The sequence below is a fragment of the Gossypium raimondii genome, chromosome 12 (assembly GCF_025698545.1).
Source record: "Gossypium raimondii isolate GPD5lz chromosome 12, ASM2569854v1, whole genome shotgun sequence".
NCBI lineage: Eukaryota > Viridiplantae > Streptophyta > Magnoliopsida > Malvales > Malvaceae > Gossypium > Gossypium raimondii.
Window position 1 is genome coordinate 57,302,154 of NC_068576.1, and position 118,228 is coordinate 57,420,381.

The 118,228-nt window shown below is 31.3% G+C and overlaps 13 protein-coding genes across 35 annotated transcripts; 9 read left to right on the forward strand and 4 right to left on the reverse strand.

Annotated features, from left to right (window-relative positions):
- Nucleotides 1–1,403: 1,403 nt before the first annotated feature.
- Nucleotides 1,404–3,925, reverse strand: LOC105765701 (transcription factor MYB54). The gene is made up of 3 exons (XM_012584905.2): nucleotides 3,630–3,925; nucleotides 2,778–3,155; nucleotides 1,404–1,802 (listed from the first exon to the last, which is right to left on the reverse strand). The coding sequence occupies exons 1-3, from the start codon at nucleotides 3,742–3,744 to the stop codon at nucleotides 1,627–1,629; spliced, it is 669 nt and encodes a 222-aa protein (XP_012440359.1). The 5' UTR covers nucleotides 3,745–3,925; the 3' UTR covers nucleotides 1,404–1,626.
- Nucleotides 3,926–8,812: 4,887 nt separating this feature from the next.
- LOC105765702 (glutamate decarboxylase) lies at nucleotides 8,813–12,655 on the forward strand. Its single transcript, XM_012584906.2, has 6 exons — nucleotides 8,813–9,085; nucleotides 10,728–10,932; nucleotides 11,026–11,226; nucleotides 11,312–11,780; nucleotides 11,846–11,898; nucleotides 11,987–12,655. The coding sequence occupies exons 1-6, from the start codon at nucleotides 8,997–8,999 to the stop codon at nucleotides 12,476–12,478; spliced, it is 1,509 nt and encodes a 502-aa protein (XP_012440360.1). The 5' UTR covers nucleotides 8,813–8,996; the 3' UTR covers nucleotides 12,479–12,655.
- Nucleotides 12,656–19,071: 6,416 nt separating this feature from the next.
- On the forward strand, nucleotides 19,072–26,968 carry LOC105765703 (homeobox-leucine zipper protein HDG11). Its single transcript, XM_012584907.2, has 10 exons — nucleotides 19,072–19,314; nucleotides 21,106–21,345; nucleotides 21,423–21,540; nucleotides 21,646–21,834; nucleotides 23,082–23,555; nucleotides 24,324–24,425; nucleotides 24,505–24,886; nucleotides 25,401–25,669; nucleotides 26,182–26,271; nucleotides 26,378–26,968. Exons 2-10 carry the CDS (start codon nucleotides 21,221–21,223, stop codon nucleotides 26,762–26,764), a joined length of 2,136 nt encoding a protein of 711 aa, XP_012440361.1. The 5' UTR covers nucleotides 19,072–19,314; nucleotides 21,106–21,220; the 3' UTR covers nucleotides 26,765–26,968.
- Nucleotides 26,969–29,677: 2,709 nt separating this feature from the next.
- LOC105765704 (uncharacterized) lies at nucleotides 29,678–34,366 on the forward strand. Of its 3 annotated transcripts, none has more exons than XM_012584908.2 (7): nucleotides 29,678–29,819; nucleotides 30,331–30,760; nucleotides 31,297–31,416; nucleotides 31,547–31,600; nucleotides 32,120–32,283; nucleotides 32,718–32,894; nucleotides 33,691–34,366. In XM_012584908.2, the coding sequence occupies exons 2-7, from the start codon at nucleotides 30,395–30,397 to the stop codon at nucleotides 33,899–33,901; spliced, it is 1,092 nt and encodes a 363-aa protein (XP_012440362.1). In that variant the 5' UTR covers nucleotides 29,678–29,819; nucleotides 30,331–30,394; the 3' UTR covers nucleotides 33,902–34,366. The 3 variants fall into 3 exon arrangements, with proteins under 3 accessions (XP_012440362.1, XP_012440363.1, XP_052481645.1); XM_012584909.2 differs by having other exon boundaries at nucleotides 29,756–29,921; XM_052625685.1 differs by lacking the exons at nucleotides 29,678–29,819; nucleotides 30,331–30,760 and adding an exon at nucleotides 29,880–29,921.
- A 964-nt stretch (nucleotides 34,367–35,330) lies between these two features.
- On the forward strand, nucleotides 35,331–41,696 carry LOC105765706 (uncharacterized). 13 transcript variants are annotated; one of them, XM_012584920.2, is made up of 13 exons: nucleotides 35,331–35,435; nucleotides 36,021–36,079; nucleotides 36,417–36,696; nucleotides 36,783–36,857; nucleotides 36,949–37,007; nucleotides 37,127–37,262; nucleotides 37,488–37,584; nucleotides 37,691–37,757; nucleotides 39,135–39,233; nucleotides 39,688–39,777; nucleotides 40,460–40,614; nucleotides 41,040–41,141; nucleotides 41,223–41,696. In XM_012584920.2, the coding sequence occupies exons 3-13, from the start codon at nucleotides 36,444–36,446 to the stop codon at nucleotides 41,362–41,364; spliced, it is 1,275 nt and encodes a 424-aa protein (XP_012440374.1). In that variant the 5' UTR covers nucleotides 35,331–35,435; nucleotides 36,021–36,079; nucleotides 36,417–36,443; the 3' UTR covers nucleotides 41,365–41,696. The 13 variants fall into 13 exon arrangements, with proteins under 13 accessions (XP_012440374.1, XP_012440375.1, XP_012440370.1 ...); XM_012584921.2 differs by having other exon boundaries at nucleotides 36,425–36,696; XM_012584916.2 differs by having other exon boundaries at nucleotides 36,021–36,075.
- Nucleotides 41,697–48,227: 6,531 nt separating this feature from the next.
- Nucleotides 48,228–51,448, forward strand: LOC105765707 (protein REVEILLE 7). Its single transcript, XM_012584923.1, has 7 exons — nucleotides 48,228–48,468; nucleotides 48,660–48,731; nucleotides 49,162–49,293; nucleotides 49,382–49,493; nucleotides 49,579–49,640; nucleotides 49,763–50,188; nucleotides 50,289–51,448. Exons 2-7 carry the CDS (start codon nucleotides 48,720–48,722, stop codon nucleotides 50,955–50,957), a joined length of 1,413 nt encoding a protein of 470 aa, XP_012440377.1. The 5' UTR covers nucleotides 48,228–48,468; nucleotides 48,660–48,719; the 3' UTR covers nucleotides 50,958–51,448.
- A 1,375-nt stretch (nucleotides 51,449–52,823) lies between these two features.
- LOC105765708 (uncharacterized) lies at nucleotides 52,824–56,689 on the reverse strand. 2 transcript variants are annotated; one of them, XM_012584924.2, is made up of 5 exons: nucleotides 56,541–56,689; nucleotides 55,848–55,920; nucleotides 55,364–55,497; nucleotides 53,999–54,451; nucleotides 52,824–53,570 (listed from the first exon to the last, which is right to left on the reverse strand). In XM_012584924.2, the coding sequence occupies exons 2-5, from the start codon at nucleotides 55,872–55,874 to the stop codon at nucleotides 53,156–53,158; spliced, it is 1,029 nt and encodes a 342-aa protein (XP_012440378.1). In that variant the 5' UTR covers nucleotides 55,875–55,920; nucleotides 56,541–56,689; the 3' UTR covers nucleotides 52,824–53,155. The 2 variants fall into 2 exon arrangements, with proteins under 2 accessions (XP_012440378.1, XP_012440379.1); XM_012584925.2 differs by lacking the exon at nucleotides 56,541–56,689 and adding an exon at nucleotides 56,257–56,440.
- Nucleotides 56,690–65,554: 8,865 nt separating this feature from the next.
- LOC105765709 (uncharacterized) lies at nucleotides 65,555–68,633 on the forward strand. Its single transcript, XM_012584927.2, has 7 exons — nucleotides 65,555–66,047; nucleotides 66,120–66,206; nucleotides 66,306–66,515; nucleotides 66,634–66,798; nucleotides 66,900–66,953; nucleotides 67,057–67,203; nucleotides 67,968–68,633. The coding sequence occupies exons 1-7, from the start codon at nucleotides 65,811–65,813 to the stop codon at nucleotides 68,343–68,345; spliced, it is 1,278 nt and encodes a 425-aa protein (XP_012440381.1). The 5' UTR covers nucleotides 65,555–65,810; the 3' UTR covers nucleotides 68,346–68,633.
- A 1,010-nt stretch (nucleotides 68,634–69,643) lies between these two features.
- LOC105765710 (arginine-specific demethylase JMJ20) lies at nucleotides 69,644–73,880 on the reverse strand. 2 transcript variants are annotated; one of them, XM_052625156.1, is made up of 9 exons: nucleotides 73,559–73,880; nucleotides 73,290–73,442; nucleotides 72,329–72,497; nucleotides 72,060–72,177; nucleotides 71,447–71,516; nucleotides 71,278–71,358; nucleotides 70,847–70,903; nucleotides 70,637–70,748; nucleotides 69,644–70,176 (listed from the first exon to the last, which is right to left on the reverse strand). In XM_052625156.1, exons 1-9 carry the CDS (start codon nucleotides 73,766–73,768, stop codon nucleotides 69,692–69,694), a joined length of 1,455 nt encoding a protein of 484 aa, XP_052481116.1. In that variant the 5' UTR covers nucleotides 73,769–73,880; the 3' UTR covers nucleotides 69,644–69,691. The 2 variants fall into 2 exon arrangements, with proteins under 2 accessions (XP_052481116.1, XP_012440382.1); XM_012584928.2 differs by having other exon boundaries at nucleotides 72,335–72,497; nucleotides 73,559–73,879.
- A 3,428-nt stretch (nucleotides 73,881–77,308) lies between these two features.
- On the forward strand, nucleotides 77,309–80,871 carry LOC105765711 (kinetochore protein SPC25 homolog). Of its 4 annotated transcripts, none has more exons than XR_008191720.1 (9): nucleotides 77,309–77,558; nucleotides 77,710–77,775; nucleotides 77,896–78,042; nucleotides 78,769–78,882; nucleotides 78,967–79,056; nucleotides 79,142–79,264; nucleotides 79,476–79,876; nucleotides 80,162–80,240; nucleotides 80,491–80,871. XR_008191720.1 is itself a non-coding variant. In XM_012584930.2 (9 exons), exons 1-8 carry the CDS (start codon nucleotides 77,390–77,392, stop codon nucleotides 80,317–80,319), a joined length of 1,143 nt encoding a protein of 380 aa, XP_012440384.1. In that variant the 5' UTR covers nucleotides 77,309–77,389; the 3' UTR covers nucleotides 80,491–80,871. The 4 variants fall into 4 exon arrangements, 3 of the variants coding, with proteins under 3 accessions (XP_012440384.1, XP_012440383.1, XP_012440386.1); XM_012584930.2 differs by lacking the exon at nucleotides 80,162–80,240 and adding an exon at nucleotides 80,287–80,319; XM_012584929.2 differs by lacking the exons at nucleotides 80,162–80,240; nucleotides 80,491–80,871 and adding an exon at nucleotides 79,967–80,155.
- Nucleotides 80,872–89,069: 8,198 nt separating this feature from the next.
- LOC105765712 (protein argonaute 1) lies at nucleotides 89,070–96,199 on the forward strand. 4 transcript variants are annotated; one of them, XM_052624800.1, is made up of 22 exons: nucleotides 89,070–89,194; nucleotides 89,702–90,400; nucleotides 90,478–90,686; nucleotides 91,176–91,325; nucleotides 91,411–91,544; nucleotides 91,685–91,791; nucleotides 92,026–92,132; nucleotides 92,426–92,564; nucleotides 92,636–92,752; nucleotides 93,162–93,269; nucleotides 93,359–93,430; nucleotides 93,685–93,807; nucleotides 93,920–94,085; nucleotides 94,165–94,424; nucleotides 94,511–94,653; nucleotides 94,761–94,823; nucleotides 94,914–94,977; nucleotides 95,093–95,228; nucleotides 95,312–95,385; nucleotides 95,502–95,596; nucleotides 95,683–95,714; nucleotides 95,810–96,199. In XM_052624800.1, exons 2-22 carry the CDS (start codon nucleotides 89,744–89,746, stop codon nucleotides 96,031–96,033), a joined length of 3,180 nt encoding a protein of 1,059 aa, XP_052480760.1. In that variant the 5' UTR covers nucleotides 89,070–89,194; nucleotides 89,702–89,743; the 3' UTR covers nucleotides 96,034–96,199. The 4 variants fall into 4 exon arrangements, with proteins under 4 accessions (XP_052480760.1, XP_052480763.1, XP_052480761.1 ...); XM_052624803.1 differs by having other exon boundaries at nucleotides 91,179–91,325; XM_052624801.1 differs by having other exon boundaries at nucleotides 89,091–89,197.
- A 199-nt stretch (nucleotides 96,200–96,398) lies between these two features.
- LOC105765715 (serine/threonine protein phosphatase 2A 55 kDa regulatory subunit B beta isoform) lies at nucleotides 96,399–102,166 on the reverse strand. The gene is made up of 14 exons (XM_012584939.2): nucleotides 101,849–102,166; nucleotides 101,535–101,638; nucleotides 101,004–101,111; nucleotides 100,798–100,917; nucleotides 100,287–100,472; nucleotides 100,101–100,192; nucleotides 99,780–99,898; nucleotides 99,235–99,358; nucleotides 98,981–99,104; nucleotides 98,324–98,392; nucleotides 98,016–98,107; nucleotides 97,824–97,901; nucleotides 97,117–97,193; nucleotides 96,399–96,681 (listed from the first exon to the last, which is right to left on the reverse strand). Exons 1-14 carry the CDS (start codon nucleotides 101,931–101,933, stop codon nucleotides 96,548–96,550), a joined length of 1,512 nt encoding a protein of 503 aa, XP_012440393.1. The 5' UTR covers nucleotides 101,934–102,166; the 3' UTR covers nucleotides 96,399–96,547.
- Nucleotides 102,167–110,611: 8,445 nt separating this feature from the next.
- LOC105765714 (aldehyde dehydrogenase family 2 member B4, mitochondrial) lies at nucleotides 110,612–114,201 on the forward strand. The gene is made up of 11 exons (XM_012584938.2): nucleotides 110,612–110,918; nucleotides 111,352–111,486; nucleotides 111,781–111,923; nucleotides 112,010–112,163; nucleotides 112,241–112,470; nucleotides 112,612–112,701; nucleotides 112,921–113,094; nucleotides 113,171–113,308; nucleotides 113,415–113,552; nucleotides 113,643–113,704; nucleotides 113,785–114,201. Exons 1-11 carry the CDS (start codon nucleotides 110,831–110,833, stop codon nucleotides 114,056–114,058), a joined length of 1,626 nt encoding a protein of 541 aa, XP_012440392.1. The 5' UTR covers nucleotides 110,612–110,830; the 3' UTR covers nucleotides 114,059–114,201.
- The last annotated feature ends 4,027 nt before the right edge of the window (nucleotides 114,202–118,228 follow it).

The following is a 118,228-nucleotide window of genomic DNA, read 5'->3' on the forward strand; positions in this document are numbered from 1 at the left end:
TGCTCTTGTACTAAGAGTTAGATTGCATTTTATCCCCTCTACTTAAAAGATGAGCAAATTAATCTATATACATTAGATCAAAAGGTAAATTGGTTATTCTCTTAAAAATTTCATCTATTTTCTTGTTAAAAATTTATCCTTGTATGTTAGAATAAGGCACACGTGACACGTCACATGTAAATATTTGGTTATTTTGTCGACAATGCAAGTTTTTAATAGTAGAACTCGATAAAAATTTTAATAGAAAGAACTAATTTGCTCTTTGATCTAAATACAAAGACTAATGTGTCCATTTTTAAGTAAAAAAATAAACTATAATCAAACTCTTAATACAAAGACCTCTTCTATATTACTTTTAATATGATTTTGAGGGTGGCTGTGAATGTGATTGGAAACCACAAAAACATGAAATGGAACGTAAAATTGGAGCCAGAGTTGAGTTTATGTTGGCACAACAACTATTCCTACGTAGGCCTATTAGACCTTAATTCATTTTTCTTCATGTTGCTTTATTTTTTAAAAGATAGGTAAATTTTAATAAATTTTTTAATAATTTCATTATAGATTCTGATAATATTTATTTTTTCAATACAATACCTAGAATTACTCATAGTTCCTCCCCAACCCATAAATAGGAAGATAATGTGCTCCAGTGCACTCAAATCCACGTCCTCCTACATTCGCAACAATAATTTTATATAATATTTTTTAAAAATTTCCATATACAAATTCTCATTATTTTTCTTAAGGTTATTTCGACATTGTATTTAAATTTTACACGAACTTCAATACCCATAATTATCTAAATATTCCTAAAAATAGGAAATAAAATATTTTTCACAATATTTAATTTAATTTATTTTAATGAATTATTTAATATTTTAATAGCCCATTTAGAAATTTGGATTTGAATTCACAAATTCTTTTTTTGTTTGTATATCAAATAAAAAATAGATTTGGATTTGATAAATCCATCATTAATAAAAATAATTCAAATCTGAATTTTGAATTTTTGAGAATTTACATGATTTATATATTCTTGACATATTTCTCTTATTATTTTCTAGCTCTACATAATAATAATAACCAATGTTGCTTGATTATAAAAATACAAATATATTCATAATATATATTTTGTTGTGCATGTAATCTTTTTTCCTTGTCATGATACTTGTATAAATTTCTTTACATTTGTAGTATTTTTTTTTGTAGGTTTTTCTATGTTTATGCATTCGTCACACATGCAATATATGATGATATGTCAATAACAATGTTATTAATTTTGTAAATTAAATCATATTGATATTTCATATATATATATATATATATAACTATAAAAATTAAAATTCATGTATAACATTTAATTGCATTACACTATATTTGTTGATTCCATGCAAGAAAAGAAAAGAAAAGTAAATACTATTTTGTATAAGCAATATATAGAACACATAATCATGCTTATTTTTTTCCATATAAACCCTTGGGCTTTTTCATAAATGGTCTTAAATATGCTATGTCAAATGATGAATGCAATGGCATCAATATTATCTATCAAAAGTTGGTGTTAGATTTGGTTTTTTTCCCTTACAATGTAAGTTTGATGTAAGTGATGACTGTTTTAGAGAGCTATAAGAAATTGAAGAAGGAAGGCCTAGCCTTTGTGTGGTGTTCCATTAATGGCATTGCTTCTTGTTGATTTACCTCTTCATCGTCTCTCCTACTGTTCTCTGTTACTTCACTTTTATTATTGGAATCTGTATTTACTTGAAGGAAATCATAGAATTCAATTGCCTCCTTTTTATCTGCAAATCATCCATATAATGTTGATTAATTATTTGGTAAAACAAATGTAATAAACTGTTCAATCTATCTATATCTAATCTAATATATACTTATATTTAACTTTATGAAATTATGAAATTATTTTTATTTTAAATTATAATTAATATTATGATGTTGATATTTTTGTGTTTTCACATTTTTATATCAAATACGTGCTCAGTATCACCTCACATTGCGGATCCATATTGAGTTGATGTCACAAGTTAGTCGTATAGAAAATGATTAAAATTTATTTTTTTATATTTTTATGTAAAATTATTATAAAATTTAAATTAAAAATATATCTATAGAGAAAGAAACTTCAATCTAGAATATTAAAGTCTCAAGAGAGTCGATTTTGCTATTTTAATTGAAGTTTGATTTATTTTCTACATATTTTTTATAAATATAGCATTACACAATATTTTTAATATAATCTAATATAAAAATCAAATTATAAAATAAACCCAATATGATTGTAAGATTGTATTAGTATTTTGTTTAAAAAACAAAATTACATCTCTTATTAGTAATCCACCCTTTTTTCATCTTTTAATTGTAAATGATTGTTATATAAAAATAATAACTGTACTATAATTTTTCCAATATTTATTTATTTTCCATTCTAATTATCTATTTTTGATAGGTAATTAAATAATTCTATCAACATATATTTAAATATTTATTGAAATTATATGAATACGATATTTTGAAAGGGAATTGACTCCTTCGAGAAAAGTTTTCGAAGTATATATCGTCTATCATGCAGTCGATCAGGTCTTCCAACAATCGAATGTATTATTTCCAAGTTCCATAGAGAGCTGTAGGTTGGGGAAAAAATATTGACATGGAAACAATACATTTGATTGTTGATAATACTTCCAAAACTACTCCTAAAGGAACCAACTCACGATTCAATCAAAAATTGCAATTAAATATAAATATTAAATACGCACCTTGGGTGGTTGTAACACAATGGTTTGGGTTCAAAGGAGAACAAGTGTTGTGAGGGAACCCTTGCTTGTATTTATGTAAAAGTGGGAGAAAACCATGACCAGCACCCATCTGTGAGTGATGAAGAGGTTTAGAGGGATTGGTGTGTGACGTTTTGGCATAGAGACTCGACCGTTGTCGGCATCTACGTGCCATGATGACATGCCAATGGTTCTTAACAGCGTTATCAGTACGACCGGGAAAAAGCCTAGCGATAACAGCCCACCTATTCCCATGGATCCTATGAGCACTCAACAACCGTTCTTCTTCCTCTTCCGTGAAAGGGCTCCGGTTAATCCTCGGATCTAACTGGTTAAACCATCTCAGCCTACAGCTTTTCCCTGCTAAGACCAATTCATATTATCAAACACCAAAACCGAAACCCTAGCTACACAACAATCATGATATTCTAAAACAAAGTAATCATCATTGTATCAATGTGCATACTATTTTTGTTTTGGTATTGGTATATATTGATATTGTCATATTTTATTATACCATTTCGAGTTTACCAATGTTTTTAAATATTTTTCAAACTCATATATAGTTTCTTGAAATATTAAAATGGTTAAAATGAAAATTTTAAAAGTTGATTTAAAAAATAAAATTTGTATCAACTGGTACAAATTGGTATTGATCGAAATAAGTTGAAACCCGCCGAAATTTTAATTAGAACGGAATATAGACTATTTGATACCGGTTTAAGACCAAAACAGTACGTATCAACCGATACGATTGGTACCAATGTTGTACCGACTACCATGTTATAAAAGGTAATAATAAACTATATACATGATTTAGGGTTTGATTATCACCTGATCTGCCTTGAAGCTTTTGAGCTATAGCATTCCAATTATGAGGGCCGTAACGTTCCACCGATTCTCGGAGCTTTTCATCTTCGGCAGGCCTCCAATGACCTCGGCTACACATCTGTTGATCTTTTAACTCAATGAAAAACTCAACACCCAAAAAGATGGGAAATAAAAGGGCAGATAGGAGAATAAAGATGGTAGAGGGTGGGCTAACAAGACAACAAGTAGATCACATACATGTATGTATATATATATATATTAAGGGGGAAAGTAGAAGAAGGGCAAAGTGATTTTCCGTTAAAGAGTTGGGAGGAAACAGTGAGTAATCAGGCGATTGATGTAAACGTTTTGGCTAACGAACGCTCTCTCACAACAAAGGTTTTTTTGGAGTAATCAATCAACTTTTTACACACACAAAATGGAAAGAGACAGAGACACAAAGAGGTTGCTTGGTGGGCTGAATTTCGTTTGCCTTTCAACGTCCTTCTAAATTTCTAACCTACAACCCTCTACTTGTAACCCACCTATCTACCATTTCGCCTTTTACATTACATGTTCTCTACACCATAGTTGTTGAAAACCGAACCAAACCGATGATATTAAAAACCAATTGATCTATAAGTCGATATAAACCGATAATTGAGTCCGTAATAAAATTGAATTTTTTTTCAATAAATTTATTTAATTAAAACCGAATCGAATATGGAACAGATGGGGAAATTAGTTGCATACGTATTAATATGATAGCAAGCAGTCGCAGCAAAAAAGTAATGCAAGTGTATATATGTAATGGGGATTTCAGGTTTTTGATAACCTTTTCAGACCTAACTAACATTAACAGCTTATTTTATTCTTTTATTGGATAATAACATTAACAACCTAATTAGCTTAAACTGGGATGCGTAGGATTGATGAATTAAACTGTTTTTTTCTGTTAAACGGCTGCTCTCTCCCCCCCTTTCCTTTATTCTTCTTAGGCACTTGGATTGTCACTAGTCGGGTTTAAGGTATATGGAAATTAAGATAACAAGTTAATTGAAGCAACAAAACCTATTAACTTTAACGGAGATTCTAAAATATTTAAGATACCATATCCGAGTTTATACATACTTGAGTTTATTTTCTAAATAAGAATAGGAATAAGATAATGAAGAAGAGAAGCAAGATGAATGAAAATAAGGACATGAAATGAGGAAAAGAATAAAATGTCCCAACAATATACAGTTTCATAGATATTATAAGTACAGTTTTGAATTTCTAATTTGTACTACCACCTAATGTGAATTTAGCCGAAATCAAAAGTAGCAGATTCATAGATATTATTATATTTTGGTTTTGATTGTTGGCCTAACAATATACAACTTGGGGATATATATCTATATTGCTTGTTTATTAAGTGAAGGAAACCCATCTTCTATCTTTCGTCTTTTACCCACCAACGAATAAACAGCTACCTTTTTTATTTTTTTTTATTTTATAACATACTCAAACTAAACTTATAAAGCTGTTGGTCTCATCTAATTTTATACCAACAGCTTCAGCCTTTGGACAGGTTTATTATGTGGTGATTTTTTTATTTTTTACCTACATAATTTATTTAAAAGAAAATCACTCCTACTAAGATGAGGTGTGATTCCAGAAAACCTTTCCTTTCCAAAAATATCAAGAATAATAAAATATATATTCTGAAAAACGAAAACCATGGGCCGAAGTGAGAGCCTAAATCCAACCTGAGGGGCCACTTGAGTACAGGTCTACTTGAAAGTGGCAAATAGTCTGTTTAGCCCCAAAGAAATACTGCAACCAGGCCGGTCAGTTCGGCACTCAATATAATCCCAACATCAACTTAAAACCACCTAATAACCTTCCAACTTTACAAAAAAACCAAATCATTTTGGCCCTCTATTTAATTTTTTATTTTCTTTTTAGCCCTTAAACTTAAGTTGTTTGTCAAATCACCTCAAATTGTATAAAAGTTAACGCTTGTTAGCTTTGCTGACATAACATTCACGTGTATACCACGATAACAATTAATTAATTTTTATAATTTAAAAATTCAAAAAATATGAAAACTATTTTAAAAATTATAAAAATTTCTTTTGAAAAATTAATTAACTCTAACGAGAGTCAACAAATGTTAATTTTTCTATCCATTTTGGAGTGATTTGACAAATAATGCTACTTCAAGAGCTAAAAAGGTAAAAATTTAAATGGAAGGCTTTGTAAAGTTGGAGGTTAAAAATTATTATATCATTTAATATTAATTACAATTTTATCATATACATATGCACGTGAAAATACATTTATTTATTCAGATCTAAAATAAAATTAAATTAAAATTTTTAAATGCAATTAAGTGATATAATTTAAAAAATAATTGAAAATTTAGTCTTGATTAAATCTTTCAATTGGACAATTTGGGTTGGTTTTTGGTTGAAGTAATATGGATCATATCAATTTGATTTTTGTGTACGAACAACTTAGATATAATTTGTTAAAATGATAGTAAAATTAAAAATTAAGAATGTTGTTTATTTCTTTTTAGAGTTTGTAAGTACAAAGATATACAATTATATAAGTTTAAGTAAATTTAAAATAAAATCAAACCAATGCAAAGTATAAACGGACAAATAATGTAATTAACCCTAGAATCATATCAATCGAGTTGTTATACTTATGCTTCACAAGGCCACCTTATGTGCCTTTGATCTCATAAGTCAACACTTTTCACCAAAAAGGATTATCTTATGAGAGCTCAATATATCACGAACCTAATCCATCAAAACCACATGCTTAACATAGATAAAGACAATTTTCATCCACATGTCATGTATATTCATCTCTAGATATAACAACACAATAACTCAGATCGACTTGGGCTAATCCATGACGACAAGATATTAATAAATCAACTAACTTGCAAGAAGTTTGAAATCAAAATAAGAACACTTGGCACCTCAAAAACTATTAGAGAAAACTCCCTTAAAGACTTTTAAACCCCAATGAAATGGACCAAGACACATTCTCTTCCAACTAAACCTTCAACTCATTCCTATTTTCATCCCCCCTCTCTCCAATCTTATTTTAGCACCCATATTTCAGACACTTTCTGATCTTCCCTCGACGCTTACCTTTCGATTGTCTTAACTCATCTATTGGTTTTCATCCTCCAAATGGACACCATCGCAACCTTCTCCTTATATCAATATGAGCCTCAAATACATAAGCAAATATTTATTGATGTTCACCTCGTCTTTTAATCATATAGTTAGGGATTTGATCCCATCCTTGAAAATGAAACATATTTCATGATCAACCACTTATCATTTTAGAGAACACCCAGAACAAATGTCGAATACCTTAATTCGATACAGAAAAAATATGTATTAATTGAATCAATTTCACGTTGAAAGTTTAAAAAAGATAAGATGCGCACCCTACAGCCACCCACCACCCTAAAAGTCATAACCCTTAGCACATGGCATTCATCGACATGTTTGGGTTCCCTAAAAGTTAAAAATTTAGCTACCATCAAGATGATTTTATTTAATTTCATTGCTCCACCACATATTTCCAAAACTATTCCAGATATTTATTTTATGAACATTATTGCATGGGGCACTGCCAAACAAAACTTTCAAAAAGAAGTAATCACTTCAATTAACTTTTTCCAGATTATATTTTATATTTTTTTAATCTAAAATAATAATAAATTAATTTTTACATATTAGATCAAAGAATACATCGATTATTATTAATTGCTCCACCACATATTCCCAATACTATTCCAGATATTATTATTTTTGGATGAATTATAAGAGGAGGGCAAATGCCCTAAACAACAACCCGACAAGTGCGACTTGAACCCCGGTCATACTTGGAACAGTGAACACCTTGACCATCAGGCCAACACACGTAGTTATCTACATATTATTTTATAAATGTTAAAATTAGATCTGTTTATGGGTCAAGGCACTTGTCCAAACCCGAAGATTCGTCCAAAAAATTAGAGAGTTTGGACAAAATACAAGGCCTCAAAAATAGGCTTGTGTAAAATTTAATGCTCATTTTCTGTAAACGTTGGGACTTGGGCAAGATTTTTTTTGGCCCGAGCCTGACCCAATCCGCCCAAATATTATATTATAAAATAATATTATATTAGTTATATATGTTAAATAATAATTACATTTTTTATATTAAATCACTAATCCAATAACAATTAATTCCATTACCCAAAACCTAAAAAAAATTAACCAAACTAAATAACCCAACCCAAAATATAGAATTTTAAAAATTATATTTAATACAATAAAATATTTATTATATTTATTAGTATTTTAATATAATAAAACATTTGTTATATTTATGATAGTGTTTTTTATTATAATGTATTTTTAATGTGTTAGAAAATTTTTATTTTAGCGTTTTTAGTGCATTTAGTGTATTATATTTTTTAAAAAATATTTTTAAATAAAAATTAATCTAAAACTATCAAACATGGGTGGGTCGGATCGGGTTTGGGTTTACTTTTTTTAAATTGGGCTAGATTTGGATAAAAAAAAAGTAAGCCCATTTTTTAGGTCGGGTTGTGCCTAGGCTTGGAAAATTGGTCTAATACCTTGTATGGGCCCGGGCCATTAGCATCTCTAGTTAAAATATGCATTAGTTCTCATACTCTTTGTAAATTCGAAATTTAGTGTCTATACTTTTATTTTTATGAATTTAGTTCCTCTACTTTTCAGATTTCAAAATTTAAGTTTCAATGTTGTCAGTGGTAAAATTATTTTGTTAAATTTAAATTCATTACAATATTTTATTTCAAAATATCACCATAACAAATTTAATAAAAAAATAACAATGTAAAAATACCAAGTGTCTATTTGACTAATTTTATCAATTCATGGCTTAATCGAGAACAAAATAATTGATTTTTTTGAAAAAATTGAAGGTGTTATTTTATGAATAAACTCTATGTAAAATGCAAAAACCGAGGTAGGGACGCCGCGCATTGAATAGGAAAGATTAAGTTTTAGATTGATAGTGGTACAGGATCAGATGGAATAATACACAGACACGTGGAGCTTAAGGAATCGTCCAACTGTCGGCATTCCACAAAATTGACCATTGCCGATCCATACATTGCCTTTTATTATGATTCGTCTGTTTTTGCTCAACTTTGAAGGTTAAGTTAGCTTAGCCTTTGCCTTTGCCTTGACTTGATCACTCACCTAAGCTTTCCTTCTATATCACTCTTTGCTTAACTTCACCCCACTGCCAATTCACACTATTTACTATTTAGAATAAAATACTAAATTATAAATCCCCTTTCCAAACCCAAAAAAGCTCGTAGTAAACGAAACAGCAGCAAAAATGGTGCTCACAACCACGACCCCGGCGCCGGAGCAGTATGTTGAATCCAGTACCTTTGCTTCCAGATATGTCCGCCAACCTCTTCCCAGGTATTTATTCCTTTTGCCTTAATCTTCTGATTTTCTCTCTCTTATATATATGGAAAGCACCGATCGTTGCTGTATTCATGTCCGTTCTTTTAAAAAGATTATTTTATTTACTTGATTTTTTTATATCGCCGAAGAGCAAATTCCGAAATGAATGCTAAACGTAAGATAAAAGCTGACTGAAAGATGAATAAAATAAAATAAACCCCTTTTTTTTCTTGCGAAAACGAGGAGCTCATATATAGCGAAAAAAGAAGGAACTATTTTATTTACTTTGCTCCTTGTTATTTGCGAAAACTAGATTTTCCTTTTGAAAAGCAAAGAGATAGATAAGGTAGCCGCGATCCTACCGGATGGAGGCATTATCTGACGGCGGTCATCGATTGCCGGGTTTCACAGTGGCATGACTAAATCCGGTCTCGACAACGTACTGGTGATAAAATTTATTAGATAATTAATTAAAAAATAAAAATATTTTTTTCTCGGATGAATAAATTCAATCGAGTATATTGGTTTAATACTTTTTTAAACCGACTGGTCCCAACTCCCAACTCCCAACCCCCCATCTTTAAATAAATGTTTGAGTTAATTTAAATTTTAGTTTTTTTATTTTAATTTTTAAATTGTATCATATATAACTTATTTTAATTTTTAAATTTTAATTGATGACGTACCATAATTTTAAAGTATGATGTTATCGTATTTTAAACTTAAATATTTTTATACAAATTTCATTAATTTAGAAGAGCTAAGGAATGGTATTGATTACATGTGCTTCTGCATACTCAAATTTATGTCCTCTTGTATTACGTTTGCGTTGACAACAATGCTCATACCAATCGAATTAAGATTCAATCCGTCATAATAAAAAGATTATGGATTTAGTAATAGTAAAATTAAGAAGGTTTGACATGGATTAAATTTTAAACTTCATTGACATATAAAAACTCAGTTCAACTTAATTGGTGATGAAGGAAAATTATTTTTCGAAAATAAGTAAAACCAGTGAAATTTCCATTATGAAAAAACAAGAAAACTACTTACTATTTATGATATATATCTGTATTTAATTATTTATAGTATGTATGATTATGAATGAAGAGCTTCTTTCTATGTATTTTGGAAATACGTGAAGTTATTTAGCACAATCCAATCTCTGCTTTTGACAAATTAAAATTCTTGTGTATAAAACTAATCATCCCCTCATACATTTAAGAAATTGATCTGTTTTTATTTTACACATCATAACCATATTGTGCATTTTTATGTTTTATTTTTATAGTATAATAAATATTTTATGCGATAAAAAGATGTTTTGTGTGATATTAGTATGTGAGTGAGTGAAACAATATGTTGATGTTTTTTGAGGTGAAGTGATACTATCCAAAGGGGTAATGGAGATACCGTGTTTACCATTCTACTTTTATTTTTTTCAAGGGACTTAGAAAGGAATTTTACCTTTTGTAGGATCCAAAGCTACTGCCTGCCCTCTGTTTTCACCTCTGTTTTATATGGAGTGGAAGGGAGGGATGTAAACATCAGTCTTATAAAGTTGTTAAAAACTAAAATCACTTTGTAAAAAATGTTATTATGTTTGAAAATTGAATGTAACGTTGTCTAATTTTAATACCATAATTTGGTGCAGGTTCCAGATGCCAAAAAATTCAATGCCCAAGGAAGCAGCCTATCAAGTAATAACTGATGAACTGATGCTTGATGGAAATCCCAGGTTGAACTTAGCATCATTTGTGACCACATGGATGGAACCCGAGTGTGATAAACTCATGATGGCTTCAATAAACAAGAACTACGTCGACATGGACGAATACCCTGTCACCACTGAGCTTCAGGTACCTTACTTTTCTTGTTTGCTTGTGTCGTAAGTTACTCTTACTAGGCCTTGTTGTCATATTAGTGAACCGATATTTGCTCTGGTCAAGTAGAATCGATGTGTAAACATGATAGCAAACTTATTTAATGCTCCTATCGGGAGCGGTGAAGCCGCGGTTGGTGTCGGGACAGTTGGTTCCTCTGAGGCAATAATGCTGGCAGGATTAGCCTTTAAAAGGAAGTGGCAACAAAAGATGAAATCACAGGGAAAACCGTATGATAAGCCTAACATAGTCACCGGAGCGAATGTGCAGGTCAGTTTTTTGTGTAATATTTCGTTGTTTGCGATCGGAGATGCGTGAATTGGTTTGAAATGTTGTTCGAATACGGTATACACAGGTTTGTTGGGAGAAGTTTGCAAGGTATTTCGAGGTTGAATTGAAGGAAGTGAAGTTGAAAGAGGGATACTATGTGATGGACCCTGTGAAAGCGGTTGAAATGGTCGACGAGAATACCATATGTGTTGCAGCCATTCTCGGATCCACCCTAACCGGGGAGTTTGAGAATGTGAAGCTCCTTAATGAACTTCTCACCAAGAAGAATACGGAAACCGGTTGGGATACCCCAATACATGTGGATGCTGCTAGTGGAGGGTTCATTGCTCCCTTTGTTTACCCGCAACTCGAATGGGATTTCCGCCTGCCGTTAGTAAAAAGCATCAATGTCAGTGGGCACAAGTATGGCCTTGTATATGCTGGTATCGGTTGGGTCGTGTGGAGAAGCAAGGAGGATTTGCCAGATGATCTCGTGTTTCACATCAACTACCTTGGATCTGATCAGCCCACATTCACCTTAAACTTCTCTAAAGGTAACATTTTCATGCATACATTAATACAAAGATCTCATCCCTGAAAATTTTTTACATTGTGGCAGGCTCTAGTCAAATCTTAGCTCAATATTATCAGCTTATTCGGCTCGGTTTTGAGGTAAATTCTACTGAAATTTTCATACATAGGCTCGACATCGAATGGATATTAACGATTTATAACTTTCTGATATTTTTGTCTATAAAAGGGATACAAGAGGATCATGGAAAACTGCATTGGGAATGCATTAATCCTGAAGGAAGGGATAGAAAAAACGGGACGATTCGAAGTCGTCTCCAAAGACGTGGGCGTTCCCCTCGTTGCTTTTGCTCTAAAAGACAGCACTAAATACACGGTGTTTCAGATATCCGATGCCTTGAGGAAGTTCGGGTGGATTGTCCCTGCATACACGATGCCTGCAGATGCCGAACACATCGCAGTCCTGCGCGTGGTTGTTAGGGAAGACTTCAGTTGTAGCTTGGCCGAGAGGCTTATCTCGCACATTCAAGAGGTGTTAAAGGAACTCGACTCACTTCCGAGTCGAATCGTGAAAGATTCTCACGTTGTTGCCGTTGCAAAAGAAGTGGTAGAGGAGAACAAAGATGGGGAGGCAGCTAAAATGGGTGACAGAAAGATTCAAGAAAAGGTTACTAAGCAATGGAGGCATTATGTGAAAACTAAGAAGACGGGTGTGTGTTAAAAGGCTCCTACAAAATCTATGTTCTATCATATAATGTTTGTAGCTATATTTCCAAACTGCAGCATAATTGACCTATTACTTGGTCATAATCTCGTTGTGTCATGCATCTGTAACATATGTCCAGTTTGACGAACAATATTGTGTTCAATTTAAGCATTATGTGTATGTTTTTATTTATTTATGTTCGTTGCTATTAAGCAACCATTAATTTAGCTATATGGTTGAAAACAATCATCTTTTACCGTACTTAATCATGAATGGTAGTAAATTTGAGCTGGATTGAATTCGGTTTGAGAATTAATCAAGATATGGGTTATAGCTTGATGAATTAAAAGAACTTTCATTTCCGAAAATCTATCATGATTTACAAGCTCGATTCAAAATTCGAAGTTTGATATTTGGTTTTAGCTTGATTGAACATTAATTTTTAAGTTTGAGCTTGGTTTGCGACTTCATTAAACCACTTGAGTTTGGTTTTAGATTTAATCAAATTTCTTGAATTTTATTAAGTTTGTTTATCAATTACGTCTTACCTTCTTTGTTGTTATATGAAATTAGATATGGGTATAACATGATGGATGGTAAAAGTATTAAAGGCCCTCATATTAGAAGTTAAATTACATTTTGCCCCCTCTATTAAAAAAACTCAAATTAGTCTCTATATGTTACATCAAAGAGCAAATTAGTCATTTCTATTAAAAATTCATCTAGTTGTACTCTTAAAAACTTTCATGACTAACAGAATAACCGGAAATAGCACACGGCATGTCATGTGTGCCTCATGCTGACATATAGGGATAAGTTTTTAACAGTACAAATGGATTGAATTTTTAACAGAATGACCGATTTTCTCTTTAATTTAACTTACATGAACTAATTTATTCATTTGTAATAGATGAGATAAGATGCAATCCAACTCTTAATATAAAAACTTCTATAATATTTTTATCCTTGATAAATAGAAAGAAAAATCATATCCCCTACCCTAAAAAATTACCGAGATTTACAAGTTCTAAAACTCATCATTGAATAAATGACATTGCATAGAGCTTGAGCCCTCCACAGCACATACTACGTTGAATTCTTGCATTTTTTTCTTATAAATAAAGATTATTTAAAATACATATAACTGTATTATATTATTTAAATATTATTTATATTAATTAAAATTTTTAAACAATCTTATTATAGGTTCTGATTAGACCTGTCCATGGGCCGATATGGGAGGGTTCGGGTAAAAATATAGGCCCGAAATATGGGCTTGGGTAAAAAAATGAGGCCTGTTTTAAAAATGGGCCAGGCCTCGGGCACCACTTTTTTTGTGCCCGAGGCCCGGCCTGGCTCAAATATAATAAATATATATTTTTTATTTTTATTTTTTAATTTTTAATTTTTAATTTTAAAATACTTTTAAAATATTTTTTTATTTTTTATTTTTAAAATAATTTTTTAATGTTTATTAAAAAATGGGCCGGACCGGACCGGGCTCGGGCTTATGATATTTTTCCCGGGCCGGGCTTGGGAAAAATTTCAGGCCCATATTTTGGGCCGGGCCGGGCCCAGGCCTAAGAGGCAGGCCGAAAATTTTTTCCAGACTCGGCCCGGCCCATGGACAGGTCTAGTTCTGATCATATTTGTTTTTTTTTATTTACATAATGCCTAAAATTATTCATAACCCCTACTTAAGTCATAAATAGGAAGATAATTCGCTTCAACGCACTTAAACTCACGTCATCCTACATTGACAACAATACATATGTCAATGAGCTAAGACTCATTCAACAATTAATTAATTTTTTACATTCAAACATGAATAAAATAGATATTTTAATTTTTACAGTAATGTGAAAATACTTAGAAACTTACAAATTATATATATATTTTTATAACACTTTCCCACTGCTTTAAAAAATAACACTTTTTTTATTATAACAACAATATTAAATTAACCCGAAATGCATTTAGATCCTTCCTAGCTGTAAATTCATTTCAAAATTTTTGTCAAAATTCATTAAAATTGAATTCAAACTTTAAAGATAACATTGTTAAAAGAAACAATCATAGATCTCGAATAATTAATTTTTATAAACATAAAATGTGGGTACCTTCAATTTCTGGAAAGCTAAGAAACGAGGAAGTAGATATTAAATGCGTGGGATTAAGTGCACTTATCCAAGTTTTTAACTGATTTAGAATGTGGTTTGATTAACTCATTGACCGGTTTTATTATTAAAAGTAAATTTTTTAGTAAATAAAAGATTTGGTTGCATATGCAAAAGAAAAATGATAAAAATTAATGACTTGATATCAAATGATTATAATTAAATTATGCATAATATTAACTTAGCAATTAATATAGATATACCTACTTTATTGATTAACAACCAAAATAAGGAAATTAGTTTAGTGAATGAGATTTACCAAGTATTACCAAATTTATCATTTCAAATTAAATATTTTACAAAAGGAAATTTATTTCTTTTTAAGGGTAAACATCAATATACCTTATATTTCTAATCATACTTTTAGATAGTTAAAAAATTGACATTCCTTATTTTTAGAATGATGACAGGAAGAACTACAAGAAATTTATAAAAGTAAGTATTGGGTGCATGTATTCTTAAGAGATGATATTATTAGGAGGGATAATCGTGAATCCTAAAAACCCAGTCCTTATAAACCGTAAAATGAATATTGATATATCTTAGATATACAAATATATATAATTTAGGGGCATGGCCCTACTAGTCCCCTTATCATTGATCTTATTATATAGTTTAAGGTGCATAGTTTAGTTACTTTTTTTAGATGACCTAAATTTTAAATTGGTTCTTAAGCTAAAAATTGTTATAATTACGTATCAAAATATCAATATAGCATCGATCAGATCTTTCAATCTGTATAACCCTAGCTTGGGCATTAAATATACATTTAAAAATGAGATGGAGCATGTTTTAAACACGTAGATCAATTTTTTAACCACGTGTATACCTATCATGGGCAGCACCAAGAGAGGTGGCGAGGCTCTCAATTTCTAAAATGAAAACTTTTAGTTTTTACGTCTTAAAATTCATAAAATTTTAAATTATGCAAATAAACTGAAACCAAAAAGCTTACAATTAGAATCTGCATAAAAATGAAAGTGAAGGACATGACAGTTGTGACAGATATGTGGATCCAATTGAGTAATTTATTTACAAGAAAAAATTTAGTTGATGATCTTAAATTTTGGGTCTTGAGGGGTAAATTACCCCTACCCTTTTTAATGATTGACAACCATTGACAGGCCAAAGTAATCAATTGTGATGATATTCAGATTGAGGGTGGGATTATATGAGGCAAAACCTGCCAAATCTAAATGGTTAAATCGACCAAACCTCTCCATTGGTCGTTGGGTGAAGCCATTAAAAATTATAAGTAATGTTGGATGCAACCATATTCATTGCATCAATGGGAAGAAGAAGAGGTGGATGGTTTCAATTTTCACTTCATAATAATGATTTATCACAAGTTTTGAAGAAAATGCCACGCCCCCGCCTGCCTCAAAAGGTTTAATTATCTTATTAATCCTTGTATTCTTTGGATTTTTGAAATGTAGAAAAAGGGTTAATTTAATTTCACCCTTGTGTTTGTGATTTGGTGTTTAGGTTTGAGGAGTTTATCTTGGGGTGTGAATTCATTGCTTCACTAGCTTTAAGCTAGAATTGTAACCTTTTGGTATTTAATAAAATTTTTGGCTTAAATATAAATTTGGCCCTCAAATTATATTACTTTTTTTTTCTCAATTTAGGTACCTAATGCTTTAATGTGTACACTTTTTGGACAAAAATGAGATAAAAATTGATAGCTTATGTACTATTTTTATTTAAAAAATTAGGTATCTAAGTGAAAAATAAAAGTATAAATTGGGGATAATTTTATAGTTAAGCTTAAAACTTTTGATTTAATCTTAATTTTAAGAATTTAATCTCATTAATTACTTATCTCATTTAAAAATTAAATTGATTTTTACAAACATTTGAATGTTAAAATATGCATATTTAGATTTAACATAAATTTATGAATAGTATTATTGATTGGACTTCAATCTACAAGAAGTCTAAAGGCTCCCTCACCACAACATGCGATGATTCGATCATTATGACTAAAGCAAGTGCTGAAAAAAAAGAGAGTCCATATTTTAAATACACACGTAAAGTTAACATATAAATTATGGTAGCTCGAGCCTGTAAATATTCCCAGCTACTACTCCCAACATATTACACATACTATTATTATTTCTCATCATCCATATTTAATTTACGTATGCATGAAGCTCCACCAACCCATCAAATATATATATATTCCATTTTAAAAACACGTCTAGACGTTTAAGTTCATCATCATAAACAAATTATTTTCCATGATCAATATCTGATAATTGTTCTTAAAAGAGAGAGAGAAAATGGCAATGCCGTGGAGATAATATACCAATAGGCAGTGAGGATATTAAACTAAGTGGGTATATAGAGATGGCAATGAAATAAATAGGGGTAGAGCTGGACCATCTGTTTTCATTAAGGGTGTATTTAAAGTGGATGATCATCTCAAAGTACTTTTTTTTCTCTAGCGATCATCACTTGCCTTCATTGTTAGGTTAACTATCCACTTTCTTAACCTACTGTCTTTATGTTTTCTTTCTTTTTTTCGTTTTAATTTTGAACAAATTAGTAATGGAGCCCTTTATATTTCTAAAGCTTTCAATATGCTTCAACTTCATTCATTTTCAACGAGTTTAATTAGGTTTGTTTTGGTTAAAGATGAATTAAGATAGAAAACTTTGGGGGTTTATTACGAAAATTAAATTATGGAATTATTAAGGATTTATTTGGACTTTATTCAAATATTTCAATATAAATTTTTGTTTAAATTCAAGCCGGTTTGCCCTGCAATGGCGAGACTCTTATTTTCCAATTCGTGCAAATTAATCCAAAAATTGGAAAATTTTACGAGACAAAAAGAGTAATATTATCTCATTTAATCAAGTTTCATTGGTCGTTATATTTATCTTTAAATCTAAATATGTATTTCATTAATGATTTTAATTTCACTAATTCAATACAGACTCTTAAGATAAAAAAAAAATTGATGATGACTGATTAAAAATAAAAGCGAAGTACCCTCCCATTATTAATAAAATTTATTTAATGTTGACAATCTCCTTTCAACCAGCTTCATACATTTTAATCAAGTGGGGCATCATCCATCCATCTTCCTCCTTAAGCTACAATTGAAATATAGGATAAATATAAAAATTATACGTAAATTTTAATTTAATGTATAATGTTATATATAGATTTTAATTCCGTGTGATTTTAAATATGAAATTTTGAATTGATTCAATTTTCACAAATTACTAATAATATTATCGAATTAGCATCGTTTTACGTTGATGTATTGCATGCAAAAACAATTATATAAATGCAAAATGAGAATAAATGTATGTATTCATTTCTTTTCTTTGGTGGCAAGAAAATAAAAACTATCTACAAGAACTTAAACCTTTCCCCCGAACGGGGGATTCTCAAAAAGTCGCAACCCAAGCCTTCTCTCATGGGCCATATTTATCGAGCTATCCACGTCCTGAATATCTTCTCTAAGAATGCGCCAAATACTCTATTAATGATCAAATTGTGACAGCAGCTGATGAATTCTCCTAATCAGGGTAGAGTTGAAACCCTTCAAAGAACTTTCCTGAATGTTCTTAACCGCTTCGAGACTCTCAAACTAGATTAACACATTGTCACACCCCCGGTCTATATGCATTCATTTCTTTAAATGTACATAATTGAATCGAAATCAAATGTTCATGTATGCATATAAACCACTTCAAAATTCATATATCAGATTATACATTAAATCAAAATTAATGTATAAATTTAATATTTTATCCCTATAATTAATAATCCTTCAAACAAGCGAATGACATATAAGACAGCTCTGATTAAGTGATTGAAAAATTTCCCTATACAATTTATGACAATTAATAGATTATATTTTTTCCGATGGTTAAATTGCCACGAAAGGTAACGAATTGAAAGTCAAAATATAAGTATAGTAATTACGAATTTGGCTATTATTAAATATCATTGACGAGCAAAATGGTGGTTAGAATTATTAGATTTTCATATGATAAAATGATCTTCTTCATGGTGACTTTGGTATGTGCCCTTGTAAACAAGGAAAGAAGATTCATGCATAATAATTACATCTACATATATGTGTATATATATATATAGATAGATAGATGGAGGAGTTAGCCCTCATAAGGATGGAAGGTTAGGCAATAATATTGATAACCTACGGCATTTATATCAAAATTTCATTTCATACCCTAAGTTTTTAATTGTTTTACATATAGATTATTGAACAATATTCAATCTACTTGTGTTTAGTCAATTATAAGAAATTTTATGAAAAAACACTGAACCATGGTTATAATATATTTTGTAGGAGAATGTTTTATAATTTTGATCCCTTCTTTTTTTTATGTTAAAAGGGTAAAATAAAATTGATAAATTTTTAAGAGGGTCTGAAAATGGAATTTAACCATTTTATCCAACCCTTTGCAAATATTTAAGCCAACAAAAAAGCTTTGAAACATCAATGAGCCAAAAAAAGAACACACCAGAAAAGTTAAACAAGAACATCATTTCCTTTGTCCATTTACTTTGATTCCAACCACCATCCATCTTAAAAACCAGGCAAGAGCAGGCGGCGGAGCAAGCAATCGGCGGTGGCAGAGCAGGCGGCAAACGGTGGTAGCAGGTCAGAGCAAAGCCATAGATTAATTTAAGGTTTGGTCCCTCTTCTTTTCACTTTCCTCCCCTTGAAAAACAAAGGCATATTCATCATCCCCCACACAGTGATCTCCTCACAAACCTTAATTAAATTCAAAAAGAAAAAAAATCAACAAAAATCATATTCATCAAATTATCACAAGATCAAATGAAATTGAGGCATATAAAGATCTAATTTTTTTAATGAAACTAAATAGGAACAAGTGCAATATTGTTAGTCTTAGGAAGTTTAATTTGTTTATTTAATAAAAAGATTAATTGGTTTTCAAAAGATTTACATATAAATACCATGGTGATGCTCTCCCAATGCTATTCAAGTGAAGAAGACAACATGTCAAATTAAACTAATTAAGTAGAGCCTTATTCAATTAAACTAATTCTTTAACTTACACCACTAAGTAATATTACATATAATGTATAATTGAGTCATATGGTGAACTTAGAAAATTTTTGTGAGGATGTAAGGACTGAATTATAAATTTTAGAAATCAAAATGTAATTTTATCATTCTATTTTTCCGCTTTACTTAAAAAATGAGTAAATTAATCTATCATTTCTTTTAAAAATTCCATCCATTTCTATTGTTAAAAATTGACGTGACTAACAAAATAACCAGACAGTTACACGTGGCATGTTATGTGTACCTTATGATGATATACATGAACTAGTTTTTAATAGTAGAAATGAATGCAATTTTCAACCGAAGGAGATCTAATATATAGAAACTATTTTGTCTATTTTTGAACAGAGAAGAAAAAAAATATAATTTCACTCTTGATAAAAAAAACCTCCATGATATTTTTACCAATAATTTTGTGTGTGTGCATTTTGTAAAACATGTTTTGTTACCCTACATGTAATGAATGTGGCATAACATTATTATTTTATACCCCTTTCGCTACCTCATTGCATCTTCAACCGTCTTCTAAACCACTATGAATTTGGCTCAAGGTGCCATAATTCACTAACTAGATGGAGCCAGGCATTTTTCTATGGAAACATAAAGAACCCACATTTTTTTAAAAAGAAAATAGGAAACTTTGCTGTGATCTATTAAATATAAAGAAAATTGTCACATTTTATTATGGGTTTCAATCGTTTATACGTAAGTTAATGTTTATTGTCCAAAAATATTATTTATCTTCTTATAGTTTTGTAAATGAAATGGTTTTGTAAATAAATAAATTTTCACACTATTTTTAAATGGTAAATCTTTACTTTATTCCAATTTGATCATATTTTATTTTCTTAATAAATATAAATATTAAATTGATTGGGTCTAAAATTTAATTTTCTTTTTATTATTTGAATGTAAAAATATGCTTCTCTAGATATGTTACTAAAAGAACTAAATAAGCCAATAATTTGATATTGTCAACATCTGTGTACTACTATATAACAATACATAATTATAATTTATAAATAAAATATACACTAATAAAGTTATGTTGGGTGATTATATTAAAAAAGTATACATTAACAGCGAAATATATTTCCCTAAAAAACAGTGAAATATTATTACAAGTTTTTACTAGAAGTGTTTGCATTGATTGTTATTACAAGTTTAGTCAGTGTCAAAGTTCATTTCAACATTAAAATGAAATTCAAGGACTAAATAATATATTAACCCTAAAAAAAACTAAAACCCATTTTCTGCCTACACTCACTCAGTCACTCACCAAAAATTATGCCATTATCTTTCATAGTTCGCCCGTTTTCTTTTTCCCCCTCAAAATTGATTGACTAGAATAACAATACTCTTTCATTGCTCTTGTTTTTGATCTCCAGTTTATTAGCAATGATGATAATGGGCGGTGTTGACATCCAAATGGTTGCTCCTATTGAATAAAAAAGACACTTTTTTACGCTTTCATTTAGGGTGTTTTCGTAAAGGAGAGACGTTATGGATTGCGGAAGCGGCGGCGTAGGAGCGAGTGGTTCCGGCGGAGACCATGATTCCTCCGACCTTTCACGACGGAAAAAGCCTTACCATCGTCACACTGCTCACCAGATTCAGAGGCTTGAATCGTAAGAACACCGGCCGACCATTTCTTTCTGGTTTTTTTTTTTTCAGGTAGATTTGATTTTTGTTTTGTTGGTGAAAGGATGTTCAAGGAATGTCCACACCCAGACGAGAAACAAAGGTTACATCTAAGTAGGGAATTGGGATTAGCACCAAGACAGATCAAGTTTTGGTTTCAAAATAGGAGGACACAAATGAAGGTGGTGCTATATCTCCATTATCAGCGCAGTTATGGCTTATGGGGCTTTTCTTTTTTCTTCTTCTTTATTGAATAAATTATTTGGTTATGGTTTTTTCTTCATCAGGCACAACATGAAAGAGCCGATAACTCTGCACTTCGTGCTGAGAACGATAAGATCCGATGTGAAAACATAGCCATAAGAGAAGCACTTAAGAATGTGATTTGTCCTTCTTGTGGTGGTCCTCCTGTTACTGAAGATTCTTATTTTGATGACCAGAAAATGAGAATGGAGAATGCTCAATTAAAGGAAGAGGTATTTCCCATGTTTTTTTTTTCCATATTGGTTACTGAATTTAGCAAATTCTTTCTCATTTTAATGAATGGGGTGATATTTTAAAATTATATTATGTGATCACTTTTTTAATTATAATTTTAAGTAATAATGTGATAAATAATAATATTGTATCATTAAGAGTTAAGGCGCATTTAGGGTTTTGTTCGTAAATAGAAAATTTTATTTAATCTCTTTATAATTTATAAAATTTTAAATTAGTAAAGATAAAATTATACTTTAACCCTCAAAATTTAATTATAAAATTACAAGTTAATACATTACAAAATAATGGTTGTTTGACTCCAAATGTTTTATAAAAATTTATAATTTATTAAGTGATGATATATAACTAAAGACTAAAGCAATGATAGGTAAGGTCTTGGCGCCTTTAAAATAGGAAAAATCATGCTTTATACTCTAAAATATATATAAAATTACAAGTTAATTACTACATGGTAAAATTATAGTTTGGTCCTAAAAGTGATAAATTTGGATTTAGTCTTTCTTAAAATTATAAAATATATATAAGTTAATATAAAGGTGAATAGTTGATTGCTTCAAACATTCTCAAACTATGACTTTCATTCAAAATTGGTCCCTAAATTTTGAATCATTCTAATTACATCTCTATACTATTGAAATTATATTAATTAGGTCATTTTATTACTAAAATAATTATTTTAACTATTAAATGACGAATCATATCACAGTTTTGAGATTTTCAAAGATTTTACATAAGTTTTACAGATTCACTCTTTTTCTTTTTCTTTTTTTTTTCAGTTTTATTTCTTTAAAATTTTCATTTTAAATTTAGCTACATAAGATCTAATATGTCATTTAACAATTTTAATAACAAAATGACTTGACTACTATAATGTTGATAGTTTGCTGATATAATTAGAATGTTTTAAAATCCGGAGACCAATTTAGAGCGGGGTCATAATTTAGGGATACTTGGTGCAATTAACTCTAAAGGTGAAATTTCATTTTAACTCTTATAAAATATATACTTTAATCATTAACCTTAAAAGAATTTTTGGCTTCACCCCTAAGAATTATGACATTACCAAAAACTAAGAAAAATTACAAGTTTAATGAGACTAAAAAATTCAAGGACTAAGTTTAGAAAAATAGTAAAATTTTGGAGATTAAATGTTAGTTTGTATATTATATTTCTGTTCCTTTCTTGAATAATAATAATAGTTTTGTTTTGTTGCACTTTATAGCTTGATAGAGTATCCAGCATTGCAGCCAAGTACATAGGGAGACCAATATCCCAACTCCCACCGGTACAACCTGTTCATATCTCTTCATTAGATATCAGGATGGCGAGTTTTGACGGCTATGGTGTCGGCGCTGGTCCTTCACTCGATCTCGATCTCCTCCCTGGAAGTTCGTCATCAATGCCGAATTTACCGTTCCAACCGGTCGTTATTTCAGACATGGACAAGTCCCTCATGTCTGATATAGCCGCAAATGCAATGGAAGAACTGCTTAGGCTATTACAAACCAATGAACCATTGTGGATTAAATCCAATAATGATGGCAAAGATGCTCTTAATCTCGAAAGTTATGAAAGAATCTTCCCTAAGCCTCATAATACTCATTTTAAATCTCCTAATATTAGGGTCGAAGCTTCTCGAGATTCCGGTGTTGTTATTATGAATGGCTTAGCTTTGGTCGACATGTTCATGGATTCCGTAAGTTCTAACTTGTCCTTTGTTTTTGGGTAAATTATTATTTAGCCTTGGTAACTATTCTTACATTGGAGCTAAAGCATTGTTTTTAGTTCAAGTTCAGTGTGAAACTTGGTAATTGTTCCCACATTGGAGTTTGAACTAGGCAATTATTCTTACATTGAGGCTAGAACTCTTTTGTCCAAGTTAGCCCCTAAACTTGTCAATTTCTCCTATATCGGGGCCTGAACTTTAGAGTTTTCAAGAAAATATCAAGGATAAACTTGGACAAAAAAAGTTCAAGCCTCAATATGGAAATAATTGTCAAGGGCATAGCTTAATTTGGACAAAAAATTGTTCAAGCCCCAACGTGTGAATAGTTGCTAAGTTCAAGCCCCAAAAAGTGATTTAATCTTTTCTTTCTTATATTTTAATCCTTTCTTTATTGGGGCTTAAACTTTTTTTTTGTCTCAATTAAACCCTTAACTTGGCAATTGTTCTTACATCGGGGTTTGAACTTTTTTTTGTCTAAATTAGTCCCTGATATTTCCTTAAAACTCCAAAAGTTTAGACCTCAACATGGGAACAATTGCCAAGTTCAAGGACTAATTTAGAAAAAAAAAGTTCAAGCCCCAATGTGGGAAAATTACCAAGTTCAGGGCCTAACTTGGACCAAAAAAAAGTTTAGGCCTCAAGTGGGGATAGTTGCCAAATTCAGACCCCAAAAAGTGATTTAACCTTTTTTTTTACATTTTAATCCCTCTTTTATTGTTGTTTTTCTTTTAATTGCAGAACAAATGGGTGGAGCTATTTCCCACCATTGTGTCAATTGCCAAAACAATCGAAGTGATTTCACCTGGGATGTTGGGTACACATAGTGGTTCTTTGCAATTGGTAAATCCACTGATCAATAATGTTTTGTTTTGATTTATGTTTTGATTCATGTTTTGGTTTATTTATGTTTCTTTTACAGATGTATGAAGAACTACAGGTCTTGTCTCCATTAGTACCAACACGAGAATTTTATACACTTCGATATTGTCAACAAATTGAACAAGGGTTATGGGCTATTGTCAACGTTTCATATGATTTGCCACAATTTGCTTCTCAATGTCGATCTCATAGACTCCCTTCTGGTTGTTTGATTCAAGACATGCCTAATGGTTACTCCAAGGTTACTTGGTTAGAACATGTGGAGATTGAAGACAAAACCCCGATTCATCGATTGTATCGAGACCTTGTTCATAGTGGTTCAGCATTTGGAGCCGAACGGTGGCTCACGACCCTTCAAAGGATGTGCGAACGGTTTGCTTGCTTAATGGTATCGAGCACTTCGACTCGGGATCTCGGTGGAGGTAATTAATTTTTTAGCAATCCATATACTTAAACCCGGGGCAAATCTAGAAAAATTTTAGAATGAGCCAAAATTAAATTATAATTTTTTGAGAAGTCAAAATATAATTTTATTATATATTAAAAGGATTATACTTTTTTTTTAATTTTTGGAAGGTCAAAGTGCAATTTTATCTTATATAAATTTATAATTTAATTATGGGTAAACTGTGGTAGAGGTCACCCAACTATGAAAAGTAACAAAATAGTCACTTAATTACTATTATTTAGCTTTTCTAGTCACCAGTTGACCAATGTAAAAATGAAACACTCAAAAATCAAATATAGTTAAGTGACCGAAAATGAAAAAAATTATAATTGAGTGACTAGTACTGTAGTTTACCCTTTATTAATTTATAAAAGGACAAAATTGTAACTGTCCATTTTTGGGTGGGCTAGTGCCTTACTTGCCGCCCTTTATATTCACCCCTGCTTAAACCATAGTTGTAAATGAATTTTTGTGGAAAATGTTTTCAGTGATTCCATCTCCCGAGGGCAAGAGAAGCATGATGAAGCTAGCTCAAAGGATGGTAAACAATTTCTGCACGAGCGTCGGCACATCGAATAGTCATCGGTCGACAACACTTTCCGGTTCGAATGAAGTTGGTGTTCGGGTCACCGTTCATAAGAGTTCTGATCCCGGACAACCCAACGGTATAGTTCTTAGTGCAGCTACTACATTTTGGCTCCCTGTTAGTCCACAAAATGTCTTCAATTTCTTCAAAGATGAAAGAACTAGACCACAGGTACACATTCAATTTCATCAATAACTTAAAAGGCTAATATACTAAGTAAGCCTTTAAACTGTTATACTTTGTTTAAACAAGTGCTTATGGTATTTCTTAGTTAAATAAGCTCTTAATGTATAATTTTTTCTCATGAAAACCCTTGATTTTAATATTAAAGTAATTCAATTTATGCTAATTTGAATTTGATGAGTATAGTTTATTAAATAAAATTAAAATAATATTTTAAAATTTCTTGAAAGTGTTTATATATAACACACTTAATCACTCTTTTAAAAGTGTATAAAATTTCTATTGCATCAATAAAAAATTAATATAAGAGTCTGAAATTTAAACAATTTTCTTTTAATATTAAAATCATAGGATATAAGCTGATTTTACTATAAAAATAATTTAAGGGCTTGTTTAAATAAAATGTAATAGTTTAAGGACTTTTTAGTATATTAGCCGTAACTTAATGTACCTATTGAGTTATTAGTTTTTTCACTGTTACATTGTTTCTTTTCCTTCAGTGGGATGTTCTATCCAACGGCAACGCAGTCCAAGAAGTTGCTCATATCGCAAACGGATCACATCCCGGCAACTGTATATCCGTTTTACGAGTAAGTTCCGACAAAAAAAAGGAACCATTTTCCGATGATGTTCCGTTTACCGTACTAAAACTGAATTGTTTTTTTCCTTTTTTTTTTCTTTTTTTTTTTCCAATAGGCCTTTAATACAAGTCACAACAACATGTTAATACTACAAGAGAGTTGCATAGACAGTTCTGGTTCACTGGTGGTATACTGTCCAGTTGATTTACCAGCTATTAATGTAGCAATGAGCGGCGAAGATCCTTCTTACATTCCGTTACTTCCGTCAGGTTTTACGATAACACCCGACGGTCATCTCGAGCAAGGTGACGGAGCATCGACGAGTTCTAGTACCGGGCACGGAAGATCGTCCGGTGGTTCATTGATTACGGTAGCGTTTCAAATACTAGTGAGCAGCTTGCCATCGGCAAAATTAAACTTGGATTCGGTCACAACTGTTAATAACCTTATTGGTACTACTGTACAACAAATTAAGGCTGCTTTGAATTGTCCTAGTTCTTGAACTGATTTGATTTGGGTTATGGTGCATGTGTGTGTCTAGGGTTTTTCTTACTACAAGGCATTTTTGTTTTTTGTTTTTTTTTTTTCAATTTAATCTTTGGAAGAGTGGTTACTAATATTCGAAGAGGAGTCAATAACACAAACGTATATGTTATTTGTCTTTTCTTAAATTTTAATCCTTTGTGTTGGACCTCAATTGGCTTTACACTTCTATCCATTGGCTTTACTCTTCTTCTTTATATATATATATATATATATATATATATATATATATAATTTTTGATAATTAAATAATAATATTAATTTTAGAAGTAAAAGTACTTTGGTGGGAACTGTATTAGGAGTCATATTATATTTTGCTCCCTGTACTCAAGAAATGGGAGTGTCTATATATGTTAAATCAAAGAACAAACTAATCATTCTGTTAAAAATTTCATTTATTTTTACTGTTAAAAACTATCCTCCATGTGCCACACTATGTTTCGTTGTTTGGTTATTCTATTAGCTATGCTAATTTTTAATAGTAAAATTTTTTGAACAAAAATGATCAGTTTATTCTTTGATTCAACATACAGAGACTGATTTGCCCATTTTTTAATAAAAGGGACAAAATGCAATCTAACTCTTAGTATAAGGGCCTCCATGGTACTTTTACCGTTTTAAAATTATAGTGATATCAAATCTTTTTATCACATAGACAAGAAGAAATTAGTCCATTTTATTTTTAAATGGGTTGATTTAGTTCTTTATGTTATTGAAAATAATCTAATAAGATCAAATTTCAATAGAGTTAAAATTTATTGTTTGGAAAATGTAATTTATTGTTTAACAAAATTAGTGTTTTGAAAGTTTTAATGGTTTTATAAATAAAATATTTCATTTTAAGTTTAACTGCAAATCAAACATTGATTTTAATGTTATTTTTAAACAATAGGTGTTAGCTCTATAACAATTTGGCTTTATTTGGCTCGTTTAAATAGTATACGGATTAAATCAATTTATTCGGTAGTAGAGAGATTAATTTGTTCCAGTTTCAATAATAGAGGGTCTTGAGAAGGAATTTTACCCTTCTTGTAAATAAGGAAAGATTCATTCATAATAATTGCCTACATATGTAGAGGAGTTAGCTCGTCATTAGGATGGAAGGTTAGGCAAATAATATCGATAACCCACAACATTTATGCCAAATTTTCACTTTACACCCTAAATTTTAGATGGATTTTCATAGAATATTCCAATATATTATTGAACAATTGAATCAACTTCTGTTTATTTAGTGGAAATTTAAAGAAAAAAGGCTTATCATCATTATGACCCTCTAGTAATATTATATCTGTTCATATGGGAGAATCTATTTTATATATATTCTCTTTTCCTCCCCCCCCCCCCCTTTAGCATCAATATTTCGTGTTGCTTATACATGTGATAAAATAATGAAAGTTTGGCAAGTCTTAAGCTTTGCCTGCCCATAATTCAAACTCAAAATAAGGGTTAATTTTTTTTTATTTTCCATGCCAATTTACAGGTGATGAATAATCTTTTAAAGTTTATGGTTGTCTTTCCCAATAATATTATATTTAGGGTTCGATGAGGTAAGGTGAGAGATTAAGTTATATATTTTTACGAGAGTTAAAGTGTAATTTTATCATTGTATTGACTTATATCATTATGGTTATCAAAATGACTAAATTGTAATTCTACTTATATCATTATGGTTATCAAAATGACTAAATTAAAATTCTAACATTTTGGGGTCAAACTATAATTTACCATATATTAATTTACGATTTTATAAATTTAAGGGACTAAAGCAATAATTTTCTATTTTAAAGTGGGCTAAGGCCCCTCCTTTTGCTCATGTATGTTTTGTTACTGTACCTAACACTCAAGTAAATGAAAATCGATTTTGAATGAAATCGAATAAATATAATCGATTGAACCACAAATACACAAACGAAAAATTTATGTTCAAGTTTTTAATTGAAAAAATTTATGTTAATGTACATTGTTTTTTTTTTTTTTTTTGTGAATTGTAAGAGAAGAGCAAAGTTTTAACAGTAAGGTGACTAGCGCGATTTGAATTTAAGTTATACTTAAAGTAGTGATCATGCTAGCGTACGATAAAATTAATCAAACATGGTATTAAATTACGGAGAAGAATAAGTGTAGGAATTTTCTTAATGGAAAAATGGATGCAATAAATAGGACAATTGCATTAGTCTTAGGATCTTTTTTTATGTTGTCTTGACCTATCTCGAATTTTTATACATTATTTTATAGTTGATCAATTTTTATAAAATTAAATCAAATACATGTCGCAAAATCTTATAACATTGGAAAGTATACTCAAAATATATGAAAAAAGTTCATAAAGCTAAAATATATTTGTTATAAATTCTTATAAATTCACAAAAGTATAATTGAAATATTAAAGATAATTATAAAATTAAAATATGCTTTAAAAAATAATTATAGTGGACAGTATTTTGAATATTTATAATATGTTAAATAATTATAAAATTACATAAGTTTAGCTTCAACTTTCAATTGATTCCATTTGGGTTAACATACATTTTAGCACCTAAGTTTAGTTTCAATATCAATTTGGTATTTGAGATTAGTTTCAATGTCCAATTAGATATCCAAACCAAATGGCATCATATGGCCGAATAAATATTTGACATGTTTGCTTTAGTAAAAAAATAAGTACTTAATTAAGACAAAAAATCCAGGTACTAAATTAAACATTAAAGTTAAATTCAAGGGCTTAATCAAATGTTAAAAAAATTAAGTACCAAATTGAACATTGGAGCTAAACTAAGTTACCAAATAGTGTATTAACCCTTCCATATTTTCATTCAGTTCAACCAATAAAATATTGGAATCCAACGATAAACATCCAAAAACACGAAATCGGACGGTTCATATAAGACGACCGCTCCTCAAATTTCTAGTCATCCTCCCCAGTTTTCTTCATTTTCTTGCTTGGATTCAGTCTTAGAAGCTAAATCCAAAAAGGACAAAGACCATCTAAATAAATATATTTATTGAAGCAGGTAAGCAATTTTTCTTTTCAATTCAGTGGCCATTCCGATTCTACCTACAGAATTTACACTGCCAATTCGAAGAAAATGTGTAAAATCCTCTTTCAAAAGGCGGTAATCTGAAGAACTTTTTTTATTAACTACAGTTGGAATGAAATTCCATGTATGAGCTTTAGTTTACTTCTTTGAAAAATGTTTGCAAAGTTTAATTGCTTAGTAAGTTGAGTTGAGTTGCGTTTTGTGTCTATTGCTTTATTTCCCTTTAAAAGTGTTGAAATGTAAAGTAATAGTCGAACAATTTAGGTGGTTTTAACACGTGATGTGTTTTTGTCTCTGGTAATATATATATGTTTTTAGTTTTTCTTCGGCATTTACTGATCTTTTGGTTTTAGCCAATGTATGAGCTAGTTTACTTTACTTGGTGGAGTTTGTATTTGATTTGTGTGGATGAATACTTGGCTTTGTAAGGTACTAATAAATAAGCTAATGCTTTGTTATTGCTTGCTTGCTTGTTGATTATCAGCTGGGTTATTGTTAAATCGAAGCAATTTGGTTTGTCCCACACTGTTTCATTGCACTTGAGACTCATGATCTCATGCTTGAGCTTATCTTCGTACTCTTTCTGTGAGAAGATAGCATTGAAAAAGTATAGGAGATGTGTAAAGAGGGGTTGCATTAAACGGCCTCAGGTTGTGTCTGGTGCGAAAAAAGATGGTTTTGGCCTACGGGTTTTTGTGCTTTCAGACTTGCATACAGACTATCCTGAGAATATGGCGTGGGTGAGGAGTTTGTCTACTAAGAGGCATGAAAAAGATGTTCTTCTCGTTGCTGGTGATGTAGCAGAGATGTATGATAACTTCATTTTGACCATGTCTCTCTTGAAGGAAAGGTTTGAATATGTATTTTTTGTACCTGGAAACCATGATCTTTGGTGTCGTTGGGAGACAGAAGATGTAAGAAAGATACATATATATTACAAAAGAAATTGAAGTTAACTTGCTTGTACATATAGATGCATTTGTGGATATGATATTGTGTGTTTTTTTCTATTTGCTATTGCATATGCAATTTTATCACATGGTTAAACCAATGTTCACCTCCTTCTTTAGTATTTTATCCAGTGTTTGCCTATTAGTATGTGCAAATTTGTCACCAATTGATTTTGGAGGTTTTTGTCAAGCTAATTACTGTTTTGGAGCCTGTAGCTTGCAATTTGGTCATGTTATTTTGTTGCTTATTTCTGTTTAAATTCTAAAGATATCCTTACTCATGAGAAGATCTGTGTGATTTCTTTGATGTATATTTGACCTTTAACATGTTAGATTGTCACCAAGAATTAACATATAATGTTATTTGTCCAATTTCATTGTTCTATGTTTCATGGTGTCACCATGCTTGTTTGTTGTTTTTCTTACATTGTTTTTGTTATATCCTGCTTCTTTGCTGGTTATATAATATTTCCCTTACAGTAGTGCTGTTTGATTTCCAGTTTGATTCTCTTGAGAAGCTGAATAAATTGCTTGATGCATGTAAACAACTCGGAGTTGAGACCAATCCGGCGGTTATAGATGGGTTGGGTATTATTCCTTTATTTTCTTGGTACCATGAGGTGATCACTTCATAAATAGTTTTTCTCAAAACTCTTGTACTCGTTGGCTTGACTATTTGAATTTCCCCCCTTTAAAAATATAGCCTAGTAGAAGTAATCTGTTTGTTCTACATTTCTGCTTCAACTGCAGAGCTTTGATAGGGAGGATGACATAGTTGGCGTTCGAATTCCGTCTTTGGATATGGTATTTTACTTTATTTAAAAAGCTTTGATGGTTCATTTCTCACTGATGTTGATCAATGCTGTTTGTTATTACAGACAATATATTGTTAATGGTGTAGCATCATGGGTTTTTTCTGTCCATGGGCCTTACTCCTCATTCTATTTGATGAAGACATCTAGCTTATTCCGCATAGCTGATTTTTTTTTTTTAATTATACATTCTTTATCATAATGTAGATTGTTTTTGTGCTTATGCTGATGAATGACATGTTATGACAAGTTTTCTTATGAGTTGAGCTCCGCTCCTTTCTTTTCATAATCTTCCATCTACTAGTTGTTTGATGTTTGGGCATTTGCATCTTCATGCTTAGATTCAAATGTTTTTGAAACCTGCTTGTTTCATTTTTCCCTTCTCTTTCCTTGTTTATATATTTTTCATTTTATCTTTTTGTTATTAAGTGTTGTCTGATTTTTTTCATCTGGTGGGGTATGGGATATTCTTAAATGTATATCTTCTTTCTTTTCGTTTTTTGACGTATAGGCATGTAAGGACTTTCATGCATGCAAGTGGCCTGGCAACCTTTCAAACAGGGATACCTCTCTTGCTTTATACTTTGACTTAATGAATGAAAAAAATCAGAATACTGTGAAGCGGATCCAGAGCACTTGTAGCCAAATTATTACATTTTCTCACTTTGTTCCTAGGTTAGTTACATACTTATTTAACTCCTGATTTCTTTTAGCTCATTGCTTGTTGATTCATAGTTGCTTCCTTATTTTGTAATGCACAAATGGTGGCTAGAGGAGGATAGTTGCTTTAACTTAGTTCAAAAGCATAATCTTGTGAGAGAAATGGTAATAAATTAAGAGGATTTAAAGCTGTATTGAATACTTAAGTCAAATAGGTAGCAACATGTGAAGGCAAGAATGACCACAATAGTGCAAGCATATAGTGTAGATAGAGTGCAATATATTGCATGGTAAAGTGAAGTATGTAAATGTCAGCATAAAGAAAATGACTGAAGTATGCAAAGGTGATTAACAATGGTGGAAATTGTGTGAACAAGAGGTTTTCCTATTGTTGGTTCGATAAACACATGAAGTGAGGTGTAACAGTTGCTTGTATTATTCTTATGCAGGCAAGAGCTCTGTCCAGAGAAAAGAATGCTGTTCTATCCAAACCTCCCAAAAGTCATTGGCTCTGATTGGCTCGAGGATCGTATAAGGTCTATACACGGGGTTGAAAGTAGTTCCTTTGCATGTCATGTGTTCGGCCACACGCATTTTTGCTGGGATGCAGTAGTGGATGGTATCAGGTATTTTATAGTTGCATTTTGCACCACTTTATTTTTTCTTATTGAAAATCTTCTATTAAATTCAAGTTCTGTGGTTAGGAAGGATATACAGAGATTAAGTTTTGTTTAGTACTATTTACTTCATTCCAGCTTGAACTGGATGGTAATAAATTATAATTTATATGAAACTTTTAACACTTTTGTAGATTTTTGGTGAATCTCTTGCTTTTAACTTCTATAAGTTTTAAGATAAATCTTGTTACGGTCAAATTGGCTCACAAAAAGTTTAATGTGAAACTATGCATCCCCGTTCTCCTTTTTGTACAAAGTATAGCTTGAAACATGTTACTTATTATTTTATCATTATTATAATTTACATTATAGTGGATATTATGCTCTTTAATAGAAGGCTTTCAGAAACGTGAATAGCAAATGTTGATTAGCTTGTGCTTTCATATATTTAGTTGACACCAATTTCAGGAGAAAGCTGTTATATACATTTGGTTTAATATAACTTTTAGTCCTTGAACTTGGCAATTAGGTCCACTTTGGTCCCTAAAGCTAGCAACTAGGTCTTTTTTGGTATCTAAACTTGAAAAATGTAAAAGTTTGATTGTATGACATTCTGAGATTTTCAGATTCAAGTTCAGGGACCAAAATGGTCCTAGTTGCAAAGTTCATGTACCAATGTGGACAAAAAAAGGGTACAGATATCAATGCAAACCTAGTTGCCAAGTTCAGGGCTTTGATTTGAACATGGTATTTTCTTTTATGTAATTTAACTGAAAAACATAAGTATGGAAATTTTTTTATGCAGATATGTACAGGCACCATTGGCATACCCTAGAGAGAGGAAAAGAAGAATGAATGGGGGTGAGACTTGGTTGCCATTTTGTATTTATTTGGATGGGGAATTTGGTGCCAAAGTTATGCCTTGCTATTGGTCTGATTATTATGCCATAAATCCAAGAACACCAAGTAACATGGAACTTGCACCTTGGGTTGCTAGATTTTATAACTTAATTTAAGCACAAATATAAATATGGCTTTACCCTCTTCTATTTCCCAAGAATTGTCTTGTACTATATACATGTATCTTTCTTAGATAGTGGGGTTCTATTCAGTAGTTTGATCCATGTTGGACCCTGTTAATACATTGGACTTGTGAACTCAGAAGTATTATCTTAGGTACATTAAGCATGTCTCAGATGAGTGATGCCACCACAAATCGGAGTTTTGTTCGAGATAGTGATCGAGCAATGGCTAGTTGTGCCTGGTTTTGTTGCAATCGGTCCAAATCCGATAGCAGTTTACAGGTTTGGAATGGCTTGGCAAGAACTGAACTACTCAAGGCTCGTTCTCATAATGAGCATATATTGGAAGCGTGGGATGTTTAGTTTCAAATTGGTGACTTAATCCTTTGCCATATTGTACTTGATGTTGCTTGACCTGAACATCCACAATTCTTTTTATACCATTTTTATTGCTACTCCCGTCATTGAGCTCATGTGTTACATACCAATTAAATCTCAATTAGTTAGTTTGCACTGGTGGATGCACAATTTTTTACTGAAATTGATGTGTATTGATACGGCTTGTTCAAATGCATCAATATTTTTAAAAATTATTTAATATATGTATATAAAATATTTATAAATACCAAATGAATGATATTAAATAAATTTTAAAAATAAAATATTCATGCACACAAGTTTTTACTAGTAATGGTAAAAGATTTAAATTTTTATATATTTTTTAATATCATTTGTGTACTAGTCAGTGCACAAGTGTTTTTGTCGACGCGATTAAAATTGGGTATAAGAGGTCAACGTGAATGAAGCAAATTAACTGCATCGATTTATTATTAGAATAGTGCATACCAATCAATAAGTTTTTAAAATAAAATTGTTTTAGTTTAAGTTTTAATATGTATAATTTTTTCCAGATTTTTAAACTAATTCGAATATATTTCTTTATTGTTTTGTACAAATATAAATAAATCTAAACTTTAAACTAATTTAGGTTAAAGGTGTCGAGGTTCAGTTTTAAAATTTCTTTTACTCGCTTTAGAAATTCATTTCACTATTATATTTCAAATTGATATTTTATATAAATTTATAACTAAAAAACATTTTTACTACTTAAATTGAATTTGGATCGTACCAACCAAAGTATGAAAATCTTTATTCAAGTCCAATTCGAGCCAGGCTAACTTCCCGATATTTTATTCAAACTTAAAAAAAAATTAAATCTAAATTGTAAACCGAAAATAATTCAAATTTCAAATTAAAATTTTAAAAAAATTCGAATGAACTTAAATTGTAAACTGAAAATAATTCAAATTAAAAAATAACCCAAAATTGGACCCGCCAACTCACATGTTTACCGCCTCTACCTCTCTCCTCCATTTTCTTCCTTTCTCGGTGGACCAAAGTTTTTTGTTTTATTTATTTATTTATTTATTTAAATTTCATTCAAATCATTTAAAAGCATTTGAAAAATTCTATCCCAAAGGACCCAGTTTTCCATGTATAGTAGATTGAGAGAGGCGTAAGGCCAAAGGTAGATTCAATATTGTTAGATTTTACTGAGATGGAAGTTAACTAAACTATGTAATGCAAGCTCTTCTTTTTTTTTCCACAGCTTTCATCAACGCTATGCTTTTATATTGCTGAACCTGTAGCTTTTCCATTCTCTTCGATGATTGATTTTCTGCTTTCAGCTATATTTTTGTTTATGTTATGGTTCATTCGTTGTTTGTTTTTGTAAAAGATTGAAATAAAATCTTGGCTCGGAGTATTAAAAATAAGTCAAAACCTTCGGAGATGCTTTGTTGATTCGGAACCACTAATTAAATGGACTTCTATCAAGGTTATTATTTATGCTGCTTGCGAATTGGATTCACAATTCTTTAGTTTCACATTGTTCTTCTGGATTTTGCATGCAAAACCATAAAAGAAACATCTAAAATTTGTCTTAGAATGAAAAGTCTACTTTTTCTTTTACTGCGACATGAAAAGGTAATGTAAATTGTCAAGTTTCATGAATTTCTTGTGATTCATTTACTTTTATTGATTTGGTCTTTGTACTCATTCTCCCTCCTTCCCTTTAAAAAAAAAATAAGTTTTGTACTTTTGTTCGATGCAGAAGCTACTAGAGTTTTGATCCATGCGCTCACCTTCTTCTGATTAGGGACGACAAGGTCAGTAAGTGCAAGTCCCATCACTTTTTGTTTTTCATTTAAAAAGATTAAAATATCTTTTGGAGAGTTCTAGTTAGAGTCCTTTGATGGAGCTCGTGAGTTGCCTACTTGTTTTTCTTTGTTGGTTGGACATTTAATTAGTATTATTTTTTTTCCCTTCTATGGCTTGCAAATTGTGTACTCTCATCTGCTTCATTTGCAATACATGCTATCTGTTCCTTCTGCTTTGCCGTTTACTTTTACGGTCTATGGGATTATATTGGCTACACTCCTCAGAACTCCTGTCTTTCATGCTAGAAATAAGGTTACTTTACCAAAGAATTTGACTTTATTTGGCCTAGATTGGCAGATAAAGTGAATCTCAAGATATGGGATGCCTGGTTTCAACACCAAAGGATACTGGGGGAAATAGGAGGAGGCCAGGAAGTATTGGTGAAGTTTCTGTGTATGTCCCAGGTTTACGAATTCCGAAACCTGTTGATTTCTCGCAATCACTCAGTGGTCACGTGTCAAAGACATTAGTGGAGCGCCTTACAGCAATGAGAACTCGTATAGTTGTTATGGCTGGGCAAGAAGCACTTACAATTACAAGAACAAGGAGGAAAACTACTACACAGCATGGTTTGTAGCAGCTGAACCTGATTTTCTTGTAAATGGAATCTAGTAAACAATTTTACTGATATTTCGGTTGAAAATACTTTCTACAGGGCGTTCAACATTGGCAGATCTTCATCAAGCTCTTGAAGACTATTTGCCTGTGCTTTTGGGATTAGTTTCAGATGGTAAAATCTATTGTTAAAGTCACGTTCCTTAAAATGTTTAGTTTATTTTATAAGGCAAATTGTAACACTATGGTCCATTATCATGGTTCAGGGAGCCAGCTACAGTTCAAAGTACAGTTTATTTGGGTTAATCAGGAGGATGATGCTGAGGTCTGACTGCGGGTTTAGGCTATTATTGTCAACCTATCTTTTATTTGCGTTTGGCGTTCTATTTGGTCTTTCTACTCTTTGAGAAATACAGATTTGTGAATCAAATTTTTTTTTGGCAGGAAACAGCCATGTTTAATGCTTGGTATGAAGTGTTGTCAGTATTGCATTTGATGGCAGTGTTATCATTATCACAAGCCAACTTACTACTTCTTCCAAGGACTTCTGCTGATTTTTATCAACCAAAAGCATCAGAAGGTAGGTAGTTATGAAGAAAGAAAAAGGAAATCTGGGTGCTGGTTCTTTCTGGCTGCTATTACTTTTGTTTCTTTCGTTCCCTTTTTCCCACTTGATTTTTAAAGTTTAAGACTTATTACCGGAAAATATGCTTATCCTTTCAACTCACTTTAGGTTTTCATTCTGACTTTGCTTCAACCTCTTTATCCATGGTGCTATTGACTTCAATATTTTCTCAATAAACAGAAAGCAGACGAGGTTCTATTGATATTTTCTTGAAGGCTGCTGGATACTTGGATTGTGCTGTGAGGCATGTTCTCCCTCGGTTGCCATCTGAACTAAGGTATATAGAGATGAAATACTAGCTGTTAACTTTCTTTGATATCTTCACAATCACCTCTCACTTTCCAGATCTAGTAATAATCTATTGATGTCCATTTTACTTGCAGGAGAAATTTACCAGTAGATCTAGCAGAAGGAGTTCTTCGAGCACTTTGTTTGCAAGCATTAGGGCAGGTGCTAACTTCATCTCTGGATTGATATAGGTGTGAATTGTTAGGTTGCTTGTGAATCAAGTTTACAAATGTGGACCATCTAGTATCTTATTGGAGTGACATGTCTGAATATTTCTTTATTTGTATTGCTGCACATAATCTAATGTTCTTTTCTCATTTGATGATATCTGTCTACTTGCATGAATTACCCTTACCTGCTAAAGATGCGAGCATTTTTTAGATTGCAGCTCTATCCTGCATTAAATCCATGTCAGATACAATGCATATCTAGTCATATTTCTTCCACATATATACTTTAAATGTCCAGTTTAAACTCAAAAGTTTCAACTTTTCAGGTTCTTCCAATGCTAAGTAATTTTGATTGTCAGAAACATGATGAACCTGTAAAAACCATTTCCCCCCTTTTTGCACAGTTTAAAATTGAATTTATGAATAAAGGAATAGGAAGGGAAAACTGCTGGTTTAAGCTTATTTAAAAGGAATATTCATGGTCATGGATTTTTTGTGCAATGGCTTTTTACTTGTATAATAAACAAGATCGATAGAATTGATATAGTATGAACACTCACAACAGACTCAAACCCAAATAGAAAGAAGTAAGGAAATGAAAACAAAATGTTTGGTATCATTATGACAGCAAAAGTCAACAAGAATTTGAGGGAAAAAAGAAAAGCTCCTTCTAGGATTATGATAAGACCAGAAAAGTTGTACATGGCATTGAATGTTGAGCAACAAAGTATTGAAATAAGTAAGAAAAGGGAGTGTGATTGAATTGGGTTTGCTACTCTAGATGGGCGTCCATACAGGGAAACAAAAATAACTTGTATACGAGTTCAGAGGAGACCTACAAATAACTACTGGGGAGCTATGGTTAACAGAGTATCAAGAAATGGACAGGAAGACCTAAGAGAACATGGATATAAACTGCTAAAAAGGATCTTTCTTTGGCCGAGCTTTCTGAGGATATGATTTCATATAATGGTTCAATATGCACCATACTTTGTGAGAAAAGGCTGTGTTGTTTGTTACTCCTGTGAATGACTTTATCTTGCAAAACAAGGACCATTCTTGCGGAAGCATGACTTGTTTGCTAAACCACATTGAAGCCCTTGAGCCATGAAATGTTGTATATTTGCATTTCTTTTCATGCTCTTGGAGTCTTGGTGAATTTAAAAACCTTTCTGCAGTATAATGAGGAATGATAGTGTTTGGTTTCATTAAAGAATACATTAGTAGAATGCTTGAGTGTTGGTCATGTGCACTTTTCTTTCTTTCTATGTGTGCGTGTCTAGAAACAGATTGGAACAGGCATTGTGTAGGCATATTTTTATCTCCTCATGGTTTAAGGGTGTTTTTTTCCTCTCTGTCTCTGGTGTAGGGTGTTGATATCCAGCTTGGAATGGCAATTGATAGTACCAAGGCTACTCTTGCTGTGAAACGAAGGCTTGCATGTGAGATGGTAAAATACTGGCAGCAGGTATCAATGCACCTTATGTTTTATTGTTTTTTGAGCTCTGACCAGCCTACCACATCTTTTATAGTCTTCAATTCAATCATACTTCTAATTTTTTATCAAAATTTCCTTTTCACTTGATATGCATATATAATTGCTCAGTTTGTGCGTAGGCCATGTTTTAACTTGGTGATACTTTATTTTGAATGTAGTATGAATGAGATTTTGTCCTGATAACCTTTCAGCTAGTTACTAATTGTCAGCACTTGATGGCATCTGTTATGACTTTTTTTTTCGTAGTCTAATAACAATGTTTTTGAAAGCTTACTTATTTGGCTATCGGAATCATGGTTTGTCTTTTTTCCTCGTACATTTTATGAATTATTCAGCTTGCTTCAATATATCATCTATTTGCTGAATGAAAGTGTAGTTAGTGATCTTCAAACATATATTTATATTTATTGCCATATCTTAACAGGCTCAAGATAACCTTATGAACCTTCCATTATCAAATGGATGGGGTGAAAAGCATCGACATTTTGTAAAGTGGAAATATGTTGAGGCCAAGGTATACCATCCTTTGTTTCATTTCTCTATTTTCCTCTCTAGGTGTGAGCCATGAGGACAAAAGCATGGTTATGCGAATATTCTCCTTAGTGCATTCTTGAATTTAAATATCAGTTTATGTAGCACTTTTGAAGAAATAATAACACTATATACTGAATCTAGCTAACATCAATCTAAGATATCTGCTAGATTTTCTAGAAGTAGTTGAAACATAGTTGTAAATGCAGCATTTGTATTGATAGAATACGGATTAAGTCTATATACTAGCCTTTTTTATAGCACACCTTTGTTGACATGGTTTGACATTGGCTTATTCTTGAGGTTAGCGTCCAAACTCTCCAGAGTTGGCTGGGTTCAGTTATGTATTGCCTCCACTCTGCATATTCTCTATGTCACCAATTTATTTGTTATTTCTGGCCAGGTTCATTTACTATTACAACCCCATCCCAGAAAAATAATAAATAAGTCAGAAGAAAGAAAGAGAAGTCACATAATGCCTATGCAAACAACCCGAATTTTTTTATAAATGATCATGGAAAAAAGGACATTCAGACCTCATATTTCTTTACTGTATTCTCCTGGAAGGATAGTTAGAGCAGCAATGACTATCTTGAAGTTGCATTTGTCGGCTAATAGTAGTAATGTAATTATATTTATTTCTTTATTGATTTATACAAATACAGGCTGCAGCGTATTATTATCATGGTTTGATCCTTGATGAGGGGAATACAGAGAAATCCCATGGTATGGCTGTAGCTGCTCTACAAGCTGCTGATGAATATTTCGAGGAAAGCAAGAAGGCTTGTGAGGTATTTAATGCAGCTCATCCTTTGTCCAGGTAATTCATATTGGCCTTTTGTGGTAGATAATATATATTCTCTAAGAATTTTTTTTCTTTTTATTTTGAAGAAACTATCTATGCTTTCTTTTAAACTAATCTATTTTTCTTAGACTATGGCACCAAGCAAATATTAACCTTGTAGGAACAGGTAAGGATAGGAAGGTCGCAAGGGAAGTTTAACACTTTGCCCCTATTGGAGCAGAAATTTTATGCTCATCCTTGACCATCCTATGCCCTATGATATGTGAAATAGAGAGAGTAAAATAGTCTCAATGATAAAATATAACAAAGTAACAAGAAAAAAGAAACCCTCTTAATAACATGATTTAATTTACATGCTTGCTCTTTTTGGACTTGATTTTGTTTAGGTAATATAGTTTCAGACTAGAATTTTCCGTGCTAAAGGTTCTTGTTTGGTGCAGGAATCCACCACTTTGGGGGACCATGAAGTATCTATCTGAGAAAATTCCGAAAGACACTTCTAGCAAGGTCCGGATTAACCGCGATCTCTACTCCCACGAAAAGTAAGTGTATGGTTTTCCAATTCTTAAACTGGCAGTCATTACTTTTGGTTAATAACCTTGGTATTGGTAAATGTTATTCAGAAACATGGGGACGCCTCCAACATTACCAGATTTCGCATTAGCATTGAAACCGAATGAATATCAATTACCTCCGGTGGATCCCTCATGGAATGAGAATGTACAGTTAGGCCACATTGGCACTAATGAGGTGAAGCGTGGATAAAAAGATAAGTTCACTATGATATCTTTTGTATAAAAAAACGGATACAGTTACCAGTCAGCCGCAAAGTATGAATGGCTAAAAAGGTAAGTAGATTTTCGCCAATTGTTGTGTAGCAAGGTCCATTATTGGCTTCTAGCTTTCCTTTCTCTGATTCCTTCACAATATCCTTTCCTTTCCCCTCATAAATGTATTGTACAAGAGGTTGATTACTGATAAACATATGGCTCCTCATACCCTACCCTTTTGGTCTATTCTTTGATTTTTATACTATATATTTACTGTATGCATTTTGCTTTTTGTTTACATGAAATAAATGTTTCCTTTCTTTAAAACCTATGAGTGAAATTTGAGTTGAATGTTTTTCTCAATTTTTAAGGTTGTATATTTATATGATATGATTATTGTTCATTGATATGATATTGTAGGTAGATTTTATGCATGTCAACACGTGTTCTATTCTAGACTTAACACGTGTTTATACGATTCGGGTTTTGCCTAAGTAATGACATGTAAACCCACATTGTATGGTCACATATGTAGCAACACTTAGTGTCATGCGAGTTTAATATGCAAGCCCAATGTACAAGCTTGATACACGAGCTCAATGTGCAAGCTCAATGCATGATTCATGTAGAATTTGACTTAGAACTATTCGAGTTGTGGGTCGGTAATAATAAGTATCATAACAATTTGCTATTGATGTTTTTAGCTTTTCTTATGCGTGATTGTTATGTATAAATTCTCAATTAGATTTATTGAGTTTCAGTTCATTATATGTCAGCTTTGTCTGCAGAGGCAAAACTAAAAAAATTTTTTAGGAGGGATCAAGATGAAGCTAAAAAGGAATGAATTAAAATTCAATTTCACCTTTGTACTGATTTATATTCTGATAGTTTTCAAAAGAATTAAATCAAGATTCTAATATTTTAAAATACCAAATTATAATTTTATCATATATTAGCTTAAGATTTTATAAATTTTGAGAAAAATAACCCAACGAATTTCCATTTCACAGCCAGGGCTATTGTTTGCCCCTGGTCTTTGCCCTTGCTTGTTTGGATATTTTTTAAGTTTTAATATATATATATATTTGTGATTTTATTGTAAATATTAAAAAAAATTAAGTGAAAGTTTTTATATTGTTAACATAGAAATCTATCGAGATATATTTCAAATACTTTATTGTATCTCATAAATATAAAGTTGTTTGCATTTAATGACACTTATTGTTAAAAGATAGAATTTAATTACTTTATCAAAACGATTTGGAAAATCAACAGATGTGAATAATTCTATATTAGTAGTTATTTTTATACAAAACTTGCCATAAGGTTTTCAGTAAAAGGCTATTGGAAAATACTAAACGTGTTGTCCTTTTAAGGAAAAAAATTACTTTATTTGATTATTCAATTATAAAATTTATAAAATTTTCATTTAATTATTTAATGTTTTTTGATGTTGGTCAACTATGGATAAAAATAAAATTAAATAATTAGATGACCATTTTATGATTTTTCAGAATTAGGTCATAAAAAAATTATAATTGAGTAACTATTTTATAATTTTTATTGTTAAGTAATAAAAAACATAATCAAGTGACCTTTATTATAATTTACCAATAATATTTCATGCATTAATATTGAGATACTTTTGTTTTATTCGAATTAGTGATTAAAGTTTTTATTTGGTATTTACACCTTTCTCTAAATATTATAATAATTAAAAAAAGTAAAACAAAAGAATATTGAGATATTTTGTGTTTTGAGAGTTGTTGATTTCATTGTAAGACCATTAGAGATTTATTGTGATGATATGAAAATCACACCAAATGTAGGTAAGGAAATAGGAATGAGAATCTTTTCTACATTTAGAAACTGTAGGCATTAAAATTTTGGGAAAAAAAGGGAGAGAGAAAAGTACAGATTTGGCAAAGCAACAGGTGAAAATGAATGGAGGAGAATATAATAAATTGAAAAAAAGGAGAGCCACAAAACAAAAGATAAAGAAATTAGGCCAAAATGCTATAAAGTGAGAAAGGTAAGCGAGATTAACAATGTCATATCTTATTACTACTTAATAAAACCAAAACCAAGATATTATTTTATTTTGGATTTCACCCTTTTACCTATAAAATAAATATTCCATATTTTGAAAATGATGTAAATATTTATATTTTAAGACTTTTATTTAAAAATATGTAAGTTAGTCCGATATGTTAAATTAAGGAGTAAATTGATCATTTTATTAATATTTTCATCCATTTGTACTATGTTAAAAATCGATGTGGCTAACAGAATAACTAGACACGTGACCTCATGTTAATATACAAATATAAATTTTAGCAGTATAAATGAATAGAAGTTTTAACATAATGATTAGTTTACTCTTTAATTTAATGTATAAAGATTAATTTATTCATTTGACCAAATACAATTGGAGACAAAGACAAAGGAGGGTAAGCCCTCGAAAACCATAGATTTACCATTTAATTCCTTAATTTTTATTGAAATTATTCGTTATTATAACAAATTTACATTTTGATTCATAATTCATCTCTAACCCTATTGAATTTTTTTATATCCTCCGTATACCCAAATCGATATATAATATTATTAGCCAAAATTAGCAACAATACCAAATGTTTATGATCCACACAGAATGGAAAAGACATTATCAAATCCCCATGAATCTGGAAATATCAGAATCATGGCTCACAAAATGTTAAATATACCAACCTATCCATATGCACCAGCATTTGCCACAACACTAAATTTCAATATTTTCATTTTTTTAAATAAAATAAAAACAAAAAACAAAGCAGATAATTCTGGAATCCATCCCGGCTCTTTAGGAAGGACAATCTTAAAGAAAACTATTTTGTTAGAGAAACATAAAATTCAAATCCTTCCTTTAAATGGAATATATATTATTATATGCATAATAAATTTTATGAAAAAATATTTTAATTTTTCATCAATTTTAACCTTTAAATTTACATTTTGGTAAATTGTTCCAAAATAGACGGAAAAATGTTTGTTAATTTTATTAACGTGGCATATATGTGGACCCATGTAGATGACATGTTAACATTTAATTAATTTTAAAAATTTAAAAATATTTTATATTTTAATTATTTTAAAAATAGTTTTATATTTTTAAATTTTATATTTAAAAATTAATTAAATGCTAACATGTCATCCACTCCACATGTATGCAATGTCGATAAATTTAAAACCATTAACTTTTCATTCATTTTAAGATGATTTGATAAGATAACATAAGTTTAAAAATTAAAACAAAAATAAAATGGAAAGCTATTTTGTAAAATTAGAGAGCCAAATCAATCAAGAATTACTTAAAAGTCTAGATTAAAATCACAATAATAAAATAAAAAGAAGAGGCATTTAAGTCTTCTAATTTTAATAAATGGAAAAATAAATATATTTGAATTTATTTTAAAAATAATAATAATTAGTAATTAGGCATTTATTCTTTACATTGTTGATTTTATTTATTTTTAGTATGTGTGCCTTAAAGAAAAGTACATTATAAATCAAATCCCAACACTTTATTCTAAAATATACAAATTTAATTAAAAATGATAAAAAAAAAAGCAAATAATTTTTTTATTAGAAAAAAAGAAGTTGCTAAACTTTTTGTTCTTAATACTCTGTTTTTGCCTCTCTTTTACTTCAAGAGAAAACTATTTTAATTAAAGAATTGCTTAAAAAAAAAAAAAACTCATCTAATTACGTTAAATTCTAGTATATTAATTTAATGAAAAAAGAAGGGCCACGTGGCAGAAAAATGGACTATTCTTGTTGATTTTGAGCTGAACCACCACCTACCATGCACCACTTAACATGTGGCTCATAATTTTTTTCATTTTTAATATACTTTTTTATTTGGAAAGTGAAATATCATGTTACTATTTTATTTATTAATATAAAAAATTATTGTTAATTGGCCATTCGGTGACTCTTAACCAATCAGCCTGCATTATCTCATCCACGTCAGCGACACGTTCCATTTTTCGTATGGACCGCCAAACACTGACTCATATATCAACCTTTTTATATATTCGAATATAATTTAAAATAACTTTTGAGGTGAATGTACCTAAGAGGTACCTCTATTATAGAGGTCTTATCAAATTAGTCCTTCTACTGTTAAATGAATCAATTTAATCTTTTACTATTAAAAAGAATCAAGTAAGGTCAAATTAGAATAGAGTTAATATTTACTGTTTAAAGATTATCATTTACTATTTAACAATGTTAATTCTTTTAAAAGTTTTATGATTCTCTAAATGAAATCTTTTGTTTTGACTTAAACGCAATTAAAAATAAATTTTAATATACTTTTATATGGTAAATATTAATTCTATTACAAATTGGACTAATTTGATCTAGAGTTGATGAAATTATAGATATTAAAATGAATAAATTATTATTTTTATTTTGAATATATATGCTTATTTTGGGTATGTAATAAATGAATATAACACAGATGTTTCTTGTGATGTGGTTAAAATATTGTTAAACAATATAAATAATGATAAATTGTATTTAAGGTCATTGAATTATTAGTAAGATAACGTTGTTTAACTCAAAAAAATTACAAAATACTTGTTAAACTATTCAAAAGTTTTTATTCAAGTCATTTGATTACTAAGCTTAGTTAACAAGTTTCAAGCGATGATTTGACGATCAGTACAGTGGGTCAATTCTCATCAATGAGTAAAAAAACATTCATTAGATTCAATTCGAATTAACGATAAATATCGTATTATTTTGTAAATAAATTCAAAATTATAAAAGAAATAAAAAAAAATACATTACGTAAGCACCCTTTGGAGTTCTCATGGGACGCTTTTTTCCTTTTCTGGTAATAACTAATAAGGGACTCTTATTATTGTTATTTTTGGTCCCATTATTATTATTGTTATTGTTATTAGTTGGTGCAAGACAGGAGGGTCAAGCCCTTTTTTATTGAATAATACAAAGGGAAGTCAAATATTTTTTGTTAGAAAATCAGATTAAAATTTAAAATTTAGAATGTCAAAGCTAACAATTTTATATTAAAATAACTTAAAATTGAATTATTATTTTTATAAAGACCAAATTGTATTTTTCTATTTAATAAAAATTGAATTCTTTAAAGGGATCAAAGTGCAATTGGAGCATTTAATTAAAGGACCAAGGACACTGAGTTTAATTATCATTCATAAGTATAAATTTCTCAATCCAAAGTCAGTCTAATACATATAATATAAAACATTATATAAAAATTTCACAAAACTGGAAAAGAAAAATAAATTGCACAAAATATAATGGTTAATAATTTTTTTCGTGTAAAACCATTAAAATATTTTAAAAAAATGGAAAAAGAAAAATAGACAATGTCATCAATCTTGGCTTATCACCTGTTTGAAAGGTTGCATGCCCACCGGGTGTGCTATGTTGCGAGTAGATAGTTTAATTATCATTGTTGTTGTTATTATTATTATTAAGTTCCATTCATTTTAAAATTTTAATTAAATTATTTCAATAAAACTGTTTTAAAATTACTTCAATGAAAGTTTTTAGAATATCTTTACATTTTTATTCATAAAAAAATTAAAAAATAATTACTTATATTATTAAAATCATGAATTTAATCATTATATTAATAATATTAGTAACAAAAAGAACTTATCGATATGCCATTTATAATTTAAAATGTAATTACAATAGTTTAAAATTTTAAAATTAATTTAAAATAAAATTATAATTCGACTTCGAGAATGTCTCATGAATTAACTTTATTTATTATAAAAAAGGGTAAACGCTAAGTTTGAGAGAGAGAGAAAGCGAGATTTTTATTAAACGATGAGGAGACTATGAGATTTTTAAAGGTATTTTCCTCAGAAGATTAAAAGAAATAAAAAGTATTATCCTCACAAACAGGAAAATAAATATATAAAAAGATTGTAATAAAAAAAAATCAACAAACATGAGGCTGAAATTAAATTGGCTACTACTCTCCGACAGTGATACTACTGCTGTTCGCCGCTCAACCTATCCAGACATTTCAAATATACCTAAATTAAAAATCTGACCAATAAGAATTCCCTTTTTATTTTTTCAAAAAAAATTCAGTTGCGATTTTATTTAAAAAAAGAAATAAACAAATTATTACTACATATTTAAAAAATGTATTTACTTGGACGAAATTGAATGTTGCTGGTACGCGTGGCGTTTAGGGTAAAGGAAAAGCTGATGTGGCAAAAAAGTGCGCAAGAGCTAAAGTGGTCCCCACCACTTAACTAAATTAAAAAAAAAAAACTTTATGTCACGAGCAGCTGTACCCAACGCTTGGCCTGCCGTCTTTCTGTCTGAAATTTATTTTTTCTAAGGTCATAGATATTTTTCGATTTTTCATCTTTGCTTTTTCCTTTTTTATATATTTTATTTTATTTTTTCTACTCGTTTTCCACACAACTGTAAACCACGCTCTCTCACTAGTGGGACAAAAACGAAAAGTAAGGAGAGTGAATGTTCCGCGCGTGGGATTAAAAAGTCATAAAATATCTGAAAAATGAGCTACACTTATCAGTTATCCATCCATCCTTCAATATCTTCCACAAAAATAAAACGTGAAAAAAAAATCTTTGAAAAATTAAAAGGACAGTGACATCGCAAAAAAACGACGCGTGTCCAAAGGACTCGACATTTCTCAGCCACAAGATTCCAAGCCCTTCTCGAGTTTTCCATGAAAAAATAAAAATAAATAAAAATAAAAATCTGACGTGGAACCCTTCCGTCGCTTTTATACTGAAGAAATAATCCCTATTAAAATGATTTATTTATCTTCGCTTTTTTTCTAATTTCAAAAATCTTCAATGTTTTTCCCTTCTTCTATTTCAAATCTAAATTTTCGATTCTTCTTGATTCATCTTTTGTTTTAATTTTTCTTCTTTAAATACTTTTCTAAGCAGTTTAACAGTATAGCACGACTGTTAATTGTTTAATCTCTTGCTATTTTGAGAATTTTATTGTGAATTTTTTCCTTTTGATTGCTCTTGAAGTTTTCTGTTTTTTCCGAGATTTCTCGTTTAAACTGGTAAGTTTGTGGCTGATCTGATTTGTTTTGTGGATAATTTAGCTTTTTTTCAGTTTATAATTTGAATTTCTTATGCGACTCACTGTTCATTGAATTTTCTTGTAATCGGAAAGAAAGATTTTTGACTGGTTATTGAATTAGTTCTGATTATTAGATTATATGATGTATTAATAGTGATTTTTGGTTTATAGGGGAAGTTGCAGGAGTATTTCTAGGTTCTGCAAGATTTGAAGCAAAATTCGTTTCTAACGATGGCTACGGAGGTATATACAATATCCTATATTAATGAGGCTTATACTTGCAGTGTTATTTTATGTTTTAAGAAGGTTAGATTTTATCTTTCCTTTCTTTTCTTTCAAGATGAAAGAAAGCTGTCAATTTGCAGTCTGTACTCTGCATAATTTGAATCAAATGCTTCGATGCAAATTTGCTCCTTTTTTTTTTTTCTTTATTTGTTATCGCTATGTTTGCTGGACCTTGGAAACTGCTCCTTTTATGGATTACTGAAATTTATGGAATCAGATGCTTTTTTTTTTTTTTGTTACTCGAAGTTGTATTTTTTTTCAATTGCTTATGTATCTGTGTGGACCTGAATATGCTTTAATGAGAGGAATTAGCATTCATTTGGAATGGAAAGTTAACTTTAAAGAGTGTTTCCTAATTGTTTATATGCTGTTGCAAATTTTGATATAGGACCAAATTGAAAGTACAGCATCACCTACTGCTCTCAAATCCGGTGTGTGCTGTTCCATAGGCAGTGGACAATCTGAGACATTGACTCAATTGCAGGAGTTATACGGATTTAAGCATGATCATACACCCAAGGTTCCTTTCTTCACGTTGCCTATGACCTGTACTTTCCTTTCGGTATTAGTCCCCAGATAGTAATTTTTAAATATTTTCTTTGCTATAGATCCGGAAACCCTATACTATAACTAAACAAAGGGAAAAATGGACCGAGGAAGAGCATCAGAAGTTTCTTGAAGCTTTAAGGCTGTATGGCCGTGGCTGGCGGCAAATAGAAGGTATGTGCGCAGTGGGGATTTTTGCATATACTCTTTTGCCATAGTTATGGTGTGAACAGATTAAATTACACTTGTTTTCATGCAGAGCATGTAGGCACGAAAACTGCTGTTCAAATTCGAAGTCATGCTCAAAAGTTTTTCTCTAAGGTTTATTGCTTTATGTTCATTGCAAGATTTTCTTGATTGGGGAACCATTGTATGCCATGTGTAGACATTCTTATATAGGTTTCTTTGATCAGTCTCTTATACTTGCGTGTCTGTGGTTCTAGGTTGCCCGAGAGTCAAATGGTGGCTTTGAGAGTTCCGCTAAATCAATTGAGATACCCCCTCCTCGTCCAAAAAGGAAGCCAACGCATCCATATCCCCGCAAATCTGTTACGTCTCTTAAAGGAATATCTCCATCATCTCAACTAGAGAGGTCTCTATCCCCCAACCACTCTGTCTCGGAACAGGATAACAAATCACCCTCATCAGTTTTGTCCCCATTTGTTTTCGATGCAATGGGGTCTTCTGCCTCTGAGCAACCGAATAGATGTTCTTCTCCAACTTCTTGTACTACTAATATACAGTCACTCAATAATACATCCCCTGTTGAAAAGGAAAATGACTATGTGACATCTATGGAGAAAGAGACTGAATCTTTATCATCTGTTAAAGTGTTTGGACAATCATCCGAGGAGGACATTTTATCTTTGGTAAAATCTCTGCCCTTTTTCGTTTATGGAACAATTATTACTGACCTTTGTCTTAGAATTTGAACTCTGATTTTCTTTCTTTCTTCATGTAATTACCCAGAAATCCAACACAGACTTTGAGGAACCTGTGCGTGCCAAAGGAAACGAAGCAGCAGTAGTTGTGCCTTTCACCAGTATTAAGCTTTTTGGAAAAACAGTTGAGGTGAAAGATTCCAGCAAACCATCCACGGGTGCAGAAAACTTTCAAATGCAAACATCAAAGAATGGTGTAGCCGGCGAGTGCTTGGACTTGCATTTGTCACATGGGACAGTCATCGATAATTGGAGTACGGTACCTCCTAAATCTAATTTATCCCCTTGTATGGAAATCCACACAGATAAAAATGATCATGTAGAATACACCAGTGATGCTCCTCTGCCATGGTTAGCTTTTTACCAAGGTCTACCCTTTTATTACATCACTTCATTTAATCAAACCCATACAGACCCCAGAGTCAAAGAGACACCGAAAGAGAAGGAAACCCTGAATGAAAGATCTTGCACCGGTTCAAATACGGGCTCAGTTAGTCAAATAGAAAATAGGGAAAGGAATTCGGATTCTGTTGATTCTCAATGCCAAAACCCTTGTCCTCGGGGAAAAATGACATCCCAAAAGTTTAGTAAAGGATTTGTGCCATACAAAAGATGTTTAACAGAAAGGGATATGTCATCATCCATGGTTGTATCCGAGGGTCGAGAGAGGGCACAAAAAGCCCGAGTTTGCTCGTAGTTGCCAGCACCCTTGTTTGGATAAAACACAATAGTAAGCAAAAGAGGATCAAAAATAATCACTTCAGGTGCTTGGTTTACACACATATATATATAGGCAAACTTTTTCAGTGAATTATAGGTAATTTTTGCTGTTTGTAATATACCATTTATATGTATCAGCTACCTTCGGATATCCTGTGGCTCAATGTGTTCATAGCTCCAAAGGGTAAAGAGGGGTCCGTTTGTGTGTTAAAGGGTTAGGGGTCTATCCTAGTTTTTACATATGTATATATATACACATATTATGTATGTGTATATGCATGTTCTGGATGCTAACTTGTTTTGCAACAACGTTTGTAAATTATCTCCCTTTTTTTGTTCGAACTGGAACAGGTGGTTACCTCCACTTTAACATAAACGTTGACTGGTTGTATCCTATGTGCCAATGTTATTTCATGACACAAGAAATAATCAGTTTGCAAAGAAATATTTTTGTCTGCCATAGAAAAAGCTTCTGTTATTTTCTTTTGTTTAGTGCGGTATTAATAGAGATATGCATGATTTGGTGAATCATAAAGGCAATTAAAGAAATTTGATGCGAAGTTTCATGTCATCACATACCATTATTATCACAGTACAATCAATCATAATTTTGATTGGTGTAAGCCGACACCTGGCTTATATGCGAAGTGGTTTTATAATTGAGATTGTTAGTATGAAAAATTGAAACCCCTCGTCTAAATCATTTGGTAAACGATTCAACTTCTAGTCATTTTATTTTACCCCTCGTTGGGTATGTATGCATAAAGGTGTTAGCGCTTACCTCACGTTTGATTGGCGTGGCGCAAAGGTTATTCAGATTGCCAATATTAAATTATTTGGTGCCATAAGTTATAAAATAATATGATTAGGTAACTTACCCCAACTGTATTAATAATAATAATAATAATAATAGATAAATTTTTGAACTTGGTAACATCTCTCATTTTACTTCTTAAAATTTTTTTGGCGTTTTTGTTTGTCTTGGATTACATTTTAGTCATTTCTGTTTGAAACTTTACTTTTTAGTCACTTACGTTATCATTTTGTTACAAAGTGGTCACTCTACCGTTAGACTCCATTACCTCCCTAACGGCAGTCCTACGTGACAGTCCAAATGGGTTTTAAATGCTAACTTAGATGTCCTATATGGCAGTTCAAATTAAATTTGTTTAATTAAAGGTTTATTTTCATTTCAGCAACTAATCATCTAAATTGACATTTGAAACTCATTTGGACTGCCATGTAAAATTGCCGTTAGGGAGATAACAAAATTTAAAAGTAGAGTGGCCACTTCGTAACAAAATGATAACGTAGGTGACTAAAACATAATATTTCAAATATAAGTGACTAAGATATAATTTGAGGCAAACAAAAGTGACTATTTTTATAATTTACCCTAATTGACCTTAGATTTTGTTAAAATATGATAATATGACAATTATTTCACAACATCATTTAAATTTTTTTAAAATTAAAATTTATTTATATTTTAATATTCTGTTTTAATTTTCTAAATTTTATATAAAATTATTTTAAATTTTATATAAATTTTTTAAAATTTTAGGTAATGATATGATACCATAATAAAATTTAAGTTTTAAGGATGAAATTAAGAAAAACCGTCACTGCTTTTTTATACCTAAAAAAACTAGGGATGAAAAATTTTAGAACATTAGCTTCTAAGAAGCAATTGGCCCAACATCTAACAGATATATACAAACCCATTAACCAGAACGGTGTAATTATATGACTAGACTTAAGAGCAACAAAGACAACAAATTAAGAAGTTAAAAATGACGTTTACAACTCAACTAAATGAAAAGAAAAGAAAAAACAAAAAAACTGGATTTAAAAAAACATTTGTTACTAGAAAAGAACCATCAAGAAGTGGCAAAGCAAACAAATCTTCCAGTACGTACATACAGGGTAGACCTAAAAACAAATAATAATAATAATAACAACAATAATAGGCAAAAAAAAAAGAACAGATTAGAGCATGAATAATAAATCTGGTAGGCACTCAGTTTCAACCCTTTTATAAACTCCAAATATCATGTCTGGCTATGGTCCCCTTTCAATGTGTGGGGTTTGCTACCTCTTTTCCAAAATTTTCAACCTCTAAAACCCACTCTTTTAATCCCAAAACCTAAAGACTTAGATCAAAGAATTCGAAATCTAAATAAGATTAGCTCTCTTTAGGAACCTGATGGTTCTGCAATAATACGGCCATATCGATTCAACATAGTCCAGGTACTTCTCCATCATCCATTCTTGAAAATCTTTCATCTTTTTTATACATACCTCTTTGTAGTCCAAGTTCTTCATGTCTACCACAGGTTGCCATACGTGGACTCGTACGTCTTCTTTCAGCTTTCCATGTGCGATGTAGTTATAAGCCAGGAGGTAGTAAGTTGGTAAGTTTCTAATTAGTTGAACCGTCTGGGTGAAGCAGAAAACATACAGGGCACATAAGCCTCTAAGCATCTTGATATAAAGAGCAATGATCAGGGGCCCAAATACCCATAGAGGAGTCAATTCCTTTGAAACTTCAGCTCCGTAAATCAAATTGACACCGAGGTACCACGGAACACTGCATGCGTGGCAGATCGATTGTTAGCAATGTATGTAGATATGTTCACAGCATTTCATCGACAGATCGTGCAAGTTAACTAAGACAGAGGACAACTCAAAATTATTGACAAAAAACTTTACCAAGTCGCAATTTTTATCAAATCATCCTGGGGCTAGAATGTGGAATACTATTATCGCTTGACAAGAAAAAAATTAGAATGAGTAAGGAAACTGGTTAACTCAGCAACGTTTATCAGCGTTGTATTAGTCCTTGAATCAAGACAAGAACTTTATGGTTGAAACTCTTTGCTCTTTTTAGTAAAGACTCATGATGTAGATATTTGAATTCACAAATATAATACCTAATAGTAGTAAATAGTGTATATTGCTAGAAATAACTCGGGGGGGGGGGGGGCAGAAAAGAGAGAACACATTAATTATACTTACAATATTAATAAGGGAATTTTGATTGTGGCATTCATGTCCCAGAAATAGCTCCAGACCGTCTTTAGAATCTTGCCTTTCCTATTACGTTGGGTGTCAATTTTAGCTTCTGACGTGTCCCTTGGAGGCGCTTCTTCTCCCAGAGCATCATCCATCACTCGACTTGGGGATTGTGATCGCAATATCATTATCCATTTCTTGAATAATTCCTGAATAGCAGCAGATCCCACAATGTTCTCACCTGTTTCCGAGGAATATGTAACTGGACCATTATGAGCCTTTGAAGATTCGATTGTGGTTGCTTCACCATCTTTTGGAACATAAGAAACTTTAATAGAACTTTTTGGAACATTCTCATCGATTGCTCTGGCTCCTGATTCGCCATTTTCAACACTGCCTTTGAAGGCTGAAATTCTAATACTTTTGGTATTCAGTCCACAAGTATGAGCCCCTATACTGCAAAAATAAGCCTATCTGAATTCAAATGCTCAAGATGCATATGGTGAAAAAGGAAGTATTTGAAGAAAATGAAAAGAAACTAGGACTGCAAAAGAAAACATAGGAATAATAATTATCGAAAGCAGAAACGAAAATGAGTTCACTTCATGCTCAAAGTGAAAAGCTCTTTCACTTCACCTCTTTTCCACAGCAATAATGAATGCATAAAATGTTAGATGAGAACAACTTAATTTGGGTTTACAAGAAAAAATTATTTATAGTAATAGTAGAATAGCACCTAAATGCATACAACATTTGCATTCATATAACAAAAAAGCATTCTTGTCATCTTCACGTGTAAAGGAAGAAAAATAAGAATTGAGGCAAGAATTTTTAAGAACAACAACAAAACACATCAAGGACAAAAATACATGATTTCTATAGACCTGTATTTATGGAGTTAGACAATAAGCATTATTGCACCAATCAGGCAATGTTTGGCACCATTAACACCTTGGTAATCAAAAGCAAGAAACAAATTTCCATTTACCACCTCACATCACATAGCACGAAATTATCTCAATGAAATTTTATGCACCAGAAGTAAATGTAATCACCATGATGCATTTTCAAAATCCTTAATTTTTAGATTAAACAGTTGATTCCCTATCGCCTTTCACAAACTTGTACCTTCACTTCCAAATTTTTAGATTAATAGAGAACTTTAAAAGAAATGGGAAATTTGGGGAAAGGAAAAAATGTGGTAAGAACAAGCATTTTGGATTTTTCTTCCAGAGAAAAGAATTCAATATGCTAAATTAAAAGCACTAGTCCTAGTCCTTTCAGATCACCACTTCCATATACTAAGGGACAAGCTACCAGCATGGAACTCTGTATTTTGTTTCTTAACATAAGGGAACTGTTGCTTACCATAAACAAGTAGAGTGCCTTAATGATATGCTCCTCTCCCTTCTCCCAAGCATATGAAGTGTAACTACAGGTCTCTTTAGCGTCAATCCTTTCCTCCATAATAAAGGCCTTGAAGGGCATGCTACATATGAACCCTGCAATGCAATAAAAATGAGCTGAAGGAATGCCACATATGAATCTTAAAATGCAATAAGTCAGCATACTTTGCAGTCAGATAAATACCAATACAAAGCTGTGATACTAGATTTGTTAGATAAGATACCAAATGAGACTCTTCCTCAATAAACAAAAATCCTCAAAGCAATACAAAACGAGAGCTTCCAGAACAGAATTCTTTATTTCATAGGATTCAACTAACAATGCTTCGATGCACCTATCTGCAGAACTTTACTTCAAACTCAGCCATCAAACTCTTAATTTCTATAGAACTTATTCCATAAACTCCTAATCTACCAGTTTTACTCAAAACTTAATCTTGGAATACCTGCAATTGATGGGTCACCAACATCATAGCTGCAACTTTCACCACAAGCTCCTGAACATTTATTCAACAAGGCCTAAACAAATGAAATGAAACACGGTCAATACATAATGTCCTGCATCAACAAAAAATATTAGAAGCTTTCAACGGTATGTAAGAAAGAAACTCCAACAAACAATGGCATGAAAGAGAACCCATCCAGTACAGAAACAGTAGAGGAACAAATTCCACCTTATCCTAACTATAGCAATCAAATATATTGACTCAAGATTTCCAATACATAACAAACAACGGATGTTATATACAAAAATAGGACGAGAATGCCGGGCAAAAATGGGAGCTCAGTTGAGTTTCAGAAAATGAAACAGAATTCTATTAAAGAAAAAAGAAAAGCTGCATATATTGACATTACTTTCCCTCTCTATCGACATTACTTTCCCTCTCTTTTCTCAGCATCCAAACAAGGGTTGAAGCTAATAACTTCAAATTAAACCATTTTATACGCGGATAAGTGAAATTCCTCGTTCTTTCAAGGAAATTAAAGTAAAACTCGAATTCAATTCGTGACTTTTTTGTTTCAATTGATTCCTGTTTTTCTAATTTGAGCAAATAAATATTGAGGAAAAAACCCTAAATGCATTAAAAAATAAAATAAAATAAATAGCAGAGAAGAACAAGAAGAAGAATAGACTTTACCTGTAGACGTGATACCTTCAGCTCCTATCCAAAACAGCTTCGAAATTGAATTTGCTTTCTTTTTATTACGAAAATAATTAACGAAAAAGATAAATAATAATAATAATAATAATTTATTTTTCAGATTCTCTTAAAAAAAAAACAAGCTAGCAAATAAGCCGGTGCTTCGCCTTTGGCCGGTATAAATATTTTAAATTTATTTAATTGTCAAAATTATGTATTTTTATATTCATTTAGTGCAATTTTAAATCATTTTGACATTATCTTTTTACAATTAATGTTTTGAATTAAACATTAATTTAATTGTCTGAAATACCAGATTTTTTCAGAACAAGAAAGTGTAAATAATAATGAAAAATGTATATTATAAACAAGAAATTGCAATGTAGTCCTAATACAAGGTTTAAAAAATTTTAAAAAAAGTGTGTCCAAGTTTCCACATAATACGAACCGTCACCAAATTTCACATAAAATATATACATGTATGTGTGTGAACATAAATTGTTTACGTCTCTTTTACTTAAGTTGTAAGCTAAGAGTGTTTGGGTTCCCCAAATTCCAAACACTTTTTCATACCTCTCCTTTAGGCTCCAATATTTTCTTTTTGAAACTAGGTTGGAGGTGAATTAATTTTTGAAAGTATTAAAGTTGAGTCTAGGGTAAATTTATCTCTTCTCAAAATATTTATAAAAATATTATTGAATATATATGTTTAATTTATTATTATTCTAGTCTTTTAATTTCGGTAAGTATTACGAAAGTTTTAACTAGGATTACGATTACATTTTATTCTCTCTATTAAAAATTGGACAAATTAGTCATTATCGTTAAATTAAAGAGTAAATTTATTATTGGATTAAAAATTCATCCCTTTTTATGGTTAAAACAAGTCTCTATAAGTTAATATGAGGTACACATGCCTATTTCATCAACCACGCTAGTATTTAACGGTAAAAATAGATGGAATTTTAACAAAAATAACATGTTTGTCTTTTAATTTAATATACATGGGTTAATTTACTTTTTTAATAAAATATAATCTAATTTCTAACACGAAAGCTTTCATGATACTTTTACTTTCAACTTCGTGTCTATGATTACTTATTTCTATTTCTCTAGAACCTTTGCCAATGAATTATTTATCCAAAATTTGGAAAAAGAAAAATTACTTCAAAATTGAGTTATTATCAAAATATTTGATATGTGACTTATTTTTCAAACTCAAAAAATGTAATCTTATTGAGATTAAAATCTATTGAAGCAAATACTTCTTTAATGAACTTTGGAAAGAAATAGAAAACATAATAAAATAAAATAAAATTTAAGCCAAATCAAGTCGAAATTTTCGAGTCAAGTTCAGGATAAATTATTGCTTTTAGATCAAAATCAGGGTATGCAGTAAGTAAAGCTTCGAGTCGAAATCAAGATATGCAAAAATCCAACCCTGCCTACCTCGTTGTGATCACAAATCTAGGCTTGAAGTTCGGCCTTCCGCCATTTTATGGTGATGCGTGGTTGGCCCTACAACTTGGGCCATGTTAAAAGCTACTTTTCTCTAGCTTGCCAATCGGTTTTTTATTGAACTTGGGTCTTTCAGGGCTTTAAGCCTGCAATCTCATAGCTTGAACAAATTTTTTTTTTTTGGTTGGAATCGTGTCACCATTTTGTAGAGCGTTTCAAAGTCATATTTGATGAAGAACCATTGACTAAAAGTATAATGGGTTTTTTATATTAAGAATTAGATTACATTTTATTTTTTTTACTAAAAAATAGATAAATTAATCTATGTATGTTAGATTAAAGAGGTATATGTTGTCACGTGCAATTGTTTAGTTAATTCATCGGCTACGCTAATTTTAATAATAATAATACATAAAAAAATTAACAAAAAAAAGATAAAATACAATCTAACTTCTAGCATAAAAATTCTCATGATACTTTCACTCATTAGTTCTATATATAATGGTGAATTTGGTGTCAAAAGTTACTAGAATTCATTCTACCTGAGAAAAGGTTTTTTTTTCTATGTATAAGAGCAATCTATAAGATATATCCCTCTCTCAATTTAATCCATATATGCCCTTGGTCAGTCAGTGTTTGGGTGGGCACACATCCATGTGATTCAAGACTAAAGGGCTTATGTACCCCCATGCTTTTGCAAAGTTTTTAATATATCAATTTTCAGCTTTATCTTTCCATAAAGATGGTGAAAATGATAAACTTTTTTTTAATCTACCATTTTCTCTTTTATATAGATCCCAATATATAGTTGATAGAGATCACATGGTCTCCAAATCTGAATAAGATGTGGATGATCCGCCAGCTTCAATCTCTATATATGTAGTTTCTATGGACTAAGCTAATTTGTGGGTTTCTTTTTTAGCAAACATTATTTTGTATAGGACAATGACAATCTAAATATACATATGGTGGGTGGCAAGCATGTATCACCATCCAACCCAACAATTTGCCTTCTTTTGGACTTTATTGGATTGTCATTTGGCGCATGATAAAAAGTCTCTTTTAACTCTTAAAAAACAAAAATCACCATTTCCTCGTAGTAATATTACCATTTATTATTATTCACCATTTATCAATGTATGCATGAATGGACCTATGCCATATGTAAAATCGACTATAAATTTCAGTACCATATGTATCCAACTTTTTTTATATCGAAAAGGGAACTAGGTTAATAAAATGAAAACGACAGTCAAGCTCGATGTATAATACACATTGTTTATCAGTCAACATAAACTTTTAGAAAGAGTATTGCAAATATTAAGCAAATTTGAAAAATTAAAAACATTCAAATTACTCCCGAGTTAGCATATTGACGTATTTGTTCTTTTTACGGAAAACATGCTTTATAGAACTAACATCCAAAGAATGGTGGAGCATCCTACACTCATCAATTAAGGGAGAAAAAAATATTCTCATTAGATAAAAGCTAAATAGCAATGGTAGCATCAACTTCAATTTCAATTACATTAAAATCCTTGGGTAACTAGAGACTGCTTCTAAGGGCTCATAGTTCAGCTTGAATGCTAGTGGTACTAAAAATATGACGGAACGAACCAATGATTCAATTCCCATCATGATCAAGTATAAAAACTCTTGCTACAGCTTTACCTGGGTCTCCTAAATAAGATTTATTTGTGTTGAGTTTATAAAATCCCTTTGACAGAAGATTTCCATGTCATTGGAGTAAAGGAAAGGGTGAGAATTGCCGAAAACAAGTGCATTTCTGATAAACCAAAATTTCGGCCGGGCAGCCCAAGATTTAGAAGAAATGTATCGACCTATACCATAATAATACTAATTATGTTTCTTCATTGTATTTGGATTGACTTTATTATCCGAAGACACAAGATATAGTGGTCCAGCCAGTAGGTTCCACAACAATTATTACAGCAATGGTTTTAGTAAAAAGAAAGAAAAATTTCCTCGAGAAATCGTCTTCACCTCTATTGCTACACTGCTTCCATTTACATTTTATATTTGCGTGACAGAATTGGTCAGAGGTATACTAAATAGTTTCACTTATTATATTTTATCCCCAGAAATCACAGTCATCAATATATCAATAAACAAAAATCCTAAGCCCTAAATCTGAACTTTAAACCACACTCTAAAATTTTTTATTGACCTACTTATTATTTTATTAAAAAAATAGAAAATGTATACACTGTATAGTAGCATCACTTTGCTTTAAGTGGAGCTAGGAATCTATTCTTTCAAGAAAAATAAAGGGAGGGGGAGGCATATTGGGAGCAGTGGAATAGGTTAATAAATGATAATTCCCACCCATGGCAATGCCGACCAGTTGTTTTAATATTGAGGGTGACTTGCCCTGGCCCAATATTCCTCAACAGCTAGCTTTGCTTTAATTTGCTGCAGTGGTGGGTGAGACTATTTATAGTGCCCATTTCTTAAAAGTTGAGAAAATAACAACAATGAAATATAAATATATGTATATCCACATGTATTCCATATGGTACATTGTACTATTCATAAGAAAATTAAAGTTTTAACTTTGAAGATATATTGTTGGAAGGACTAAATCATAATATTTATGAATCATAAAATAAAAACAATAACAATAAAATATATACTTGATTAAAGGGTAAAAGAGAGCAATTAGAAGTAGCAAGTAAGGGTGATAATCATTAGGTTCGGTCAAATTTTGGGAATTTTTTAACTATTCATTATAATTTAATTTGGTTTAATTTGATTTTCGGGTTTTCATATTATTTTTATTTTTGATTTTTAGACTTATTTTAACAAAATAAACTTTGTTTTATAACTTTTGAATATTATTTAACAGCATTTTAAGGTCTTTTTCATATATATTTCTTAAAAACAATTTTTTGAAGAATTTTTAAATTATTTTTAACATTTTAAATATAAATTTTATTTTATATAAATTTAAATTTAATTATAAATTTAATAAAAATAAAATTCAATTTAATTTTGAATAACCATCATTTTTAAACTTACATTTTATAAATTATCCAAACATATTGATTTAAGTTAATTTTTGGTTTTCGAATTTTCAACCCTAGTGGCAAGCACCACCATATCCCAGATCCCAAAAGCTAACAAGGAGAAAGGGCCCCAATATCTACTTTTGTGCACCCATCCCACTACCCTCCACAACCCTCAGCCAAACTCCAAAGGCTTATCATTTTATAATTATAAACTTACTTTTCAGATTGGGAAAAATAAACTTTAGTCCCTAAATTTGGTAACATTTTCACTTTGGTTCGTGATTCTTTTTGGTCTTGGAATTTGATAGTTTTCTCAATTTGATCCCTAAATTTGAATTTTATTAAAGTATGATGACATAACAATCGAAAATTATACAATGTAATCACTTGAATTTTTTTATTTTTATTTTTAGATTATATATTTTAACTTTTAGGTGATTGAATGGTACAATTTTAAAGTGTAATCTCATCATATTAAAATAAAATCCAAGTTCAAAGACAAATTTGGGAAAAGTTATCAAGTTAAATGATTAATAAAGACAAAAAAATTTATAATTATACATAAAATCAAAAAGTAAATTGATTCCATTGTTCAAAATTTTATCTATTTTTACTGTTAAAATTGATCATTGTACGTCATAATGTAGTGCACATGACACACCACGCCTCACTATTTAATTATTTTATCAGCCATGCTAATTTTAACAATAAAAAATTAAAAATTTTAACAAAAAATCAATTTAATTTTTAATCTAATATATAATAACTAATTTACTCAATTTTTAAATAAAATTAAAATTCAATTCAACTCTTCATAATACTTTTTCCGGTTTTTACCAAAATATTACAAAAAATAAAAATATACCAAAATATTATAAACTTATTTTTATTTACCAAAATAATACAAAAAAAAGGAGGCTAATGGAGGGCATGAAAAAGGCGGCACAAGACTAAAATATAATGATCTAAAGTTTCAAGGACCAGATATGAAATTTACCATTTTGAATTTTGAAAGTGAATTGGTGCCGCCTGTGGTGTGGCGGCACTAAAGTTGAAATGTGACTAATTGCCTTCTAAGCCCTCTTTTTTTATTATTTTCTTTTTATTCCCCTTCAACTTAATTTTTTATTTAATAAACAAGCCCTCAACCTATTTTTGTAGTTAAATAAGCTCTTAATCTATGATTTTTACTCATAAAAGCCCTTTATTTTATTATTAAAGTAAATATATTTTACCTAAAGTAAAGCTATTTAAAAAGTATAAACTAATTCGTATTTTTATGTTTATGTGATTTTGATGAGAATAGTTTATTAAATAAAAAAATTTATGTTTATCAAAGGCTTATAGCTATAATAGTCCCTTAAGGAAAAACCAAAAAGTTACTAAGCCCTTGACTTAATTTGAACCCAGTTGAGCCCTTATCATTAACTCGAAAAAATTAATTAAGCTCTTACATTAATAATTTTCACATTTCATTACATTAACCATTAAAATCAATTAACGGACCAATTAGATGATGAAATATGACAAAGTTGTGATTTAATCTTTCATATTTCGATAAAAATCATAAAAATATCTATCTATAATATATATAAAAGCACGAGTCTTGAGAAAACTTTTGAACTGACAAAAATATCCTTTATTGTTAATTATATTACTAAACTACATTAGAATAATAATTTATTAATATTATTATATAATAATAAAAAGTAAGATCAATTAAAATAATAATATATTAATGTGAAATTAATTAATTTGGTCATATATTATAAAGGCTCTACTTAAAAAAACATAATATATTATTAATTAATTAAACTATAAATCTATAAAATCATTGAATATAATTGGATGAATTTAAAATAATAAGAATTCAAGTTTTTAATTAAATAAAAATATTTTTATATATAAATACTTTTATAAATTTAAAAATAATTATAATTTAATAGAAGTTGTGAGAATTATATATTTCAAAATAATTATAATTTAAACTGTAATTATTATTAAAAATATTGTGCTAATTTTAAAATAGAATTATTATTTAAATAGAACTCTAAGCATAAAATATAGGAAAAAGGCAAAACAAAATTGTGATAATTATAATTATAATTTATTGTTATTAGTTAAAAATTTGACGATGCTACTTTTATTAAAGTAAAGTAGAGTTATTACTTAATTAGAATTCTAAGTATCTTAATTATCACTTAACTAATATTAGATTTAATTAAAAATTAATAGAAATACCAAGCATGCTTTATTGAAAAACCAAAAGTAATAATAAACTGATCACCCATAAATGTAACCCAAATAGAAAAATAAATTATAATTATAAACTATTCTCATCAAATTTAGTAATTTTTATTTAATAAATTATTCTCATCAAGTTCACATAAAATATATTTACTTTAATAATAAAATAAATGGCTTTTATGTGTAAAAATCATAGATTAAGAGCTTATTTAACTACAAAAATAGGTTGAGGGCTTGTTTATTAAATAAAAAAGTGAGTTGAAAGGGAATACAAAGAAAATAATAAATAAGAATGGCTTAAAAGGCAATTAGCCACATTTCAACTTTAGTGCCGCCGCACCCACGGCGGCACCAATTCACTTTCAAAATTTAAAATGATAAATTTTCATATCAAATCCTTGAAACTTTAGATCATTATATTTTAGTCCTGTGCCGCCTATGGGAAAGGCACCATTGGTGCCGCCTTTTTCATGCCCTCCATCAGTCTTCTTTTTTTTGTATTATTTTGATAAATAAAAAAATTTATAATATTATAATTTTTTTTTTGTAATATTTTGATTAAAAAAACCCCACCTTTTCCGTTGTTTTAATATAGCTACTACTTAACTTAAAACACCCACCTCTCAACCTTTGAGCTGGAGAATTTTGGGACCAAACTTCAATGCAAAGAAACAAATACTGTGCCATTCTGGTGCCTGTCCTCCTTAAACACCACACCTTTAAACCTTTGATTTTGACACCATCAATGTGAAGACTGAAAAGCCCAAGTCCCCACTGCCCACTGCCTTATTATTATATTTATTTATTTACCTTCTTTTCCAATTAAAAAAGAAATAAAATATATGTTTTAAGCTATTTAAAGTGCAATTTCAAGACTAAAAAATTTGTTGATGGTTGCAAAAGAAAAAACAATCAAACTACATTTTGTTTTTTTTTATTATTAAAAATAAGTAAATTAATAAAAAGAATAAAACGAAATTCGATTATACTACCCACCATACATTAAGTAGTTCATCAAATCAGCCAACTACCAACTTTAAAACCATTAAGCTTAGCCCCCAATGTGGAATGTGGTTATAGAGAAATAAAGTGCCTGCTTTTTTTCATTTTCTTTCAGTGAAATGCCTGGGTCTACCAGCTGAATTTGTAAACTGACATAAGTTAATATACAAACATTGTATTAGTCCCGTCATCATATGAATATTTTATCTGCAATATATATAAAAAGTGAAGTATAATGAAATATTTATATTAAAAGTAATATTTTATTTTATTTTATTAATGGTAGATTAATTTTGTATGTTAAATAAAAATATATTCTATTAAAAATTTTATTTATTTTTATTATTAAAACATAGTTTTGTATATAAAAATAGGGTATGTCACATATAATGTCGATTATTTCATCAACCACGCCAATTTTAATGGGAGAAATAAATAAAATTTTAACAGAAAAATTAATTAACTCTATGATTTTATTGTACAGTGATTAATTTACTTATTTTTAAATAAAAATAAAATACAATTTAATTTTTAATACAAAAACTTGAATGATACTTTTACGGTAAAAAAAATCTTTTATAAATAGTATACGTATATATATTACAGTAACTTGGAATTTAAGTAACATAAGTAGTGATTTGAATTCCGGACAGAAAGCAAAAAAGAAACCAAAGCGTTTTTTCCCCTGTGATGATGGTTTTGTTGGACATGATGATTACGAATGCCCCCACAAAGAAAAATGTACAAATGTCATAGCTTTTTTTTCAGTACAAATGATGCCTCTGCATAACATAAAATCAAAGCATAAACAAAATGTAATTATATAAGTAATTAGATTGTATTTTATTTTTTATATTTAAAATAAATAAATTAATCTTTATGCATCATATTAAAGAGTAAATTAATTATTTTTGTTAAAAAATGATTCATTTATTTATACAGTTAAAACTAATATAGAATGACTCAATGTGTATTTTATATTGATGTCCAGGGCCAATCTTTAATAGAAAAATAAATGATATTTTTAATAGAGAAACAATTTGTTTTTATCTAACCTACAAAAAATTAATTTACTTATTTTTGAGTATAAAAGTTAAAATATAATATAACTTCTAACCTAACATAAGGAGTTGTATTATACTTTTATTGTGAGAAAAAAAAACCTGGATTCACAACACAAAAATCATTGTTTGGAAAGAGTTTAAGCCTGTATGAAAGAAAACACGGTAAATGCCTGCAATTTTATATATATATAACCAAAGCTTTAATTTTTCTCTTTTGATAAAGCTGACAACCCTGAAAGCAACCCAAAAGAAACAAAAAAAAGAAAAATTATATCCGTTTTGATCACAATTCACACAGCACAGCCCCGTTATAGAATTTGTCTTAAAAATGCAAAGGGGTTTGAGAATTTTCAGTTTTGTTTATATGCTTGAAAAATGGGGGTCTTGTGTTTTTTTAGTAAAGATTTGAAGAGAGATTCATTTCCAATTCCAGGGACAAACATTCTGGAATAAACCCATGTTGTGTTATGAACACAAGAAGACATTATTCTATACAAAAACATTCCACAATGATTCACATTTTTGTTGCTTTCCTTCTTGTTTCCACTTCTCTTGGCCCTGTCTTGTCTTTACAATCAGTACCGGATTCCGGTCACCGGCAACTACAGAACTGTACTTTAAACCCTTACAAAGATATTCAGAAGCTAAGAAGAGTCCAAGCTTATCTCAAGAAGATAAATAAGCCTGCTGTTAAGACCATTCAGGCAGGTTCTTTGAAACTTTGTGCTAATTATATGATAATTATATGATGTTTGGTTCTTGGTTTCTTGTTGCAGAGTCCAGATGGTGATGTTATAGACTGTGTTCCGTCTCATCTTCAACCTGCTTTTGATCATCCTCAGCTTAAAGGGCAGAAACCATTGGTAGAAAAACAAAAATTCTGCTTGTTTTTAATGAATAAAGTTACAAGACATCCTTAGTTATATGTGAAACAGACATTAACAAGAACATGGTTTTGACAGAAACCGGCGGTGAGGCCAAAAGGACATAACTTAACAGAAGCAGTCTCTGAAAGCTTCCAGCTATGGAGAGATACAGGTGAATCATGTCCTAAAGGGACAGTTCCAATTAGAAGAACAACTGAACAAGACATTCTTAGAGCAAGTTCTGTTAGAAGATATGGAAGAATAAGAAGACATGTACGGAGAGATTCGACCGGTTATGGCCATGAGGTTAGTATATTCTCAAGATTCAAGACCGAAAAACGAGTAAAACCGGTGCCTTAGTCATAGGGGAAAAAAAGAATCTGTGTAGTTTAGACAAGTTACCTGTTTTTCACCCTCATTGCAGCATGCAGTTGTCTTTGAGAATGGTGATCAATATTATGGAGCAAGGGCAAGTTTAAGCGTATGGGCGCCTCGTGTGACGAATGAATACGAGTTTAGCTTGTCACAGATATGGATCATCTCTGGTTCTTTTGGCAATGATTTGAACACCATTGAAGCTGGTTGGCAGGCATGTCCTTGAAAATCATTTCGCTCATCACTTATCATTTTCAAACATGACATGATTTTTATGTTCCTAATGAAACAGTTGTATGTTCATGTTTCTTTCAGGTTAGCCCTGAACTATATGGAGATAATTACCCAAGGTTCTTCACATACTGGACAGTGAGTATAACATATAGCAATCTTCCTGTCTGTTCATGTAAACAAGATTTAGGACATAAAAGTGACAGAATAATCAACTGTTAATTGACATTTGAAATTACAGAGTGATGCATACCAGACTACAGGATGTTACAACTTGCTTTGTTCTGGTTTTGTCCAAACCAACAACAAGGTTGCCATTGGAGCAGCAATCTCACCAAGGTCCTCTTACAATGGCAGACAGTTCGATATCGGATTAATGGTTTGGAAGGTCAGTGCTACTAAACCAAGTTATGAACATAATGTTAGTAAACAATTTGGTCTATTTTTTCTGTAATGGAAGTTCTATGTGTTATTTTACTGTTTCACATCTGTAGCTTCAATGTTTGGTTCCTTTTGACAAATCACTAAACATGCTGCCTTGAAATGATGTAATAGATAAAATTGACTAAAGTGATCAATGGCTAAACACCCTTCTTGGCATTTATCTTCATTTTTTTTTTCTATTCCTAATATTAAAAGATGTAAAATTCTCTTCTCTTTTTTGTCTCAAATTGTTAAGTGGTGTGTCAGGTTACTCTCTCTTTCTTAGTTTGATACCAAAAATTTAACTATTTTTTGTCAGCTTTAGAGGAAATTCAACGAGTTATTGAAACTAAAAATCTAAAATTTTCATTTTCTTTTACCATATGATCCATCTCACCATCCTTATATAATATAGGTCAAATTTTGGCTTTGGTCCTTCTACTTTGCTCAAATTTGGTTCTGGCATAATTTTGTCCTATTCTTTTATATAGTATCATGGAGACCCCTGTGCTAAAGGTCAATCTGTCCTACTCTTTGATTTAACGTACAAAGATTAATTTATCCATTTTTTTAGTAGAGGGACAAAATACAACCAGCTCTTAGTACAAGGGCCTCTATGATATCTTTACCAAAAACCAAACAAAGTTGTAGTAACATAAATAAAACTTAAAAATGGTGAACATCATACAACATCCAACTGAAAAACTGTTTTTTTTTTCTTTTTTGTAGGATCCAAAACATGGACATTGGTGGTTAGAATTCGGACCAGGATTATTGGTGGGATACTGGCCTGCCTTTCTTTTTAGTCACTTGAGAAGCCATGCCAACATGGTACAATTTGGAGGAGAAATTGTGAACACTAGATCCTCAGGATTCCACACGTCAACACAAATGGGCAGTGGTCATTTTGCAGAAGAAGGCTTTAGAAAAGCAGCTTATTTCAGGAACTTACAGACAGTTGATTGGGACAATAATTTGGTCCCATTGACAAACATTCATTTAAAGGCTGATCGTGCCAATTGTTACGACATCAGACAAGGAAGAAACCGTGTTTGGGGAACTTACTTTTATTATGGAGGCCCTGGAAGGAATGTAAGATGTCCTTAACTATTTCATCTTTTAACCCTTTAATTTTTTTTCTCTCTTTTTCTTTTACCCCAATTTTTCTGTCCCAGGTCTTAATAAGGTTTGGGTTATTCTTAGATTTTTTTTTTCTTTGCTTTTGGTCTGTCAAGTAATGCATATTTTTGGTCCCCTGGAAGATTGATTTACCCTCCCAGCTGGGGACTATATATATATATGTACGTAAATATTTCTTTTGGCCGGGGATACAAACTGTTAATAACACTAGTCATCTATGTTTGCTTTTTTATATATTAAAAATTTTATCAGATACATATGTATGTGAAAATGGAAATTTTAAAATATAAATGTGTATTTAAAAATAATAAATAATAAATAATAAAAGTATGATTTGAAGCTAATTAATTAAAATAACACATGAAATATGTATTATATTAAAATAATAAATTAGATAAAATTATGAGTAAAATGAAATTTAAACATATAAATTCATTAAATAAATAATACTAAATATATTACAATTATTTATCACAGTTTATCATTAATTGTGAGCTACTCTCGAGTTAACTTATGACACCAACTCAATTAACAATATTATTAAATAAATTGTGCATATTAAAATAAAATTGTATAAAATTTATTAAAATGAAGTTTTGGTTGAATGATAAATTTATAATTTTACTAATGCAATTGGTGTGTATCTTCGGATAATATGACTTATTTTAATTGCAAAAGATATTTTTATAATTTCTATAATCAAATTTTTGTTTGGTTGACCGGTGACACCAATTTAGTCTAGTTTTATTAATAGCTTACATTTAGTCCTTGAACTTGACAATTTTTCCCTACTTGATCTTTGAATTTTTTTGTCCATATTAATCCCAAAATTAGACAACTTATCCCAATTTGGTCCCTAATCTTAGATGTCATCATCATTTGAATTTTTTTTAATTATATAAAATATAAAAATATATAAGGAAATTATTAAAAATTAAAAATAGGCGATGATCTAGTGCAATCTCAAAGTGGCATTTCATCATACTTTAATGAAATCCAATTTCAGGGATTAAATTGAAAAAAACTACCAATTTTTGGGACTAATACAAAACAAAAAAAATTCAGATACCAATGTGAAAAAAATTGCCAAGTTCAGTGACTAAATGTTACTTATATCCCAAGAAATAACTTATCTGGGCTGCAATACATAGACTTCAATTCCACAGGCTTTGCTTGAATGCTTCAACGTGATTGAATCCACAATCACGTTCTTAGCTTCACATTAGAATCGAGTGCCTATATGGTTACCAGCAGCAACAGATCTATGAAGTAAACACAACATAATATAGATGGAAAAATAACTGTTAAAAGTGCTAATTTTGTTCATGTGGCTGGATTTCGTATAATACTGACAGAAGAGGGTTTTGCTCATCGCAGTTGCTACTAAGTTTCGAAACGGCATAGTCTATAAATGTAATGAGATCTTCGGGACTACAAACTTGAGATCCATACTTAGCAAAATCAGCCATCAAAGCTTTCTTCATAGTACAGCTCCAGTTCTCTTCCTCGCGGATAACTGAATATATTCTGCCTAAACCAGTGCATAGTTTAAGAAACTTGGGATCGCTTAGAGTTTCCAACAAATTTATGATACCGAGATTTCCTTTCACGCCTTCAGATTTCATCTTCAATGCTGTTTTCCTTATAGATGAAAGGTTCAGAGCAAAATGTTCTATTATAGCAGAGCAATGCCAGATTGAATTTTCGGAGTTCAATTCACCACGTAGATAATACAGTTCCACCACATTGGCCAGCGAAAAGCGTGATATGAAGATGAAGAAGTCATTAAAATTCATTCCTGTAGAAAGAGGACAAACTTTTATCAAGCTTATCATAAAGACGACAACAAATTTTGGCACATGAGAGAGAAATTAGGTTAAACTGCATTAGTAATCACCCAACTATGTTTCTTTTCTTATTTGGTCACCCCAACAATTTCCTAAAAATGGAAGCACCCAAAAAATCCAAGATAATTGGGTGACCAAAAAAGACATTTGCGATAGGAAGAGTTCTAGTAAGTTGCAGAATCAACTAAATGATACTATCCCAGAAAAAATGTACAAGGTCAGTGAAATTCTTTACTGATGACACTTCCCACTTCAGGAAAAGCATTGAATAACAAGACTGACATTAACCAAAAATAAATAAATAAGTTCATCCACTAACATTAGGTATAAAAAACCAGCTACAAGAAGAAAATAACAACCTGAACTCAAACATGTGGTGAACTATCATCCCTATGAAGATTAATATATTACCTGTATTTGCTGCAAGATTGCGTTGACAGAGCCCTTCAAAATCATCACAGATATCTTTGATATCCTCTATGTACTCCTTGGCCTCCTTGTAGTCTCTTAATAATAGATCCCACTGAAAGAAAAAGTTTCTTAACAAGATATACTTCATATTCTATATAAGAAATGGGTTTTTATATTTATGAAGAACAGGTCTGTAGTAACCGCACTTACCACCCAAGAAAGATTGTAGCCATTGAACCAGTTGTGGTTTATTGATATTGTGTCCTCCTGAAAATCTTTGTATTATGAGTTTAAAAGAGATGATACATCACGTGCAAGAAAGGTAGCTCTGTGTATCTACATGAGACTTGAGTCTAAAGTTTTTGGCAAATTACAGTAACATGGGAGCTGTGGAACCTATTATTGCAAGACCACATTTTACCCCTCTTTATATGTTGGAAACACCATGAAAAAAAAATTCTTTATCACCATTGAACAGACACATCAGCCAATGCCCCTCTGTTCCCCAACTCCTCTATCATTTTCTCTAAGTCTATTCTCCTTTTTCAGTGGACACTTTTTAATTACATGCCCTCAAAGCATTGATAACCTTCAAAAAGATTTATTGGCAAGAAAAAAAAAAGAAAAATAATTTAATTTACCAGATTATGGACTTGATGGTACCATCCACTAGGCACAAAGATAATTTCGTTCTGCTCCTGTATGCATTCCAGCCAGATAGCCTTCACATGGTATGAAAATAACAGCATATCTTTTAGATGTGCAGGAAAGAAATTAAAGTACATTTGAAGCTCTAGAAAGACTAGTTACCTTCTTAAAACCAGGAAATTCAGTTTCACTAATATCATCAAAGATATTATACACGGTGTTTTTCATGTTCCTGAGGTGAAATAAGACAGCAGTCAAGAAATAATGTTACTAAGGGCCTGCACTGAGTAGAAAGTATATTCTTAAAACAGCAGTCAGCTATATAATAGAATGCAAGAACATGGTAATAACCTATGCATTTGTCATCACAATTCACAACCCCATGAAAGAATGCAGGTAATTTCTCTCATCTTCTTAATATCTTTTTAACCTTTTACATGATATTTTGAATATGGGTAAAGACCATGGATCCAGTCCATAGGCCAAATTTAAATCACAGGGGAGCTGGACAATCCACCAGTTCTATATACAACACGGAATACCTGCTTACCAGCTCAGGCAGCATACTAGACTAATATTAAGGCCACCATGAAAATGAGACAGGTGATAATGCATCACTGGCTAATTCTGATTACATTGAGAATTCTTATTTAAAGGACCATATGCCATTTAGGTCAGGGATCTCTCAGTCTCTCTTTAATCTTGAAAGCTAAAGTGCTAAAATCTCCAAACATACAACTATCTGATGCTATATTGAGCAAGAAGTTGTCCATGCCTGTCAAACAAAAGATTAAATTGCTGAGGAGGCAGAAAAAGCCACTTTTTCTTGCCGCACACATTTGCCGACCAACTATATGATCTGAAAACATCAGCATGAAGAGGTGTCCAGGATCCTGCAATGGAAAGATTTAAATGGTTTGTTAGTTTCTTTTGCATTAAATATTCATGGTCAGAGAATGATCACTCAGCATCTTTCCTGACAAGGTATATATATCTAAATTTCTATAATATATCCAACCACTGAAGATATTGTTGCATCCATACTCGAACCTTTTGCTCCCATATACACAAAGCGATAGTCAGAGCAACTTATATCATTACTCACTCGATCAGCATCCAGATCGTCATGCATGTGATAATTGTCAAGATAAAGATTCAGCCAATCATCAGTAAAAAAAAGAGGAGTTATATATGCTTGATATTCTGGATACTCCTGACAAAAAGATTGAAAAGGATATGAAAAACTGAGACAACTAAGCTTGTAATGTACTTTTACATAGTAGCATAAAGCATAACAGAAAATCAGGAAAGCATCCACGACTTGTCCTACTATGGCTAATCATTTCTTTTGCTAAGAACGTTCAATAAATAAAAGAGAAAAGTTTGTAGCAAACACAAAATGAACAACAAAAACAAAACAATAACATGATAATCATCAACAACAAAGAAAGAAAAGGAGGGAAGACAATTTTAACATGATGTCATAGAAACAACGATCTAAATAACACGTTAACATCTTTCATATTTAAAGTAAAGCTAGTCTCTTCAAATCTCACCCGAATAATGTTATAAGTTGACATGTATGTCTTGTTTCACATAGGCAAAATTACTGAATAGTTTTATACATGTATGTCTGTTGTTTCACATATGGTTCAGGGCAAAAACAGTGGATATATATGATTCTGTTCTGCAAAAGAACTCCAAATTTAACTCATATCTATTTTACCTAAACTCGGGGATGACCTTTATACCATATGACTGTATACGTGCTATATATAAAAGCTGAACATGGTTACTTTATGTAAAATGAAGAGTTCGGCTAACATAAACTGTATTTTTAGAGTAAATAGTACATATTGATGGTTGACATAGATGTGCTCGACTGCATTGGTTTCTAATAAATGGATATACTGCATAATTACAATGGAACACTGTAAAACTCCACTACATACGTATAATATTTTAATAGCCACTAACAATGAGCATTAAAAGGTTAAGAACGCACCTTCACAAAATGCCAATCCTTCAAATATAGAACGGACTTCCCATTAACATCATGATTCTCCTTAGAACCCTGAAGCCAGTGATTAACAAACTCCGAAACAGACATCTCTATCCTTTTCTGATCGGTAAACTCCCTTGTATCACAATCTGCTACCTATATAATTTGCCCCCCAAGTGTTTGTAAAAAAAACCGAAAGAAATGAAAACCATCTTGTCCTAAAAACAACAAGAAACAAAAAGATGAAATTTTGAGAAAAAGCAGGGAAATACCTGAACTTTGGATTTCCCAAAATGGGTAGGAAAGAAAATGATGTTAGGCTGGCCATTGGAGGAAACCCAGTGTTTGGAAGCTATCCAATCATCCATCAAACCAGTTAACAGCACAGGTTGGTTTCCCGCCAAGTATTTCTCAGCAAATTCAGAGTAGAAAAGTTCTTTTCCGTTCACCTTTTCTATCGTCCCGCCAATTTTTAAGCTCATGTTTGTTCTTTATGATTTCAGGGCTTAAAGTGTGAAGCAAATCAAACTGACAGACCTCGTTTACTAGGACTAGGGAGTCGTTTTTGAGTTTTAAAGGCAGGTTAAGCTTGCCATGGGAAAATTTTGTTTTAAATAAAAGGAATAAAGCATCATCTAACTCCCTCAACTTATAAATTTTCTCAACTTGGTACCTATACATTTTTTGTCCACGTTAGTCTAAGAACTTGACAACAATTTTCAATTTGATCCCTAAATTTGGATTCCATTAAAGCGTAATGACTAAACACTTTAAGATTATACTATGGTATCACCTAAATTCTTGTTTTGCTGTTATAAAGAGAGTTTAAAGGCACCTCTTAAATTGTAGGAGAGCAAAAACCACGTTCATGGATCAAATTTGTAACCTCTAAGATATAGAGTTCATGTGAATAAATACTCCATCATTAGAGTGTTATCGTTGTCCGAAGAATTTTTATATGCTATAAGTTTAGGTTTAAATTGTCTAAGCACGTTGCTCTTCAATGATAATAATTTTTTATCAACTCCATATTGGCTTTAAAAGTACTTTTATATTTTCTTTAAAGTCATGGACAATACCTTGAAAGTGTATTGGTTTTCCATCCACATCAAAAAGAAAAACAAAAGAAAATAATCAAAATACCAATTGATTGAAATAGTAATGGTTTTGCTTCTATAGAAAAGAAGATATAAATTTTGAGCATCAAAAAACGTATCAATTAAAAGGATTTTATCTTACATCATTAACAAATATTAATCTCAAATAAAGGGAGAGGAGAGGGTTGCCTTTCAGCAATAATTGAGTAAGAATCCTGGTTACAAGAGATTTGAAATCATGGGCAGTCAACCATAGGATCACTACTTCTATTTGCTTTTTACAAAATACATTTCTAAGCAGAACCATCTTATTTACACCTGTACTGTGCTAATTCTAGATACTATTCAATACATTATAATGTTAAAAAGTGTAGTACTACTGAGAAAAATAATAATAATTACAATGATGAATATTAAATATTTTTATATTCTATATTTATAGGTAAATGCTTCCTGAAAGCAGTTGCTGGATGTAACATAAAAATATGTACGTTGGATGTAATCAAGGTACATATTTATGATAAATATATCATGAATGATTTTATATTAATATTATGAGACTATAATTTAAGTCTGGCAAAATCGTGCAGTTTTAGACGTTTTTTTTTTTCAAATCTGCATAAATTAGTCTATATCATGGATGTCTATGTACTAGTGTCACAGAGCCAAAACTTAAATCTGGCAAAATCGCGTGACTTTAGACGGTTTATTTGCTTCAAATCCACCTAAGCCAACCTTGTAAAGGGACTTGAATTCGAATAGAAAAGCCGCAACAAAAGAATAGGACACCAAGTGTTTGAGTGAATGTTGTTAAAAGTATTCTTTAACTCAATAATGAAATGAATACAATTATACAAATGGAGGAGAAGGCTTTATTTATAGTTGAGTTATCCTATATCCAGTGATACAAATCGAATTACATTAATGACTGAGATTAATCTCCATCTACAATAAGAGGGTTCTAATGGATTTACACTTTATATATTTTTATCCTCTATGATCTATAATAATTATTTTGGTAAAAATACAATTTATCGAATTGTTTACATTTTAACTAAGATCCAAGTAGATGGTATTGAGTTTCTTCCAAGTAATGGGTTAGTCATGTCGAGTCGAATAACCCCAAGAGAACAAGAAAGATATGCAATGTGCACATCCATTGTAGGCTCCTTTGCGAAGGTTGCATTTTGTCTCATTTACTTAAAAAATGGGTAAATTAATCTCTTTACAATGATCAAAAAGCAAATGACCATTTCTATTAAAAACTTCATATTTTTCTATCGTTAAAAACTGGTTCATGTATGTGAACATGAAGTACATGCGACACACCATGTGATTTACTATCTTGTTTTTTCGTCAACCACGACAATTTTTAACATAAATGACTAATTTGTTCTTTGATTTAATGTATAGAGATTAATTTTCCCATTTATTGAGTAGAGAGGACAAAATACAATATAATTCATAGTTAAGGTTTGCATGATATTTTTACTTCCAAAATGTTATTTATTTTAAAATATTAAACATTGATAATAAAACAGTTCTCAATTTTTTTAAATTTTTTAAAATTAAAATATAAATATAAAATTCAACCTGTTAAATTACTTAATTTTAAATTTTGAATTTAATAAAATTAACTTATATGTAATTTTTACAAGTTACCTATAGAAAATATGCATATGTTTGTAAATTATATGTATGAAAATAGATGTAAACAAAATTTACATTTAATAAACTATTTAATTATCACTCAAATTTTAGGGTATTTTTATTTTATCACCCAAAAGAATTCATGTACATGGTTAATCATTTCATATAAATGTTGACCTATTTCAATCAATTAATAAAGAATTTATGATTTTTTTCTAATTTATTGCTAATAAAATCATTACTAATATAATATTAATTAAAAACACTTCTAATCAATTCATATAAATATTGGTTTATTCCAACTTTAAATAGAATATTAATATAAAAAGTTAATTATTATTAAACTTTGACTTCTTTTAATACCTTGCTATAATGATCGTTGAATATTAAAAGTTAGAAAAGACGAACCATTACAGTAATAAAAATAGAAAAATTTAACATCAGTATAATAGGAAGGAGTGTAAAAGTTATTATTAGCCGTTTTAATTAAAAACATTCTCACAAATTTTTTATTTTAAATTTCGAAAATTAAATTATTAATTGTTTAATTTACCGTATTATTAGATTTTACATTTTTTCCAATTATTATGTAATATCCAAGCGTATTTGTTTTATGTGGATTTTGTCATTTTGATGTGTTTATTGTATTAATCTCGCTTTCGTTTTTATGTTGTGTGATGTTAAATATATATATATATATATATATATATATTTTATGAGAGTTAATTGTAGCTCACATCTTAAATTAATTTTCAAACTTCAAAATATTTTAATTATATCCTTAATTTATTGATGTTATATTAATTAGGCGTTTTAATTATTAAGACTGTTAATTTAATTGTTGAATGACATGTCGAATTTTATATGATATAATTTAAAATGAAAATTAAAAAAATAAAATGTTATAATATAACTTTTAGAAGTAAAAATTAAAAATAAAATAATAAAAAAAAAGAAAGGAAGAAAGAAAGAGAGTGAACTGACAAAGTTTCTATAAGCTTCAAAAATATCAAAATCAAGATATTTACATTTTAGTAATGGAAAGACTTAATAATTTAAAGTTTGAGGATTAATGAAAAAAGGTTATAATTTGAAGATGTTGAATGCAGTAAACTCATGTTATGAAGTTACAGCAACTTTTAATAAATTTTAACAAATACCACTAATAGCTAACTTAAAAAAAAAAAATTGCTTAGATTTATAAGGGATTAATTTTATTTTTATCTTTTCTATTTAAATTAAAGGGCGCTATTTTCTCTATCTCTTACAAGATTCCCCTTTTAATTCAAATCAGGCCGCCCTTTTATTTAAAAAGAAAAAAAAGGGAAAAAAAATCCAGGCCTCTCTCTCTTGCTAATGGAGCGCAAAATTGAGCAATCTCCAAAGACGAAAATGGAGTCTCTGAGAACGATCTGTGACAGAGAGTTTTCGATCCAACAGCAGAAGATAGATTCTTTTACGGCATCGTTTCCTTCTTCTCTTAATTCCATCAAGTCCCTAGTGCTTGATACTGCTCAAAATCATGGTCAGCAACCTCATTTCCTTTAATTTTAGGGTTCCTACTCACTTTCTCTTTGACATACATGAGTGGAATTATGGTTCTGAAAAAGAACTAGGGTTTTGAATCTTGATACTGAATTTCCGAGATTTTTCTTGTTATTCTATGTTTTTTACAGCCAAACTTGCAAAGTTGAAAGCCAATTTAAGAGAAGCCGAAGATGAGTTTGTCAAGGTTTTAGCTGGTATTTGCTCCCTCTGTTTTGAACTTTGCTTTTTTTTTTTGGTTTGGATTTATATCAAATTGTTATGAATTGGAAAGCACAGTGAGTTTTTAAATGTTCTTTTATAATGCTGCTTTATAGCGAAGACCCGTAAAGAGGCGAAGCAGATGGCAACGAGGGATTCAATCTCTGCTGTAAAAGCTAGAGTAGAAGAACTTAAAAGAACTGTCCAAGTTCAAAGGAGCAGGAGGGAAGAGTATGGAGCAATTATATCTCGGCAATCTCTAGGTAGTTATACACACTTAACAATGGGCTGTACTTATGGTTCATGTATGGCTCGAATGGGTTGATATATCTGGTGTTCACCTACCATGGTTTTGCATTTTTTTGCCATCTAAAATTTAAATTACAGAGATTTTGGTAATGCACATTTTCATTGTTGTTTTTCCGGTGGTTACATGGGATTAGAGCTTTGAGAATATTATTGGGGTGAGTTTTTATATAATGGATTATGCACTTCATGCATTGCATGCTGATGAAGTGAGTTAAGCTGCTATGGATATATTCCCATGCCAATTGTATTTCTAAGTCTCCATTCCTTGGTGGGTTTACTTATTTTCATTTCCTTAAGATGTTTGTACCTGCACATTTGTACTGTCTGTATGCATCTGTTTGCTATTTCCCATGCCATTTAGTGTGTAATTTGAATCTGTACCACCTATGGTTGGCAAGGAATTGCTAAGGTACCAGGAGGTCTGCTTAAGCAGTTATTTTGGATCACCATGCACCTTGAATGCTCCAATTAGCCTGATCCAAGCAAGAGAGTAACAAGAAAACTTATTCTTCGTGCCTAGTTTGCTGGAATATATGCTTATATCATGTTTTCTTCTATTTCCTGAACTATGTTTGCTTTGTTATTTACTGTTTTCCTTTTAATAATTTCATATAAATTTGTTAATTGTTTTCAGAATTCTGTGGTTTCTTTCTTTTTTCTCTGTTTGGTATTATCCATAGCTTTGTCAAAAACTGAAGAGGATGCAGAACATGAAATAGAGGAAAATGGAGAAATTCAAGAAGCTATTTCATGGTATAATCGGGTTCTCGGTTTTCAGATTGAAGGTGGTCGTGGTAAGTGAGATAATTAGGTTGCATGGCATTTTGATCCCCCTTCTTGCCCCCGTTATTTTCTTACTGGCTCTTTGGTTTATCCAGGGGTGAAGTTTACATTCAATGATATTAACATAAAAAATCCAAAGGAAGAATATTCCTTTACCATTTGTCATGCAAATGATGCCTACTCCTGTAAGTAATTTTCTCCTTTTGTGTTAGCTGTAGTCTAAAATGGTACGTGTTCTAACATGTTTATTTTCTTCCTCATGATCTCAAGTATTGGATTGCAACCCAAACTTGAATGGCATTAAAGACTTGATTAATGAGTTGAACAGAACAAATGACTTATTTGGCTTTGTTAGAACCTTCAGAGAAAAGTTTCAAGAAGCAGCAGCACTTGGTATGATTCATTGTATTCTTTTCAGCTTGCATGTTTGATGCTTAAATTTTACACTGCAGTTTCAAGGATATGATTCTGTTTGTTGAGACCTTTTCTGTCATCGCTTGTAATTTAAGAAGCTATTTTTCATATACTTACCATGTGTTTCCTCCAATATAAGTTTGTAATCATTTTTCTTAATAAATTTCTTCTATCACTAATGACTCATCAGGATTGCAGCCCCAGTCCACAACTTTTGATCAGGACTGTTCCACAATCTCTTTGTCTGGTCCAGCTTTATCAGTTTCGAGTAATAGAAGTGAATCTTCTGCCAAGAAAAATGAGCATCACATTCCACTTCAAGATGCAAATAGGCAATTTAAGAAATTCAGCCATGGAAGTAAATCTCCAGCCAAGGTAAATGAAAATCAACATATTGATGGAGAACTCAATAGAAATCCCAAGGAAGTAGTCAAATCAGATATTCTATCACCAGGTCGTCGGTCCACTCGGCTTAAAGAAGTAGCCAAATCAGAAATCTTATCACCAGTTGTTCATTGGTCCCCCCGGCTTAAGAAAGTAGCAAAACCAGATCTTTTATCACCAGTTGTTCGTCAGTCCCCTCGGCTTAAGGTATTATATCCCAATACACATGTTCTCTACCTGTCTTAGCCTGTATATGGAAAGTAGCACATATTCTTATATCTGTATGCCTTCTTTTAGAATGTTGGTGTTCTTTTCGTTGAAGAATTCAACTGATATCTGGTGGTAGTAGCTAAAAAGAAAGGGATGGAATTTGAGACTTGAGTTGTTAAGTTTGGCCTGGCTTGTTTCCTAGCCTTGCAAATAATCTGCTAGCATATCTGCAAGATTCTCATACTTGGTGGTTCAAAGTGTGACTTACATATTGTTTTCCAGGAACTCTCGGAATAATATGTTTACCCCTTGGTTTGCTTCATTTTCTAAGTTGGGGATGCATATTTATTTCTAGAATGATGTGAGTTCCCTTTTGTAATACTCTAAGCCTCTCTTTCCTTCTTTAGGCATGGAGCAGGTTCATGGATTATCTAGAATAGGTATTTGTACTATAACCTTAGAATCTCAAGACAAGGCATTTGTGCGTGTGATGAACTTGTATGGCTTGTATATTATGTGTTATTGTTTCAACTTTCAACTACATGTAAAAGTAAAACTACAATATCCATACTGAAGAATATTTCTAATTTGAGATGTCGGATATATGGCAGGCTAAGAAATGAAGTTAGACTGGAGGCTGCTTGGTTGTATCGAATTTCCGATTTCATGTTGATTTTAGGGTATGGGCTGATGTTGTACTTTCTGACTAGCCCGTGATGCAGTTAACATGCAGGATGTGGAAACTAATCTACATATAGATATCATTTAACTTAGTTGGAACCGATTGTTCTTTGAAACCCAAGTTGTGCGACTAACCCGGTATGACCTTCCAATGTTTGTATCATACTTCATTTTTGGAATGAAGTTATCGAAGATGATTAGTTAAGCTGAATGTTTAAATGCTTTAGCGTTGTTAGGTTTTGGTACTTTGTATCTTTCGGATGAATGTATTACCATTTTATCATTTATAATAATCTGCATCGCTTGCAATATCGATTTGGTTAGCCTTTTCACTTACGATATGTGGGTCCGAAGACCTCTGATTGTCCCATTTTATGTTTGCTACATTTGCTTGCAAGTTCATAGGATGTAAGTAAATTTCTTTCACTCGTAAAAGAACATTTTTGACAAATTTAGAAACAAAATAAAAGCATACAATACTTTGCATACGCATCACATACATACAGCCAGCAATTATCGATTACTTAGCAATTACTCGTAACAAAAAGCAAAAGAAACTTTTTACTAAGGGTGTGTTTACTATTTTGTTCTAAAAGCTGTGGTAAATAGATAGAAGGAAAAGTAGCTTTTTAAGTCTATTTTTCAAGTTAAATTAAAAGGCTGATTTTTTCTTTTCTTTTTTTGAATTTTTAAAAGCTATCTGGATATCAATTTATAAATTTCTCATTTATATTATTATAATAATTAAATTCTACAAATGAATTATATTAGTTATTTAAAAAACTTAAAACTATATTTTATATATTATAATATTTTTAATGATATATATTATAATATAAATACAACATATAGAATTTGAAAATTTTATAATAACATGGCATTACGAGCTCGAAAATAAATGGAGTGTATTTAATATTATTTAGTAAATGTATTTACTAATTCTATTTCTTTTGGCTCATAAAATTTAAATTAATTTATTTTTTTTTGTAATTTTGTATATACATGAATATGATGCATTATTATTAGTTTCATTCTATATATTTTATTGTATTTTTCACATGTACGTGTTTTATAAATGTACTATCTACATGCATATGTCATGGGTTGCGCATGGGAGCACACAACCATGACAAACTTGTGCGATCCATCGTATTTGAGGGAGGTCATTTGGCCCAACCAAACTGGCCCGTTGCCTGGAGAGATTAAAAGCCCATCTCAAGAGCCTTGTAAATATGGAAAGTGATCCAGGAAGATATGATTATGTAATCTTAGAGTTCTAATTGTGTACAAGTTCTAATTGTGTAAGAGTTCTAATTGTATACAGCTTTTAATTGTAGCCATTGATGTACTTTGATTTACACAGTTGATTTTAGGGAGGCTCAACTATAAATAGAGACCTCTCTGCTCATTGTAATTCGTTCAGTTATCAATAAGAATTTTGAGAGTATTCACTCAAACTTTCCTCTTAAGTGTTCTTGCTTTCCCGTGGCTTTCGTTCATCTTTCAAGGTTCGTTCTTGCTTCGCTCTTTTACTGTTCTTTGTGAGAGAGAGCAGTGAGGGAATTACGTTGAATCCTTTATCGTTGCAAGTTAGGCTGACTTAGGCGTTTTTTAGCAAAGAAGCTTCCTAAGGCCGCACTGATCGTGTAGGAAAAACTTAAGTCCGTGACAGTTGGTATCAGAGCCAAGGTTCGAAGCCACCGTTGAAAGATGTCGAAAGAAGTTGAGGGAATGGAGACCCGTGGGAGGGCTAGGAAAGCTAGTCGCTCAAGGGACATATTGTCAGCTTTAGAAGATCGTGTCGTCACTCTCGAGAATTTCGTGAGGGATATCAAAGAGAGGATTGATGATGTCGATGATAGGCTCCATGATGAATTACAGTCCATGCAGGAGCAGCTCAAAGTGTATGTGACGGATAATGTGGAATAGTTGACTGGTAAAGACGATGCCATCGAGGCTCTGGTGGCAGCCTTGAAAGGGGAGATTACGGAGCTCAAGGGTGAACTCACAATCTACAAGGCTGCTTTGGGCAATGGTGGGTTAGCTGCTGTCGCACCCAAGCCCAATATTGATGTTCCCAAGCCTAAGGAGTTCAAGAGAACAAGGTCCGTAAGAGATGTGGATAACTTTTTGTGAGGAATCGAGCAATACTTCTGTGCCAAAGGCATCACAGAAGATGTCACTAAGGTAACTACTGCTGCGATGTATTTATTTGACGTTGCTTTGTTGTGGTGGCGTCGTAGGTCCACTGATGTGAGACGTGGTGGGACCAAAATTGAAACATGGGAGGAGTTTTTATGTGAGTTCAAAGTACAGTTTTACCCAGAGTATGCCAAGGATGAGGCTCGAGCAAAGTTGCATCGGCTTTCGCAACAAGGCACTGTGAGGGAGTATGTGCAGAAGTTTAGCGAACTTATGCTCTAAATCTCAGATATGGGGGAGAAAGAGGCATTCTTTTCCTTCATGGACGGATTAAAATCGTGAGCAAAGCAAGAGTTGCAACGCCGAGGAGTTCAATAACTCACCAAGGCTATGTCAGTAGTAGAATCGCTTATGAAATTTGGTGGGAAGAAAGACAATCCCAATTCTTCTAAGCTCAGATTTAATCAAAAGGGTAATAGTGAGGGAGATAAAGAAAGGCCCACTAGGAACGGCAATGGTAAGAAGCCTTGGGACAAGAGAAAGAGTGGGCCTATAAGTTGCTTTCACTGTGACAATCCACATATGATCAATGACTGCCCAAAGAAGGCCGCTCTCACGGCCATAGAAGCAAAAGGGGAATCTGATGTAGAGGATAACAATATTGGTTCGATACTAGGGGGTGTCAAAGATAGAATGAGCCATGGTTTGATGTTTGTAGACATCATTGTGGCTGGCAAAAAATTGAATGCGCTCGTTGACACAAGGGCCTCTGATTTGTTCATGTCCGAGGAGGCTGCTTGTAAACTGGGCCTCAATATAGATAAAGAAGTGGGTCGGATCAAAACAGTGAACTCAAAAAGTGTTTCAATCAAGGGGGTTGCAAAAGGAGTGGATCTTCAGCTCGATAAATGGTTAGAGAAGGTATCCATTAAGGTAATACAACTTGATGAATATGATTTTGTGGTTGGACTAAGCTTCATTGATCAGGTTAATGCTCTTATTGCCCCTTCGAGTAATTACATAGTGATTTCGGATGCGAAACATCAATGCATGGTGAAAGTGACAAGGAAAAGAAGCTTTGAGGGAAAAACACTGTCAGCAATTCAGTTTGCTAAAGGTGTACGTAGAAATGAAGTCCCATATTTAGCCACCTTGAAGATCGAAGAGACCGCTGAGTTTGTTAGTGAGACCCCGAAAGAAGTGGGTGAGTTGTTGTAATCATTCCGAGATGTAATGCTTGCTCAGTTGCCTAAAAGTTTGCCACCCAAGAGGGAGGTAGACCACAAAATCGAGTTAGCGTCCAATGTGGTGCCGCCAGCAATGGCCCCCTATCATATGTCTCAGCCAAAATTAGAAGAGTTTCAGAAACAATTGAAGGAACTTTTGGATACGGTATTCATTAAACCATCTAAATCCCCATATGGTGCGCTAGTGTTATTCCAAAAGAATCATGATAGGTCCTTGAGAATGTGCATCGATTATCGAACTCTAAACAAAATCACTGTGAAAAATAGGTATTTTATTCCTCTTATTGCAGATTTGTTTGATCAGTTTGGTAGTGCAAGATGGTTTACCAAGTTAGATCTGAGATTGTGGTATCATCAAGTTCGGATAGCCGAAAGGGATGAACCAAAGACAGCTTGTGTGACACGGTACGGTTCGTATGAGTTCCTTGTGATGCCTTTCGGACTCACGAATACCCCAGCTACATTCTGCACCCTAATGAATAAGGTACTTCAACCATTTCTTGATCGTTTTGTGGTTGTTTACCTTGATGATATTGTGGTGTATAGCAAGTCTCTTGAAGAGCACATGAAACACTTGAGGGAGGTGTTCCAAACTTTGAGGGAAAATGAGTTGTTCGTCAATGAGGAGAAATGTTCGTTTACCCAACAAGAGGTGTCATTCCTAGGCCACATTGTGGGAGGTGGTAAGATCCGAATGGATAAGAGCAAGGTTCGAGCCATCTCAGAGTGGGAGCCTCCAACCAAGGTAACAGAGTTGAGATCTTTCATTGGGTTGGCAAATTACTATCGCCGCTTTGTCGAAGGCTACTCTAGAATTACCACTCCCTTGACGGACATGTTGAAAAAGGGGAAGGTATGAGATTGGAATTCAGAATGTGAGAAGGCCTTTAATAAATTGAAGCAAGAAATGATGAGGGAACCCGTACTTGCCTTGCCGGATTTTGTGAAGCTTTGTGAGGTACGTACGGATGCATCAGATTATGCTATTGGGGGAGTACTGGTGCAAGATGGGCACCCAATTGCTTTCGAGAGTCGAAAGCTTAATGAGACGGAGCATAGATATAGGTCCAAGAGAAAGATATGACTGCGGTAGTACACTGCTTACGCACATTGAGACATTATTTATTGGGTTCCAGGTTCGTGGTCCTTACCGATAAGGTTGTCAATAGTTATTTTCTAACCTAGAAAAAGTTGTCTCCCAAGCAGACTCGTTGGCAGGTTTTACTAGCAGAGTTTGATTTTACAATGGAATATAAACCAGGAAGTGCCAACATTGTGGCTGATGCACTCAGTCGAAAGATGGAATTTGCAGCAATCAGTCAACCTGATGGTTCTTTATTAGAACGCATACAAAAGGGATTGTCCCATTATCCCACGGCCAAAAATTTGATTGAGCTTGCCAAAGAAGGAAAAACGAGGATATTTTGGCTTGATGGGGAGCTGTTATACACTCACGGACACTGCCTCTGTGTGCCACATTATGGGAAACTCCGCAAGGAAGTCATGAAGGAGTGTCATGACTCGAAATAGACGGGCCATCCAGGGATGCATCACACTTTGGCCCTTTTGGAGGTCGTTACTACTGGACTCACATGGGTGCTGATGTTGAAACCTATGTGAAAACTTGTCTAGTGTGCCAACAAGACAAGGTTGAGTTAAAGACTCCAGCCGGTTTACTTCAACCCTTGCCAGTTTCGGAAAAGCCATAAGAGAGTTTATCCATGGATTTTATTATTGGTTTGCCTAAGTCTGACGGGTTTGCGAGTATTCTTGTTGTGGTGGACAGGTTTTCAAAGTATGCGACATTTATTCCGGCGACCAAGAAGTGCCCTGCTGAGGAAGCAGCTCGGTTATTCCTTAGACACGTGGTGAAATATTAGGGAGTGCCACTGTCTATTATCAGTGATCGAGATGGGCGATTTACAGGCCGGTTCTGGATAGAGTTGTTCAAGTCAATGGGCTTAGATTTGAACTTCTCCACGAGCATGCATCCACAAATCGATGGGCAAACTGAACAAGTAAATGCATTGTTGGAGACGTATCTTCGACACTGCGTGAGTGCCACACAAAGGGATTGGCCAAAGTTGTTGGATGTGGCCCAATTTTCATACAACTTGCAGCGAAGTGAGGCCACGAATCAAAGTCCATTTGAAATAGTGACGGGTCAACAGCCACTCACACCCAACGCTGTTGTGACCCATTATACAGGACCAAATCCGACAGCCTATTGATTCGCAAAAGATTGGCAAGAGAATAATGACTTGGCTAGAGCTTGTTTACACAAGGCAAGTAAGCGTAGCAAGAAGTGGGCCGATTAGAACCGAAGGGATGTGCAATTTCAAGTGGGTGACTCAGTCCTTTCTAAACTACACTTGATTTTGCGATATATTGGCTTGCACAAGGGTCTTGTGCGAAGGTATGAAGGACCGTTTAAAGTTGTGAAGAGAGTAGGCAATGTGACCTATAAGCTTGAGTTGCCAGCAAAACTTAAAGTTCACCCGGTCTTCCATGTAAGTATGCTTAAGCCATTTCATGAGGATCAAGAGGATCCGAATCGAGGCAAGTCCAAACGAGCATCGATGGGGGTAAAAGTGTCGTATGATCGTGAAGTCGAAAACATTGAGGCAGATCGGGTAATTAGACAAAAGTACCACCAACCACGGCATAAGTACTTAGTTCGATGGAAGGGACTTCCAGATAGCGAAGCAAATTGGGAACCTGCCGAGGCATTGTGGCAGTTCCAAGAGAAGATTGACCAGTTCCATAAGGAGGATGTCACTAGGGCGTCGCTAGAACAAGTGGGGGAGAATGTCATGGGTTACGCATGGGAGCACGCAACCATGACAAACTTGTGTGATCCATCGTATTTGAGGGAGGTCATTTGGCCCAACCAAACTAGCCCGTTGCCTGGAGAGATTAAAAGCCCATCTCAAGAGCCTGGTAAATATGGAAAGTGATCCAAGAAGATATGATTATGTAATCTTAGAGTTCTAATTGTATACAACTTCTAATTGTGTAAGAGATCTAATTGTATACAACTTTTAATTGTAGCCATTGATGTACTTTGATTTACACCGTTGATTTTAGGGAGGCTCAACTATAAATAGAGACCTCTCTGCTCATTGTAATTCGTTTAGTTATCAATAAGAATTTTGAGAGTATTCACTCAAACTTTCCTCTCAAGTGTTCTTGCTTTCCCGTGGCTTTCGTTCATCTTTTAAGGTTCGTTCTTGCTTTGTTCTTCTGCTGTTCTTCGTGAGAGAGAGCAGTAAGAGAATTATGTTGAATCCTTTATCGTTGCAAGTTAGGCTGACTTAGGTGTTTTTGAGCAAAGAAGCTGCCTAAGGCCGCACGGATCCCGTGGGAAAAACCTAAGTCCGTGACACATACACGTGTCATAGATTTTTAGTATATTATAGTTTTTTTATAGCATATTTATTATAATAATGAGTTATTATAAATTTATTTATATTAGCACTACAATTTAAGTTAAATATTTGTTAATATCAAAATAATAATTTGATATCGTGTAAATTATTTTTAAATATTTTTATTTTAATTTAACTTTATGTATTCCATATATTATAATATTAACGAATTTACATATTTTTAAATATATCTTTTTAACTTTCAATAAAATATATCTTTTCTACTTTATATCATCATTATAAAATAGACATTTATTATGAAATAATAATAATAATGCAAAAACACAAAACAATAAAAGATGATAAGCGGGATTTCTATTGCATTTATTTCTTTTTCATCACATTACAAGTAGTACACTCATATATATATAGAGAGAGAGATATTAGACTCTTCGCTTTCTAATACATAGATAGAAAAATGGTTAACTAGATGAAAGGTAAAAGTTAAAGAATATGAAAGGTTGAACATCCACTTAATAGTATTCATAACAACATTTTATTTTTTCAAGTGCTTTTGGACAAAATGTTAAAATTTGCCAATGCGTTTAAAAAATATTTTTCAACATGAATAACAATCTGACTCTAATATATGTTCAATTGAGTGCTAATGAACTCGATATCCCTTAAGCATCATTTCAAAAATAATTTTAATTATAATAATAAATTGACCTTAATATTTGTCAAGTCAGGTATGAAAGAACTCGATATCCTTTAATTATGGTTTCAAGTTGTGAAAAAACTGATCTCTCATTTAAAGTATCATCTTACTCAATTTTATATTTAGCCGAAATTCAATGTAATAATAAAAGAAAAACAAGTGTACCATAAAAAGGATTATTTACTATTCTCAAGTTTCCTTTATGCTAAGAAAGGTAAAAGAGGAAAAAAAGAAAAAGAAAAACATAAAGGAAGGGTTGTTTACTCTTACAGTGCAATAGTCAATTAAAAAGTTCCAAAGCGTACTGTAAGCTCAACAATCAAAGCTTAATGCACCTTTGTGTGTAAGGACACCAAAAAGGATACACCTTTGTGTGTAAGCTGCTTCGTTAACAAGTTTATTATTTGAATAAAGTGTGATTTCAAACATTTTTATTGTTATTAAAAATAAAAAATAATGCAAAGCTAAAAAACCTAGGTATAATCATAGATCTAAAGAAAAAGTAAATCAACTATTTTTATTTGAATCTACAATTTAAGTTTATTTTTAAAAATAAATTCTTTCTATTTTATAGTTGAAAAATAAAATCTAAGAACATAATTTTAATGTTTTATAAGGGTAACTATGTAATTTAATGTTTTAAAAAATAGTTTATTTCTAAAACACTCACTATTTTACAGTTAAAAAATAAAATCTAAGAAAAACATAAGGGTAACTATGTAATTTAATGTTTTATAAAAATAGTTTATTTGTAAAAACACCCACTATCTCATTATTATATAACTCCTCTTCTCCTCAATGCCCACTTTCCTTTTAATATTTTCATTATTTTTCTAAATATAAAATTTATATATATTCATTTGTATATGATTTTTCACTTAATTATCTTTTGAGAAATCTTAAAACATTTTAATCAGATACTTATAAATTAAATAATTATCTTTGACCTTCTTAAAAACATAATAATAAACATTCATGGTTGTTTTTTTTATTAATTTAAACTTTTTTTTTAAATATTTTTGTTTTAATGTATAACATAATAAAATATTAATTAATCAACCTCTATTTAAGTCGCTTTCGCTCACTGCCCTTCTTTTATGTTTGCCAAGCGAGTCTTTTAATTTTCTCTGCATAGTAGCGACTGAAGGAGTGGTATTTGGTAGTACGCCCTTTTCCTCTCTGTTTTTTTTTTTTTAAAATTTAATTTAATTTAATTTATTTCATTCACTTTTTTATTAACATTATTGGTTGATAAGCGGTTTTCCGGTAGCGGTTTTCCGTCGAAGCTTGTACGCGTTTCTGTTTATTTCTTCTTATTGTTGATGGATCTACGGTTTTTCTTTATTTTTTAACTGATTTTTTTTTCGCTCGTTTGTGTTTTTTTTTTACTACGATTTCTTAGATCTTTGTTTACTGCTTTGTCTTATCTAGGGTTTGACGGGATCTTAGCGTTTTTTAAGCTATTGTTGTTATGTATTAGGGTTTTCATTTCGCTGTTTGACTGTGATATGTTTTGCTTCATTTGATCTGTTATATGATTGCGTATTTTCACTCTCTTTAAATTAGGATTATTTGATGTTTAGGGTTTAGTTATGTTATGATAGTGGAGAACGCTTTTAAAGTTACATCAAGGAGAATAACTTTTTATTTTTTGTTTTGAAAACAGGCTTAGTGCTTGTTGGCTTTCTGTCCTTGTGCAGTTATCTTCATGGGTAGGAAGAAGAGAAGTGATAATCCTTCTGGAGGCGAGAGCTCTCAGTCTCATGATTCTGGTGCTGGTAGTGGTCAGGGTCCCCAACGTCCTCCTCAACAACAAGGGGGAAGTGGAGGTTACTCGGGTGGACGAGGTTGGGCTCCACAATCCCAGCAAGGAGGTCGGGGTGGTTATGGCACTGGTGGTCGGGGTCGTGGAATGCCACAACAGCAGTATGGTGGAGGACCTCCTGAATACCAAGGTAGAGGAAGGGGAGGTTCTTCTCAGCAAGGAGGTCGTGGGGGGTATGGTGGCGGTCGAGGTAGTGGTGGCCATGGTGGAGGACCTTTTGCTGGTGGACCATCCCGACCACCTGTTCCCGAGCTGCACCAAGCAACCCAACCTATGCAAGTTGAGGTGATCCGCCAGCCTGCTCTGTCTGAGGCAGGCTCGTCATCCAGGCCACCACCTGAGCCTGTACCATTAACCGAGCATTTTCAGCAGCTTTCCATCCAGCAAGAAGCTGGCCAAGCAATTCAGCCAGTCCCTCCATCAAGCAAGTCAGTGAGGTTTCCTCTTCGACCTGGAAAGGGTAGCACTGGCACAAGGTGCATTGTCAAAGCTAATCATTTCTTTGCTGAATTGCCAGATAAAGATTTGCACCAGTATGATGTGAGTTCTTTTATAATAAGCCTTTTCTTTGTTTCCTTTATCTGCTGATTCTTGATTAGCATTGTCAATGGAAATAGGTTACTATTACACCGGAGGTAGCATCTCGAGGAGTGAACCGGGCTGTCATGGAGCAGCTAGTGAAATTATATAGAGAATCACATCTAGGAAAGCGCCTTCCTGCTTATGATGGCCGGAAGAGTCTTTACACTGCTGGGCCTCTCCCTTTTGTGTCCAAGGAGTTTAAGATCACCCTTACTGATGAGGATGATGGTTCAGGACAGCCAAGGTTGTTGATTGATTCCCTTTTTATTTTCATTCAATATTCATTTGCACATTTATTTGTTGTTATGCTGCTTCTATTTTTGCTAGAACTTGTTTTTTAGAAAAAAAAAATATATCCTTCTCACATTTGTCCATAGGATCTGATGTTAGAAACTTCAAAAGTTTGTTCTGGCTTGGAAGTGTCAAGGTTTCATTTTGTTTCAGAAAACATAGTCCATTTTCATTTTCGTGAAGCATTGTTTTAAGAGAAAAATGGATTTGTTTCAAATATAAAACAAGAAAAGAAAAATGTTTTCAAATTAAATGGGTTAACCTAAAACATTTTCTATAAAAACTGTTTTTCAGAAAATGAAAAGGGAAAATAAAAATGTTCTCTCAAACCAACTGATTTCTAAATGCCTTCTGACTGGTAATGGGTTGTATGGAATGGGACATTGAATTGTTTTTTTGTTGACATCTGTGTTCCATCACTTATTATATATTCTTGATGCAGAAGAGACCGGGACTTTAAAGTTGTAATCAAATTGGCTGCTCGTGCTGATCTGCACCATCTTGGACTCTTTTTGCAAGGGAAACAAGCTGATGCACCTCAGGAAGCTCTTCAGGTTCTTGACATTGTTCTTCGTGAATTACCTACTACCAGGTACTGCGTTTTGGTTATTATTATTTTTTCATCTGTTTACCATGCTGCTTCTGGCTTTCAAATTTTGATACATGTGAGGGTACAGGTATTGTCCTGTTGGCCGTTCATTCTACTCACCCGACCTAGGGAGAAGGCAGCCTTTGGGTGAGGGATTAGAAAGCTGGCGTGGCTTTTATCAAAGCATTCGTCCTACACAGATGGGACTATCGCTGAATATTGGTATTGTTGTTATGAGACAACCATTTTCATTTGATCTATATTGCATGCCTGGGTGGTTTATTCATATGTCATTGCACCTGTATTTTATCTCTGTGCCTTAATCTAACCTGGTCTTATGGTGACAATTATCTGCTGGACAGATATGTCTTCTACTGCTTTCATTGAGCCTTTGCCTGTTATTGATTTTGTAACACAATTGCTAAACCGCGATGTTTCTAGACCACTATCTGATGCTGATCGTGTGAAGGTAAGATTTTCTTAAATTTCCTTCTGATTGGAAATATTAAGTACCGATTACTTTGTCATCTTTGTTATTTAGTCTTTCTTATTGGTAAACCAGCTATTTCCTGACATCTATTATTAGGGATTGTGCATGATTTCATTTGTTTCAGCAGGTGAAAAAGTCTGCTAGAAAATAGTATGTTCTCCCTTTAGTTATCATCCTACCATGTTCATTTTGGTTTTCTTTTTTGATGAATAGATTAAAAAGGCTCTTAGAGGAGTCAAAGTAGAAGTTACACATCGTGGCAACATGCGAAGAAAATATCGAATATCGGGTTTAACATCACAAGCAACTAGAGAGTTGACGTGAGTATTACTATAATTCTTTGATGTGATGTCTTTTAGAGGATCTCTATTTTTGTAATGTGAATTGTATGCATTATTTTTTTAACCTGTAAGTATAGAAAATGTTTAATCTGTTTCAAGCAACTAAATTGTCTTTTAAAAAGTCGCATAATATTATTGAACATAAGCCTTTTTCTGATATTGTGCTTTGCGAACATAGGCCAATATTAGAGCAATGATCTATGTGTTAGATTTCCTTGTTACTTGTGATATGGTGTCGGTCCTAATTCTCTAACAGACTTTATTGTTTATAGTTTTCCTGTAGATGATAGAGGTACAATGAAATCTGTTGTGGAGTATTTCCACGAAACTTATGGTTTCATCATTCAACATACCCAATGGCCTTGTCTACAAGTTGGAAACCAGCAGAGACCAAATTATTTGCCAATGGAGGTAAATTCCTTTAGACTGAGGAGGTAATTGGTATATGGATATGCTGTGCTAATGACTTGTGATTCACGTAGGTATGCAAGATTGTCGAGGGTCAGAGGTACTCGAAGAGATTGAATGAGAAACAGATTACTGCTTTACTAAAGGTCACCTGCCAGCGTCCTCAGGAAAGAGAGTATGATATTATGAAGGTCCGACATTTTTGCTTTTTCTTTTGTGTTTCTAAACACTTTTGCTTTATCTCGCCTCACTATTTTTTTTCATTTTTTGTATGATGAGTGGATGTGACGTATTAGTCTGTAATAATTTGCATCAAAACTACTTAAATTGTCTCCTTTTTTATTTTTTTGTCTGTAGTTTTCATGTGAACAATTGCCTTGTAAAAATATAATTATTGTATGCCAAACTGTGTTCAACTCAAGGGCTAAATAATAAGTGAGAACTAATATAATATCCATCTTGTGATTACCTTTGGATCTAAAAATCTACAGCATATTTGTGTCTTCCTATCACCTTTTGCTTGAACTTTTTCTTATACAAAATTGTCAATTAAGTTAATGGTTTGTTACTGGCGGACTAATTTGTTAAATTCCTTTATAGACGGTACAACATAATGCTTATCATGAAGACCCGTATGCTAAGGAATTTGGAATTAAAATTAGTGAGAAGCTTGCTTCAGTTGAAGCGCGTATTCTGCCTCCACCGTGGGTAAGTTATCAATTATTGTGTTCTTTTTTCTGCAATTTTATAATTCCTTTCATATTTTTATTTGTGATTGATTTTTGTTCTCTGTGCAGCTTAAATATCATGATACTGGTAAAGAGAAGGATTGCCTGCCTCAGGTTGGGCAATGGAATATGATGAACAAGGTATCTCTTACTGTTTCAAAGCTAGGTCATACATTTTAGTTGTTGAATTTCCATTCACACTGTGTATTTGGTTTTAATTTAAACTAGTCTTATCCATACCGAATCTATAGGTAGAATAGATAAATGACTTGGTTACCTACTTGAAAAGAAAAGGAGTTATAGGTATCCTAACTGCATGAAGTTCATCTGTTCAATCTCGAATGGTTGAATGTGAAGTCTTGTGCTTTTTCTGATTTCTAATTATTTTGTTGCAGAAAATGGTTAATGGTGGGACTGTAAACAACTGGATCTGCATAAACTTTTCTCGGCAAGTCCAGGATAGTGTGGCACGGAGGTTTTGTTATGAGCTTGCACAAATGTGTTACATCTCTGGCATGGTAAGGGAGTTGTAGTGCACTCTGACATTAGTCTGTCTTTGTGATCTCAATTTGGTACTGTTTTTATTTTGAATAGAATTCTTTTTAACATTGATGCTCATGTCATTTGCAGGCCTTTACTCCTGAACCAGTGCTTCCTCCAATTAGTGCTCGTCCTGAGTATGTTGAGAAGGTTTTGAAAACACGGTATCATGATGCCATGATTAAATTGCAGCCGCAGAACAAAGAACTTGACCTGCTTATTGTTATTCTTCCAGATAATAATGGCTCTCTTTATGGTATAAATTTTCTGGTCTGAAATTTGTTTCTTTAAAAAAGATTCATGCTGATCTCTGAATCATTCTATTTCCCTTGCAGGTGATTTGAAAAGGATTTGTGAGACTGATCTTGGTATTGTTTCCCAGTGCTGCTTGACTAAACATGTATTTAGAATGAGCAAACAATATTTGGCCAATGTGGCATTGAAAATTAATGTCAAGGTTGGGGGAAGAAATACTGTTCTTGTTGATGCAATATCACGAAGGATACCTCTTGTCAGTGACCGTCCGACTATAATTTTTGGTGCTGATGTTACCCATCCTCACCCTGGGGAGGATTCAAGCCCTTCTATTGCAGCTGTATGCTTTCTTATCTGTTTTTAATGCTTGCATTTTTCTTTCCATGATTGTTGTATTTGAAATTGTAATCATAAAAAAATGTTCAGGTTGTTGCCTCTCAAGATTGGCCAGAGGTTACAAAGTATGCTGGCCTGGTTTGTGCTCAAGCTCATCGACAGGAGCTCATCCAAGATTTATTCAAGACATGGCAGGATCCTGCAAGGGGGACTGTTTCTGGTGGCATGATTAAGTAAGGTTTTCTTCCTGTGCTTTTAATTATTAACTTGATCCGTTTCATAGATTTCAACTGTAGTTTATTTGAATTTGGTTTCTTATTTTTGTTCTCTGGTGATACAGGGAGCTCTTAATATCTTTCCGACGAGCCACTGGACAGAAGCCACAGCGCATTATATTCTACAGGTACGGTTGAGCTCCTTTTATTCTCTTCCCCTGCCCCTTCTTTTCTCTTGGTTTTATTAATTTATTAATGTTTTTATTTTCTATATGCAGAGATGGTGTCAGCGAAGGCCAGTTCTATCAAGTTCTGTTATATGAACTTGATGCTATTCGTAAGGTAAGGCTGTTCTGTTGACTACATTACTACCAACAATTCGAACGTCAGTTTGTAGTTTAAAAACTCTATCTCATTCACTCGTCATCAAGTTGACTCTCTACACATTTAACCTCAGGCATGTGCCTCATTGGAGCCAAATTATCAGCCTCCTGTTACATTTGTTGTGGTGCAAAAAAGGCATCATACAAGGTTGTTTGCTAACAATCATAATGATCGCCGTTCTGTAGACAGGAGTGGGAATATTTTGCCTGGTAAGGAGTTATCTGTTTTAAATTTACTATGGTTTCACTTTTGTCTCGTAATCTATTACTTAAATCCTTTATGTTTTCTACAGGCACTGTGGTGGACTCCAAAATTTGTCACCCAACGGAGTTTGACTTCTACTTATGCAGCCATGCTGGGATTCAGGTTTGATTTGCTTTCATTTCTGTACTAGAATGTTTGTATCTTTTTGTCTGCTTTGGTATTATTAGTTTAGTTGGTCGTACTAATGTGTGTTTAATATCTTTTTCGCCTTGGTACAGGGTACAAGCCGTCCAGCTCATTACCATGTGCTATGGGATGAGAACAAGTTTACAGCTGATGCATTACAGTCCCTTACAAATAACCTTTGCTATACGTATGTTCTTTGCCTCATCTTTTTTTCTTTTTTTTTTTGAGGCAGTAATATGATTTGGCATCTGAACTTATTTTAACCTTTTGCAGATATGCAAGGTGCACACGATCAGTGTCAATTGGTAAGTTCTAGTCATCCAAATGGAAATTGAGTTGTCTTTTAGTTTTCGACTCCTTGCCCCAATTTAACAATCTTGAAACTAACAAATGTATGCAGTTCCCCCTGCGTACTACGCACATCTTGCTGCATTCCGAGCTCGGTTTTATATGGAACCAGAAACATCAGACAGTGGATCAATGACAAGTGGCACAGCTGCAGGGCGTGGAGGTGGAGCTGCAGCTGCTGGTGGGCGTAGCACAAGAGGACCGGGTGCTAGTGCTGCCGTCAGACCTCTGCCTGCCCTCAAGGAAAATGTCAAGCGTGTTATGTTCTACTGTTAAGGGAGTGCTTGTATTTTGAGCATCTATTTTGTTGGGCTTTGCTTATTGGTATTTCGAACAATATCTAGTTTGTTTGGTGTTGCATGGATTATTGAACTAAACTTGTTGAACTATGGTGTTAAAACTATGTTAATTTTATGATTTTTCGCTTGTGAACATTAAATAATGTCTTGTATTGTACTTGCTGTTCCTTTGCTACTAAAGTAACTTTAAAACCCAAGTTGTTTAAACTTGAAAATGGATTCATGGTAGGTATCTCATCGGAAGGTATCTTTTGCTTGGTCAATTCTCTCATTGCTTCAAATATTTGGACATTGACTGAGCATATTTGAACTTGAATTTTTGTTGATGAGATATGGTGAAAATGTTTGAAATGAGCCTACTTGTCTTTTATGCATGTTAATCGGGACAAAGGCTCCAAATTATCGAGTTTGATTATGCAGAACAACTTGTACATTTTTACTCATGGTAAGCCAGTAAAACGTAGTCTTGAAAGCATGTATATAGAGGGTAACTAGGCATGGTAGAAAAACAAGCTATTACCAGAAGCACAAGCGATCAAGTATGTACATGGATGCCATGCGAGATGTTGCAACTTTGAACTCGAGTTCAACGAATATTCACCATCAACGCTGGTGCTTTCATGACCTGCTTATGTAATTAGGGGAACAAAATTAATATATTAGTAGCTTGATGATATTGAGGTTAATAGGCGGTAAAAGCATCATAGAGGTTTTTGTATTAAGAATTAAATTGTATTTTGCTCTTCAAAAACAAGTAAATTATTTATTGTATAATTGACCAAAAAAAATTTTGTGATCTAATGGAATAAGCTAACAATAACACGTTATCTGTTAAGTATATCTCAGGCTAATATATAAAAACCAATATTTAACTAAAGAAATGAATGAAAATTTTAACATAATGATCAATATACTCTTTAATTTAAGTATAAGATTATTTTATCTTTTTTTTAGTACAAGCGATAAAATACATTCAACTAATATAAAAGGCTTCATGATATTTTCACCATTGATAAGCATTGCATAATGCGAGTAAGAGAGGGCAAAGAGACTACTATACCTTGTTTGTAAAACCCGCGTGTAAGGTTACTTAGAGATGATCTTCTTGCCCTTGGAAGTGGCTTCCTATTTTTAATACTTGGGAAACAAAAAGAAAAAGTACAAAATACAACGCTCAGTCAGAGATGGACTGAAGCATAACAGAAATTGTACTAACATTACTGCTCTACTAAATCCTAAAAGGATATTGGTAAATTTAACTGACAATGATCATATTTTTGTTAATTTAATTTTTATTCTTTTTAGCTAAAATTTTGTTATTGATTTTAAGAAAATAAAATGTCAAATCACTTATTTTAAACTAAAATGCTAATTAAAATGTTAATCTTTTAACAATATTGACATGACGACCGTCTACTTTATAAAAATATAATATAATTTATTTTATATGTCACATCATAAATAATTTAAAATTCATAAAATATAAAAATATAAAAATATTATAAAAGTTAAAATATAACATTATGTACACATCAATTGTTATAGGGGTTATCATGTTTAAAAGTTTAACCTTTCTGAAATGTTAATACTCAGATTAGATTTTTTTAAAAGGTTGAAGATTAAATTTAATTAAAAATAGAGAATGTGGGCGACAAAAAGATGTAGATCTTAATGCCAATCCTAATATTAAAATGTCATTGTTTTACTAATGAATGTTTTTCTGTGATCAGACCAGATGATATAAGAGAAAGAAAAGATGCAGCTAACCTGTTCGGGTCTTTGCTAGCTTCTATTGTAGCCCCCTCGTCACTCCCACCACCATGAAAGAAGATACGTAAGAGATTACTGAGTCAAAAAGAAAAAGATATTCATGTCATTACAAATGCGTTAGGTCGGCGAAATTGGAGATGATTAGATGACTAAATATGTGGGACATAAAGTAGTAGGGAAATGGAAAACCTATAAGATCCTGTTGCAAAATGAAGTCCATCTCCACTGAGGCAGCACTCAAATTTATCAAATATGGAGTCATTGTTATACAAATCGCACAACTGCATTGATAAATTGCAAGCTATCAACAATAAAACAAGTCATAACTTTCAGAAATTTATCTCGTTAAAGTGCATAGAAGTTAATTAATCTATTAAAAAGAGATTACAAGCTTTAATAATATCATTAATACAAAAGAATGGTGCCCATTTATAATGTATGAACTTCCACAAGAGTTATCGTACAGATAAACAGGCATTGGAAGGATATGCACCTACCTTCGGGCGTAAGTGTTCGTGAATTTTGAATGTAGCAACTGGTGAAGAATCCATGTGCATATCCCATAGCTAAAACATAAAAAGAAAATCATCAGTTAATAGAAGACATAAGCACATTATTTGCATTCACAATATGATATATATATATCACCATGTTTGATGCATCTTTTCATATTTTTATAATATTCAGAGTATGATATACTCACTGATCACCAAACGGACGCATCTGTTCATATTATTTTGGAAAGAATTAGGAATTTAGAAAAATATGATAGATGCAGAGTTCAGGGGAAAGCAAGAAACCATGCAAAAAAATAGACAGGATCAGAAAACACGATTCTTAAAAACAAAGAATATCTCTGGTGTGTTTGCTCCTTTCCAAATGCAGAGGCCCATAATTGAGCTAAATGTCAGAAAACAGCCTCTTACCTTATTTATTAGAAAGAAAAATGTTTAAAAGAATAAAAAACTTGTTGGCAAAGCAACACAATATTAACTAAAGCAGGGAAAACGAAGAAGCCAGTTAAAACTCTATTTTGAATTTGGATAAACATAAAAGTCTCACCAATCCATATGGACGAGTATTGAACTATGAAAGAAAATTCCTCAAAAATCACATTTCATATTTATGAGTAACACTCAATCTAGGTTAGGCACCTTAAGGTTCATGTAGTCACGGCTTAAGATGTGACGTCCATCAACTGGAAACTTTATATCAGTTATGGAAGCAACAATCTCGGTAAGGAATGATCGTGACCCGTGACATTCTTCATCCTGAAATCTGTGTAATAGAAGCCGAAGATAATGAGTAGTAGAAACCTCCACTCCTAGGTCAGTTGTAACTGAAATCATTGGTCATAATAACTAGCGAACTGCTGAAAACATAAGAAAGAAAGAGGACCATAACTCACATCCTTGCACTGTAATCACACAATGCAGATTGTCGCATGTCAACTAGACGAATAAAACCTCTTGAGCTGCTATATGCAACCAGGTTACAGTGAATTGGATGGAATTCAGCTGATGTTATGACCTCTGAATATAAAGTAAACAGGATTGAGCAGGAATGGGTTAAAAACGATCGGATAAAAAGGGTCTTAGTCATAAGTATCAGAACTGTAGCTAAGAATGTCTGAATATAGGCAGGTTATCTTGTCAAAAGAAGAAGCAAATGACTTGACATCAATTGCATTGGAACTACAATGGATAAGGGAGCTTCGCAACTAAGCCAGATCTTAACTATGATTCAACCAACTAAACAATGAGAAATATACAGTAGTGACCAATCTTACCAGTTACCTCCTCTCACTACAAAATGTAAAGACAGACAAGAGAAAATTCAGTACTTTCATCTACAAAATGTAAAGACAAACAAGAACATTTTGAAATTTAAAAATAAAGATAACAAACAGCAAATTTTGAAATGAAAAAGAAAAAAAACAATAATAACCATTACCAGTAAGCTCCTCCATATTTGATGGCTTCATGTCAATGATATTAAATGACTGATTACTAACTTCAAGGTTCCACAAGTTTATCCTAAGATCATCTGCAGATATAAACGTCTCACCATCACTGCAAAAGGGTTAGGAAACAAGATCATCCCTTAGATGCAGCAAAAAGTTCTGAACTTCCAGTTATATACTCTGTTGAATGCCCTTCCTAAGTTGACTGCAAAAATCATGAGTACGGAAGGAAAGTACAAAATTCTATTTCTGTTCAAAGAAAAAAGCAAACCAAAAAGGCATACAATGAAGTTTCTTGATGGAGGATTTACCTATTATTTGAAAGTGAGTTGATATTAAAATCATGAGCATGAGCATACACCCTTCTACATCTTGCATAAGCAGTGTCTTCATAGTTGGCAATCTTGTAACATAAAAAGCTACTAAATAACCTTGCACTCAGAACAAACTAAAACAGTAGCTCTGTAGGATCTCTGCCCTAGTCAACTCATACATACCTTAGAACGCGGTTCTTGAGATGGGAAAATACTGTTAGCTCCACTTTCTACGTGATTGCCATTAGCAAAAGACGGTATGCCTTGCTCATTCATAAAACTCCTTTCAGACAGAAGAGTATTTTCTGAAGAGAGCAATTGATGAGGAGAATCTATTTCCCTGGCTTTCTTCACCTTTCTATCCTTTACCTGGCTCCATAAACCAAAAGAATTTTCATTCACAACACCATGATGAAGTGCATAACAATGGAGTAATTTATCAACATAGATGCCAGCATCTTAGGCTTAATCTTAGTGATAAGTGTTGAGCAAAAAGAATGAGAGAAAAGCAAAGCATTACCATTCTGCTAAACTAAGGCACAATGGAAATCAAAATGGTAAGGTTCGAATGAATGATGAAGCCTCATTCATACAAAAAGACAAAATTCTTTTAAGTTTTGCATTGCAATGTATCTCATGTAAAGCAAAATGAAAGAGCAAGTTATCAGAAGTTACAAGTCCTAATAACCCACACCTTCCACAGTTTAATTGTCTTATCATTCGTTGAAAGGATAAAGAGTGACCCACTTAGACTTGTACACCATTTGAGTTTGTTGATCTTCTCTTCAATCTCCAAGCTCTTCAAATAATCAAACTATGAAAAGGAAAATGCCATCAAGAACCACTATAAAAGAATATAAGATCACAGAAGACATGACACTGTTTCAGAAGTAAGCATACCTCAGGTTCATGACTCTGGAATTCAGTTTTATATCGATATTCAGGGTGGTTTAAAGAGACATAATCCAACTGCTCCAGTTGATTTCGGGAATAGTGCTGGTCGGCTGTCTATGAAGCAATTGCAAAAGAAGATAATAAAACAACCAATACAGTTGCAATGCAAGCCTAACACATAACAACCAATAAGGATTTTTTTTCTCTTTTGAATAAGACGTCTTCCTTTGAATTATTACTTTAGCTATAGCTTTTAGCTACTTACATTTCTACATTCCCAAAAGTTCTTTAAAAGTAAAAGGAAGCAACATCATACCATTTATTTGAAAATACGCAAATGGATAAAGTAAATCACGCATTTTCGTAGTGAAGAAAATTTTTCATTATTAAAGTGTATACTGCTATCTCATTCTAACACACTTTTTGCTCTTAGCTTCCGGAATTAGTGAGGGAAAAAGTATAGTAACAATCAAAACAAAGCTAAGCTTAGCTTAACGTATTGAAGATAAATTCGTAATAAAACTGAGAAATTCTCACATTTTTTCCATCCTTCGTCTCGAATATCACGATCCGACCGCCTCGATCTCCAACAGCAACGTAATCGCCACTCTTGTCAAATTCAACCGTCGATATTCTATCGGCTGGAAAATAAACACATATACTCTTCCATTTCGTTTCAAACAAGCAAATTCTCAATTCTTCAATTCTAAACAATCTTTTTAAAAAAACAAATAACGACAATTGCTCATCAGGAGCAGCCAAACAGTAGCTAAAACACAACTTTCTTAAATCAATTCAAGCAAACAAAACAACATTCGCTAAAGAAACAGATAAAAAAAAAGAACGCTAACCGTCTTGAATTTCGTCATCGGAGCTTCTTTCGCCGAAGACTTGAGAGAACTTCCACTCCAAAGGTTGGCGCGTGGCTGGATTCATGCTAGCTTCCCTCAGTCCTTAAGCGGCGCCGTTTCTGTCCATCTTGTTCGTAGAAAATTCAGATTTATATCTCGAGCTTAATCGCGAATAGAGCAGCTTTGCCCTCTGGTTTACGGAGAAAGTGAGGAGGACAACAACACCTTCGCTTCTCTGTCGTCTAAGCCTACTATTTTTTTTTTTTTCTATCTTTTCCCTCGTTCCTATTTCTTGTTTTGGCTAACGGATAAATTTTGCGCCATTTTTATATTTTGTTTTATTTTTTACTTTTAATAATTCTCTTTCTTCTAGTTTTCTCTGTGCCAGAATATGTATGTGGTGTGTATTCTTCACACCAGTCCAAAGAATTTGTTTCAATTTTATGCCATAATTAAAATATACATTTTAATATGTAATTTTATATAATTTTATATGTAAAACTTTTATTTAATCAAATTATAACAAATTATTAAAATAAATATTAATATAAAATTATTTTATATTTATATATTGCATACACAGGGTCGAAGCTAGAAATTTTTATAGGAAAAAATTAAATTATAAAAATTTTAAGACATCAAAATGTAATGGTATCATGTACTAATTTATAATTTCATTATTTTTGAAGAGACTAAATATATTTTTCATATTCAGGAGAGGGAAAAATGCAATTTTACCATAGATCAATTTGTAATTTTATTATTTTTAAAGGGACTAAATTAAAATTTTCCAATTTTAGGGGAGGGCAAGGCTCCTGCCAATCCCTCTAGCTTCGCTTTGTATATACACATATAATTATATTTTTCCAATATAAAAGTTGATGTATTTGTTTCTGTAAATATATATGATTGAAACAAAATTAAAGTTTCATGTATACATTTGAACCACAATTGAAGTTTTATTTGTATAATTGTGTACCAAATCAAAGTTCATGTATCAAATTGCAATTTGAAGTGAAATTCATGTATAATTTTGAGATTTATCCTGAACTTTATTTATATACTTTGAAATGGCTTAATTGCACTAAACGCCTCTAAATTATCTCTCAATTTTAAATTGATCCTAAACGTAGAAAATATTCTAGGCCTTTGAAGTTTCAATATTATATTAATTAAGTTTGTTCGTTTGGTGTTAAATACTAATTTTGATATAAAGAATATATTTAGAACATACACAGCATATTCATTCGCTAACAAATTAAATTTAAAATGTTAAGAAAATAGACATTATCCATAATATTTAACAAGATAATTGTTTTTTTAATAAGCAAGATTTACGTTGTTCATATAATTAGTATATACATATTTACGATAAATAAAAACCAACAAAGTAAAACCTTCATCCAATTAGGAAGCTTCACCATAATAATGCTTAGAAGGGATGAAAGCCTTATATGAAAATCTACTACAGGAAAATCTATTATGTGAATCAATGAAATTCTTGTTTGATCATAGCAAGCCTCTACTGCCTATAGTGTACAAGCCAAATATACTGCACCGACCCTCGTAGGCTGCCGGTCGGTGAAGAAGCCGATCTCGGGTGCTCGTAATCATATTTTTGGCTATCTATTTCCTTCTTCCTCACTGGCCTGTGTATTTTGTCCATCGATCCTGTGCATCTTCACACAAAGCAGCTCCCACTAGTGGGGGATTGATCGTAGAAGGGCCAATTGATGTTACACTTGCTACTATATATATACATTCAGAGAGGGGTGGTCATTGCTCCCCTACCATTTAGATACACTTGTTTTGTATAAACAAACTTTTCATATAGTTATAACATTAATTTCATCCGGTGAGTAAGCAAATAGAGGGTGAGATGAATAAATCTTAAAATTATACAAGAACTTTATATATAAATTTTAATTTGATCAATTTCTCACAAATTATTAATACAATAATTAATATAGCATCATTTTATGTTTATATGTTATATACAGATAATTATAATTATCATATATAAAAATAATTTAATAATTTATTTCTTTAAATATGTATAATTGAATCAAATTAAAGTTTATGTATATATTTGAACCGTAGTTAAAATTTCATAAATATAATTATACCAAATCAAAATTCATATATCAAATTGTACATTGAATCAAACTTCTAAATATATGAAATGGTATTTACTAGATTTTAATGGATATTGTTTATTTTCTTGTGAAAAGGAAACTTTGCATGGCTCCATCAATTTTATTCGAAATGAAAGGGAGAGTTCGGCTCAAAGAAAACAAAAACCTGAAGGGTGAAGCTCTCGTTAGAAATTTAAAAAATTAATCAAATCAATCTTAAAATTTTATATCCAATTAAGTTTTTTTCGATGACAAAATAATTAATCAAGCTCCATTAACAGGGGCGAAGCATAAAAATTTTTTAAGGGGTCGAAATGAAATTTAGTTTTTAATAGTTTATATCTTTATAATTTTTAAAGGATTAAATTAAATTTTCATAACTTTAAGGGGTCAAAGTACAATTTTACCTTTATTAATTTAAAATTTTAACATTTTTTAGAGAGTCAAAACAACAATTTTCTATTTTAGGGGAGCAGGGCTCCTGCCACCCTCTCAAATTTGCCTCTGTCCATTAGGTTTGTTGAATTGACAAAGAATATAAAATAATCAAACATTGTATGTCGCTCTGTCCATTAGGTTTGTTGAATTGACAAAGAATATAAAATAATCAAACATTGTATGTCGCAAAATTAATATTGACATAGCATGACAAGATAATATTGAAATATATATATTTTAGCTTAATGAAACAGTTTTTAATCTTTAGTAGAAGAAAACATATAGTATTATCTTTACGTTTGGTTCATAAAAATAATATTATTTTTAGCGATAAAATTATTAAAATGTAATATTATTTAATACGTTACTGGATTTGTTATTATTCTTCATTTGGTTAGAATTTATAAATTCATTGTTTAATTGATATAATGTAAAATTATTTTTAGTGACGTGGATGTTACATAATAAAATTATTAAAATTTTAATATTATTAAATAAATAAAATTATATAGTTAAAGTAATCTTGGAAATTACGAGACTTTCATATACCAATTGAAAATGAAATTTGGCAGGGCAACGTATACGTTGATTGTTGACAACCATAATTCGTACTCATCAAGTTGAGATATTGCAATTCCATCACACGCGGTGATAATGTAGCAATTCCACAATTGGTTTGTCATTTATTGGGTCGCATTTACTTTGTAAACTTGTATTTATATTATACTCCATTTCGTTGGACAAATATTTTCTTTTATCTTGAATTTAATTTAATTTTTGTCAAAATTAATTATAAAAATATTTTAATAGTCATTATTTAAATAAAATAAATCTAGATCGAGCTTTAATTTCTTTTTCTAAATTATCACTTGACTTGACTTATAAACATGTAATCTATTAATATTGTGGTCCTAATATTAGGTTATCACTAGTAAAAAAAAATGGTCCATATATAGCTCGTTTTTAGTGGCGTAACCAAACGGCATGGCCTTGACACCTTGTTAAATACACAAATTATTTTTTAACCTCTTCTAAAATTAAAAATTATAATTTAACCTTTTTAAAAAATATAATACAAAATATTTAACTTTAACTCCAAATTTTATAATTATATTGAACCCTAAACAAAATTTCTAACTTCCTTATTTATTTTAGGGTTAGTTTAGCAATGCTTTCAAAAGCTATGTGGAAAAGTACTTTTGAGAATTACTTTTAAAATGTTTGGTTTAAGATTTGAATGTTTAGCATTCTTTGTCAAAAGTTATTTTATAAAATATCCATTTTAGACATGGTATTATCAAGTAACAAATATATAAATAATGTTCAAATCAATTATTATCATATTTTAGTAAGAATATAAAATATAATTTACTATAACTTTTTGTTAATATTTTAATATATGAAATATACATTTTAATTATTTTAAGCAATAAATATTAATTATTTCTAAAATTTAATTAGAATATATAAACTATATTTTAAATATTTGTAATTAAGTATTAATACATTTGTATTATTTTAAAAATATTTTTATTTTTAAATTAATAATTTTAACACATTTGTAATTAAACACCAAGAAAAAGGAGAAATATAATGTTATTGGAGAAATGAAAAGTAATTAAACACTAAAAATACTTTTAAAAGAGAAAAAACTAAAAAAAAATAATTTTTTCTTTTTCAAAAATAATTTCCAAAAATGGTTGTCTTAAACACTACTAAATAAGCCAAAAAGTGCTTCGCACTATTAAACAACCCTTGATTTGCACGCAAGATTTTTCGTTTTATTGAAAGATGCTGATTGTTTTTATTAATATTAGTTGATGAAATCACCATAATGAAATGCACTTTTTAGACTTAATTGGCCGTATGCCCAACTTATTGGGTAATGCAGTAATTTAAAATAAATTGAATTATTGTTGGCTTCACATTTGGTAAAATGGACCAGGACGGCTATTAGGATGTCGAATTTAAAATATCAAATATCGCAATTTAGATATCCAATAATTTGTGAAGTATATTTGTCAACATGTTTATCCATATACAAGTAGTCAATAAGCCTACGAACTGAACTAACACGTATATAATACAATTTAATTTGACTATGTATTTATATTTTTTATCTGAGGAGGGATATATTTATTCCATGTAAAATTTAAATAATTTTATATTTTTTATATTTTTTACAATTAATATTTTAACAATTCAATTAATTAATTTATTAATATAATTATACTTGTCAAACATATGATTTTTAAATTGATCCGATATCTCTATTATATCAATTTAAAATATTTTCTTTATTAATATATATTTAACGGTTAAAAGTTTTAACATATATTAATTGTAGAAAAATTATGTGAGTGTAAATGTATGCTTGAATTTCATACTGATATAGATGGATCCTCATTTTTATTATTTCAAATAATGTTTATAACATATTTATTTAAATCGTACAAATCGACCAATATTAAATATTAATTATGTCGATATATACCATATAAGTTCGCCATTTCAATTCTTATATATAATGGTGGAAAAGTTGATTAAATTGAAATTTTAAATTATACTTTAATCACACTTATCTAAAAATAAATTTTATAATTTCTTAAATAAAATATTTTATAAAAATTAGAAAATATTAAAATGTTTATTTTATTTATTAAAATTTTAGTCACTATCACTTTACTCGTAATTTCCAATCCAATAAAAAGACTCTTAATATTTTATCACGGTTCATTACTTTCTTTTCCGATAAACAGTGGTATTGTAGAATGGGCAACCAAATGTAGACTTTATGCTTTTACTATAAGAAATTGATACATATTGTTGACTTTTAAAAGTGCATTATGTTTTTATTCTATATTTAATTATTAGGATATTTTGTTACAATTAGTAGGAAAATTTTTAAGGTGAAATAAATATTACATTTTATTATTATTATTATTATTATAACATGAAACTTGATTTTAAAAAATAAATATAAAATTGATAAAAAAAATTGGAGCGGTGGCTGGGATACTTCAGTGGCGGAGCCAATAATGCACACTACATTCTTACTTCTATACTGAACTTAATTTATTTTGGCCAAACAAATAACAACAACAATAATAAAGATGCTTTAGTGTTTGCATGTGATTCGTTTTTGCGGATTTCCAAACCTGAAATTATTTTTTATAAAAGAAAACGTGTCGCAAAGAGAATCCATGCAATAATAACTACATATATATGTTGACAGATGTCCATTTTATCTTTCTTTTTACATTATAAGAAATGATTTTTGGTCCCTTTAGTTTAATATAATTTCATCCTGATAAATGATAATAAAGGTGTGTTCGGTAAATTAAAAATTAAATTTTAAATTTTTATTACTGAATTTATAATATAAAATTAATATGTTAGTAAAAATTAAAGACAGGATATAATTATTTAATAGTTGAAGTAGTTAGTATCATTTATTTTTTTAAATGACGACTTGAGTTTATTTTATAAACACATCTCTAACACAATGTAAATTTCAAAGTAATAAGTAGGAATAGATATTTTTAAGAACAATTTAGCTTCAATATTTTAACTGGAATAATTAAAGGTGTCAATTATTAGTCGAATAATTTATGTACAAAATTAAATTATATTAAATTAAAACATAGATTTTAATTACTAGATCTTAAATTTAAATATAATAAAGAGTAGAAACGAAGTCAGAAAATTTTGTTTAAGAGAGTTGAAATTAAATTGTAATTTTTATGGTAGTAAAAATATACTTTTATCATTTTATAGTCTATATCTTTATAATTTTTAAAAGATAAAATTAAATTTTTATTATTTTTAATGAAGCTAAAGTATAATTTTATTTTTATTAATTTAAAATTTTGAAAATCTAAATAAATAAATTATTTTCGGGGAGTATAATCATATTTGACGTAACACTTTAATTTAATAAAAATTAGTTTTAAAAAGAGGTTTTAATTTAATTTAATTCATGCTCAAACCTAAACGAAGACAGTAAAGTGGCAAAATATTAAAATGAAAACGATATTTAATAGAAAAATGAATGATTGAAATGATGGATGAAATGAAAATAATATTGGTAGTTGGATAATTAAAATTAGAATATTATAAAATTTATAAATCAAATTATCATAATTTAAGATATAATCAATTTAAAAAAAACACAAAATAAGAGATCTTGGAAATCACGGTGACGCAGAAAAGGACAGAAAGGGAAAGGCAATAAATTCCAATCGCACCGGTTGACAAAAATTATCATTGTGGTGTCAGCTCCACTCCTCGACGCATATTTTTATATTATTTTCACCTAATAACTCGCTATAAAGAAAACCCCAAAAGAATATTTTGGTTTATCCTATGAATCCTCTCTCTTTTGCTGGGTAAAAGTACAATAGAACCCTTCTATTCAAAATACATAAATTAAGTATTGCAAGGGTTTTTTACAAAATTATTATAAAAAATAAAAAATAACCAAAATATTATAACTTTTTTTTATTTACCAAAATATTATAATTTTTTTATTTACCAAAATATACCAAAAATAAAAAATAAAAACCTGCAAAAAAAAGCTGTGGCGGCACCAATAGTGCCAAAGGACTAAAATGTAACTATCTGCAGTTTCAAGGACCTGACATGCAAATTTATCATTTTTGAATTTTGAAAGTGAATTGCTGCAGATGTGGCTAATTGCCTTCTAAACCCTCCTTATTTATTATTTTCTTTTTATTCCCCTTCAACTCACTTTTTTATTTAATAAACAAGCCCTCAACCTATTTTTGTAGTTAAATAAGCTCTTAATCTATGATTTTTACTCATAAAAGCCATTTATTTTATTATTAAAGTAAATATATTTTATTAGAGTTTATTAAATGAGAATAGTTTATTAAATTAAAATAGAGTTATTACTTAATTAGAACTCTAAGTATCTTAATTATCACTTGACTAATATTAGATTTAATTAAAAAATTAATAGAAATACCGGGCATGTCTTATTGAAAACCGAAGTAATAATAAACCGATCACCCATAAATGTAACCCAAATAGAAAAATAAATTATAATTATAAATTATTCTCATCAAATTTAGTAAATTTTTAAATAAACTATTCTCATTAAATTACCAAAATAATACATAAAATGCGAATTAGTTTATACTTTTTAAATAACTTTACTTTTGGTAAAATATATTTACTTTAATAATAAAATAAAGGGCTTTTATGAGTAAAAATAATAGATTAAGAGCTTATTTAACTACAAAAATAGGTTGATGGTTTGTTTATTAAATAAAAATGAGTTGAAAGGGAATAAAAAGAAAATAATAAATATGGAGGGCTTAGAAGGTAATTAGTCACATTTTAATTTTAGTGTGCCCCACACGCACAAATGCAGCAATTTGCATATCAGGTCCTTGAAACTACAGATAATTACATTTTAGTCCTTTGGCACCATTGGTGCCGCCACAGGTTTTTTTTTTGCAAGTTTTTGTTTTTTTGGTATATTTTAGTAAATAAAAAAAATTTATAATATTTTAGTAAATAAAAAATTATAATATTTTGGTTAGTTTTTATTTTTAATAATTTTGTAAAAACCGGTATTGCAAGATAGATTTTTATCAATTTATATAGTTAAAAACTAGCGTGTGTGATGAAATAATAAGATAGTAGCGTATGACGTACCACATTATTATACTAATATATAGAAACTAGTTTTTAACCATAGAAATAGATAAAACTTTTAATAAAATATCGTTTACTCTTCCATCTATCATATATTGATTAATTTCTTACTTTTTGAATAAATGAGATAAAATGCAATTCAAAATCAAAGAGAATGGATTATTTATATTGAAATTTCACTTATTTTTATAATTAAAATATATATAAATAATAGAATAAACAAACAATGACGGGTGATATGCCACATGCCACTTATACTTATGTTAATGTATAAAAACAAGTTTTAATCATAAAATTAAATGGCATTTTTAATAAAAAAATATCTCTTAATTTAATCAATTTTTAAGTGAAGAAAGAAAATTCAACTGATAGTGCGTTTCACTCCATGTTACTTTTATCCTCTCTGCTGATTTTGCCCTTCTTTCTCATTGTGAAGGTTCGTCAATCAACGTCATCATCATCAACTTCTTTAATAAATAAAGGAAAAGGAAGAAAGAAAAACCACTTGTAATTCATTTCCAAAGATTTTTAAAAAGGGATCCTTTTCTCTTGTGGATACTTCAAATCCAAGTTTTGGTGACACTCCAAAATAATCTTTATGACCGTTTCAGTATAGAAAGGCGTTTCGTCTTTTTCTTCTTGTTCTCTGAAAAGCAAAAATAAGAAACTTTGAAGTTTTTGTCTGGAGAAAAACAAGTGTTTTTTTCAGATTATCCTCTGTGTAGCCATGGCAGCTCGTAGAATCTCTTCACTACTTACTCGTTCACTCTCTGTTTCTTCTTCATCTGTTTCTACTTCTTTGTTTTCATCTCTAGGTGCCCAACCATCCCTTTCTCTTGGTTTTTGATTTAACATAGTAGTTTTCTGTTTGGTTGCTGAGAAACTGAAAGAAAATAAAGGAAAATGTTGGTTTTTGTTCTTTTTAGAAAGGTTCAAGCTTTGTGCTTTGAAGCTTTTGTTTGACTGTTTTCATATATTTTTATTTCTGATCAGTTTTCTTACCATCTAAAGTTTAGTTTTTGTCATGCTATTTAAAGTCAAAAAAAAAAAAAAAACCCCAGTGTTATATGCAATCACCTTTTAACATAGCTTTTCACTTTAGCAATAAATGCATTGCTCCAATTTACTCAATTTTTTCCAACTGTATTGGAACAGTCACAGATTCACTGTTTTTTCAATTAATTTCCCTTTTTTTATACTCACAAAATCTGTGATTTTGCAATTTGCATGTAAAAACAATAAATTCAGGGAAAAACAGTGGCAGAAATGGAATTGGGAAAAGATTCAGCACAGCTGCAGCTCTTGAGGATCTGATTGTTCCACCGGTTCAAATAGCTTACACTCAGAATTTAATTGATGGGAAATTTGTAGATGCCGCATCTGGTAATTACTCCCTTTATCTTATATCCTAAATAAAAAATTAAATAAAAAATTAGAGTAGTGTTTCGGTTAAAAATTTCATTATTTGAATATATAAAAATTATATTTAAAATTGGTGTGGTGACGGATTAACAAAACCGTGTATGTGATACATTATACTAATTTTTAATCATATAAATAAATGAATTTTTTTAAAAATAGGATGATTTTGCCTTTGAGTAGAGTGCATGATTGGCTCCATGATACTTTTATTTTTTTATGCAATTAAGCTGATGTTTTATTGATGAATTGAAACAGGGAAAACATTTCCAACTTATGACCCTCGTACAGGGGATGTGATTGCCAATGTTGCTGAAGGTGATGCCGAGGATATTGACCGAGCGGTTGCCGCCGCTCGCAAGGCATTCGATGAGGGACCGTGGCCGAAAATGACTCCCTATGTAAGGATTTTCGATTTGAGGTTGGCTTTAACAATGTGAAAAAGATTTATCATTTCTGTTTTGTTAATTAATGTGTTTGTTTTCAGGAACGGTCACGGATAATGTTGCGGTTTGCTGATTTGGTCGAGAAACATAGCGAGGAACTTGCAGCACTAGAGACATGGAACAACGGAAAGCCACACGAGCAGTCTGCGAAATCTGAATTGCCGATGTTCATACGTCTTTTTCACTACTATGCTGGTTGGTTCGTTACTACGAAATGGATTTTTACTTTTGTTTGTGTTGCACATGTTTACATTTTGTTGCAAATTATGCAGGTTGGGCGGATAAGATCCATGGGTTAACGGTTCCGGCTGATGGACCTCATCATGTTCAGACATTGCACGAGCCGATAGGTGTTGCAGGACAGATAATTCCATGGAACTTTCCTCTTATTATGTTTGCTTGGAAGGTTGGGCCTGCATTGGCTTGTGGAAATACCATTGTTTTGAAGACTGCTGAGCAAACTCCTTTGACTGCTCTCTATGTGGCTAAGCTGTTCCATGAGGTAAGCTTGAAGAGGTCTATTATGCAAATGAACATACGAATCCGAGACGGACCAAAACCATTTGTACCATGCAATGGCTTCCTGTTACATGTAAAGGATGTTGAATATATTTTGAGATAAATCTTGTATTCTTTATGGCAGGCTGGTCTCCCTCCAGGTGTTCTGAATGTAGTTTCAGGCTATGGTCCGACAGCCGGTGCTGCTCTTGCCAGCCACATGGATGTTGACAAGGTATCAAAATTCTTCGGTGATATTACAGCCTATAGTCTAACATATAACATTCGAATTCGTAGAGGAACGAAAATGGTTAGGTACATAATGATGTCTCGTGTAGTTGAAATCAGTTGACTGTTCCTGTTAAATATGTATAAACTTTTTCCTGTGCACTATAAGCCTTGTGTATGTACTTTGAAGTACAGATGGATAATGCCATTAGAACTTTGTTTGCAGGTAGCATTCACAGGATCAACCGATACCGGTAAGATTGTACTTGAATTAGCCGCAAAAAGCAATCTTAAGCCGGTGACGTTAGAGCTTGGAGGGAAATCGCCTTTCATAATATGCGAAGATGCTGATGTCGATAAAGCCGTGGAGCTTGCTCATTTTGCTTTGTTCTTTAATCAGGTTTCTTTCATGAGTTTCTTCGAAATTTAGGATGTTTCGACATGTCTTAGACTTATCTAATGCTTTCTATCTTCAGGGGCAATGTTGCTGTGCCGGGTCTCGCACTTTTGTTCACGAACGTGTTTACGATGAATTCCTAGAGAAAGCAAAGGCACGTGCATTGAGGCGTGTTGTTGGTGATCCTTTCAGGAAGGGTGTCGAACAAGGTCCTCAGGTATACATACTTGCAAGCTGATGTTATTATCCATGTTTCGTCACCCTACCCGAAACACACAGAACCACTTAAGCTGACATCTCTATTCATCTCATAAAAATCTCAGATTGACACAGAGCAGTTTGAGAAAGTTTTAAGATACATAAGAGCAGGCATCGAAAGCAACGCAACCCTTGAATGCGGAGGTGACAGACTTGGAACGAAAGGATACTTTGTCCAACCAACCGTTTTCTCAAACGTTATGGTAATAGCCTTCATTCCTCTACAACAATTACTTGTGTAACAAGTTATCAACATATTCCCTAACATCATTCTCACGCTCTTATCAATTTAGGATGATATGCTGATAGCAAAAGACGAAATCTTCGGTCCAGTACAATCTATCCTAAAGTTCAAGTAAGTAAAAAAGCTCGAATCTAATTACCGCTACGAAATAAATAAGTTCAGTTCAAAAACTTATAGGAATTGGATGCCAGGGATATTGATGAAGTAATTCGAAGGGCGAACAACACCCGTTACGGTTTAGCAGCTGGAGTTTTCACCAAGAGTGTAGAGACAGCGAATACCTTGACTCGTGCGTTAAGGGCCGGGACAGTTTGGGTTAACTGTTTTGATGTGTTTGATGCTGCAATTCCATTTGGTGGGTACAAAATGAGTGGCATTGGTAGGGAAAAGGGGATCTACAGTCTTCATAATTATTTGCAGGTAAAGGCAGTTGTTACTCCTTTGAAGAATCCAGCATGGTTGTAATTTTTATGTTTTTCAGATCGTCTCAACCTTTGATCCTTCCTTATGTTTTGTTTTTTTTAATAAAAAACAACCTTTAAAGTTACAGAAAACACTGTTTGTAATTATTGGAATGGAAGTGATATATTTCTCTTTGGTTGCTGAAAGGTTGTCGTTGATGTCTTGTTGGTATATTTGATAGTGTAATGTCATGTCAATGGCTTGGGTCCCAATGTTTTTCATTTTGTTCATTGTGTCTTTTTCTTTTCATTTCACTTTAATAATTATCCTGTCTGTTAGCTAGTTCCCATTCGGTTGGTGTGCTTTGAGATAAAATATAATTAGAAACAAAAGATAAATGATAATTAAAAATCAATAAAACGAAACCTTGGTGTACAAATTAATTAGAAAAAAATCTAATCAAAGCCATGAAGCTGGAAGCATAAATTAAGTTGGAGTACGTATTTATCATAGGTAATACGATTTTTAATTTTTTTTCATACATTTAGACAATATTTTTCGCTACAACATATTTAAATAATTATATCTTATAACAATTAACAAGTAATAAAAACAAAATTGTATAAAAAAACTAATTACCTAAAAATAACTTCTAACAAACCTCTTGATGATCATTGTGTTCACCGTCTCAATTGTGATTGGATTCGAGTTGCGTTAGTTACGTTATTGTTAGGGCTTTATAAATGTCAAATTCAAGCACAAATGTTTTATTTGTGAAAAGCATATAGAGAATCAATTACACGTTTTATATGATTAGTTTATAATGTCACATACATTACATATAATTTTATCGTTTAATGTTTAATTAGTTTTTAAATTTTGTACTTTTAATTGCAGTAATTAATATAAAATAATATTTTTATTTAAATTATTAAATATAATTAAAATATATTAATTTATCAATTCAAATATTACAATAAAATTATTTGAATAATAATTAAAGCATTTTAACCTATTCAACATGCAATATAATTTTAATTAATGCAAAGTAACAAGTTATAATTAATATAATCAATAAAATCAAATTTTAAAAACATAAAATTAACACAACTTTTGTTTATGACAATTATTTTAATTAATAATGGTAAATTATTATAATTATAATTACCTCAACCATTTTTCATCTATTTTATTCTTAGAGTTCTATTTAAATAATAATTCTATTTTAAAATTAATAAAAAATAATTAATAATTATTTTAATTATTTTTAAATGTGTAATTATCACACACATTAATTATAATTTTTTTTACATGTATTCATTTATTTCAACTTTCTTTAACTAATAATTCTAAGAAATATTAGAATTATTTTTAAATGTGAATTTAGTAATATAAAAGAAAACAAAAGGCATTCTTATCAGTTTAAGAAAATTTCTAATTTTGTGCTTTTATATATTGATAATTGGATTGGCAAGTTGATCAATAAAGGAGAACAAGAACAAGTCAAATATCTAATGAGTTGAATTAAAATTTTTGAAGAGAAGGTGGTTAAAATGATGATGATAGTAACAAATTTTAAAATAAAATAATCTTTAAAACGAAAATAAAAATGATCATGTGAACAACTCAAGTTTCTGAATTTCTAGAGAAATCAAGCTGCGAGAAATAACAGTGAGGCAATTAGATTAAAAAATCAACATAATTTCATAAATAAATAATAACTTTTTGAGAACACTAAAGTGTAATTTTATAATTTCATAGATTTGGGCCAAAGCCACTGGCTGCTGCCCTCGTCCATTAGCCCAATTACAGCAAACCTTTTACCACCATTATCCTCTGCCATTTCCAGTTCTCATGACTCACAAAACATGTTCATGCAAAAAGCCCTCTCAAATCAAATGAACTTAAACGACATCGTTCCACCATTTATGCCTTTACTATTCCTACCAAAATGTTGATGCCAAGTTAGTACATTCTCAATTTTACAAGGTTTTCCGAAAATCTTAGGGATAAGGCCTTTTACAATCAGACATGCATACTTTTATATTATTCTATTTCCTAATCACTAAAAAACATAGAGTTTGATTTTCTTTTTTTGGATAAATGTTGAATTTTATTATCCAAAAACCAAATAATTATTCAACATATGCCCTATACCCAATCAAAACAAAGCTGCGTATGTACAGTATCTTTAATGCCCCTCAATGCCTCTTGTTGCTCTCCCTCCAAATCAAAGTGATAAGAGATTTATCCTGCAGTTTGGTATATGCCCAAAACAACTCTTGCTGCCAAATTAAAATAACTCTTTTCAATCTTGCATAATCTAAGCACTTGGCACCAAACTTTGTTAGAAAACACATTGTCAAAGAAGAGATGGCCCCTGCAACAAAGAATACATTTAGCATCAACCTGTTGACCCCTATTGATAAGCTTGTCTTTAGTTGGAAGCCTATTCAAAATGGTCATCCAAGTAACTAAAGAGTGTTTAGGAATATGCATACGAAACCAAATTAATCTATGCTAGACCACTCTTGCCTTTCGCACTCTAATTTCAAACCAGATTTTAGTGACTGAAAGAGTATTCTGCCATTAAAAATCTGCAAGTTGACAGCTTCCAAAGTTTCCTCTAACTCCAATTTGCATTGCTACATGGAGAAACTTGCCAAATTTTACAACCTCTCAGAAGATATGCTTGCAACCAAGCAATCCAAATAGTATTCCAAATCCCACATACCTAGACCCCCTTTAGCTTTAAGAGAGAAAATATGGCTCCAATAGCAGCAACATCTTGGCCCTTCCAAAAGTATCTGGAATACAATTAAGGACAGATTTAGGCAAGAGAAAGTTCTACACCAGTAATTCTGAATATTAAAAACAATATTAATTAAGTTGAATTCTGCTAGCATAACTCAAGTACTTAGCAGACAAGGTAAAAATTCTCGCTTTAACCTTCGCAAACAAGGGTAAACAATCCCTTTGAGATAATTTCCTGATCACTAGAAGAATCACCAAGGAACTCACAGGAAGCTTAAATTAAATATATGATATATTTATTTTATGGTTAAAATATGATTGAATTTTGCACTCTAATATTAACATGTTTAAAATCAATTGTATGGGAATGAGAAATCGTTTCCATGGCCAAAAAAGAAAAAGAAAAGGAAAAGGAAAACCTAAATTATAAGCTTGTTTTGTATTTTGAGCTATGAGCGAATTCGATTAAATGAACTAATGCACCAATAATGAAATAATATAATTATTAATTCATTCAAACACTCATGAACTATGAATGTACACGAATGTCATAATGTACATTCATGTATTGTGTATTAAATATCTAAACCCCTAAATTTTGTAAATATATTTAATAGAAAATGAGCATTCGTCACTTATACGGTTATACCATTCAAACAAATATACATCATTTGATCATAGATATTCTTAAAATCTTTTTCTTTTTGGAAAATCTCAACGCCTCTCAATGAATTGGCACGAAGGAAACTATATAATTCATATTTATCTTACTCTTATTATTTTTTAGGACCATCAACTTTTAAAAAAGAATCAAGTCCGATTTTTTAATGAAAAATGATGCTTGCATAACAACTTTCGAGGCATTTTATATGTGCTCCATTATGACATGACACCATTTATCTTATTTGTCAATCAATAAATAATCTAAAAATTATAAAAAAAATTCAAAAAACAATAAAAAAAAAACATAGAATATATATAATTTGTTATGTGAGTTACAATGTTTAAAATAAATAATAGTTTAACAATTTATTTTAATAGGTATTTCTATTTAAAAAATAATTTAACTCTTTTTTAACTGAAAAAATAAAAATTAATTTGACAAAAAATTATAAATATTAAAATTAAATTCAATATTTTCTCCATGTAATTCAAACAAATAGAAAGGTTAATGCTTGTTAGGTTTTGACACGTTCGCTCCTGACTCAACCACCATGGGTCCCATCCCTCAACGATTTTTCCTGCAAAATTCTAATTAACCTAATAATATTTTATTAATTATTTGAATACGATTAATTAAATGTAAATCAGTGAGATAAAGACATAATATACGCGTGATATTAGTCAGTACATGATTGGTCCACGTTTATGGCTGCCTTGCTAAATTAAAACTTATATTTTGGCCACAAAAAAAATATTTAAAAATTAAATAAGAATATTCTAAGCTTTTGCTTTGCAGGGTTGCTATCTAATTCTAAT

What these genes read in the sequence shown, in the direction of transcription:
- LOC105765701 (XM_012584905.2), bottom strand. Translation starts at nt 3,744, where the DNA reads ATGTGTAGCCGAGGTCATTGGAGGCCTGCCGAAGATGAAAAGCTCCGA. An exon ending in AAAGCTTCAAGGCAGATCAG is followed by an intron (nt 3,156 to 3,629) that starts GTGATAATCAAA and finishes TGGTCTTAGCAG; the next exon opens with GGAAAAGCTGTAGGCTGAGA. An exon ending in TTGTGTTACAACCACCCAAG is followed by an intron (nt 1,803 to 2,777) that starts GTGCGTATTTAA and finishes GATGATTTGCAG; the next exon opens with ATAAAAAGGAGGCAATTGAA.
- LOC105765702 (XM_012584906.2), top strand. Translation starts at nt 8,997, where the DNA reads ATGGTGCTCACAACCACGACCCCGGCGCCGGAGCAGTATGTTGAATCC. An exon ending in CACCTTAAACTTCTCTAAAG is followed by an intron (nt 11,781 to 11,845) that starts GTAACATTTTCA and finishes ACATTGTGGCAG; the next exon opens with GCTCTAGTCAAATCTTAGCT. An exon ending in TTATTCGGCTCGGTTTTGAG is followed by an intron (nt 11,899 to 11,986) that starts GTAAATTCTACT and finishes TGTCTATAAAAG; the next exon opens with GGATACAAGAGGATCATGGA.
- LOC105765703 (XM_012584907.2), top strand. Translation starts at nt 21,221, where the DNA reads ATGGATTGCGGAAGCGGCGGCGTAGGAGCGAGTGGTTCCGGCGGAGAC. An exon ending in ATAGGAGGACACAAATGAAG is followed by an intron (nt 21,541 to 21,645) that starts GTGGTGCTATAT and finishes TTTCTTCATCAG; the next exon opens with GCACAACATGAAAGAGCCGA. An exon ending in ACTGTATATCCGTTTTACGA is followed by an intron (nt 26,272 to 26,377) that starts GTAAGTTCCGAC and finishes TTTTTCCAATAG; the next exon opens with GCCTTTAATACAAGTCACAA.
- LOC105765704 (XM_012584908.2), top strand. Translation starts at nt 30,395, where the DNA reads ATGATCTCATGCTTGAGCTTATCTTCGTACTCTTTCTGTGAGAAGATA. An exon ending in TATTTTCTTGGTACCATGAG is followed by an intron (nt 31,417 to 31,546) that starts GTGATCACTTCA and finishes CTTCAACTGCAG; the next exon opens with AGCTTTGATAGGGAGGATGA. An exon ending in GCAGTAGTGGATGGTATCAG is followed by an intron (nt 32,895 to 33,690) that starts GTATTTTATAGT and finishes TTTTTTATGCAG; the next exon opens with ATATGTACAGGCACCATTGG.
- LOC105765706 (XM_012584920.2), top strand. Translation starts at nt 36,444, where the DNA reads ATGGGATGCCTGGTTTCAACACCAAAGGATACTGGGGGAAATAGGAGG. An exon ending in TTTGGGATTAGTTTCAGATG is followed by an intron (nt 36,858 to 36,948) that starts GTAAAATCTATT and finishes ATCATGGTTCAG; the next exon opens with GGAGCCAGCTACAGTTCAAA. An exon ending in GCAGCTCATCCTTTGTCCAG is followed by an intron (nt 40,615 to 41,039) that starts GTAATTCATATT and finishes TGTTTGGTGCAG; the next exon opens with GAATCCACCACTTTGGGGGA.
- LOC105765707 (XM_012584923.1), top strand. An exon ending in AGCATGATCATACACCCAAG is followed by an intron (nt 49,294 to 49,381) that starts GTTCCTTTCTTC and finishes TCTTTGCTATAG; the next exon opens with ATCCGGAAACCCTATACTAT. An exon ending in CTCAAAAGTTTTTCTCTAAG is followed by an intron (nt 49,641 to 49,762) that starts GTTTATTGCTTT and finishes CTGTGGTTCTAG; the next exon opens with GTTGCCCGAGAGTCAAATGG.
- LOC105765708 (XM_012584924.2), bottom strand. Translation starts at nt 55,874, where the DNA reads ATGATGTTGGTGACCCATCAATTGCAG. An exon ending in TGGTGACCCATCAATTGCAG is followed by an intron (nt 55,498 to 55,847) that starts GTATTCCAAGAT and finishes ATTGCATTGCAG; the next exon opens with GGTTCATATGTAGCATGCCC. An exon ending in AGGCACTCTACTTGTTTATG is followed by an intron (nt 54,452 to 55,363) that starts GTAAGCAACAGT and finishes TTATTTTTGCAG; the next exon opens with TATAGGGGCTCATACTTGTG.
- LOC105765709 (XM_012584927.2), top strand. Translation starts at nt 65,811, where the DNA reads ATGAACACAAGAAGACATTATTCTATACAAAAACATTCCACAATGATT. An exon ending in GGTTCTTCACATACTGGACA is followed by an intron (nt 66,954 to 67,056) that starts GTGAGTATAACA and finishes TTGAAATTACAG; the next exon opens with AGTGATGCATACCAGACTAC. An exon ending in TCGGATTAATGGTTTGGAAG is followed by an intron (nt 67,204 to 67,967) that starts GTCAGTGCTACT and finishes TCTTTTTTGTAG; the next exon opens with GATCCAAAACATGGACATTG.
- LOC105765710 (XM_052625156.1), bottom strand. Translation starts at nt 73,768, where the DNA reads ATGAGCTTAAAAATTGGCGGGACGATAGAAAAGGTGAACGGAAAAGAA. An exon ending in TTGGGAAATCCAAAGTTCAG is followed by an intron (nt 73,443 to 73,558) that starts GTATTTCCCTGC and finishes CAAATTATATAG; the next exon opens with GTAGCAGATTGTGATACAAG. An exon ending in CAATCTTGCAGCAAATACAG is followed by an intron (nt 70,177 to 70,636) that starts GTAATATATTAA and finishes CTCTTTCTACAG; the next exon opens with GAATGAATTTTAATGACTTC.
- LOC105765711 (XM_012584929.2), top strand. Translation starts at nt 77,390, where the DNA reads ATGGAGCGCAAAATTGAGCAATCTCCAAAGACGAAAATGGAGTCTCTG. An exon ending in TATATCTCGGCAATCTCTAG is followed by an intron (nt 78,043 to 78,768) that starts GTAGTTATACAC and finishes TATTATCCATAG; the next exon opens with CTTTGTCAAAAACTGAAGAG. An exon ending in TCAGATTGAAGGTGGTCGTG is followed by an intron (nt 78,883 to 78,966) that starts GTAAGTGAGATA and finishes TGGTTTATCCAG; the next exon opens with GGGTGAAGTTTACATTCAAT.
- LOC105765712 (XM_052624800.1), top strand. Translation starts at nt 89,744, where the DNA reads ATGGGTAGGAAGAAGAGAAGTGATAATCCTTCTGGAGGCGAGAGCTCT. An exon ending in CGTGAATTACCTACTACCAG is followed by an intron (nt 91,326 to 91,410) that starts GTACTGCGTTTT and finishes GTGAGGGTACAG; the next exon opens with GTATTGTCCTGTTGGCCGTT. An exon ending in TAATAATGGCTCTCTTTATG is followed by an intron (nt 94,086 to 94,164) that starts GTATAAATTTTC and finishes TTTCCCTTGCAG; the next exon opens with GTGATTTGAAAAGGATTTGT.
- LOC105765715 (XM_012584939.2), bottom strand. Translation starts at nt 101,933, where the DNA reads ATGAATCCAGCCACGCGCCAACCTTTGGAGTGGAAGTTCTCTCAAGTC. An exon ending in TTTGCAACAGGATCTTATAG is followed by an intron (nt 97,902 to 98,015) that starts GTTTTCCATTTC and finishes TTTTTGACTCAG; the next exon opens with TAATCTCTTACGTATCTTCT. An exon ending in GCTAGCAAAGACCCGAACAG is followed by an intron (nt 97,194 to 97,823) that starts GTTAGCTGCATC and finishes TTGTTTCCCAAG; the next exon opens with TATTAAAAATAGGAAGCCAC.
- LOC105765714 (XM_012584938.2), top strand. Translation starts at nt 110,831, where the DNA reads ATGGCAGCTCGTAGAATCTCTTCACTACTTACTCGTTCACTCTCTGTT. An exon ending in TCTTTTTCACTACTATGCTG is followed by an intron (nt 112,164 to 112,240) that starts GTTGGTTCGTTA and finishes CAAATTATGCAG; the next exon opens with GTTGGGCGGATAAGATCCAT. An exon ending in CCGTTTTCTCAAACGTTATG is followed by an intron (nt 113,553 to 113,642) that starts GTAATAGCCTTC and finishes TTATCAATTTAG; the next exon opens with GATGATATGCTGATAGCAAA.